The following is a 144,179-nucleotide window of genomic DNA, read 5'->3' as shown; positions in this document are numbered from 1 at the left end:
CTAGGTTCTATTGGTCAGCCAATTATGTATACATTGCAAGATACTTCCTTTGATTATTCTATTTATTAGGACTTCTGATCTACTTTTATCTATGTTATTTCTTGGACAACCACTATTGGTTCTTCACCTGCATTTTGTCAATCGGGATGTCATATCCTCAACTCATTCACCTCGGAGGCAACTTACTATTCGATTTGCTGGGTATGGTTTGCACAGAATTCAGTCTGTAAATCGAATAGTCAATTCCCTTAACCACATGACTTGTCTGGTTTTCTTTTCTCCCCTTCTCTGACAGGCTGCTGGATGGCTCGGGGATGGCACATCCAGCTATATAAATGTAATTTTGTTGTTGTCTCAGCCAGCCCTTGAGTTTCTATATCATGTCTCTCCAGAGGAGAACTGTTTGAGAGCACCACGGATGCCTGCGCCTTGGACGTCCTCCTGACGTGAGAGGTGCTCTGTAAATGGAATCTTGTTGTTGTTGTTGCATCTGCCTAATTAACTGATCAAGACTTCCAGAGCCATTTCTATCAAAGTGGTCTAATTCTGCCACCCACCTCTTCTAGGTAATGGGGATTCCTCTCCTATTCTGCCCCTAATGTGGTCTCCTCTAATACCTCATTGATAAACATTTTATCCTCCCTAATATTTTGATGCATGGCCAGTTGCTCCCTAAGACTAACCACTTCAGCCTTGAGTACATTGACCAGTTTGCAATTGTTGCCAAATGAATCCCTCTATAACCTGGGCCTGGAATGCAAGCACCATGTTCATTGAGATTTAACTTTAAAACAGAGCTGGTTAGGTTTTCTCAACTGCTTATTAATTCCTATTGATTCCAATTACTATTTTGCCAGTTATTTTTATATGAGCAATGCCTTCTCCTTCTGGACCAAATTCCCACTTCTCACCAAACTCCTTCACTAAAAAATTCAATCTCTCCCCACTTTACTCCATTCACAGCTTCCTCCGTTGCATCTGAAGATGATGCAGCCAATGCCACGGTACCGGAGGAGGCGGTAGAGAAATTGGATAGGATAAGAATAAACAGAGTGGAGGTACTAAAAAGGTTGACTGTGCTCGAGGTAAATAAGTGGCCTGATCCGGACAGGATGCATCCTAGGTTACTGAAGGAAGTAAGGGTGGAAATAGTGGAGGCTCTGGCCACAATCTTTCAATCCTCCTTGGACACTGGGGTGGTGCCAGAGGACTGCAGGGTTGCAAATGTTACCCCCCTGTACAAAAAGGGGCAGAAGGATAAACCCAGGAACTATAGGCCAGTCAGCCTAATGACTGGCTAGAAAAAGTAGTAAATGGTGAGGAGGATAGTAGCAGACTGCAAGAGGACATAGGCAGACTGGTAAAATGGGCAGACATGTGGCAGATGAAGTTTAATGTGGAGAAATGCAAAGTGGTGCATTTTGGGAGGAAGAATGAGGAGAGGCAATATAAACTATATGATAGAATCTTAAAGGGGGTGAAGGAATAGAGCGATCTGGGGGTTCATACAAGTAAATCTTTGAAGGTGGCAGGACAGGTAGATAAAGCTGTTAGAAAAAGCATAGTAGGCTTTATACATAGGGGCATAGAATACAAAAGTCAGTAAGTTATGATGAGCCTTTATAAAATATTGTTAGGCCTCAGTTAGAGTACTGTGTTCAGTTCTGGGCACCACACTTTAGGAAGGATGTCAAGGCATGGGAGAGGATGCAAAGGAGATTTACCAGGATGATACCAGGAATGAGGGATTTTAGTTATCAGGAGAGACTAGAGAAGCTAGGATTATTCTCATGTTAGATCCCTCTGATTATTCTCTCCCAGAGCATTCATGGAACATGACACAGTTCGTCAAATGTGTAGAATATCTTCAAAGATTCTTTACTAAAGAGTCTATCATGTAAATGTGATTGCATCTAATAACCCCAGAAGTTTGGCACATCAGCCTATGGGAACTCCACTCCCAGAAAGAATGGAATCCAATTTACACTTCCCGATGAAGGAATCCCATTGGAATTCCTGTGGACCATGGGTTTGACCTCGCATCGCATAAAATGCCTTTGGCAATCCCTGCGTGTTAGCTTGGCTCAGTGGTAACACTTTCGACTCTGAGTAAGAAGGTTGTGGGTTCAAATCCCACATTGGGACCTGAACTTGTATAATCTAAGATGACACTCACTTTGGTCTTCATCTCCAATGCAATGCTGGTGGTGTATTGCAATGTCGGTGGTGAAGACCACAGTTAAACTGAGATCCTATCTGCCTGTTCACGTGGAGGTTAATGATCCTATGGCACTATTCGAAAAGAGAAGGGAGTTTCTCCCAGTGTCCTAGCCAACAATCCTCCAATTAAAATTGGTCACTCGTTTCATGGCTGTTTGTTTATTGTCTACAAATAAACAGTTCCTTCATTTCACAGTAATTCTTATGAAGCACTTTAAGACATCCTTCTGACATGAAAAGACATTTTACTAAATGCAAGCATTATTTATTAATATTAATGTTCGGCAGAAATGCCTTTGAGTTCAGTGTTATGGATGATTTAAGCACAAAATAACTTGCAGGATTCAATTTGAGGATAGTTACATTGCCTCAAGCAGTTATTAACTACATATCTAAACTAGAGGTCATAACTTATTAGTTGGCAATAAATTAATATGCATAAAAGTAAAAAATATTCATATGCTTAAATAGTAAGTGGGCTAATGGACACAATAGGAAAACCCCAACATTTATAGATTTGCTTATTGGTATCAATCCACCAATATTAGAATCTAGCAGAATCAAAGCTCTTCAGTTAATGTCAATACAAAAACCATCAACTAACAGTGTCCCAGACATCTGCCTCTAATAAGCCACACAACATATCAATACACTTAGGGAAACAACTACACCATTACCATTGAAGATGTCATTGAATGACATGAATCTTATATTATTTAAGTGACGTAACTAATGAACGACACTATCGTCTTAGCTCATTTGAACACAAAAGCTACTTATATTGGTAAGTGATGCCCAGTCAGTAAGCACAGTGTAACAAACATATATCCAAGGTAAAGCCTTACATTTACAAAGCCTAATTTGAGATAAGTATTAGAGCAATATTTTATTTATGTATCCAGTTTTGAAACCCAATACAACTCTATTGATTAGGAATTATGTATAGTTATCTGGAGAACACAGTTGCCTATTACTTTGCTGTACGTGGTCAGACCTAACTGATAGTCTCTGACGTCAAATTCATCTTTGCCTCATAGAATCCTCTTAAGCCATTTCACCCTTCACACAAAGGTGCTACAACTTGATAACCAGTGCCATCTTAGCCAGAAAATCCCAAATGGTATCTTCAAAATGACAACAACTCGCATGTATATAGCCCTTCATGCGGGGTAGCGTACCAGAGCTCTTAACAGTGGCGGAGTCTGACAACAAGCCATGGGGAGAGGGAGGGGGGAGGTGACCGTAAGCAAGATCAAAAAAGAAGTTCTTTAGGCAGGATTTGAAGGTGGAGAGGGAGGGGACAAGGCAGAGGGATTGCGGGAAGAATTCCAGAGTCAGAGTTGCAGTCCTTTGGATGAGATATTAAACTGAGATCCCGTCTGCTTTTACAGTGAACGTTAAAGATCCCATGGCACTATTCAAAAAGAGAAGTGCGTTTCTCCCTGTGTCTTGGTCAACAATTCCCCGAATAGATTTGGTCACTCACTCCATGGCTGTTTGCAAACTATTGCTGTGTTCAATTGGCTGAATTTTTCCCACAAAATATACAATCAATTCACTTTACAGTGGATCCTGAGAAGCACTTAGAGATGTCTCAATGACAGAGTAAAGCGCTGTATCAATGCCTTATTGTTATTGAAAAATAAGGTTAGTTTTTTTTAAAAGGGTTTTAACAGGCCATGGAACGCACTGCTACAAATGGTGGTTGAAACCAGAATCGTTTTTTTAAAAGGGAGTTTGACAAACATTTGAAAAGGAAAAATATAAAAGAGTATGGGCAAAAGGCAAGGAGTGTGACTAAACAGACATGTCTTAAAATGAGTCGACACAGGCACAATAGGACAAATCCTCTTTAGCCATTTCTCCTTTCATACGAAGTTGCTATAACGTCATAACCAGTGCCATCTTAGCCAGAAAATCCAAATGGTATCTTCAAAACAGCAACAACAACTTGCATTTATATAGCACCCTTCATGCGTCCTGAAGCACTTCACAGTGTTTAAGAAAGTTTTTTAGGCAGGATTTGAAGATGGGAAGGGAGGGGGCAAGGCGGAAAGATTGAGGGAGAGTTCCAGAGCATAGCGGCTGAAGGCATGGTCTCCGATGGTGGAACAGAGGGCACAAGGGACAAACAGGAGGACAGAGCCAGGTGAGCAGAGGCAGTGAGTGGTGGAGTGGGGGTTAAGCAGGTCAGATAGGTAGGAAGGTGCAAGGGCGTAAAGAGATTTGAAAATGAGTGAGAGGATCTTGGAAATCGATCCTTTCAGTATTTGGGAGCCAGTGGGGCCTGGCGAGGACTGGTGTGATGGAGTTACTGAGTTTTGTGTGGGTGAGTATATGGATGGCAGAGTTTTGAATTAATTGGATTTTGTGTATGGTGAAGCTGGGAGACCAGCGAGGAGGGCATTTGAATAGTCCAGCAGGGAAGTGATGTAGTTAATGCTTAGGGAAACACTGCTTATCATCTACCCCCTTACACAGAATATAGATGAGGAGGAAAATGTTCTTCCATAAGTTGCAGATCATCCAGAACTTTGCAGCCCGTATCCTCTCCCGCACTAGGCTCTGCAACTCTATCACCCCCATCCTTGCCCAACTCCACGGCTTCCCATCACACAGAGGATACAGTTCAAGATCCTGGTCCTCACTTTCAAAACCCTCCACGGTCTTGCTCCCCGCTACCTCTCCAGCCTCCTAAACCCCTACCATTCTGTTCGCTCCCTCCACTCAGCAGGCTCCGGCCTGTTTCACGTCCCCGGCCTTGCTTGCCCCACTACTGGCGGTGGGGGGGGGGGGGGGGCCTTCTGCCACTCTGCCCACACCCTCTGGAACTCCATCCCGCAGTCCCTCCATCTCGTCCCCTCCTTTGCCACTTCAAGACCCATCTCAAGACCCTCTTCTTCGACCGTTTTTTCAATCTTCCTACTTCCCCCCTCTGCCCTCCACCACCCCGACCCCCAGCTCCGGTCCGTAACTCTGTCTGTCCAGTGCCTTGGGACGTCCTCCCAACATGAAAGATGAAAGGCACTATACAAAGGGAATTTTGTTGTTGCTGTTCAGTTCATTGATCTTTTACTTACCAAAGTAGGTATCCTTTATCTTACAAATCCAATGGTTTGTTAAAGAACTCAAGTAATAAAATCATCTGAAACCAAGTTCTCATGGCTGTCTGTAGGAGGGCATGGGTCACACCCAAAAAAACAAAACTTGTACAATAGTTTTAACACACAAAAAATTATTTTAACAAGACAACACTACCTCTGTACATCCACTTTCTCCAGCCTTTCCTCACACTCCCAAGTACCCTGAGGGCTGGTGCCCACTTAACACAAACTCCAATCAAGCCTTGTTAGATCCATTTAACATAGATTGAGTTTATCTTCCTGCCACACTGTCATTTATTGGGCTATTTTCACACAGATAATCTTCCAGTTTGCTTTAATGAGTTTTCCATTTATTAAGATTAGACCAATGTTTATTTATATATATATATAATAGTTTATAGTTATAGCTTTATCACCTCTCTGGGAATAATAACATCCACATTTGCTTGTTTCCAGTCTATTGGTTGAAATTTCATGGACAAATATTAAAAGAATTAATGTCATTTATTTTTTGTTTTCCCACCAGTTCAGCTGCATTCACATAATCCGTAAAACCATCTAGCAATGATAATTGGTGCAGCCCATCACAGCCTGGCATGCTCAAGCCCATTCACAAGAACACTAGCATTTATTAACACGCTTCACGTGGGATAGCATCTTGTAGAGTGTTGGAGACAGTTTTGCCGAATCAAGGAGAAAGGGAGATGACGTAGATATGGTCGAAGAGAAAAGCCTTGAAGATAGTTAGGGAACTCAACAATGTCAACAATTTCAAAGAACTGGTTTTCATAAGATGAACGGATTTTAGCTGTAAGCAGCTAAGCTGATCTCGATTCTAAGCAGATTTGCACAAACACTTGCCAGCTATAAATCAGCGTTGATTTTTACAGCAGTGTAAATTAATGGAATTTACAAAATAAACTAACCCTCGTCTTTATCTCATCCATTAATGAGGCCCAATTAAGGTTGGAATTGGAATTTTTAATACAGAAAATAAGGGTGCAATTTCATTAGGATTTTAGGGCAGGTTATGTTATTTTACTCTCCAAATTCTGCCATTGACTCCACAGATATTTGGACTGAATCTATCCCTCCAGTGGTAATTGAAACCCTAATCATGTTGTCTCACAAATCTCCCAGTTGAATGGAAATCTTTAAAGCTTTTATCAGTAGATTTGGTATCATTTCCCAATGCAATCTAATTTGTTAGCATTCCCGCCAGACCAGATGTAGAAAGCTCCAACCCAAGGAAGAATTGTAAATTCCAATTCATTTTAACCTTTGGTGTAATAGATGTTGTAATCTAGTTACAATTCATTCTCTGTAAGATCCAGAATCCTTCGTGATATTGACACAGTGGTGCATGATGGATTTGTGTATTGCTGAATAGGATAAATTAATCAACAAGGAACGGCAAGCAGAAGGTTGTCCAATTGTCTCAAGCTGATCTTCGCATCCCATGGCAGACGATTGTCCCACTCTTTCATTAACTCTGCCCTTTGGAACAACAACAACACAATTAAATTTGTAGAGCGCCTTTCATGTCGGGAGGATGTGCCAAGGCAGTGGACAGTCAATGTTTCGGGCTTGAGCTGGGGGTTGAGAATGGGGAGGGTGAGGGCAGGTGGGGAAGGAGGGAGATCGAAGGCACGATTGAAGAGGAGGATGTTGAGATGGGTCTTGCAGGAGGCAAGGGAGGGGGCGAGGTGGAGGGACTGAGGACGGAGTTCCAGAGGATGGGGGCAGAGAAGCTGGGGATGGGCGAAGCGGGGGAAATGAAGCAAGTCTGAGCCTGCTGAGCAGAGGGAGTGGGCAGGTTGGCAGGGGTTCAGCATGTCGCAGAGGTAGGGGGTAAGCGAGACCATGGAGGGCTTTGAAGGTGAGTACCAGGATCTTGAACTGCATCCTCTATGCGATGGGAAGCCAGTGGATTCGGGTGAGGACGGGGGTGAGAGGGTCATGGAGCCTGGTGCGGGAGAGGATACGGGCTGCAGAGTTCTGGATGATCTGCAGCCTATGGATGGAGGAGTTGGGGAGGCCAACAAGCAAGAGTTTGCATAGTCAAGCATGGATCTTATGAAAGCGTGTATGAGGGTTTTGGTGGCCTGCAGTGTGAGAGAATGGCGAAGCTGGACGACGTTGCGGAGGAGGGGGAAGGCAGAGCAGGTCATGGCATGGATGTGGGGTAGAAAAGATAGTTGAGGGTCAAACAAAATGCCAAGGTTCCGCACTGACTTAGTAAGGTGGAGTGTGCATCCTTGGATGGTGATGCTGTCTGTGCCTGAGGGCCTCGGTCTTGTTGACGTTCACCTGAAGAAAGTTAGCTCTCATCCAGGACTTGCCCCCTCTCTCCCCTCTTACAAATCCCGCCTGAAAACTTTCCTATCTATCGTGCTTACGGCCACCTCCCCCCTCCCCCCAGCTCAGAATCAGGCTCGTCATTGTTAAGCGCTCTGAGATGCTACCTTGCATGGCAGGCCCTACATAAATGCAAGTTATTGTTGTTGATGTCTGACAGATATTCTGTCAGGACAGCAGTGGTTCTGGAGTCGAGGGTGAAAGCAGAGAGATAGAGTTGGGTGTCATCCGCATACATGTGGACGTTGACCCCATGTCTGCAGATGATGTTACCAAGAGGGAGCATATAGATATTGAAGAGGAGGGGACCAAGGATAGAGCCCTCAGGAACACCATACGAGACGGTGTGGGGGCTGTAGGAGAAACCGTTTGTGGAGATGAAGTGGAGACGGTGTGAGAGGTACGATCTGAACCATTCAAGGACAGAACCGTGAAGGTTGAGGTGAGAGGAGAGGCCATCCATTTAATAGATGGTAATTGGTTCTGGAATATAATAACAAAGACATGCTGATCCAGTTATGTAGAGGTATTGATCATTGGAACTTGTGTCCTCTGCTGCCTTGGCATATCTGAAAATATCCTTGTAATTAATTAATACGGGCTTTCACCGTGATTTTAGGTGAGGACTAATGGTGGTACAGACTGACACAGACAGTGCTTTCCACATACAGATCTTCAAATTCATTATTGTTTGGAGATCAAAAAATGTTTTTCTTAAAATTATCATTTTACAATAACAAAATTAATATATGTTTAAGGCTGTAAGAAAGTTATGATTTTCTGGTCCAAAAGATGTGACCACAGTTTGTTAAAGTTGTGGCTCTAGTGTGATCAGTTCAAGTTCAAGTATCTACAGTGCGTGCGTGCTCCCATATGACCTGTCCATCAACCCACCTTAAGCTCACACTGGACTATCTACCTGTCCATCAATCTACCCCACAATTTCTGGTGGGTGGACTGATGTACAGGTGGATGGTCCAATGGGAATGTGTACTCACTATAATCATTAAAGAGTTGCAGCAATTATAAAAAGTTGCAGTGTGTGTTACAAATTACAGTTTTTGTCAAAACAAATCGTAGATTGTGATTTTCTTACAGCCAATATGTTACTATTACTACTAATAAAAAGCCATATTTTTCCTCTTATCAGTAATCACTGGATTAGAATATTCACTTATCTCAACAGTTTAGCTCTTCCTTACTCCCCAAATTAATGGGAAGAGCTATATAAAGAGACAAATTAAATCATTGGAAAATGTTCCCTCAAATAGATGAAAAGGACAAAGATATGGCCCAGTGTAATACTGAACTATTCAGTCTAAGAAAGCTGCAGTGTATCCCTAGTTTGTGTTGGGATAGCTGATCTAAACTGGTGGAACCATACCAAATTCTACAATTGAGTGCAGCATGGTTGAACCAGGAGGAAAAGCTAGCCAGGAATCAGCTTCTCATCACTATCCAGAGATCAGTGCCGGGAAGCATGCATGTATGGACAGATGTCAGGTCAGGGTCAGTTTCAGCTCAGCTGTGATGTCCTATTCCCAAGTACCTGGTCAGTCAACATGGACTGTCTTGGCAAATAGGATAAACTACCAGAGGACAGCTATCACTGGTGGAACATCTAACTAACATGAGTCAGTGCCTTCAGGAGACGAGGGATGAAAACTGGAGGGAGTTAGGAAGGTTGGAATCTGAAGATGAATTAGGAATATCATAAATTACTGCAAGGTGAAAGTATGTCAGTTCACTTAGCTCAACAGGAAAATCCTGGCTCGGGATTATTGCCCTGAGGTGCGTTGTTATGCTCAGCAGCCACATCTCTGTAAGAGAGCAGTGCTGACAAGACAATTAAATATTTAAAAATGACTTCCCATTGTTTTTACAACATTATTTTAGGCAATTGCTGCACAAACTTTATCTCCCTGTAATGTCGTGAAAAAGCACTGAAACTCCAGTCAGTCGTCAAACTCCAATTTTGTTGCTTTTTTACAATGAAATTACTGCTGTTTTGTAAAACCACAAAAGGCTGTTGAAGGTGAACTCTAATTAAATTTTAAAGGGAATTTAGAAATACATTTGAGGAAAAATAACTTTAAAGGATGTGGGGAAAGAACAGGAGAATGAGATTAGAGTACTGGGGGAACTAGCAGCAGCACAGATACAAATCATTGCATTTGATATAGCACCTTATCACGTTGTGGAATGTATCAAAGTGCTTCACAAACTATACTATAAAGTGGAGTGACTGTACATTTTGTGGGCAAAATAAAATGGGTGACCTCATTCTGAGCAGTCAATATTATACGCTTGTCGGATTTTAAGTGTGACTGGCTGGAGGTGTGTAAGAATGTGATGAAATGTGAAAATGATAATGTGATGATAACAGTTTGGGCTGTAGAAGGCTTTTGGTAAGGTTTGGACCTAAGGATGTTTTACTATGATTAGTTTCACAGCAAGATAAAGTCAAAATGTATCAGCCAAAATGTTCACTCATGTCATGTAGAGCCAGTCCTGTTTTATATCTTGCAGCCTATGTTTCTGTTGTTTCTGCTGTTATTTCAAACTCCAGAGAGAGATCCAACTGCAGTGTCTACACCCCGGGGAACAACATCTGTGTCAATTTGTCAATGTAAAAAAGTTTTCTTTCTGAATTCGTTGATTGTTCTCATGGATGTTTGCAGATGTCATTCCTTGGGCAGGCCTCCATCACAAAAACACTGGTCCAGTGGATTATTTTCTCAACATTTAAGGGGTCAGTTTGGGGCCTGCAGGACTTAAAATTGGATCCAGGGTTGTTTCTTCAGCAGCTGAGAGAGGAACGAAATTGAAATCCTGGCTAATATTTATTTGGAGTAACAGTAGCTGGTTCCATGGCTGTAACCCAACTGAGAAGGAATTCAGATGCTGCCATAAAGCATGAACGTGAAGCTTGTGTGTATTTGGATGTAGATGTTTGTCTATAAAAATACAGTCACTATATTTCACAACAAAATCCTGTGAAGTGTTTTGAAATCTTTCAATGACATAATAAGGCATTATATGAAATGTTACAATTATCATGTGGGTATGTGGGTGAAGGGGGAGGGTGTTTGGAGTGGCTAGAGACCCAATAGTGGACATGTGATAAATTTGCACTGCATGTGCGTGTGTGATTGTGTGTATGAGTTGGTGTTTATGTGTGTGAGTATATGTGAATGTGTGTGAATGAGCATGTGTGTTAGCCTACAAATACATAGTCACTACACTAAATAAAATTCTGGATAATGGCAATGGACTCATTTTAAAAAAAGCAGCTTGAATCTATGATAATAACAATAATAATCCTTGCATTTGATATAGCGCTTCTCAAATTTTCTAGACGTCTCAAAGTACTTCACAGAATAGACTATAAAGTGAACTGACTATATTTGTGGACGAAATGTGGCAACTAATTGCGCACAGCAGTGTCCCACAAACAATCGTGGATTTAAGTGACCAATTTATCATCGTTTTTTTTTCTTGAGGGATTATTATCAGGCGTGTGGAGTCCTGTAGCTCAGTGGTTAGAGCACTCGCTTTGCAAGCGAGAGACCCGAGTTCAATTCCAGGCAGGGCGAAACCTTGGGCAAGTTTCCTTACTCCACGCGCCTAATAATAATCCCTCCAAAACCAAAAACAATAATAAAAATTGGTCATTTTCAATCTACGACTGTTTGTGGGACAGTGCTGTGCGCAATTGGCTGCCGTGTTCGCCCACAAATATACAGTCAATTCACTTTACAGTGTGTTCTGTGAAGCGCTTTGGGACGTCCTCCGACATGAAAAGTGCTATATCAAATGCAAGGATTATTATTATTATTATAAGGAAACTTGCCCAAGATTTCACCCTGCCGGGAATCGAACCCAGGTCTCTTACTTGCAAAGCGAGTGCTCTAACCACTGAGCTACAGGGGGAATGGTAGGGTGGATATTATGGAAGGAAGAGATTAGTTGGACCAAGGTGCTTTCTGCATCCAAACCAATCTTGTGATGTTGTGATCTTGTAATGTCTAATGCATCTCTTCCACAGAAATGTTAACAAAGGGATTGCAAGGAGGCCACTGTTACAAAATGGCACATGGTCTAAAGGGAACTAAAGGGGAGGAGGCAGAACAATAGTAGGGAAATAAAGGGGCTGAAAAAGCAACAAATGTTATGATAAATTATCACTAGAATAATTATCATACACAGTGGATTTGTTCTCCCTTCTTGTTGATGTACCAGTTGGTTAACATTCTCCTCTACCCTCTATCTTCATGGGAATATTGTACTTGAAGTCACTTCTGACAGCTTTTGAGCATGTAACTCAGTAATGATTCACAGAATATCAGTTTCACTCTATTGAGACGGAGTTCCCATGAACAGTTCAGATGAAGAAGGCTCTTTTGATCGCATCTTTCTCGAATTCCCATCCATAACAGTTCATTACAATATCAACCTGTTTCTTGAATGAGCCCAGTGACCTAGCCTCAGCCATAACCTGTTCCAGCTGTTGATTGTTTTAATCTGGTAACACAAAGGGTCTTTATATAGGCCCAATCCAGAACTGAGTGCTCATGGGTTCATAGGACAAACTGCCCTTTATTTGGCAGTACATTGGCACAACGTTGATTGTCTGATTGGAGGGGGGATGCTGAGGCATTTCTTCAGAAAGTGCAGAAATGTCTTTACTGTGTATCTGACCATACTGTGCCTGACCACAGAGAGCTTAAATGATAACAATAATAATAATAAATAATCCTTGCATTTGATATAGCGCTTCTCACGTCTTCCAGATATCTCAAAGCACTTCACAAAATATACTGTAAAGTGAATTGACTGTATATTTTGTGGGCAAAATGCAGCAGCCAATTGTGCACAGCAGTGTCCCACAAACAGATGTGATTGAGTGACCAAATTATTATTACTANTTTTTTGAGGGATTATTAACCCCGGAAAAGCAATCAGCCAATCGACTAACAAACGGGTTCCTACTTACTGCTGGATAAACAGGCGTGTGGAGTAAGGAAACATCTAATCAAACCCAGGTTTCTCGCTTGTGAGGTGAGTGCTCTAACCACTTGAGCTATAGGTCTCCACAATGAACAAAGGAGTGGCAACCTAGACTTTGAGTTCAAAGTCACGACTGGAGTTTCAGGGACATTCAGTCCCTGTACAAATGGGGAGAGGTGGGAGAGAAAAGAACATAAAATTTGTCTCATTCTCTCCAATGACCAAGTTGGCAAGTGTACTGCATGGTTTGTGAAACTGATCCATTCATTGCAAAAAAGATCCAAGATCCAAACTTGCAATCCTAAGTACTACTTCAGTTAATCTTTGGTGTGCTATCAACATGGGTACTACAATTTGCCTCAGTATCCTGGAGCTCGGAAGGTGGGGGNAAAAAATCAGCTAACCTAATGACCCTTCCAAGCAGTGTTCATATCAGGTATGGACAGGATGAGTGGGGCTTGGCTGCAACACTGCTGCAGTTAAACAGCCTCATACTCACCATCTACTCATACATGAATGATGGATACTGAAGGGCATGCCCAGAGTATTCAGAACCGTTAACAATATGAGTCAGTAGTTTTAAGATTTAAGAGAGGGCATAATTCTCACCGCTAAATTGGGAGCGATGGCTGTACAATATAAAATTATGAATATAATAAAGTGAGTAACACTAGGTTCCCAAAACAGAAAGGCATTCAATCTTGCAGCATTAATATCACTCACCTTTGACGAAATTAAACTTTGCAAAACAAAGGTTTTAAACAAGGAAATTATGCTATTACAAAGTAAACCTGAAACAACCAGCTACCTACTCTATACAAGACAATGAGCTCAGTCCCATGGGCCACTGAAACACAGGTTTCACTGTACACAGCACGCAAGTGCCTTAAAAATGGGAAATGCTAAGCATAAATCATTTGGCTGGTTGCTGCCTTCAGAGGTTTCAGCACGTCCTGGTTCCTGACAAATGCTGAGGAAATCATTCAGTTTTAAGATAGAAAAGTGAAACTGCAGAAGTCAATAGCAAGGAAAGTGCTGCCCTGTAGAAAGCTTTGGGTTGCACTCCAATGGAGGTCAATCAGTGATGTTGTGCTGTGATGATTTATTATCGAGCTAACCATTTTTACTACAGTCAGTGATGGAAGGGGCTCCCAAAGGAGACAAAAAGGTCAGCTTTTCTTCCTTTTCTTAAGTTCTTCTTTCAGGAATTTTCAAAACATAAATCAGCAGTACAAGGAAGTCATCAAAAGGCAATAACATACTTCATAATGTATCAGAACATAAAGAAAAACACAGTACTGACTGAAGGTGTTAAACATAACAGTAAAGTGCTGTCGTGAGGACGTGGAGAGGGGACTGAAGACAGAGTACAGACAATGGGTCTGGTTTCATGTGAAGTGAATTGTATCTTGTTTATGAAATCATAGCTTCGAGTAGGAGTCTAACCAGCTAAAACCACATACCTTGCCATTGAGAGCATTGTCTGGAAAGCTTCCTGCCTCTTGTCCAGCAAGGATCACCATTCCTTTTAGGGCTGGTTTGCAGAGTTAACATGAGCTGAGTGGGAAGAAGTTTTGCTGCTGAGCCAGGCTGGTTGGTCTGTCATCAGTAGTGCCCAGGAACACAGTGGACCCACATGACTCAGGACTACAGACACTCCTACAGAGGGTGACTCGATTTCAACATTTTATTTCACCTTCAAGCCAATTCAGCTCCAAGGAGAACCTGCTTATCTCCCCCCAAGATGATAGTCAGTAGAGGATAGGATAACCACAAAAACAACTTGTATTTATATAGCAGGGTAGTGTCCCGGAGCGCTTAAACAAGACAAAACAAAGTCGATTAGCAGATCAATTCTGGGAGGAATAATCCCTTAAAAAATAATAATAATTCTGTCACTCAATCCACTTTATAAATGGAATCTTGTTGTTGTTGTCAATCCACAACTGTTTGTGGGACACTGCTGTGCGCAATTGGCTGCTGCAATTTGCCCACAAAATATACAGTCAATTCACTTTACAGTATATTCTGTGAAGCGCTTTGAGACATCTCAATGATGTGATGAAGCACGATATCAAATGCAAGGATTATTATTAAAATTACAATTTTCAGCAGGGACATCTTGGATTTATATAGCTCCCTTCAAATAGTATTGGTGTGCCTTACAAAGAAGGAGATGGAAAATGCAACCTGTCAACCCCTTCTCCCTATCCCAACTCCATTACAATGATTCAGCCAAAGCCAGCCTAGGCCCATTTTAGATTTCTAGTCCTTGATAGCAGCATCAGACTGCCTATTCGTAGTTATTCCTGCTTAACTGAATCTTTTGGTGGGTTAAATCAGCAATTATATAATTATTACCCGTGTTAAATAATACCGAACTGGTTGTAGTTTTCACCCAATAACGTTTGAGTTGATTATTTGACTGGAGCTCAATGAATGTATAATTGATTCCTTCTTAAAAGCGCCTGTTGTTTGCTAATTTTTATTTACAAAAATGAAATAAAAAATCCTTCAGCATTTTACTTTTGCAAATCCATTAAGGTTAGTAAATCAAACCAGGTGCGAAGAGAGACTTGCTGGTTACTATTTGTTTAAGCAATGAATCTTACGTATAGCTCTGTCTGACGGTAAGTACTATTGTTTTGATTAACTTAGAATCATAGGGTGAAATGCCTCCTTTTCTCGCCAGATTTTGTCAGCAATGCATTGCAAAGGTGCAGTGTGCTTTAATCAGTGCTTTGAACATTGCTGCAGTGGAGCCAGAAAACTTTTAATGTAAAATTCAACAGCAAAAACTGAGTCTTCCTTTGTTAAATTGTTTGCTGTCTTTGTTTCTTGGATAAGCGCCATGCTGCCAGCATGAAACCTTTCGGCATCCATAGCACAGTGCATGCTTCCAATACAGTGATTATTAAAAGACATAAAGACACAAAGCTGTCTAAGTTCAATTGATTCAGATGTTCTGTGCTGGAAGTTTTAATGTACTGCAGTGCACATGCTGTGCAAGATTTGTAAAAACTGAACCTGTCACAGTGTTTGAACATTGTGTATCTGCTTGTGATGCTGTGGATTTAATCATAAGGCTTTTGTTTGATTCTATTTTTTTTTAAAAATACTATTGGATTTGATAAAGGACTGATAGCCCAGTCTCTATTAGTTCTTTATTTGAGGCAAGTTCAATTCCAGTCCAAACTCTACCATTTACAAAATTAGGGCATGTATTTGCAGCAAATGTATACAAATAGCAAATATGGGACTGCCTTAATAGTTCACTAACTAAATGCACCTTGGAACATAGTATCTAACAATACACATCAGAAGCCTGAATTTCTTCTGTCTTTGCCTCAAAAACTTAGATTTAAAATTGATGCTAGTGCAGAATTTTGGAAAATTCTTACATTTGGTTTTAAATTTGCAGTTCTTTTTAAGAGCTACAGAAAAGTGGCCTCCAAATTAAGAATTTTCTAAAATGTTATATAATACCAAATTTGATGAGGTTAAAGCTAGGACCTTCCCCATGGCAACGTAGACAAAATTATCTGCAAAGGAAACAGATACTGTAAAGCTCCAAAAAAGACACGGCATGGTATACAAATAATAATCCTTGCATTTGATATACCTCCTTATCACATTGTCCAAACATCTCAAAGCAGCTCATAGGATTTACTATGAAGTGTATTGACTGTGTTTTGTAAGCGGATGTCATATAGTGAAATATATGCACAATACATTTCTTTGCAGGGAAATATGTACTGCACATCATCTTCTATATACTAATAAAGACAAACAGTCTGTCTGTCTGTCTGTCTGTCTGTCCTCCAAGAATGAATAACTGATTGATGTAGAGGCACGATTTATACCTCATCGGAAAGGTCTTGGAAGGGGGATTATCGTGGGCATATCTTATGAGCTATATTCAAAAATGCTTTAATTAAGCCCCAAAAAGGTATGCATGGTCTACCATGAATTGATGGCAGAGGTCTCTTACCACGTTCTTTATCCACAATCAGGATCGCTACTTCGTCAGTAGTTGGTGCATTGTACCGTTGCTCATGCTGGTGAGCAGGTGTCTTGTCTGCGTGGATGCAAGGAGAAGATTAAAAAAACTGAGAAGAGAAACTAAGAGAGAGAAAGTAAGTGGAAAGAGTCAACCAAAGACAATTGGATAGAATGAAAAATAAACCCAAAGGGAATAAAGTGATGAAGAGGCAAATACTGTGATACCATGAAGAAAACAGACAAAATACATATTAAGAAAATACATATCCTGAAGGGATTAGCAGGGTTTCCTTGGAACTGAACGGACTCCACGATGCTTGGTAACAGAATTGAGCCAACCCTCTGTGACAATCTTGGTAATCCAGTTTCTGAACCAGGAGGGTTCACACTACTCCAGGACAAAGCTGATGACAACCCAGACAGCCTGGCTCATTGGTAGGATTTGGTGGAGCAGACCAGTCACTGGATAACTTGCCAGACAATGCTTTTAATGGCAAGCTATGCAGTTTTAGCTTGTTAAACTCCAGCAGTATTCCAACACAGACCCTGGGATCCACAAGCCTTGGCTCTAGCAAACCTACTCCTACACTCTGCAGGATTAGGTAAGCAAGATGTGTCCCACCAGGGAGAGTGTGCATTCCATTCCAATACAGGGCAATGTTCCTTGTATAGGTGGAATGCATGTAACTCTTAGTTTGTTTGGATACTATTAAGCTTGGTAATGTTGTTAAGCTCTCTGAGACACTACTCTGTGTCAATGATGCAATATGAATGCAAGTTGTTGTTGTTGGTTATGGGTTTGTGCATGTGTCAAGAACCTGGTTGATCCAAAAAAAATTAAGAACAATGATGTTAGATTTTAAAATAATTAAACAAAGAGAGATATTAAAAGGTGTTAGTGAGACACAAAGGAATTGTACTATCAAACTGGCAACAAGTTTACGGCAATATTGCATTTGACACCAAAAGGTGCGAGCCAGACTTTTGGAAAGTGATATTTTGGCCCCAGTGTTCTCAATATAACAGCTGAATACTGAGCTCTCCACAAGCTCAGAATCTGCCATAAAACATATCGCACCCTTTTGCAACTCCATCAAAATTTAGTTTATTCCAGATACAGATTTAGAACTGTATGTGAGAAGCTATTGCCAAAGGAAGCAGGATAGCTATACTAGCACCATAACCAATTAACCAGATGTGAGTTGACACATGAACAATGAATTCTGCACAATTTGTATTTGCATGTGTAGCCTGGGAGCCTGGGAATTGATATTTGCATATCTAAAGAACACTTAATCTATAAATACACATCAACATATATCACTTTTCTATTGAACACTCCATCGCTTTAAAAGAGCACGCCTTTGGAACTCAGAAAAAACAACAAATTATTTAGCATGCTGATAGTTTCATACAATTTTACAGTTTATGCAGTTTTACATCAAATATAGTGATAGATTGCACGGTTGAGAAAGCTATAGTGCATTTCCAAGATGGTCTGTGATTTATTGAAAAAATAAATCACATTGGGTGTCGAACTTAGATGCCTGTGAGCAATTGGATTCCATAGACCTAAGCCACCTTTGTTTTATTTTTGTTCAAACAACCGAATCCTGTCACATATTTTGTTCCTACCATATGTTGACTGATTACAAGTTTACTGAAATAATTTGTGCAAGATTGAAGCACGTTAATAGTTTTGTTCTGTTGGAACTTACTGTGATAGAGGTTGCTGTGCGCTTCAGTTGCTGTTCTGTGATGTAGTCTCGTGGCTTTTGGTGGATGCATTCTAGAGTCAGCTTGCTGTCGAAAGTTAGAAAATAGCAGTCAACATTTTCATCACTTTCTCTTTATAACAGTAGCAATATCCAAGAAATAAATATCCTAGCAAAGATGAAACCCAAGATTGCTTGCAGATCTGCAGAAATTCCTGACTCAATGGGCTTAGCTCTTTTGCATATTTTCCGCCTGTGCACTGCAATACTGAAGAAACCCCACTTATACAGGAATGAAGGTACTCAAACATTAAGATAGCTACATTACTCAGCCACTGTTGACTTGAAATAATGTCAAACAAAATAATAATAATAATCCTTGCATTTGATATAGCGCTTTTCACGTCGGTAGGACGTCCCAAAACGCTTCACAGAACACACTGTAAATTGAATTGACTGTATATTTGTGGGCAAACGCGGCAGCCAATTGCGCACAGCAATGTCCCACAAACAGTCGTAGATTGAAAATGACCAATTTTTATTATTGTTTTTGGTTTTTGGAGGGATTATTATTAGGCGTGTGGAGTAAGGAAACTTGCCCAAGGTTTCGCCCTCTGCCTGGAATATCTCAACAAAATCAGACCTTAATTGGATGTTAATGCTGCATTGTTGGAGGTGCCATCCTTCGGCTGAAATGTTAATTCAAGGTCCATCTGCCTGTTCATTTGGACACTAAAGATTCATGGCATTAATGGAAAAAAGAAGAGTTTCTTGTATTGGCCAACATTCCCTAAATAAAAATGGTCATTCACTTCATGGCTGTTAATGGAACATTGCTGTATGCAAATTGGTTGCAGTATTTATCTACAAAATACAGTCACTGCACTTATATCCTCTGAAGTGCTTTGAAGAGGTCCTCCCTAGTGAGAAGCATGAAATCAAATATAAGGATTGTTATCATTATATTTATTATTATTTATGGCACAATGAGTTAGAGGGCATACACATTGTGGTGATATTAGCTTTAGGAGGGGATTAAGTGATTTGAGAGAAGACACTGTCTTACTTTATAGAGGCGAGCCAGATAAAATATTGCTTATTGTAGAGAAACTGCTCTGAGGTTCAGATATGTAAATGATTAGAACAAATTGATTGGTTCACTAACAGTGAAGAAAAAAGGGTAGGTTAAGATGGATTTGTTAAATACACCATTAGCAGAATTCCTGGTTATTAAGTCTGAAAGTTGGTATATAGAGAAAACAGGAAACCTGTAAAAAAAACATTAATTAAACCATAGTTGATTACAGGCTACAAAAATAATGAACAAAAGTCATTAATTATGTCCCAGGGTACACACTGCATCTGAAATTTGTTTCAAATGACTGCAAAGTGAAAAAAAAATACAAATCATGTTATACTTCCTATTACTATGCACAATAGTCCATGCCATATGTTGGCCAGGAATACATTTTTCAAATCCCTTCATGTCTGCTCAGCAGTACTCAGCTATAACCGCTTGCAAGTGTGGAGAATTCTCCTTGCAAATTGGGCACAGGGTGCTAGTGCTGCTAATCATCCCACTCACCATACCTTCCCTCACAGCACATTGTTGCCTCCAGGAGCAAATATCAGCACAATTTCGCCCACAAAATATTGTCAGTCCACGTTATAGAACTTCCTCTGAAGCACTTTGAGACGTCTCAATGACGTGATAAGGTGCTATATCAAATGTAAGGATTATTATTAATTAGTATGAACATTACTCAGTCAAGATGCCACAAATAATGTACTTTTATGGAATGGTAGATCTAAACACCAACGAAAATGTAAAAGAACTAAAAAGACTAATTTAGAGCTCATGTGATGGTCTAATTCGATAAATGCTCCATCCAGGGGAGCACTGGGATACACCAAGCAAAAGGTCTCAAGTATGATTTGAATCTGTTCTGAATTAGATGATCTGAACCTGTTCAAGTAATTCTACCTGTAACCAGTGGAATTCCAGTAATTCCACCTAACTTGTATGAGCCAGTGTGAGTAATACACAGCAAGAATGCCACCAATCAAAAATCCAGGACCAAATATTTTACTTTGTGGGCAGCTGGGTATTTGACACGTGTAGAAACCTATCACCAGTCTGAAGAGTATCCAAATGGTCTGAGAGTTCTGTAAATGTAAGCCACATACACATGGAAATTTCCCTGTATCTGGAATGGAATGTACACTCTCTCCCTCCTCAGACTTACCAAAATGGTGCACAATCTAGACGTCAGGTTCAACCCACAGCTATCCTTCTTTCCCCACATCCAGGCCCTGACCAGGACCATCTTCCTTTTTCTCCTCCACATTGCCCGCCTCCGACTGTTCCTTACCGCAGACCAGCCGATACACTCGTGAATAAGTTCGTCGTCTCTCAACTCGACTTTTCAAATGCCTCTTCGCTGGTCTTCCCAGCTCCATCATGCACAGGATTCTGTATGCAATTGGCTGCTACATTCACCCACAAAATACACAGTCAATCCACTTTACAGTATATCCTGTGAAGTGCTTCAGACGTGTCGAAGATGTGATAAGACACTATATCAAATGCAAGGATTATTATTAATTATTATTAATCACAGGAAAAAGGGATCTAGTTTCCAGTGTTCTTTAAAAAAAACAGGAAACAGATTTTGTATATACAATGGGATTTCTTTACAAATGTTTATCCTCTTTATTTGAAGTTAGATTGACATTCCCAAGAACAATTTCACAAAGTCAGCTTTAAAGTCTGTAGTAAACAATCAGCAATTTTATGAGGGGTGATGACACTCACTGAGAACCCCAATATTTATAACAAAGGCATTGATCTACGGGGCAGAACTTAAAAAAGACAGGCAAGCAAAATTCCAGGATTTTGGTCTTTAAAATATAGAGATTCAGAGGTATGAGTTTATTTAATTTATTTAATTTGAGAATAAATTGAGTGGGAATATTGTCAAAATCTTTAATGATAAGACACATATGGAATTGGGCTACTTGTAAACTTTACTTGAATTGTGAGCTAAAACTAGAAGACATCTAAAATTAACGAGTCAAATAAGACGAGGTGTTAGAGATATATTTTATCCATGGAGTATTTGAAATTTGGAGTTGCAGCAAAAAAAAGCAGTGATGCTGTAACAATTAACTTCTTTCAGCAAAAGCTGTTTGGTTATGAATGGAATTGAAACCTAATTGAATCATATAGATTTCAGCAAAGAAGGAAGCATTTGACCACCATGCCTGTACTGTGTTAGCTCCCCACTGGAGCTACCTGCTCAAATCCTATTTCCCTCTTTTCTACTGTATCTTCATTCTTCAAGTCTCTCATCTCATTCCAGTTAGTAGGAATAAGTGGAGACAGAAAATCAAATACTCCACGGACCACAATGTTTTCTGTACTCCTGGAAGCATAGAATTGGCAATTGTGGAATTCAATCAGCAAGGTTTGATAAAGGTTGTAAGAAAGGGTTCATATTGTGGATTTTCATTAATTTTATTTTGAGGGGCAGGGAGACATATTTCAGAACTTGAATAATAATAATAATCCTTGCATTTGATACAGAGTCTTATCATATCTTCAAGATGTCTCAAAGTGCTTCACAAAATATACTGTAACTGAATTGACTGTATATTTTGTGGGCGAAATGCAATAGTCATTTGCACACAGCAGTGTCCCACAAACAGTCATGGATTGAAGTGGCCAATTTTTTTTAAAAAAGGAATTATTACCCGGATCCACCAAATTGACTAACAACCAGGTTCCTACTTACTGATAGGTAAACAGAGGCATGTGTAGTAAGTAAACTTGCCCAACATTTGGCCCTGCTGGGAATCAAACCCAGGTCTCTCGCTTGTGAGGCAAGTGCTCTAACCACTGAGCTACAGGACTCCACTGAGGTAGAACCAAAAATAGAGTTGATTGCACAGGTCCTGTGGGAGTCAGTTACAGAAAAACCTTTACTTATTCCAGAGCAGTTCTTGTGTTAATTTTGGTTTAATATCCTTTATCATTAAGCATTCAGCTGGACACATTTGTTGTCTTCCGATAATTTTACTCTATAGTACTGTTTTTAATATCATCCACTCCACATAATGCATTTATGGTGGTTTTGAGCTCATAATGATAAATTGGAAACATGTATATATAGTGTTAAAGTATTTTAATATGACATTCCATAGATGCCCTCCATTTATTTTCAAGGTGTTTTCTGTACACTCATGGTGATGCTATGTTTTCGAGTAGAATTGTTCATATTTCTAGTGTAGCTGAACTAAAGAGCCTTCATCCCATCGGTTTATTAGGATTACAAAGGTCAGTTTGATATGAACACGACATAAAATAAAACAGGTCAAGTTATGAAAGAGGCATCTTTTCCCACCCCTGTAATCAAATGTGACATTCCTCAGGACTCTATCCTTCATCGTGTCCTTTCTGCCATCTACATATTCCCCCTTAGTGATATCACCTATAGGCGGGAGTTCATTCCATATGTAAATAGAAGACACCCAATTCCATCTTTCAGCCTTTAACCTCATTTATAGGTAGGAGCACAGCTGTTCTAACCAATTGCCTGTCAGACCTCAAGTGCTGGGTGAGTTCTAACTTCTACATCTCAATGTCGCCATGACCGAGGCTCTCTTCTTTGGCTCCCATCAGCACCTTTTCACCTTAGGTTCTGACCACATCGATTTGAATGGGGTTTCACTCCACCTCACAAAGTGTCTTGTTCAAAACTCAGATATTTTTCAAACCCAACACACAACCCAGGCTCACTTGTTCTGTTTTCTCTCACCTCTGTAACATCATCTGCCTTCACCACTACTTCTCCCTCCAGACTGCTGAGACTCTCATCACTTCCAGGTTACTCCTGTGCCCTGCTCTCCAGAATCCGAAGCTCCTTCCTACACAAAACTGCAGACCATCTCGAGCTCTGCAGACCCTGTTCTCCACTGCACCTGCCATCATCCTCATTCTCCCTCGGTTTCACTGGCTTCCCATCCCTTAGTGGATCAAATTCAAGATTCTCATCCACACTTTCAAATGCCTCCATGGCCTTGCCCACCCTATCTCTCTCTTCTTGAACATATGCCTTGACCCTCCCTCTGTTTGGTCTGTCTCATGTTCCCTGCCTGCTCTGCTATCAGTGGTGGACAAGTTTTCTGATATCACGCTTTTCATGTACAAAGTGTGTTCAGCTATTTTATCTTTGCTCTCTTGAATTCCATCTCAGAGTCCCTCCTTCTTGCTCCTTCTCTCCCCATTTTCAAACCTGCCTTAAGACCTATCTCTGTGACTTTTTTAGGCACCTTTCCCACTCCCCAGGCTCTGGAACCCCTCCCCCCTGCTCCCAATCAGTTGGTTGAAGCACTTTGAGTTCCCCCGACATGAAAGGTGCCATATAAATGTAAATTATTGTTGTGAAATGGCTGACAAAAAGGGTGGCACCTGAATGAAATCTTACTGAAACAATCTCAGCTCACTGACATTCACAAAGGGAGGACCCAGATAGCTAACATAGCAAAGTACAGAGATATATTATTTAAGATTCTGTTCACACATTTAGGCAGATTGAGGGCAGACATGGGATATTTTGGGCAGATTGCCTCAAGGAGACTGTTTATCGTCAGATGGAATCGGATTGAGTTAGACTTTGTCACATTGACGCAGATTGATTCAGACTGAAACAGACCTTCGGTAGATTTTCACCAAATTCGACAGAGGTTCAATATAGATTTGAAAACATTCTGCTAAAAGAACATTGACAGGGTCAGAAGACCCAAGGTATGAAGCAAACACGAAGAGAACAAACACCAGTTACTGGGAAAGATGATCCAGATGAGACCATGCTAATTGAAATCTAGATCCGAGAAAGATTTATTATTGTTTACAAGACTTTGAATTTCTGATAGGAACATTTTAACTTTCCAACCAAAGCTCTTTTGACTTCTCTGATTTATGTTTCAGCCCAGCTCAGGTGCTGTTTAAACATAAAAAAAACTTGCATTTGATATCACGCTTTTCATGTACAAAGTGTGTCTCAAAGTGCTTCACAGGATTTACTGTAATGTTTTAGTGACTGTGTATCTTGTAGGTGAATGCAGCAGTTAGTTTGCACACAGAATTGTCCCACAAACAATCATGAAATTAGTGACCAATTTTATTTGGGGAATTCATAGAATCGTAGAATATTACAGCACAGAAGGAGGCCATTCGGCCCATCGTGCCTATGCCGACTCTTTGGAAGAGCTACCCAATTAGTCCCACTCCCCAGCTCTTTCCCTATACCCCTGCAATTTTTTTATTTTCAAGTACCTGTCTAATACCCTTTGGAAAGTTGTTATTGAATCTGTTTCCACCACCACCTTTCAGGCAATGCATTCCAGACGTAACAACTCTCTGTAAAAAAATTCTCCTCATCTCCCCTCTGGTTCTTTTGCCAATTATCTTAAATCTATGTCCCTGGTTACTGACCCACCGGCCAGAAGAAACAGTTTCTCCCTATCTACTCTATCAAAACCCCTCATAATTTTGAACATTTCTATTAATTCTCCCCTTAACCTTCTTTGCTTTAAGGAGAACAATCCCAGCTTCTCTAGTCTCTCCACATATCTAAAGTACTTCATCCCTGGTACCATTCTGGTAAATCGTCTTTGTACCCTCTCCAAGGACTTGATATCCTTCCTATAATGTAGTGCCCAGAATTGGACACAACATTCCTGGTGAGGCCTCAATCAGTGACTTATAAAGGTTATAATGGATTTTCTTTACTGGTACAAATGGCTGCTGTGTTTGCCCACAAAAACTCACTGTGTTTTACAATCATTACTTATGAAGCAACATGATAAGGCAATATAAAAATGCAAGCTCTTTTACTGCATAAAAGCTTTATTTAATGAATAGTGGTTGGAGAGGTGCACTCAGTTTTTTAAGATATTTTTATTGATACTGCAAAAGAGGGTTAACTAATACTGATGGCTACAAGTAGCAATAATTTTTATGTCTTTAGAATAGTAAAATCTATTGTACCAAAACGATTGCTACTTTTAGTGATGACCTGAAAACAAACCCCACTGATATGTACAATTCTAATAGAAGAATGGGTGCAACAATATTATTAAAAAAAATATTTTACTGTAGACTTCAAATCTATAGAGTGGCATCATACATATGTATTTCAATAAAGAGCTGTGATTTGCTTGAATAATGAGAAATACATAGACACAAACAAAGTGCCATCACAATACTCACTAAGGGAATTTAATTTGTTTCGGATAACCTCCTGAAATGGCAAGTCATAGAAAGGAAAAGAGTTTTGCATCTTGTTTGCTGGAAGCAAATTATCATATTTTCTTTATTGTTAAGAAGAGGTACATACATCTGAATGTGCACGTTTTGTTCTATTGTGGTGCTCGGCTCTTCCATATAATAATAATAATCCTTGCATTTGATATAGCGCCTTATCACATCTTCGAGACGGCTCAAAGCGCTTCACAGAATATACTGTAAATTGAATTGACTTTATATTTTGTGGGCAAAATGCGGCAGCCAATTGTGCACAGAAGTGTCTCACAAACAATAGTGGATTGAAGTGACCAATTTCTTCTTATTATTTTTTGAAGAAATTATTACCACCGGAAAAGCGATTCCGCCAATCGACTAACAATCAGGTTTCTACTTACTGCTAGGTGAACAGAGGCGTGTGGAGTAAGGAAACGTGTCCAACATTTCACCCTGCCAGGAATCGAACCCAGGTCTCTCGCTTGCGAGGCGAGTACTACTGCAAATAAGAAATTGCAGCACTGTATAGCATCAATCCTCCCTGATCATTATCCTGAGACAGAAGAAAGAGAAAAAAGAAGCTGTTAGCCAGTTGGATCTCAGGATCACTCTACAGCCTCAGGACTTGGCAATATACTCCAGGATGTATCTCGCAAAAGAAGTGCTGGATTAAGTCTACTGAGTGTAGCATATCAGAAACTTCTTTTCAAACTTCTTTTCTGCATTCAAGGAATGCATAAAGAGAAACGATTTTTCTTAATGCACGTTTGCACGTTCTTAATGCAGAACTTTTGTCATACTGGGAGCATGATCCCCTCATTCACAAATTTTCCTGATCATTCGAAATGAAATATGGGAAGATTCTGAGGTAGTTACCCCAAATCTGTACCAGGATTCTACCAGTTTCCACACATTTCGCCTTTCCTTGCCCTACAAATGAATGATATGTTCTGTGTATCTTACAAACAAACTTCAAGCCTTGTAATAAGATTAAATAGTCTAAACGCTTGAATGTGAGGGAGTAGAACTGTGATGTGCATCCTTATCATTCTTAGTTTTCAATAAAGCTAATTTTTTATTTTTTGAGAATCTCAGGAGATTTAATTACCCATTTAATTAATGATCAACCAACACCGTTGCTAGGAGCTGCCATAACAAGCTTTGAATTAATGGTGTAGGGTCAGCCACTGAGGAACCATCCTCGCGTTGATCAAATGAATCAGAGAAACCACAGTCAAACCTATTTTCAACAACTTTCACTCAGGGGCCTGAGCCAAAATGGCTTTTATATAAGGGTGGTCTCTGGGTAAGGATTCATTGGTGTGTGAACTGGGCTGTCTGGGCTATTCCCGGGTGGTTGTTAACAAGGGTGGTTGCTGAATGGAGGTGGTTGCTTGAACAGGTTTGACTCTATCTCCAACAGCTAATAACAACCTTAGTTTATCTTTGTGTATTTACAATATTTAACCAATGCATTGGGACGTCCTCCCAACATGAATGGTGCTTTATAAATGCAATTTGTTGTTGTTGTTGACCAGTAAACAAACAACTAATAAACATATATCCTACACCTGAGGATAGAGAAAGTAATCAATCATTTTATCAGATTACTTGCACTCACAAAATACAGTCACTCACTCCACTTGTGTACCCTGTGAAACACTTTTAAACATTCTTTCAATGGGAATGGTGTTATATTAAATGTAAGGATTATTATTATGATTAATAATATTATTAACACTAAATATTACTGTTTAACAAGTAAACACAACTACCTTAATTTTACTTATTCTATTATTATTATTGCTATATTATTGCTATATTCTATTCTGTATTATTGCTGTGCACAATTGGCTGCTGCGTTTCGCCCACAAAATATACAGTCTAATCATTTTACTGTATATTCTGTGAAATACTTGAAGGCATGATAAGACGCTATATCAAATACAAGGATTATTATTAGTACGATCTTCTTTTGAGAACCTAAACTATGGAGTAATTTCCTTATAGAAATGTTCTAGCAGTCACCAAGCTCTGGGGGAACTTGCCTTTTAATAACAACTCAATTTTAAATGGAATTGTGCGAACTGAGTGAGGGGTTCAGTACCACTTGGTCTCAGTCATCAAACGTATGTTGAGTCAGTGGAACATTCTCCAAGATTGTACCACTTCCTGAAAAAACATACTCTGTCAACCTGGGAAAGAGACTCATCTGTCTCAGCAAAGAGACATAAATCTGTCTCGTGCTCCAAGACATGACCCAATGTGTCGGGCGCTATATAAATGAAAGTTTGTTGTTTTGCTGAAGCTGATTTGCATGTTTGGTGGAAATGGTGCCACTCTGTTTCAGAAGATTTGTCACTTTCTATAAATTGCATCCACAAGCATTTGTCCCTTGGTCACAAACAGAAGATCTGTTTGGGGAAATAAATAATTAATGAACATGTGTTCAACACTAAAGGAGACAGAACGTAATCATTATCTCAGATTACTGGCACTCACTACAAATGCTAGACTCATCTCCCTTGGCACTTAAACCTAATTTGTCTCTACCTGACCTGTTTACAATAGAATCGATGAGTACATGAATGTCACCTCCCACCATCCGCAACATTGAATCAAATTGGGATAAGACAGGTTTCATCAAACAATAAATCTCCTATTCAGCAAAATTACACTCATCCAATGTCAATTGTTACACAATTAGTTAGGAACTCACCTTCCAAATGCTTGAGGATGCAATTCATAGAGAGTGACAAGTCTTCTGAAACTGACTGGCACCATTCCCACCCAACATGCATTTCAGCTTCAACAACAACAACAAACTTGAAGTTTTACAGCTCCCTTCGCATGGGGTAATGTCTTGGAGCACTGGATATCTTTGCTGAGGCGGACAAAACTCTTTCCCGGTTTGACAGAATATGTTTTTTCACGGATATTCCAATGAGAATGAGTTTTTTTTTCCATATTTGCAGGATTCATTTCTATCATTATCTGTTCTGGACCGCAATTGGACAAATATATGTTTCTTATTGAGTCTACTTCCACAGGTATGCGGATGACACCCAACTCTATGTCTCTGCCTCCACCTTCAACTCCAGGACTACTGGAGTCCTGACCGACTGCCTGTCCGATATCATGTCCTGGACGAGGGACAACTTTCTCCGACTGAACGTCAGCAAGACCGAGGCCCTCCTAATTGGCTCGCCCCAGCGCCTCCGGACCTTGGGCGCTGGCAGCATCAGCCTCCATGGCTGCACACTCAACCTCACTGATCCAGTCAGGAACCTGGGTGTCTTGTTTGACCCTGAACTGTCCTTTCTCCCCCACATCCGCCCCATGACCGGAACTGCCTACCCCACCTCTGCAACATTGCCAGACTCCACCACTGCCTCACCCCTCAGGCTGCCGAAACTCTCAGCCACCCGTTCGTCACATCAAGGCTCGACTACAGGAACTCCCTCCTCATCGGCCTTCCCAACTCTTCCCTTCACAAGCTGCAGATCATCCAAAACTCTGCAGCTCATGTCCTCTCGCGCACCAGGCCCCATGACCCCATCACTCCTACCCTCGCCCGACTCCACTGGCTCCCCATCCCCCAGAGGATCGAGTTCAAGATTCTCATCCTCACTTTCAAGGCCATCCGTGGCCCCCTCCTACCTCTCTGACCTGCTGACTCCTTACCAACTTGCCCACTTTCTCTTTTCAGTGGCTCCAGCCTGCTCCATGTCTCCCGCCCGACCCCCCCTACCATCAGTGGCTGGGCTTTCAGCCTCTCTGCTCCCATACTCGGGAACTCCATCCCACAGTCCCTTCGCCTTGCTTCCTCCCTTACCTCCTTCAAGGCTGTTCTCAGGAACCACCTCTTTGATCATGCCTTTAGTTCGCTCTCCCACCTCTCTGCCTTCCCTCAACCCTACCCCACCCCTCCTCCATGCTTGGGTCCTGACCTCTGACTGTCCAACACCTTGGGACGTCCTCCCAACATGAAAGGCACTCTATAAATGCAATTTTGTTGTTGCTGTTGTATTATCTGTTCATCAGACTGTGTGGGGTACAGGATTCAAAACATGTACTTGAGAGTGGCTAGCAAGGGCATGTGGATACAGTTCTCCAAATTCTGAATCTTTAAAGTGAGCCATACTTATTGGGGGAAGGCCTAACAGAGGTTAGTTGTTTCCATACGAAGAGAGAGAGTCCATGTTATACTGAGGCCAGGACACATAGACTCATTTAAAAAGCAACTTGATACTGTGAATGTGAGATAGTAGTGTGGGTGTTCTGGAGGGATAAGATCATATAGACCTTCTTCTTCCAAATAAATCAATCATATGATCTTGTGATTCACTTCTCACCCTCCTCCTGACAGATAGTTTATGGGCAGTGCTGATAAAGACCTGCTGAACAGGTTACACACTCAGCAGTTGGGGGGTGGGGGGGGGGGGGGGGGGGGGTAGGGTCATGCATGGAACAGAGATAGAGAGATCGATAAAAGGTGAAATGTTGTAGAAGAAAGTCACTTCCTGAAATAATGGGGAAAAGAGATACCTGTATTTAACACTGCACTAAAGTGCATGTCCAACAGAAGCCTCCAGGTGGTGATCTATTGTTGGCTGAATCTTTTCTCACAATACAATGTCTTATAAAGTCCACTGTATATTTGGCTTTGTGATTTATTTCAACTGTTAATAAAATGTCAGATTGAAACATTGGGCTGAAATTTGTGATATTTTACAATATGTTCCTTGTGTTAATTGGGAAATGCCACAAATTTCACCCAATTATCATATATTCAGGAATAAAAACAATTATACACTAAACGAATATGAATTAATTAGCATCTTCAAAATACATCTGTTTAACTTTCAAAGATAAAGTATGGAGTTTTGTGAATACATTGCAAATCAAAATATTTCACAGGCTATCAAAACTGCAAGTACAATAACCTGTGAAAAATCCAAGTATGTTTCTATGGTTCTATGAAATGTGGTTATTACTGCTGGTGATAATAATCACACTAAAATACAGCATTCTTGACCCCACTAGGCTATTTGCTAATTATCCATCTCTCACAAGCAATTTCCATTTATAAATAAAAGTGACATATTTAGNAAAAAAGTGTAGGAAAAGAGGTTGCACATAATGTGATCCTTCAGAACCAAATGCCATTTACACAATGGCAGATATTATTTGTATCAAATGTAGGAATAAAGCTGGATTTGTGGAATTATTTTGGTCTGCTTAACAGTTACATGCCTCCTAATGCTCTTTAACTGTTTTCCACCATTATTATTATTAATAATAATCCTTTCACTGTGAATGTCAGGAACTCTCATTTTTGGGTAAGGATGCAAGGTAACAAAACCAGATTCATGACATAGGTGCACACCAAGATTCCATATGGTACAAAATTGGTTTAATTTCCCCTTTCCAACATGGATTGACCGAGGCTAAGAATTCCACACAAATAAAATGGGAGAGTTCATTATTAAAACAAGCAAAATCACCAGCATATGCAAAGAAAGTCAGTCATTGAACAGATATTCATCAGATAGGTAAAGACTGCTCTTCACATCACACCAATTTCATTTAACATTGAAAGAAGGCACACTTCACAGTATTCATTTCTGTAGAGTTTCACAGTTCATCAATTCTTCATCACAACTCGCTTAAGATCATTTTAATCTCTATTATTTTACACTGAATAAAATGGTGAATTAGTCTGACACCACATTGTTTTTTTAATGTCATTTGATCAATAGATTTCAGCATTCAATCACCATTTTGTTAATTTCTATGATATACTGTACTTACTTAGAAAGCAGGACAGCAACATGAATATGATAAAGTCAGTCATTCAGAACTTCCATTTATTTACTCAGTAAAAAGTGGCAAAATTTAACATATTGATGTCAAGAATTTATGTTCTTTACTTAACTTATCCCTCCAAATGCATCACAAATTTTGCATTTGGATTGTTTTACATGCTAAATTATTTCTGGAAAAATATTAGATGTGAGAACATTTCAACAAATGCTTGATATATCTGAAATTCTAGCATTCACTATGATTCACGGCTGTTTGTGAGATATTACTGTGCAATAAATTGGCTATCGCGCTTCCCTACAAAATATACAGTCATTACCCTTTTGGTAAATCCTGTGACAGGCTTTGAGACATCCTTTCGACATGAAAGGAGTTATGCAAGAATTAGGAATCAATCGTTACATGCACTGCGCAGTGAAGTCTAAGTAATGAAGAGCAGCAAGATTTCTGGTCTGTAGTCTAAACTGAGATACTGTTCAGCACAGTGCACATTGCAACTTGATGATCGGAGCTACAGCTCACTGTATTAGTAACAGTCGTATTGCTGCACCGGGGAGGTTAAAAGAGTCACAAAAAACCCTTTCAAAAGCAGCAATTGGTGGTAATGTGAATTCCCTACAATTTTGTACCAATTTCAGGGAATTGTTGGCCAAGACACTAGGAGAAACTCTCTTTCCCAGTCCAATAGGATCTTTAACGTCCACCTGAATAGGCAGACTGGATTTGGTTTAACATCTCATCTGAAGAACAGTATCTCCAACAATGGATCCCCCCATTCCCACCTGCCAGCACAGTATTGCAGTGTCAGCTGTGTCCTGAACTGGAGCTTCAACCCACAAACTTTGCTTTTCAACTCCATTATTAACTTTGTATCATCAAATTGAAGTGAAATACTGCATCAAAAGATAATTGTCACAGGAAAGGTTATGAACATTGTGGGTTAAGAAGGAAATATTCAAAAACATTTGTCAAAGGTTAGTCAATGTTAATAAGATTTATTAAAAAAAGGACTGAGTTGTGTGTCATATTATTATGCAAACAGTATTTTGCACACTGTGGTAGGACTCATTTAGGTTAGAGGCTACTCAGTGCGGTTACAATGAGCACATTGTGCAGATGGTTTACACTGTTTCTTTATTTCCATATTGGAAGAATGTTCACCTCCATGTTAAAAGGTGTTAACTTGCTGTCAATTACTTTACATATCCATATAGGACATCTTGCTATTGAGGTTTTGCAGTACAAATCCCTTTCTGTAAACTTCTTAAAGTGAACAGGAGCTAAAATAAGGTGCAATTCAGAATTAATTTTAAAGACGGATGAATCACTCTGATTTTAAGTTGTTCATTTGAGGTAGTAGCAGGAACAGATTAGTCATTAAATGGAACAGTCATTGATATGGGGAAATTGAAAAATTACAAACACAAATTTGCTTTAATTGATATAATAATAATCCTGGCATTTGATATAGCGCCTTATCCTGTCGAGAAAAAGTCTCAAAGCCTTTCACAGAATACACTGTAAAGCGGAGTGACTGCAAATATAACATTTGGGAACATTGTAGCTTTTTAAATTTATTATTACTTAAAGAGTAATTAGGAAAAATTCACAAGGCCAGACAAAATTATTCATAGTCTTACAAGAAACTAAATTGTAATTTTGGCAATTCGTTTTAATATTGTGACAGTCATCAAAAGGCTTAAGAAAAAGTCTCTAAAAGAAAAGAATATTGTATTTGTATTGTAAACTAACAAACCACGGGGTAAAAGAGCATGCTGCTTGGTTCAACATCAAGTAGATGATAGAGTGTTTCAATTACTGTACTAGGTGAAATCTGACACTGCTGCACAGTATTTCACTTCACCATTTTTCTTTCATGCTGCATTAGAGATTCTATAAACACTCCTCTCCACAAGATACACATACACTCTATTAAATGCTGTGTTTGTCTTATATGCCACTTCAAGTTCAATAGCCTGAATGGCTGGTTGGAACTTACATTGCACAACGTAATGTGCTGACAGTTTAATTGGAGAATGTCCATACATACCATTGAGGAGTAAACATACTGTTAGTCTGTATTGGCAGCGGTGAGAAGAAATTGGGAGGTATCCTTTACCTTGCTGTCTTCATGTGCTGTTGCTAACTACTGCATAACGTATGGCCATGTGTCGAAAGAAGCAGAAGCACCACTTTGCTCACTTTTCAGATTTCCACCTCTTGCATGCTCTTTCTTATTGCTTCCACACAACAAGAAAGATAGACATAATCCTTCACATATTCTCATTCTGCTTATTAGTGGAGTCCTGTAGCTCAGTGGTTAGAGCACTCGCCTCGCAAGCGAGAGTCCTGGGTTTGATTCCCAGCAGGGTGAAACGTTGGGCAAGTTTCCTTGTTCCACAGGCCTCTGTTTACCTAGCAGTAAGCAGGAACCCAGTGGTTGGTCAATTGGCAGATCGCTTTTCAGGGGGTAACAAGTCCTTCAAAAAAATAAATAAATAAATTGGTCACGACTGCTTGTGGGATGCTGCTGGGCACAATTGTCTGCTGCATTTTGCCCACAAAATATACAATCAATTCACTTTACTGTATATTCTGGGAAGCGCTTTGAGACATCTTGAAGAAGTGATAAGGTGGTATATCAAATGTAAAGATTATTATTATTATTTATTATTAGACTTTTTTTGACTTTCTCACTGTTGTGTCATAAATCACTTTCAACTGTTAATTATCACCCAACAAATTTATCTCCAATAATGTAATTTCCACACTTAGAATTTTTTTTAAGTAAATATTCTCAAAAGTAGAGAGTAAATATAATTTATTTATGCTCTTTCCTCCTTCACATTTTTGTACTCATCAAAGTAAATGATTTATGTTCTCTAGGATTCAGCAGTGTATTTTCAATACACAATAGCCTAGGTACATCCAGTGTTCAGATACAGAGTAAATCACCATCTACTCAACAATGTGGATTATTCAGCTTTATTGCAACACATTTGTTGATGTGGGATATGCACCATTCTCTGCTCTGTAAATTTTGTGACTGTGACTATTATAATAACTCTAATGTAATGGTTAAGTGTAAATAATAATAAACACAATTATATTTTTTAAATTGCATTGATGACATTTATAATCAAGTCAGGACAAATCTGCACCAATTGTACAGAATGGAGCAGAGCAGTGCTTGGCTCATTCATGAAGTGCAATATGTGATGCACAGGATCAAAATAATATGCCTTAATGCCAACTCTAGGAAGAGTAGAATTACTGCACCAGTATGAATATTTGTACTTCTAAATCATTGTTGATTTGTGGGTAAGTTCTTTGCAATGACTCATATTTCCCAGGAGAAGGACTGAAACTGCCTAAACTCATTTCATGATCATCATGGCTAATGACAAGGGATTTTTATCCCTTTAGAATATGTTGGATGTGAACATATGTCCCAGAAGCAAACAACCTACCATGCTAACTACATTCTGGTATAAATTTTATTCAGAATTTTATGTGTAATGGGATTTTTCAATAAAAAGTTTTTTTTCCCCTTGTCTCTTTATACATTTATTTTCCAATTATTCCAATCGAAGCATCCCAATGGATTCTGGATCTACATCCTTCTTGGGCAGCGCATTTCACATTCTCACAACCTTTTGTCTGAAGAAATATTTTTTGATTTCACTTCTAATGTGGTAATCATTGCTCTCATGAGATTTAATGCCCTATCACTCCTTTCCACATTGAACTTTATATTCCTGGCAGATTTAGAACATTTAATTTCTCAACCTTGAACAAGGTGTTATGTAACTTGGGCCTCTCAGTTTGTAAAATTAAACACAATAGCTTCAGGCACCATTCGCTGCCCCTTAGCTGGAACTGTGATATCAAATTCATTGAATTATCAATTCTCTTACAAATCCAGTGCTGAACATTGAATAAAACTTCTACAATGTCACTTTTGGGTCCCAGAATGATTGAATCAAAATCAAACAAAGCATTTTCTCATAAAAAAATTATTATGAGAAACAAGTCTCCTCCATACTCCTGTGAGTCACTATTCAGTTGCTTGTCATTACCCATCAGTCATTCTCCTGCACCATCCATGCCCTAGGAGCTATTCTCAGATTTCATTGGTTTGTGAGTAAACTGTGCCTAAAGTCTGGTTTAAGAGACCCCTGTATCCTCTGCCTCTGTTTGCCTCAGTCTGTCTGTCAACTTGTATCCTACATTAGTCTCAAATTTCTAAATTGATAACCACTTAATATATTCACAGTTTGCCACAAGCAACACCTCCGTTACAAGTGATAGGTCTTGAGGCTTTGAAGGCAGAGATGGAAAGGGTAAAGTGAACGGACTCCAGCATGCAGTCCACATCAAGTAGTTTCTAAGCGGGTCTCCTTGAAGATGAACTGGCTTCAAGGTGACATGCCTGGCAACGGAATGTCGAAATCGCGCCAGCCTTCTGTGGTGGTCTTGGCGAGAGAGTGCCCCTTCCATTCCAACAATCTATCTCTGGGATTTTCATGTGTAGGTGGGATGCATGGAAATCTCAGCTTGGTTTGGATACTCTTAAGCATGAGTTTCTGCATGTGTCAGACATCCGGCTGACTCCCAACAAATTAGTTTTCACTGAAAAGAACACAACAGTTCAGCACAGACAGGAAATCAGAATGGCAACAGGCTATGCAATTCTTGAATACTAGTTATAGTGGCAATAGAAGTCACAATGAGGAATATAACAAGACTGGTTATAATAGTGAGAACAGGCATTATTACCTTCAGTTAGTGAAGTCGTGGATGACTTTTCAGTATTCAAAGCAACAGCATTGAGAATGGATTGGAAGCAGTAACAATAGCAGAGGCAATGGCATGATCATTCTCGTGGGTGTTTCCCACATAATTCCATGCATATCTACATAGTAACATAAACAAAAGCTCCTACCAGGTTGTCTACTGACAATTTTTTTTCTGTATTTAATCCCACGTGACAGATCAATGGTAGCTGAAATTAAACATATCTTTTTAGGTACAAAACAATTGTGAGAAAATATAGTCTTCCTAATCATATCCTGTATGTTGATTATCATTACAACAATAACCTGCATTTATGTGGCACCTTTCACATAGTATGTCTCAAAGCACTTCACAGTATTAGCTTTAATTAAGGTAGTGCCGTGAGGATTGCTGTTTGAAATGCCTGTAGGGTGCAGATGGAAGGACAACAATTAATGGTGTTCACACCAATGATTATACTGTGGACTACATTTGTCAGCCTGTGAAATAACATCTGCCATATTCAGTCATTTCAGTGAATGACTTTCATTCCATATATGGGTACTCTGTTTTTAGTATATAAATAGCAATATACTGTAAAAGGGTAGGCATAAACAACGTTCACTTGAATTCAATTTTCCGTGAAGCAGGATGGGGGCACTTAAACCTTAGGTGCATTTCACCAGAGATTAATTTGCGGTGATGAAGGAAACTATGAGAAATGGCTAAATAAACTTGGGCTCTTTATTCTTGAAAAGATACATTTCCAAGACGACCTTACAAAGGTAGATACGGTGCCAAATGTAACAGAGGAAGTGAACCTGGAACAGTATTTCCAGATAAGACATCAAGTGCAGTGATTGTGTACTTTGAGTTCAAAATGTAGCAGACAATTAGCGACCAGCAATGTGTAATATTATACTTCCTAAAGTGTCTAGTCTAAAATGGAACTTTAAACTGTAACTATGCCCTTTGTCCTCAAATTACAAAGTGCACTTGATAATAATACCTGTGAAGTGCACTGAAATGTCCTGAAGATTTGATAAGGCTCTATGTCAAATCCAGATTTTTATTATTATTGTTGTTGTGTATCATCATGACCCAGTTGGTAGCACTCTCGCCTCTGAGTCTGAAGGTTGTCGATTCAAGACAAGATCCACCTCGGGACTTACAATCACATAGTCTAAGCTGACACTCAAATGCAGTGCTGGATGTTTGCTGAAAGGTCAAAAATGCTGTCCTTAGACTGTTGTTAAACCCAAACTCCATCTGTTTGTCTAGATGGACGGAAAATCCCAAAGCACTATTAAAAAAGTGAAGTTTCTCCCAATATGGTGGTGTTATTATTTTTTCAGATAGAAAATGAGCAAGATGGAGGGGTTTGGGTTATGCCACATACATTTGACTGCACATTCTAAGATGCTGCGCCAGATGAAGAACTACATACTTTACAGGGATTTCACAAACCCTCTGAAATTTTCAATAAAATTGTGAAACCGTGAAATCACTGAAATTAGGAGTCAGGGATTTCATGAAAAAGTGATAATTTCATCATATTGATAACCTTGGCTTGACACTTGTTATCATTATCAACAAATAAATAACACATTATAAAAATTAATATTTTATTCACCATAAACTTCATGTGACATTTCATTCACTGATGAGTCAAATGTTCATTTGTTAACACAAGTGAAGCTTCCATGGCAACAGGAGTTATTTTTTAGCTTTGCTTTGAAGCAGTTAAAACGGTTGGTCTGACATTTCTTTTGACTTCAGTTACACTTTGCAAAACCTTGTCCACCACAAACAGATTGTGCAATGACAGCTTCACAGAGTGACACTGGCATCTCCTGGTTGACACAGGTCTCTATTAACAATTGTTGTGGGCAGAGGTCAAATTGGTTTCTGGAAGAGTGACCCCTCAGGATGCCAGCCTTCACTGCTAGCTTGTACTGCTCAGTGTCTAAATCTCTATTAATGATAACACCAAGGATGTTCCTGGGATCCCGTTTACCCCTGTCCACTGCTGGGATCATTTTTTCACAAAATCCCTGATTCCCATTTTGAGTGATTTCATGGTTTCACAATTTTACTGAAAATTTCAAGGATTTCGCAAAATCTCTGGTTTCACAACTTTCCTGCAACATATATAAATGCTAATTGTTGTTATTATTGACTGTTTGTGATTGTGATTTGAGGGAGCTGAGCTAGCAGTCGTAACAGGAAAAATGGCTCAGATAGGATTTAGATCTGTTTGGGTGTTGTGGGGGTGGTGGGGGGGAAGAGGGCAAGATTGTTAAAGGTGGAATAAATAATAAGGGAATAAATTCAAATGGTGGAAACATTTGTATATTTTATAACAGTTTATTATAATAATAATCCTTGCATTTGATATAGTCCCTTGCACGTCTTCTAGACGTCTCAAAGTGCTTCACAGAATATGCTGTAAAGTGCACTGACTACATATTTGTGGGCGAAACATTTCTTATGTTGAAACTATTATGAAACAAAACAAATTTAATCGGATATTTATTACATACATGAAACACTGCCATGGCTTTGGCACAATGATTGGGGTCAAGCAACAGAAAATTAGATTTTTATCAGTCAAGGGAAGCACCTGAATACTGTTTTACAGGATACTGCCTCAATTAAGCCAGTATACTTATTTTTAACAATCAGATCGATTGTACGGAGTGATTTAGGGAATTTCGTCTTCGCAGCAGTAGTTGGACTTGAAAATCCTCCACACCGCTAGTCGCTGAGAAAGGGATTTAATCCTCTAAAAATAGGTTCACATTATATCTATAAAGCACCTGAGCTTTGCTCTTATGATTTGCCAGCTCATCTGAAACCTTTGCACATCATGACTGACTCCCCAACCACACATATTTATTGCACTGAAGAAAAAAAAGTCTGGGCACTTTGGTTTTCAATGTGCACTTGATGGAGGAAGCGAATAAAGGAGTATGAGACGGGGGAAGGCAGGGACATCAGCAATGGTGGCGGCTCACCTAATTTATAAAATGGCACAGACTAGTTGGGCTGAATGGCCTGATTGGGTGCTGTACAGTTTCTGTAGTTATAATAATAATCCTTGCATTTGATATAGCGTCTTATCACATCTTCGAGACGTCCCAAAGCGCTTCACAGAATATACTGTAAAGTGAATTGACTGTGTATTTTGTGGGCGAAACTGCGGGCAGTCAATTGCGCGCAGCACTGTCCCACAAACCGTCGCGTGGATTGAGTGATCAAATTATTTCTCTATTTTTAAGGGATGATTACCCCCCCGGAAAAGCGATCCGTCAATCGACGAACAACCCAAGTTCCCAGTTAAACAGAGGCGTGAGGAGTGAGGAAACTAGCCTAAAGTTTCGCTCGACTGGGGATCGAACCCAAGTCCTCTCTCTTGCGAGGCGAGTGCTCCAACTAAAATACAGGACTCCACTGTAATTCGAGACATACCCCCAGTCCTCACTCAGGTAATCTGTGCAACTGAGAGAGAGAGGAGAGAGAGAGAGAGAGACAGGAAGAGCAAACCTGAGCAGCACCAGGAATTGTCATGCACTGGGGAGGGGGTTTAAAAGCAATGCTGGAATAGGGGGGAATGGAGAGGGGGGGGGGGGGAAGGGAGGGAAGATATCTTATCCAAACCAAGTCTTGTCAGGTCAGTCGGGGTGGGGCCGCCCTGCTCGACGGGCGTGTGGGGAAAAAAAAGTTTCAGCGCAAATAAAACTCTTGGCACCTGTTAAGTTTAGTGAGTCAAGAGCTTCCTGGTTCAACCTGAGACAGGGGAGGGAGGGAGGGGGGGAGAGGGGGAGTTACCTGAGTGTCGGGCAGTGCAGTTACACTGGGTTTCTTTTCACTTCACACCGGGGGTGGAAACTACAGCTCACACGCAAATATTTTATCAGTCCAGGTTTACCCTCTCTTCGTCAATCCTCCCTCCCCCCACCACCGTGTGTGTGTGTGTATGTGAGAGAGCAGTGGTGTGTGTGTGAGAGACTGAGAGCAGTGGTGTGAGCAGTGGTGTGTGTGTGAGCAGTGGTGTGAGCAGTGGTGTGTGTGTGAGAGAGACTGTGAGAGCAGTGGTGTGAGCAGTGGTGTGTGTGTGTGAGCAGTAGTGTGTGTGTGAGAGAGACTGAGAGCAGTGGTGTGTGTGTGTGAGCAGTAGTGTGTGTGTGAGAGAGACTGTGAGAGCAGTGGTGTGTGAGCAGTAGTGTGTGTGTGTGAGCAGTAGTGTGTGTGTGTGAGCAGTAGTGTGTGTGTGTGAGCAGTGGTGTGTGTGTGAGCAGTAGTGTGTGTGTGAGCAGTGGTGTGTGTGTGTGTGTGAGCAGTGGTGTGTGTGTGTGTGAGCAGTGGTGTGAGCAGTGGTGTGTGTGAGAGCAGTGGTGTGAGCAGTGGTGTGTGTGAGCAGTGGTGTGTGTGTGTGTGAGCAGTGGTGTGTGTGTGTGTGAGCAGTGGTGTGAGCAGTGGTGTGTGTGAGAGCAGTGGTGTGTGTGTGTGAGCAGTTGTGTGTGTGTGGCGATGCCTCTCCAGTGGGAGCAGCCGGGAAAGCCTCGGTGAGGGAGGGCAGGGAGTTGGAGGAGTTGCCGGTGGCCGGAGCCATGGGCAATGCTATGAGGAGCCGCTGCCCCTGTGTGGGCCGCCTGTGTCCGTGTTTCTTCGGTCACAACAAGAGGGACGGGCGCCCCCCGCCCCCGCCCGAGGTCATCGTGAACCACGCTCTGAACGTTCAGAAGCCTCTGCCGCCGCTGCCCACCCGCGGCGCCGCGGACACCCGCAGGACCGTCTACGTGGCTCTGTTCGACTACGCAGCCCGCACCGAGGACGACCTGAGCTTCCTGGCCGGAGACCAGCTGCAGGTGATCGACCAGTCGCTGGAGACCTGGTGGCTCGCCAAGTCCCTGAAGCCGGGCAGGACCCGCCAGGGCTACATCCCCAGCAACTATGTGGCTCTGGACAACAGCATCGAGGCTGAGCCGTAAGTGTCCCCCCAGCACAGACCAGCACAGCACAGCCCAGCACAGCACAGCACAGACCAGCACAACACAGACCAGCACAGACCAGCACAACACAGCACAGACCGGCACAACACAGCACAGACCAGCACAGACCAGCACAGCACAGACCAGCACAACACAGACCAGCACAGACCAGCACAACACAGCACAGACCGGCACAACACAGCACAGACCAGCACAGCACAGACCAGCACAACACAGACCAGCACAACACAGCACAGACCAGCACAACACAGCACAGACCAGCACAACACAGCACAGACCAGCACAACACAGCACAGACCAGCACAGCACAGACCAGCACAACACAGCACAGCCCAACACAGCACAGACCAGCACAACCCAGCACAACACAGCACAGACCAGCACAGCACAGACCAGCACAGCACAGACCAGCACAACACAGCACAGCCCAGCACAGCACAGCCCAGACCAGCACAACACAGCACAGCCCAGCACAACACAGCACAGACCAGCACAACACAGCACAGCCCAGCACAGCACAGCCCAGCACAGCCCAACACAGCACAGACCAGCACAGCCCAACACAGCACAGACCAGCACAACACAGCACAGACCAGCACAGCACAGCACAGACCAGCACAGCACAGACCAGCACAACACAGCACAGACCAGCACAGCACAGCACAGACCAACACAGCACAGACCAACACAGCACAGACCAGCACAGCACAGACCAGCACAACACAGCACAGCCCAGCACAACACAGCACAGACCAGCACAGCACAGACCAGCACAGCACAGACCAGCACAACACAGCCCAGCACAGCACAGATCAGCACAGACCAGCACAACCCAGACCAGCACAACACAGCACAGCACAGAGCAGCACAGCACAGCACAGGCCAGCACAACACAGCACAGCACAGACCAGCACAACACAGGCCAGCACAACATAGCACAGCACAGACCAAACCAGCACAGCCCAACACAGCACAGCCTAGCACAGCACAGCCCAGCACAGACCAGCACAGTACAGCACAGCCCAGCACAACACAGCACAGCCCAGCACAACACAGGCCAGCACAACATAGCACAACACAGGCCAGCCCAGCACAACACAGCTCAGCACAGCACAGACCAACACAACACAGCCAAGCACAGCACAACCCAGTACAGGCCAGCACAACAGAGCCCAGCACAGCACAACACAGGCCAGCACAGCACAGACCAGCACAACACAGACCAGCACAGCACAACACAGATCAGCACAGCACAACACAGATCAGCACAGCACAACACAGCCCAACACAGCACTGCCTCTCTGTCTCTCTCCTGTGCAAAATGCTCAGCAAACTAGCCTGTGCACTGAGCTCTGGCAATCCCGGGCTTGACCTTTTGCTCTGTTCTGGGTTAACAACAACATGCATTTATATAGCGCCATCCATCCAGGGTTGGGGAGCATGACTCCCAGCCCCAGGGCAGGGAGGTGGGCCATAGGCACAGACCAAGAGGAAGGTCTATCGAGGGGGGTCCGAAGGTGGGAGAAGGACCGGGCAAGGTGAAGGGATAGAGGAAGAGCATTCCAGAGTTTCGGGACGTAATGGCTGAAAGTCTGGCCACCTGATAGTGGAATGGAGGGTACGAGGGACAAGATGAGGCCAGAGCCAGTCAAGTGGAGACAGCGGGTAGTGGGTTGGCTGTGGCCTGAGCACTGTCAATCCTGGGTTTCACATTTTGCTCTGCGCTGGGTTAGCTGATCCCACCCAGAGTGTTGCCAGAAATTAAAATCCGCTTGTTTCATCCACAAAATACAGTCAATCCAACATGATAAGTCGCTATATCAAATGGAAGAATTATTATATAAATCCAAAAGTAGCTCAATATTATATGTTGCCTCTAGAGTGACTGATTTAGATTAGTGTTTTTGAAACTATGTAAGACAAGGTCCTCAGTGGGGGAATACACATTTAAAAAAAATGTAAAAGAAAAATATTAGGTACCTGCCAAAAGCCGTTTTTCTATACGTACAGGAATACAAAAACCCACCCAATTGGGGATGAACCTGCCCAATCTCGCCACCTTGATCTCAGTTTGGAAAGCTGTAGGAAATGTGATGTGGACCAGGAGGTCACTCAGTCACTGATAACTGCTGCCCAGTGGGTTCTTGTGAAAAATCTGTGTGTAGTTTGTGTTGGAGTTTGAGTAGGAAGCGGGACTGGGGGGTAGGAGAAAATGAGGAAGGGATTGTCTGGTAAGCTATCCAACTGTTTGTCCAATGATAACCTCGCCACCTCTTCAAAATAACTTATCATCACTGTTGCCAACTTCAACACTACTACAAGACTTTCGACCTTCACGCTGGAGTAGTCTATCATACTATTCCACTCGCTTTTAAATTTTTTGGGGGTCAGCTGGGTGTCCAGTGGTGGTCTGGCTCCCCGAACGGCCTCGGGAATGTAAGTGGATGGGCTGTCATCAGGTAAAATGATTGTCAGGTAAAATGGGGGCCTCGATTTGGGAGCCTTGGGGGAACTAATGAACTAAGCTGATGCTCCAGTGCAGAGATGTGAGATTGCTGTATTATTGGTGGTGCTGTTCTTCAGATCTGATGTTAAACTAAAGCCCCATCTGCCAGTTCTGGTGGACGTTAAATAATATGACACAATTCAAAAAACAACAACAACAAGATTCCATTTATTGAGCGCCTTTCACGTCGGGAGGACGTCCCAAGGCGCTGTACAGTTGGGTCAGGACCCGAGCAGGGGGGAAATGGTGAGGGGAGGGAAGGGAGGGAGCGAGGAGGGGGTAGAGAGTCGAGAGGGGAGCTGAAGGCACGATCAAAGAGAAAGGTCTTGAGACCGGCCTTGAAGGAGGAAAGGGAGGAGGCGGCGAAGGCACTGGGGGATGGAGTTCCAGAGCCTAGGGGCTGAGAGGCTGAAGGCCCGGCCACCGATGGTAGGGCGGTTGGGGCGGGGGATGTGGAGCAGACCGGAGCCAGAGGAACGGAGGGTACGGTCAGGTAGGTAGGGGGATAGTAGGTCGGAGAGGTAGGGGGGAGCAAGGCCGTGAATGGCCTTGTAGGTGAGGGTGAGGATCTTGAATTCGATCCTCTGGGGGATTATTCAATAATTATTCAATAATATTCAATAATAATTACTATTCAATAATAATCACTCAATCTACGACTGTTTGTGGGACATTACTGTGCGCAGTTTGCTGCTGTGTTTCGACCACATATTCTGTGAAGCGCTTTGAGATGTCTTGAAGACGTGATAAGGTGCTATATGGAGTCCTGTAGCTCAGTGGATAGAGCAATTGCCTTGCAAGCGAGAGAGTTGGGTTTGATTTCCGACATTGGGCAAGTTTCTTTACTCCACACACCTCTGTTTACCTAGCAGTAAGTAGGAACCCGGTTGTTAATCGATTGACGGATTGCTTTCTGGGGGTAATAATCCCTAAAAATAATTGTTCACTCAACCTATGACTTTTGTGGGACACTGCTGTGCACAATTGGGGGGTAATAATTTCTTTAAAAAAAAGTTGGTCAGTCAATCCACGACTGTTTGTGGGACAATGCTGTGCGCAATTATGCCCACAAAATATGCAGTCAATTCACTTTACAGTATATTCTGTGAAGTGCTTTGAGACGTCTTGAAGATGTGATAAGGCGCTATATCAAAAATACAAGTATTATATCAAATGCAATGATTATTTTTATTATTTGAAAGAGAAGGTAGTTTTTCTTAGTGTCCTGGCCAATAATCCTTTGATCTGCTTGTGGGACATTACTGTGTGCACATTAGCTGTTGTGTTTGCCTACAAATACATAGTCACTACAATTTACAGAAAACACTGAGATGTTTTAACATGACAAGGCACTATATCAAATGCAGAGATTATTATTGTTAGAAAAATGCAACTCTTCTTTAGTAACAAAATTTCAGATGGGGTATGCTATCAATTTCAGATCGGGTAACCAAATTCCACATAAGATCCTTTTCATGTGTGAATCTGATCATGTAGAATTATTTTTAGTTGACAGGAACTTTTACTTTTTTGTTCCACCATCTGCAAATAAAAAATAATATTTACTACAGTCTGATTCTTATAACTTTCTTTAATTGTGAATCAGAACTAGGTTTTATAATTCTCTTCTCTCCTACCACATGCTTTATCTTCAGTAGATTTTAAGATATGAAAGTTAGACTGTACGTAGTAAGGCTTATACTGTTTACCTAGCACCAAGTAGAAACCATTTAGTTATTGGCGGATTGCTTTTCTGGGGGTAATAATACCTTCAAAACAAAATAAACATTTAAAAAAATGATTTGGTCACTCAATCTGTGGCTGATTGTGGAACACTGCTGTGCATAATTGGCTGCTGAGTTCACCCACAAAATATACAGGATTATTATTGTTATTTAACTGCAATACTTTACATGGGTATGCAATAATGCAGGTTTGTTGCAATTGTCCCTTTTTTTTAAAGAACTGGAGGAATTAATGATTTCTCTACTTGAGACTTCAAGGTGCAATCACCTTGCATTTTAATAAAAAAACTCCAATATTTTCATTTCCTTATACTTTATTGTGATTAATTATTTATGCTTATTGTACAAAATGCAACTAATCTTTATGCAGATTTTTCATGTCTTACCATCAATGAGATTAGAGTCAGTAAAAGCCATAGCTGGAAAAAAAAGGCAAAATACTGCAGATGCTGGAAAAGTGAAATAAAAACAGAAGTGTCTGGGAACACTCAGCAGGTCAGGCAACATCTATGGAGAGAGGAAAGTGAGTTTAAGGTTGATGACCTTTCGTCAGAGCCATAGCTGGTTCCACTTGAAATACAGTACATGACACTAATTATTTTCCCTCCTGACATGAAAAGCGCTATATCAATGTAATCTGATATTGTTGTTGTACTTTTTTTATTCATGAAGGATGACTAGATTCAGGTATGGAACACTCAACTTTTTTCAGGCATTGTCAGTATAACGTATAGGCCAGGTACAAATTGTATTTTTTTTGCATGCTTCGTGAGATCAAAGATCTTTATGCTTCCTGCTGTAGATGTTATATCTGGTTGTCAAAGTTCTAATCTGAAACAATCTTAATGGCTAGAATTTGCATGCAAAGTATAATGACTGCACTTTGCAGTATATATTATGAAGTGCTTTGAGATTTCCTCCTGATTTGAAAGGAGCTATATCAAATGCAAGCAGGAGCATACTGGCTATTTGAGAAATCAGGAAATTTCTCAAGTGATCGGCTCCCAATGCTTACCACCCCAGAGCCTGATGTCTGGGTGAGTGACAGCTCGGACCACCGAAATTATCGCCCAGAGCCCACCCTCCCTAATTAAATGGCAGGAGGTTTTATGCCAACCGCCTCCCCTCCCCCCCACCCTATGACTCGGTGACCCCATTGTATCTGAAAATCCTGAGCCCTTTCAGGGAGCCAGTCTGCCACTGAATACAAGGATTCTATTATTAATAACCATTATCAGCCAGAAGTAATACCATTACCAATTTAAACACTGCCCTACAAAGGGCAGAGAGCAAAGTCGAGGATTACTTATCCATAAACCAGAAATCAACATCTCCACTTGTACCTGAGTGCCTTTGTAAAGTGTGAAGAGAGACACAGAAGAAGCTGCTGTAGTCATGGACCTTTTACACTGTTTTCTGTTTGAGTTGGACAGTTTTGTGCAGTTTTGGATCACAGCACACATTAGAAAATTGCATTCAGTTAAATTGGAAAAAAGTCAATAATTATTGCAGAAGTCATTGAGAGTACAATCACTTCACAATTGATCTATCTGACTTCTCTACACTAATGTTGCCGAACAGAAAAAATAATGCTCATTGTTTAACTTTGTTTATAATTTTGTCATTCCAACTATTCTTTCTATAAAAAATTCAATTAAAAAAATCCAAGGTGCAATGAAGCTTGAAATAGCATGGATTACCTGAAGCTTTTTTGACATTCTGCATTTGTGTCCCACAGTCCTGATGTTCAGCTCCCCAGTCATGTTCTTGATATATCAGTAACTTCTGCTTACAATTTGCCTTTGCAGAACAGTTTTTTCAAGTGTGAACTACTCCTGTTTTACTACTGGTAATAAATATTTTGAAACTTTCTGGATTCCTGTGTGTACCAGCTGATGTCCATCACTGATTCCTCAAGAAACTCTTACCCTTGTTCCCCAGCTGGCAACCCATCTTCAGGTTCCAATCACAGTCTGTCCTGAGTTAGCTGATCATAGTTAGGTTGGGAGTTACAATTTAATCAAGGTTCCTGTTTCTTATATCTTGGCAGCTATCCACTGATCTCTTCTGGAAGGTATTATTTATGCAGATATTGGAGAAAACAGGATCAGGTGTAGATTGTGCTCCAATCTATTGGGTAGAAGTAGTTAAGTTATGTGGGCTTTGGAGCTTGTGGTGGTGGTGAACACAGAGGACACTAAGAAGCTCCACAGTCTTAAATCATAGAGGAAGAATCTTTGATAAAAGCACTGTGACAATGCAGGGAGCGAAAGTAATGTGTTTTATGACATATTCGAACTTTGGTCAGGAAGAAGAGATCAAAGTTTGGGGAAGCAAGACACATAGGATCATAGATCAAATGTGATAACAATAGGAAAGATTCAACACAAAGGAAGAGAAAGAATGGAAGAAGATGCGGATCATAGGTGAGAAACAGATTATCTATCAGATTACAATCTATTCTATTCAGGAGCTTGAAATACTTTATGGTCTTACTTCCCCAAAAGAGCTGTGGGAGAACTTTGCAGTTTTAACTTGTTAAATTCCAGCAGTAACCAAACACACATTCCCAAGCCTTGTCTCTTGCCAACCTCTGCTTAATACTCTAATTAGGTAAACAGGTTGTGCCCTCTGTGGAGAGGGTGAGCATTCCATTCCAGACATAAAGACATTTCATATGTGAAACTCCTGGTCTGGTTTGCGTATTCTTAAGCATGGTGATGGGTTTCCGCATATGTCAGGCACCCAGATACCAGGCTGAGCAAAAAAAAGGACTGATTTTAAGAAAGTGTTTTTTGAAAATTTCTGATTGAATTTTTAAACTTAAGGAGTGCATGGGATATACTAGAAAGTGCCTCTAAAGCTATGGAAACAATATTGAAGTATTTGACAAATTTTGCACATGCAGAGAGTTGAGTTAGGGGTAAAACTACATTTTTGGCACAAATAAACACAGAATTTTTTGACATAGCTTTATCAATGGAAGATATATAAAAATTTCACTAGAGGGACAAACAAGACAGTGGGATTCTATAATATTCATGGAAGCATGAAGAATTCAGACATCAAAAGTAAAGGGTGGTACAGTTACTGTTTTAGTTTTTCGAGAAATATTGTTGGATACTCTTAAGACAATAAGGACCAATTGACTAGGATCAATGGAAAGGAATCAGAAGGTAGAAAAGCAGGAAGCGGAGAGAGCTGAGTAGAGGGTTTTTGTTTGGACTGTTTTGTACCTTGTGAGCTGAAGTAAAAGTGTGTTCTACACATTGTTTGTTGAGAACATAACAAATATGATGAAAGCACATGTTGATGTAAGGAACTAAATTATTATCCCATCAAAGGGGATAAATGCCAATCTTAGTGATTAAGACATTACACTATGGAAAATAGTGATGTGTGGGTGTATCTGAGTACATGCAACAACAATAACATTTATATAGCGCTCTCCACGCCAGGCAGCATCTTGGAGCGCTCTATAGGGCCTTTCACATTGGGGAGACAATTCATAGCACTTCACACAGCTGACAATATCATTACAATTGTAGTCAAAACGTTTTTAGAAAGTTAGATTAAATGCGAGGAGACATAACTTAGAAATGTACATACTTGAAATGAGAAAAAAAGATTAATGGTTATAACGTGGGGAGGGGGGAGGGGGAGAAAGAAGCTGATTTTTCTGATGGTAAAGAATATCTAATCTAGGAGATATCATAAGTGGAATAGATATCCTGTAGTTGCTGATTTGAATGCTATATATTCAAATGTATATTGGTACAGGGTGGTGGTGTCTAGGTGACGTGGACCTTAATCCTTCCGGGGAAAGTGTCTGGGTTTAGTTTGTCACTAAGTTTGTATATAAAGGGAGATGCTACCCTGCATGAAGGGCGCTATATAAAGATGTTGTTGAATATTAGGATCTTGTATTTGATTATTTTGATTATTCGGTGTCCTTTCACTTTGAGTGCACACTTTTTAGATTGCTATCCATTTTGGTGTTTCCTCTTTTACTCCAATTGTTGTTTGTATAGTCACATTGCTAGTGTAATGTTTATAATATTGTTCTTGGGAGGGAGATAAGTAAGACCTCTTTGGAACTGAGCTGTCTGTAAGGTGATATGGCTACAAACTGGCAATGGAATATCAGAACTAAGTCAATGCTCTGTGGCAGTCTTGGTAGTCTGGTTTCTGAGTCGGGCAGGTCTGCAGTACTGTAAGTCACTGCTGTTGACCGACCTGCCAGGCTGCATTGTCAGCCAGGTTCGTCAGGGCAGACCAAACAGTGATGTCATGTGTTCTTCTCACTTGGTTCCTGTTAAACCTGAAAGTTAATCTGTAACACGTAGCGTGGTCCTAGTTGGACAAGCAGTAGGAAGCATTCCAGCCACTGTTCACACAGGCAAACTGCGGTTTAACTGGTTAAACTCCAGCAATACTCCCAACACATTGAGTCCCCAAGATGTAGTTCTTACCGACCTGCACCTAATGGATTAGGTGAGCAAGGTGGGTGCTTCTGAGAGTGTTTGCATTTAATTCCAGATAAAGGGAAATTTCCATGAGTGTGTGGGATTCTTGGTAGTTTGGATACTCTTAAGTGTGGTGATGGGTTTCTGCATTTGTCAGACACCTGGCTGGCCATGCATATATATGTATACTTGTATATTCTCATGCTTTCACATGGAGAGCTGCAGGTACACTATAACTTTACACAATAACAATTGGGAGGAAAAGCAAACCATCCAAATATTTGACTCCTGCAACTCCGAAACAGAGAGATTCAGTGAATGCATTCAAAACTGTCAAACAATCTAAGGCTGAAACCAAATTAGTGACTATAGATGGCTGTATTATATTGAACTCCATTCTCCTACAACTACAGCTTTAAATAGACCGGTAATTCCTGTATTTGATTTTTGATATTTAGATGCTGTTTTTACCCTTCCATAAAATTGGGGGTATAAAGGCAGCATCAGGTAAAATGGTGGTGTTATTGTGTTCAACTCTGATGGACAATTGTAGTATAAAGAAACTTTTTAGAGTGACAGTCACATCAAAATGCCTCAAGGCACATCAGAGTGAATTACTGTACTGTCACATTTGCCATCTGTTTTGTAGGCAAATATAGAAGAATCAACACTAGCAAAGTTACACAAAGAACCATGTGGATTATTTCGCCCACAAAATACACAGTGACTTCACTTTACAGTATATTCTGTGAAGCGTATTAGACGTCTAGAAGTCTGCTATACTATGTATTAGTGCCAGCAATTTATAAGAACACAAAATAATAAAAATATAGAAATGATCATTAAAATTTCACGCTTCCTCCTTCCACAGACCATACAAATCCGACCCAATCATAGACTTTGTCCTTCCACTTCATCTCTCGAGGAAAGCTTTGCAAAGATATTTCTTGATTCCTAAAGTAAATGGAGCAAAATTCAAGAACATTCCTCCACCCCCACATCTCTATTATTCAGACTCGGTCTCCAGTGTACCGTGTCGCTAGAGCTGTGTTTAAAAACTTTTTTTTAATGCAGATATCTTTTAAATCCTCTGAATTATAACTTTGCAAATACATCACCACTGTGCTTCATAATCATGGACTTTTCAACAGCTACATGTAGGGATAGGATAGCTAATGTTTTAAACTTTTACACAATGCCAAAAATAATAATTAAAAAATCATGATTTGCGGTGAGTTTTAGAGACTGCCTTTAGAGTGACTATATTCGTAGTTTGCTATCTGTTTTGAAGGCAAATATAGCAGCCTATACACTACCAAAGTTACACAAACAACCTAGACCCCATCTTAAATTTGTTTGGATTGAGAATCATCAGCTGTAGATTGACTGCTGTATTTTTTTCTCTCCCAAAATATTATTAGTTCCAGTTACAGTACTGCAGGGAATCATAGTTTTAAAATAGTTTTGAAATGAAGTATCTCAATAACATACTAGTGTGAAATGTGTAAGCCATTTAAGGAAGCATTTCCTATGGGAATGAGATCATCGATAAAGCCTCACTATGTTGTGGTTAGTGATTTGTGTTGCGAAATGTACTTTAACCTTGGCACCAAAATCACTGTAGGAATCTTGTGCCTGACCTCAGTGGTCAATATTTGGATTGCGATCAGTGATATCTCCTAGCATTAAGCAACTAGTCTATGTTTCTTCAGTTTCCTTGGTTTTCTCTGCCAGTTCGGATGATGAGCACTTTAGCATTGCAGGGCTCCAGGCTGCTTTTCACATCACAAATCTCCAAATCAGCAGAGGGTTTATTTCAAATTGCGTCTTGATGGTGTCAATTCCCCTCAGATCCAATTGCTGTTTCACAGTTGGATAACCAATTTCAGTGTTAAAAGAAGGATGTTACAATGAGTATCTCCATGGATGAGGTAGAAATTGCCAAGAGAAAGCCGAAAGAGACTGTTAGTTAACTCATTGCTTACCATGTAAAAACAGGGATAAACAAGGCAAATAGGATACTGGACTCTATTACTAAATCAGTTGAGGTCAAGGAGTCTGTCTCCCTCCCCTGTCCTTCCCCTGCAGGCTGCTCATTGCTAATCACAATGAGCACCTTCCGCCCCTCTGTGCCATCTCTCGCCCCCACAGCCGCCTTCAGGCCGACAATGTTCCACTAATCCGCCACCTCTTGTTCCAGAGTGCGCATCTTGACTGCCTCCCCCGACCTGAGCTGGCCCTCCCTCAAAATGTCCCCCTCAACAACAACTTGCATTTATACAGCGCCCTTCATGTGGGAACAAATTGCCAGGACGAGTGGTTGAGGCCAGGACACTGGTTTTATTTTAAAAATAGCTTGAAGCTGTGATAGTAGTAGGGCAAGGTATTCTGGAAGAAAGAGGCCAAATGAGCTGAAGGGCCTCCTTCATCCAAACCAATTTTATGATCTTTAATAAGCAGAAAAGAAGTAAGTAGGTGAAGATGTGTTCCTGACACTCCATGAGACCGACCCATGGACCCATTATCTAAATTTGTAGATGATGTTATGCAAACAAGGAGATATTTTGCAGGAAGTTAAGATTAGGAAGAGCTCTAATCAAAGTGTTCAAAATAGATCACGTATGCACAATTGACCACTTTAAATTTCAATCCACAAGTCAGTTTGAAATGTATCATAATTACTGGCTGGCCAATTTCATGAAATCACTGATCAGTGCTAGTTTGTAGCCATGGCCTTGTGTCTGTGATGTGTATGATACACTGGAAGGAGACTCCAGTTGAATTCCTTATTGAGAGATGGTATTAAGCTTTTCAATTATTTGTGTTATGGTTTTTTTGCATTAGTAGGTAAGGATGTTTATTCCTTTGGTAATGCAATAATACAGGGTGCACGGAAGCTGATGCAATGCATTTATTTTTCCACGATAATATACTTGAGAAATTCCACATGGGTCTAGATTTACTCTATTTATTTATGTAGCAATTTGGCAAATTGTTGAACTTAGTCTTAAATTTGAGGTACATTTTCCATAGTTCTTGAAATAATTTACTGAAAATGGGCTTTGAAATTAAGTATTTAAGAATTTGCCAAATTCTGAACACTCTAAAATGCTACGTAAAATAGAATAAATCTAGACCCAAGTGGATTTTCTTCCTGACTGCTGTTTTCCTTTGTGGGTTTCTGTGATAAGCTGATGAGTATATGTCAGAAGGATATTTGAAGAGCGTAATATGTTTGGTACTTCACTACTGTTGCTGATTTCTATGAGCCGTAGTTCTATTACCTGTAGAAAATAGCTGAATTGCAGCTTTACAACCCTGCAATATAATCCAAAGCTTTGAGATGCTCTAAACTGCGAAAGTGACTTACAATTGTTTCATAAAGACATTGAAGGAAATAGATTTTATTAAACTGTTCTGTTGTCACATGATCCGAAATTGAGAAATGCCTAATCAAATGTTTTCAAAATGATTTCTGGCATTGCTGACAACTGGTGACCTTACATGACAGCCTTTATGATTTAAGAAGCAGGGGAAGTGTTTTTTTACAGGAACTTTATGCTTGACAAGTAGATTAGAATGGTTATGCATCAAATTCATTTTATTTCGTTTTAATTTACACACCACTAAATGCAAGCTGGAAGTTGTCAGCAATGACAGCTGAGGTGGGTAAATATTTTCATGAATGCTTTCTACATGATGCACTGTTACAGAAACAATTACCCTTGGCTTGGGATGGAAAAACACTTTTATATAAATGCACTGGATTTTAGTGCCTTATATGTGCACAATTTTTCTTATTTCTTCATACAGTACTTGTAATTATTCTCTCTTTTGTCCACAATTGCTTTCTTATCTCATTGTGAGAATATTAAGGGATTTGGAAGGAAGGTAGAATTAGAGGAGATTGAAGTATATAAGCAATAGAATGGTTTGTGGCGGAGTGGGCTCAATGGACTAATGGTCTTCTGTTCCTTTGTGCTACATTGTCTGTCAGTCAGCAATAACAGAAGCTTGCACTTGTATAACAAAAACAGAAGTTGCTGGGAACACTCAGCAGGTCAGGCAGCACTATGGAGAAAGGAAACTGAGTCAATATTTCGGGTCTACGACCCTTTGTCAGAACCATAAATGCTGTCTGACCTGCTGAGTGTTCCCGGCGACTTCTGTTTTTGTTTCAGATTTCCAGCATCTGCAGTATTTTTTTTTTAATCCTTGCATTTGCATTTTGCATTTTGCTTGCACCGGAGTTGGTTGAGCTGGGGAGTAGGGTGACTGGAGATCACAAAGGTATGGTGGGGCATGAAAGTAGAGATAATTGAAGATTAGGACAAAGATCATAAAGTCAATCTGCTGCAGGAGTCGGTGGAGTTTGACATAGATAGGGGTGACCTTTGCAGCACATATGCAAGTGGAACATATCGATTCATCTTAAAAATGTACTTGATTGTAAGTAACCATCTTTAATGTTATTAATTGAAAAGGCTTTGTGTAACAAGACCTTCAATTACATTACAAATGTGCCAATTCAATTACAGCATCGTTGCTTGTGTGCTCAGTTGTACTTGTCGAGAACTCACTTCAGCCTTTGGCCAATGAGGTTCTGAAGCGAGAAATAAAAATCAGATCTCCCTAATTGCTAATTGCCTTACTGCTGGAAGTGGTAATGAACGACTTTCGGCAGAAATAGCCTGAACTGAGCCAGTTCTGAAGTGCTCATCTCATGGGCGTTCAACAATTTGCCCAAGGAGGAGTTGCTTCTGGCCTCAGCTGATTGAGGAGATTATCAACCTTCAGAAACGTGCCTTGCAATTGACCAATTAGAGGAGCTGACAATATGAATGGGTTGGATAAAGTGTAGTGACTGCGCATTTGTTGTCGATTGTGGCAGCCAATTTGGGCACAGCAATGAACCACAATCGGCCATGAAGTGAATGATCAATTTTTTCTGGGGAATTGTTGGCCAGGATACTGTGAGAAACTCCCTGATTGGATGAAGAGAGTTAGTCCTGATGTTTTCTTTCAGCAGTTTATTACCTTCACAGTTGATGTAACATTGGTTGAAATTCCTAATTTAAACAAGCAGAAGGTTCATTAAGCACAGTTGCAACCAACTGATGCTGCCAAAGCCAATTTAGTCAGGAAATGAAATTTTCTTGACAGTTCAGTTGAATATATATTTTGAAATATTTTTATTTGGTAGATATATCAAGATTGGATTGCATAAATATAGGGCTGCAATGTTTCAAAAAATAATATTGAGAGTGCTTTTTATGGAATTAGCAGATGGACAGTAAATATTTTTTGTGTATTTACCAGTGATGGCAAGCTGCTGTGGGGATCAAGCTGTTTGAGTAATACTGAAGTGACATTTTATTAATTCCAGCATTTGGCATCCCAGCATTGCAATAATAATCCTTGCATTTGATGTAGCTCCTTATCATGTTGTTGAGATGTGTCCAAGCACTTCACAGAATATACTGTAAAGTCGATTTACTGTATTTTGTGAGTGAAATGTGTTTCAGGTTCCAAAATAATTTTAGGTAGATAAATTGTAGGTAAAGTTCAAGACTGGAAACTGATTGAAAAGATGGTAAGAATTTTTTTTTGGGTGGAGGTAGGAGAAGCCAAGATCAGACAAGCAATCTTGTGTTTCAGGTTCTAAAATAATTTCAGAATATTTCCTCATTCTCTAAATGTAAGAGGCTGCCAAGCATGCTTATTATGCATGCGTGAAGTCGTACAGTAACAGTAAAATGGCAATCTCTGTTGAGTCACTGACCACATATAAACCCATGGAAAGTTTTTTGTGTTGCCCTTCCCTGCTTAATATTAATTCACCTTTTTCAATGCCTGTTGTGTATGGCCGAAATGTGTAATGTATCCCCTGCTGTTACTGTGGAAGGCACAACAAATGGGTGGTGATTTTCTGCTTGGGTATTGGGTGGGTTCTCATACCTGTTGTTTTTTTGGCCAGGCCCACTTTACATTGTCTCTGGAATATTACAGGAAAGGTCATATAGACCTCTCAGGAAAGAAGTCTATTACGCACCTCTAAGAAAGTCAGCTAACCTGGAGCAATGTACAGTGTGGAGCAGATTCATCTGAAGAGGAATTGAGAGTTTCAATGCTAACGGTGGGATTGGATGAATTAATTGTTTTGTGTACTCGTAGGATTTTTACATAACTGTCACCTCAGCTCTGATAGCAATATTCTCACCTCTGGGTAGAAGGTTGTGGGATCAAGCCCCACATAGGGACTTGAGCTCCTTGTGCAGTCTGACAATTCCAATGCAGCACTGGTAGAAGATTGTATTATGGGAAGTGCCATTCTTTGGATGTGAAAATAAATCAAGGTACCCTGTGTTTGTTTTCAGATGAGTGTGACAGACTCAACATTTTTAAGTCACCAAAGAGCAAGCACTTAAGGCACTTGGTTAAAAGCTGCTAAATCTGTCCATACCAAAACCATCAGAAGTTCTAAGCAGTTTGTCATAAACAACAACAACAAGATTTCATTTATAGAGCGCCTTTCACGTCGGGAGGACATCCCAAGGCGCTGGACAGTTGGGTCAGGACCCGAGCAGGGAGGAAATGGTCAGGGTGAGGGGAGGGAAGGGAGGGAGCGAGGAGGGGGTAGAGAGTCGAGAGGGGAGCTGAAGGCACGGTCAAAGAGAAAGGTCTTGAGACCGGCCTTGAAGGAGGAAAGGGAGGAAGCAAGGTGAAGGCACTGGAGGATGGAGTTCCAGAGCCTCGGGGCTGAGAGGTTGAAGGCCCGACCACCGATGGTAGGGCGGTTGGGGCGGGGGACGTGGAGCAGAGCAGTGAGGAAGAGGATCTTGAATTCGATCCTCTGGGGGATGGGGAGCCAGTGGAAGCGAGCGAGGGTGGGAGTGATGTGGTCGCGAAGCCTGGTGAGGGACAGTACATGAGCTGCAGAGTTCTGAATGACCTGCAGCTTGTGGAGGGAGGTGCCGGGAAGGCCGGCGAGGAGAGAGTTCCCATAGTCCAGCCTTGAGGTGATAAAGGCGTGGACCAGAGTTTCAGCAGCGTGAGGGGTGAGGTAGTGCCGTAGTCTGGCGATGTTTCGGAGGTGATGGAAGGCGGTGCCAGTTGTGGCGCGGATATGGGGAAGAAGGACAGCTCAGGGTCGAACAGAACCCGAGGTTCCTGACTGGCTTTGAGAGGTGGAGAGTGCAGCCTTGGATGCTGATGCTGTCAGCGCCTGAGGTGCGGAGGCGCTGACGTGAGCCAATCAGGAGGGCCTCAGTTTTGCGCACGTTGAGCTGAAGAAAGTTGTCTCTCGTCCAGGACTCGATGTCGGACAGGCAGCTGTCAGGACATCGGTGGTCGTGGAGTTGAGGGTAGAGGAGGAAAGGTAGAGTTGGGTGTCATCCGCATACATGTGGAAGTTAACCCCATGTCTGCGGATGATGTCACCAAGGGGGAGCATGTAGAGGGTGAAGAGGAGGGGACCGAGGACAGAGCCCTGAGGGACACCACATGAGACAGTGCGGGGGCTGGAGGAAACGTCATTTGTGGAAACAAAATGAAGACGGTGGGAGAGGTACGACCTAAACCACTCATGGACAGGGCCTTGAAGGTTGAGGTGGGAGGACAAGCGGTGGAGGAGGATAGCATGGTCGACCGTATCGAATGCTGCCGATAGGTCGAGGAGGCAGAGGGAGCCCTGGTCGCAGATGGTCAAGATGTCATTGATGACCTTGACCAGGGCGGTTTCTGTGCTATGGGCAGCACGGAAACCCGACTGAAGGGGTTCGAATAATGAATGGGTGGAGAGGAAAGAGCGCAGCTGGGAGGCGACAACTCTTTCAAGGACCTTGGACAGGAAGGGGAGGTTGGAGATGGGCCGGTAGCTTGATAGCTGCGACGCATCAAGGGAGGGTTTTTTCAAAGTGGGAGTGATGATGGCAGTTTTTAGAGGAATGGGAACAGAGCCAGAGGAGAGGGACAGGTTGCTGATGTCTGTGATAAGTGGGGCAAGGAGGTGGAGCTGAGATACAAGGAGTGGGGATGGGGTCAAGGGAGCAGGTGGTGGGTTTCAGGGACAGGATGAGTTTGGTGACAGAGGGTGGGGAAACGGGTTCGAAGGTGTGTAGGGGAGGATGGGTAGGAGTCGGAGTGTGGGTGGGAGGGGGTGGATGGAAGTGGGAGGGAGAGTGACCGCGGAGTAGATTCCCTTGATTTTGGATTCAAGGAAATCCAGCATCTCCTCGCAGTAAACCAGTCAGCATAACAAGTTAATGGAAAAGTCTTCACTTGTTCCAATAATATATTTTCCAAATATTCTGAAGATTTCTCCATAACATGGCATTTTGCTAGAAAATTTATTATTGGAACAAGAGAGGAATATGATTCCGTCCTGCAGGATCTTTATATCAGCATTCTGCAAACTTCTGCAATGCTTGAAACAACTGTTTCTGACAAAAATGACATTTGTGGAAAAATACAAAATCAAGAAACGAACAGAATCAAGGCTTTTGTCAGAAACATTTCGCCTAATGCCAATATGATGGTGATGATGTCCTCTTCTACCGTATTTCGCCCACAAATATACAGTCAATTCACTTTACATCATATTTTGTGAAGTGCTTTGAGATGTCTAGAAGACATGAAAAGCGCTATATCAAATGCAAGGATTATTATTGTTAATGTCAAATAATTCTAGTAATTTTATTTTGTTTCTCTACATGACAGAAATTTTCTCCAATTTCTTCTCCTCGGCAGAAATTATACTCACTGATTTTATTCCCTTTTTTATTTAATGCACTGCCCCAGAGGGCTGTAGAGCCAGATTTAATTAGGATTTTTAAAGTGTGAGGGATAGAAACTTAGAAAGTAAAGTATTAAGAGGTATAAGGAAATGAAATTAAAATGTCTGCTTTGATCTACTAAAATGGCAAGACTGGCTGAATGGCCTGAATCCGTTTCTCAGTTCTTCCCTGTGAAATCCCCTTCCAAAATGAAAATAATTCCAAAACAAAATAGTTTTGCAAATTGGAATGCTAAATTGTCAGTCCATATTTTTACATTAAATGTGATTATATAAAAAAGGCACTTAAGGAAAGGCTGCCAAACTGACCACACCAAATCAAGAGTTTTCCTCAGCCTTCAGAAGTTCTAACAAGTTTCTCATAAATCAATCAGCATAACAAGTTAAGCTTAATCGTTTAAGCAGCCACCAACATGCAACTTAGCCACTACTTGCTCAGTGGTGGTGGAACCAACATTAACTGTGTCCTCAAAATAGTTTGTTTTGTATAGTAATGTTTTTCAGTCAGAAATAATTTTAATTTCAACTGCAGTTATTACATGTAATTGACCTGTACCAATTATTTGAGACAATTTAATAAAATTAATCTCTTTAAAATCGTTGACAGAGAGGGTATTGAGTTGAAAGGCATTTTTAATTTCAGTTGAGTTTCAATCTTAATATATATTAAAAAATGGGTACTTGTATCTTGTACTGTTGATGCGAAATGTGCAGCTGTAAAACAGCAGTTTCTAATAACCTGAAATAAATTCTCACGAACGCAAGAACACAGGATTGATTCAGATGAAGAAAGCCCTTTAGCTCATCTGATCTCATCCTCCAGAACGCCCACCCTACCACCCTCCCAACACATCATCAAGCTGTTTTTTTAAATGAGTCCAGCGTCCTGGCTTCAACACTCTTCCTGGTAAAAATCAGATTTATTACAACATAAATTCACAGTTTGCCAGGAAAAGTGTTGAGGTCAGGTCGCTGGATTCTTTTAAAAAATAACAGCTCCCTCTGACATTGGGAGGACATTCCAAGGCATTGAATAGTCTAGAGTTTCCACGTGAGCTGGGTTACATTGATGAAGAACCAAACTGGGATGAATATGCAATAGGATGCAACTTAATGGTGTAAATGCTCAATTGTAGTAACTGCAGGAACTGTTAGTCACTATATAAATGCAAGTTTGTGTCATTTATGTAAACCTGCATTAGAATTTACACTGCTATCCCACTTCTATCAATACCATTCGTATTTGCTCGTAATTCTGAGAACTAAGTGTGTGTTGGATTGAAGTAATTAAAGTGCTTAATTGTAAGAAGAGTAAAGTGCTCAGCTAATAGTAATTAATGGATAAGATCAGCCTCTGAACAATATTGAATATCACTGCAACTTAACACTACTTAGATTTTGAGTTTTTGTATAGCTGAAAAAGTGAATTTTATGATGACAATGAATTGAGAAACTGATAGGAGATTGAGTGTATCCTTTATTATCTTTTACATAACAATAATAATCCTTGCATTTGATATAGTACTTTTCACATCTTCTAGACGTCTCAAAGCGCTTCACAGAATAGACTGAAGTGAATTGACTGTATATTTTGTGGGCGAAATGTGGCAGCCAATTGCACACAGCAGCGTCCCACAAACAGTCGTGAATTGAAGTGACCAATTTATTGTTTTTTTTTGAGGAGTTATTATCAGGTGTGTGGTGTAAGGAAACTTGCCCAAGGTTTCACCCTGCTGGGAATCGAACCCAGGTCTCTCGCTTGCAAAGCGAGTGCTCTAACCAATGAGATACAGGACTCCACATTTATTATATATTGAGACTTGCTGTTGAAAAGTCACTACTGACTAAGGATGATGAGGAGTGGGCAGGAGAGTTAAGTTAGATTAGATAGCTCATACAGAATTAACCATCAGCTCAGACAGGATATGCAGACTTGATGGGCTGAAATTGGGTCGGTTCTGTGCTGTAACATTCTGATTCTGTAATATGGATTTGCAACCAGAAATTTCCTAATCTCATTTGGATGAGTTACCAATCCCTGTGGTAGGGAATAATGTTCTGGGCTCAGTATTGGTGCATGCTGCTGATTAATTATGTTTTACATATGCATAGTGATACAGTGTGGAAACAATCCATTCAGCGCAGCTCGTGTGTGACCAACATTTATACTAAATATGAACCCTCACCCTTCCTAATCGTCCCTTTTATGCCACTCTATTGCCTTCTCCCTCATGCATGTGTTCTCTAAAATGCATTGATGCCTTTTGTTTCAACCATGGCTTCCAGCAGTGAGTTCCACATTCTCACCACCGTCTTCATGAAGACGTTCCTCCTAAACTCCCTATTAGATCTACCACTGGCTGTCTTAGATTTACACTCTCTTGTTTTAGACTCGCCAACAAGCAGAAATACTCTTATCAATGTCCACCATATCAATCCTTTTATTATCTTGAACACATCTATCGAGTCTCCTCTGCATCATCTCAACTCTGGAGAGTGAAGGTCCGACCTGACCAATCTTTCTTGATGGCTGTAAACGTTCATTCCTGGTTACAATATATTTCCTGTAATATGATTGCATTTGGAGTACACAGTACTCCAAATGTAATCTAGCCAACAACAACAAAATTACATTTATAGAGCACCTTTCACGTCGGGAGGACTTCCCAAAGATCCCCAAGATTACTTAAGTGTTCTGTTCTTCAGGATATATAGCCAAGCACCCAATTGCCATTCATTGAGGCCATTTACCTCAAGATAAATATAAAACACCTGTTCTCTTACTTTCAGAGTCCTGTGAATCTGAATCACTAGATCTGTGTTGTTCTTCCCCTTTTAGATCCATTTGAAAAATGATGAATTGGGAGCTATTTTTGACTGAATTTTAAAGTAATTACATCAAAGTAACTAGTATTATTGAGTGTCTGTAATACACTATTAATTGAAATAACATGCATTATGCACCATTGAAGAATTAGAATATATATTTCCTTTCCTAGCACTCGCCTCACAAACCTCCAGTCCAGTTTCTGCACTGCCCACAGTGCACAGGTTGTCCTGGTGAAAGTCGTTCTATCTGTGACCAGGGCTCTGTGCCTCCTCATTCTTGATATGCCACTTTCAACACTGTTGATCATGCTATCCTTCTCCATTGACTCTTCTTTCATCTCCACCTTCATACTTCTGTCCTCTCATTTTTCTCCTAGTCTTTTCAAACAGCTTCTCCTCCCCGTCCATACTCCCATGTGCGACATTCCTCAGGTCTCTATCCTTGGACTTGTCCTTTTTAATATCTGCGTGTTCCTGATTGCCGATGTCATCCATAGACATGGGGTTAACTTCCACATGTATGCATATATAGAGATGCACATGGTGCTGGCCAACTCTATCTCAGTGCTTGCATCCTCATTGCTGTTGGGACTAATTGCCTGTCAGACGTCAAGTTCTGGATGAGCTCTAACTTTCTTCAGTTGAATGTCAACAAGACTGCTTGACTCCAATTAGTGCCAACTCACAACTGGCGCTGACAACATCAAACTACATGGATTTACACTCCATTTTGCAGTGCTCTGTGGAATCTCTGTGTCTTGTTCAACTTTCAACTGTCCTTTAAACCTCACATCCATGCTCTGACTTGTTCAGCTTTCCCCACCTCCGTAACATTGTCACCTCCGCCATTGCCTCTCCCCTCAGGCTGCCAGGACTCTCATCAAATTCCAGCTAGATTATCCCAACTCTGCTCACCAGACCACCAGCCTCTTCCCTTTACAAGCTGCAGACTATCCAGAATGTTTCACTCACACGTTATATAGTATATTCTGTGAACAACAACAACAAGATTCCATTTATAGAGCGCCTTTCATGTCAGGAGGACGTCCCAAGGCGCTGTACAGTTGGGTCAGGACCCGAGCAGAGGGGAAATGGTCAGGGTGAGGGAGGGAAGGGAGGGAGCGAGGAGGGGGTAGAGAGTCGAGAGGGGAGCTGAAGGCACGGTCAAAGAGAAAGGTCTTGAGACCGGCCTTGAAGGAGGAAAGGGAGGAGGCGGCGAAGGCACTGGGGGATGGAGTTCCAGAGCCTAGGGGCTGAGAGGCTGAAGGCCCGGCCACCGATGGTAGGGCGGTTGGGGCGGGGGATGTGGAGCAGACCGGAGCCAGAGGAACGGAGGGTATGGGCAGGTAGGTAGGGGGATCGTAGGTCGGAGAGGTAGGAAAAGCGCTTTGAGACATCTCCAAGATGTGATAAGGCACTATATCAAATGTAAGTATTAATATTATTAACTCTGCAGCTTTCCTGCACTAGACTTTGCAATCCTATCGCTCTCATCGGGCTCTACTGGCTCTCCATCCCCCAGTGGATTAAGTTCAAGATCCTCATCCTAACCTCTAAATCCCTCCATGGTCTTGCCCCATCCTACCTCTCTGACCTCCTTAAACCTGACCAACCAGGAACTCCCTCCGCTTGTCAGGCATTAGCCTGCTTCATGTCCCTCATTCTACCTGCCCCATTGACGGTCAGGTTTTCATCTTATCTGCCCCCACTCTCTGGAAATGTAACCCAGACTTGCACTTTTCTTCACCTCCTTCAAGGTGCACTTCAGGATCTTCCTCTTTGACCTTGCTTTTGACCATTTCCCCCCCCCCCCCCATCATGCCAGCATACACACACACAACAAACCTTGCTTACAACAACAACAACAAGATTCCATTTATAAAGCGCCTTTCACGTCAGGAGGACGTCCCAAGGCGCTGCACAGTTGGGTCATTGCTTAGCACCCATCCTCAGCTTGGGTAATATTCTGCACCTTGGGACATCCTCCTGACGCTAAATAATGTAACCTTATATTGTATTGCATTGGAACTGAAAACCTATTCTTTCCCAGCATTTTGACTTGGCCATCCTTCATCCTTGCTGCATTTTGATATAAAATAACCCTTCGAAGATCTTGACCAATAACACAGAAGTCTCTTAATGGGAACATGCCGTTTTAAGCAAAGTGTTCTTGTTTAAACATTCCTTTCAGCAAACATTCTCTCTTGCCTGAGTCAATCCTGAGTATTTGCATTTGTTTATTAATGGTGTATACTGTATTCTGTATGAAAGCTTTGTCAGCTTTGTGGCAGGTATGTCTAGTTACCTAGGCCCCTCACACGTGGACCTAGATTAAGCAATTGGTGTTGAGTAAACCTGGTATATGGTGTTGGACTGGAACCTGGAACATCAAGCTGGCTGGCATATCACAAGCTGTCCTGTAAACGTCCTCCCACCACGCTGGAGGTAGATGTCTGTCAAATAGCTGATGAAGAAACTCTTGGCATGAGAGCTGCTGGAAGGCATTACCTGGAGCCTGGGTTTGTGAACACACGCTTATATATCCAGGGTTTAGAATCCATCTTGATTGGTGTGCAGAGAGGTAAGCAGCTGCTGCTTAATCACTGAATTTTCAACTAATTGGACCATCGCTCAACGGGTAGATATGTGTGCCCGAGCTGGGCAGGAGGATCATGTTAATCCACTTACACATTTCATGCTGAGCTGTACAGCTCAGTGCCCTCGAGCACTGAGAATCTCCCTGGACTACCAAGACAGCCACAGAGGGTTAACTTAATTCTGACATTTCTTTGCCAAACAAGCCAACTTGAAGCCAGTTCAGCTCCAAGGACCCCCCTCCCACACTTTCCAAGAATAGTTATGGATAGTGATTTGACATCCAATAAACATAGGTTTGAGCCCTCACTAGGTGGATCACAGGAATCAGTGAGCTTTCTGGTGAGCATTCCAGTTTGTTGCATGCTATGTAACAACAACTTGGATTTACATGGCTCCCTTCATACGGGATCGTGTCTCAGAGTGCTTTACATAGCCACAACATAGTGGAACCTGTTTATAATGTTATAACATGGTAGCTGGGGTTCCTTGAACACCCATATTATAAGTGAACTGACGCCATAAGGGATGCCTCATAATGGGGTTCTGCTGAAGCTACATACCCGGAAAAGAGCGAAAGAAAATCTTAGAATTATTAAGCTTGCTCCCAGGCGATTCCTCCTTTCCATCACCCTCACAATATAGAGATGCACATGGTGCTGGCCATTTGGTTCCTTCCTAGGGGAGGTGAAAAAAATGAAGAATACTGAAATAAAACATGGGAACAAAAGATTTACCTGGACTCCCGACTCCCAAGGATAGTCACCCTAGCTTCGAGGGAAGCCTGAGCCACACGATCATTCACAATACCTTTTACTTTGTTACACAGTTGACATCACATGGCAAAGTAGACTTTAAGTCTGCTGATTCTCTCTTCCTTCAGAAAATCTGTCTAGATTTTGCTTTTCTGTTTGCCAGTAGAGAAGAATATTGACCTCTGTTGCTTAGGAGAACAGATCAGCCATGACAGTACACATAACATTGTTTACAAACAAATGATATCCTGATTGAAGCAATGAAATTGTCAGGAATTCAATAACAATAAATTTCACACAAAATATCTCATTAAACTGACTTGCCATCTGAAATGTTTTCTGAGTGAATGTTTTTTTTTAAAAAAGCAATGGAAGTAACCCAATACAGTATTAGCTAACATTACAATTCTAATTTTTAGCTAACACAGTAAGGCAGTGGATTATGCAGCCAGGATGATATTACAATTTACATTGATGAACGCCATCCTCATGTCAGGAGGATGTCCCAAAATAGTTGACTTAGGCAAATGAGCTTGAGGATTCACTTTGAATAAAAACCAAATGATACTAGTGTGTGAAAATACTTTGAATATACCTGATGCAAATTTAAAAAGTTGCATTCAATATTTCACATAATTATGTTTTTTTAAGTCGTGTGTGGTCAATCCTTTGCTGTTTCTCTTAAGTGTGAGATCTGGGCTCTTTTCAATGTTTGCCCAGCTGGCTATGTAACCAATGGTAACTAGTATAGCTGGATACATTCCATTAGCTTCAATACATTCCCTTCTGTGTTTTGTGACTGATAAAATCAGCTCGGTGATTGTGACTGGAACAGTACAGAGAAGATCATACAGTAAAGAATTATTGTGTTTGGACAAAATTATATTAAACAAATATATTGATAATGTTTATCTCTAGCTGGGTGTATTTTGACTAAGATCCTGGTAAATTCCTGTCCCATAATTGGGATATCGAACTCACAGTCCGGGCTCACATTCAAGTGAAATGCTGAGGGAGTGCTGCATTATCAAAGGTGCCATCCTTCAATAACTCCTTTCTCTTTTCTAATAGTCCATCTGAACAGGCAGATGGGACCTCAATTGAAAGGTGTCACCTCCAAAATTGCAATACTCCTCCTCCTCCAGTACTGTATTGAGGTGTCAGTCTAGACTGTGAGTTCAAAATCTTGAGGTGGGTTTTGAACTCAGTCTTTTGACTCAGCTGAAAAAAGGGAGAGCTGATTATTCATTCTTGATAGAAATGTCATCGACAGCCAGAAGCTTGTGAGAAGAATTCTGAGCATGTGGAATATATGGATCTCTCCTTAACTCACATAACAGTAAATCGTATATTCATGGTTGTGTGAAAGCATTGCTGATAAAGATGTGTCCAATACACCGGGAATTGGAGGGTAGGCAAAGAGAGGGAGAGAGCATATTGGTGATTGAGATAGGCTAAATGAATAGCATTTGATGCAGTTGTTCCTTAGTTTTTTTCATACTTCTGTTTGCATCCTTACCAAGACTCATATTTTGGATTTAGATACTGGTTCATCCCTCAGTTTTATAGTTGGTATGTGTGATCTTCAAGGCTACTTACAATATGTATAAGAATTTGTGAAACTAGAAAAGCGCACTGGGGACATTCATTTCACATGTAACCTAAAACCTAACCTATTAAAAGTATCTAGTTTCCTGAGGGAAAACTACACACGCACTCCCTATTCTCAATGGTAACCAAACACAAATCCCAGAATACTTCTCCCAACCATCTCCAGCAACACAGACAACCAACCTGTCTTGGTGCAACAACCAGTTTTCATGTCAGTACAAACCTTATTCCTCTAAATTCTAATTCTTATCCAGATATTCAGTAAAATCCTCATTTGTTTTCAATACATATGAGAGCTAATTAACCCAATAGTGTCTGCTTTGCATAAGATTCACAAGAGGATTTTGCTGAAAGTAAAGAACTTGCATTTTATAGTGCCTTATCATGCCAATGTATCAAAGTGCTTCAGAGTCAATACTGCCAGCGACTGATTTTGCAGGCAGAGAGAACAGCCATTGGCACCTGCAAAGTCCCACAAAATACTGACGTAAACAAAGAATTATTTTGGAGGATTGTTTTCCAGGAACCAGTAGGAAACTCCCTTTTCTTTTTGAATAGACATGTGATGCATCATCCATCTGAACAGAATGCCAGGAACACAGTTTAATGTCTCATCTGAAATATGTTTTATTTCCACTATGTTATGCTGACCCTTTAGCCCATTTGATCTCATTGCTTCACAATTCCAAACAGTTTTCCCATTATAGCATTATGCAGTTCCCTAAATGAACCCTGTATATTTTGCTGGTCGGTTCATACACTCACTATTCTTTGGGGTGAAACCCTGAAAAGCAGATTTTTAAAACAAACATAAACACTGGTAGATTTGATCTTTTTATAATTATATTAAAATTATTTAAAAAATTATAGTTTTGCCCACAAATATAAACAGTCAATTCACGTTCCAGTATATTCTGTAAAGCGCTTTGAGACGTCTAGAAGACATGAAAAGCACACTATCAAATTCAAGGATTATTATTATATTATTATTTTATGTAACTTTGCAGGTGCCAATGGCTGTCCTCTCTGCCAGCAAAATGTAGACAGTGTAATGTGTGATTTCTCCTTATGGAGTCAAATGGGAATTTTGATGCAGGTTCTATTCAAACCCATCTAGCTTGAATTACGCCCACAAGTCTGTAACACTCTTCCTCGATCCTCAAGCCTTGCCCCCTCTCTCCCCTTTTTAAGTCCTGCCTGAAAACTTTCCTTTTCGAGCGTGGTTACGGTCACCTCACCCCGCCCCCAACCGGCTCCGAGTCAGGCTCTGCCACTGTTAAACACTCTGAGACGCTACCCTGCGAGGAGGGTGCTATCGAAGTTCAAGTTGTTGTTGTTACTGATTGAGCAAATGGTCGTGAGATCCATATGCATATGAATCATGCTTCAGCTGTATGTTTCAGGCAAATCTTTTATTTTGTGCCTTGATCATGTGTACAGAAATAGGTTAAAGTTTATTCTAGTTATTGATGTCTCTGCTGGGCATTTCCAAACACTGAAACAGCAGGTGCAGTATTTTTTTAAAAATCCGAATAGAGATGTGTATATATATATAATATATATGGAAATAAATGTCCCCACTTTGCTCTGGGGCAAGGCACATTCATACCTTCTTAATATTGATTGATTTGGGGATAATTTCATCAATAATTTTGAGGTTTATTTGCATTATGGGAGTTGGGATTTATGTTGCACTGAGTCATGATTCCATGGTGAATCTGTTTCATTTTATGAGTTTATGAGTTACAGTTCCCAGGCACCACGCCCTACAGAATAATGTTCCAGCTGGAAAGCATTGTAATCATATGACAACTGCAGAGTGTTGATCACACAACATTACAACAACAACTTGCATTTATAAAGTGCCCTTCATTTGGGAAGCAGCCTTCATTTGGGAAGAGCCTCAGAGCGCATTAGCCCACAGAAATTTATCATTGGTGTTCCTCAGTTGCATTCAACATGTGGATTTTATTTATATTTATTTTTAACTTGCAGGCGACTATAGCCTGGACCCAAGGTTATTGAACTCTGAGGTCTCACCATTTCTCTTTTCTAGTCTCATACAGCATTGCCTCAGTTATTTTAAATACCATTTTTTTATAATTTAACATTCATTTTTTTGTGGAGTCCTATAGCTCAGTGGTTAGAGCACTCGCCTTGCAAGTGACAGACCTGGGTTTGATTCCCGGAAGGGTGAATCCTTGGGCAAGTTTCCTTGCTCCATATGCCTGATAATAATCCCGCAAGAAAAAAATAATAATAATTTGGTAATTTCAATCCACGACTGTTGTGGGACATTGCTGTGCGCAATTGGCTGTGGTGTTTTGCCCACAAATATACAGTCAATTTACTTTATAGTATACTCTGTGAAGCGCTTTGAGACATCTAGAAGACGTGATAAGGCGCTATATCAAATGCAAGAATTATTATTATAGTTGATCAATTCTACGAATAAAATTTTGAAGGATGAAATTGTGTTTTCAATTTTTTTTTAAATGGAGTTTAGGTGTCGGCTGGGGTTTAATTCTACACATGCTGAATCCCCTCCTGAACTTATCCAAGTGTCTATTCATCAGATCACAGGATTGCATGGGATGAAGAAGACCCTTCGGCCCATCCGATCTTATCTTTCCAAAATATCCACCCTATCATCTCCCATCACAGTATCAAGCTGCTTTTGAAATGAGTCCAGTGTCTTTTCTGGCAATCTGTTTCAGTGGTTAATTATCTGCTAGACAAAAAAATAAAGAGTTCCTGGTGTCTGTCCTGAAACTGCTCTTTGCAACTCTAAATCTATTGTCTTGGAACACCTGCTAGTATTTCGCAATTACATTTAAAATTTTACTTTTTCCCATTACCTGTTTTTTCTATTTGACGTTTTGATGGGTGGGGGGTTGGGGGGGAGAGGTGGCGTGGGTTGGTGGATTTTGATGGACTACCCCAAAAGTAGTCATTGTAGAATAGTTTTAGTCCTGCTGTGACGTGACATTCACACATGCTCATTTTCCAGCAAGAGTGACTGGATAGCAATTGGGAGCAGGAAACCAGGCTGTTATTACTATTTGCTTTACCATTAGACAGGGCCAATTGCAACAGCCAGCTTTCAGCCAAACATTGATTATCAAATCCAAAATCTCACAATTTTGATGACTGTTGGAGGATTCTGTGCATCTCCATCAGCTGCTTGTGGAAATGCAATACAATTTATAGTTTTACAGTATAGGGCCTTTCACGTTGGGGGATGTCTCAAAGTGTTGCATGGTGCTGGATGGGCACCTGAGCTAAGGATGGAAGCCCAGGGGGGAAAATAATGAAATAGTCTCTGGTGTGCTGGGAATTGCTTTCTCTGACTTCGCTCAGATACACATCAAAAGCTAAGTTTAACTTGGATAAAATCAGAAAAAAAATATATTTGAGATTAAGTGAAGATAGTGTACACAATTGATTTTGTTTGTGGCGTTAAATTGACCACTGAAGTTTCACTTGGAGTTTGTTTTGAAGTTTTTTGTTAAATGAACATTGCAACCTGAGCGCAGTTAGGAGCTGCTGAACTTTACATTGTATGACTAGAGAGGGTATCAATGGAATTGACAATGGCACACTTCTATAGTATATCACTGTGATGACAAAACAATATTTGAGTATTTGCATATGTATTTGAAAGTTTTTGAAGAATTGCCCCACACGTATCACATTGCTGTCTATCGAGAAAGCAGCACTCTATCTGTATCAACACTTAAATACTGTATGTGACAGAGCTCTGCTTAGCACCATTGGATCTCAAGTGAAATGTTCAATATAAAGCCAGTTGGACAGTTGTCTCTTTATTAGCATTGGAAATGTAAAAGTGCTCCCAGGACTCTTCCAAACATAATAAATTGCTATAATGCAACAAACGGGAAACTGTTGCTGTGAGAGGAATCTTCTGAGCCATGTGCTGAGCTGATGTTAGTTTGAGTGCAGGCCTACTGTGCTTCTGGTGCTGCTGTGAAGCAGAAACTATTGTGTAGGTTAACCATACTTTGGGGTATATTTCTTTGCTCATATCCTCTGCAAATGTATTAACAAAAAAGCTATTCAGAACTGCATTTATAATTCACTTGTAGTGTCAATCAGACACTAATTTTAGGTTTTGGGGCATTGACTTGATTTTGAGTCCCTCTCCTGAATACCCTTTCTCATAATAGCCCGGCTCTCTCCTCAGAGCTATTGGGAACTGTTTAGTAACAATCATGTTTCCTGCCCTCATCCACTCTATTGCCACAAGAACAATTCACATTTGTATAATACCTTGCACACTGGGAGGATGTATCAAAGCACTTCACAAAGCAGACTGGTAGTCCAGGCTGGGGGGCGAGTAGAGCTGAAGAGGTGGGTAGTGGGATGTGTTGGAAACCATGGTTTTAGAGAGTGGTCATAAGGCATGTTTTGTAGGGAGAGCATGGAGAAGGAACTCTGGATTAGAGTGGCTGAAATCTCACTCATCAGTGGTGGGAAAGTATCAGATGGGGACATGAAGCAGGGTGGTGTTTGCTTAATATATGGAGTGATCGAGGCAATAGGGTTGCAGAAGTAGGGTGGAGAAGGAAGACAAGGTCAATGATATCAAACGTGGCAGAGCTTGAGGAGAACAAGGAGACGCAGAGCTCTGGTAACATTGAAGTGAACATTGTTTGTGATCTTCACCAGGGCAGGTTCAGTGCTGTGGGCAGAGCGGAATCTGGATTGGAGCAGCAGATTAAAGATAGAGTTAGATGAATAATGGAGAGAACGCAAGCTCGTGAGAGAATTTCTTGAGGAGGGGCTTGATGATGGTGATTTTGAAAGGGGGAGATCTTGTGCCAGTGGAGGGGGAGAGGTTGATGATGGTTTGCTGGGGGAATGAGGAGGGGAAGCGAGGTGCCGAAGGCAGAGACAGCAGAGGGAATTCACTTGCGTTTGGATCTGAGGAAGTCCAACACTTCCTTGCATTTGGAAAGAACCATAAGTCAGGTATTGACCTGTGTAAATCATTTCATAGTTTAGTTATCTCAACTGTTCTGACCAAAACATCTTGTGAATCAGTATATGTAATTGCTGTGTTTCCTTAGCTGCTCTATGAATGCTTACAACGTTTTTTTTGTCATGAGGACAAGTTATTACAAATCAACCATTTTTTCATTCTTAAATGTTTAATTTTAATTCAAAAAGAATTTCAGAAATTGTTAGTTTGAGATGGGTCTTGAACAGTTGTTTGGTTCGCAAAATCTATCGAATTATTACTCAAATTTCTAACGTCCAAAGTTTCACCTTACCTTAGCCAGTAAGACCATGTGGTCTTAAAATTTAAGGTCAGGGAGAATTGTAAACAAATCTTAAATTCAATCTAATTTGGAAGTCTGTTCTTAAGAACAGCAGGAAACAGGATTCCAAATTATAACTGAATTTAGGAATCTTGCACAATCCTTGCACAAAATGCTTTACATGCTATAACTAGGAAGAATTTGGGGCTTATCTGATGCTTTCTCAATTTCTTGTACATAAAGCTACCTTTTTCACACCCCATTAGTTGCATGTGTTTGGACTCCTATGATATAAAACTTACATTTGGCAAGAAGAAAAATCTGAAATAAATTCCTGGCAGTAGTTAAAGGTTAACCTTCGAGTAGCGACAAGATCCAGATGTTTTTTCTCATATGCAAGAAAACTACGCACTGCAGTTATGCCTTAGGCATCAATGAATTACGAGCTTCTAACAATGTGGACAAAGAATTGCAGTCACTTCCCCCTTCTTGTGATTCAGATTCTTTACTTATAACATCACTAGATGATCTACTGCATTTCTTTCATGCAAAAAGATACTTCACAAACAGGGAAAATTTTACCATAGCAGAATAGTCAGGCTGCTTAAACATTACTCTATATCCAACTTGCTATGTATTTCATTCAAATGGAATGCACTTAAGCAACATCTCCACCCATAAAGGTTTATTTGTATAGGATTTTTTTCTTTATCTAGATGACACAAATTATATCCCGAAAGCACAAGTATTTTTATCTTGCAAATGCATTGTGTGATGGCCAGCACGTATTCCATAACATTGTTTGACGTCCATCATGTATTCCATACATTGTGACTCCATAAAGAAAAACAGCCAGATTTTCCCATGATGATTTTGACAGAATCATTGCCAGAGTTAGATCTCCTCTGTCAGATGCTTTCTGCATTGAGGAGATCTGAATCTTAAAAGAAAAGGCGTTGTTACCACAGTAAGGCCTTGTGTATGTGCAAACCCATTCCATGATGTTTGCTCCTGGAAAAATGGCAGCATAACCAAGAAAAAGGCCTGCAAGCAATTGTGCCTAGTTTTCAGGTACATCTCCCCATCTCTGCCACCATTTTATCCATAGCTGGAAATTGTGACAATAAATTTCTAATGGTTGCGAGTTAGCACAGTAGCGTTCTGTAGGTTGTGAGTTAGCACAGTGGTGTTGTCATCACACCACTTACCCAGGGATGATGGATTTTCACACATACGCAAAGTTTATTTTGCCCTAAGTGCAGCAGTAACATGAAGGCGGAAAATAATCCAAATATGGCAGTTTAAAGCCTCCAAAACTGCAATCCGGATACATTGTAGTGGAACGTTTTACATTTTAATATCTATTTATTCATTCATCTTCAAAGTGCATTCAGTCCATGAAACAATATTCGTACTTTTAAAAGGAAGCTGGAAGCCCGGTGCTTCCCAAGTGCTGTAGATAATGCAGATCAGCGCAGTGAAATTATTCAGCAGAAAATGCAACATGTGATAATTCAATTTAGTGCCTCACTGATGATAGTTATCACACCACATGTCACGTTTTTCACTCCTAAATGCAGTACGTACGGCAGAGCATAATTGTGTTGTATATTATTTTTCAAACTTGTATTGAGAGCAGTTTTTATACTTTCTGCAGATGGTTCTTTGGAGGAATCAAGCGATTGGATGCAGAGAAGCAGCTGCTAATGACTGGGAATAGAGATGGCTCCTTCATCATCCGAGAAAGCGAAAGCAAGACCGGAGACTATTCCCTGACAGGTATGTTCCTCTGATGAATTGTAATGTCAGAATTGTTTTGCTTGACTTATCGAGTCAATTTAGTCATCCAGTCAGTGTTTAGCACATTGAGTGGACCTGGATAATGCTGTTCTCAATGGGGAGGTCTACAAAGCCAGTATAATACCTTCTACTGTCAGTTGATGGAGATCAATCTGTAAAAACGATTCACATAAGCAGAAAGGTATTATAATACTTCTTGTATTTGATACAGTGTCTGTCTTATGTTGTTGAGACGTCTCAAAATGCTTAATGGAAAACACTGTAAAGTGATGTGACTATGTATTTTGTGGGCAAATTAACAGCCCATTTGTGCAAGGAAATGTCCCACAAGCAGCCATGGAGTGAATGACCAATTTTATTTTGGGGAATTGTTGTCCAGAACACCAGGAGAAACTCCCTTCTCTTTTTGAATAGTGCCATGGGATCTTTAAAGTCCACCTAAATAGGCAGACTTGGCTTAATGTCATGATGATACTTACACAAGGACATCACATCTGCATTGATGTAGAATGTCGGCAGGGCTATTCCCTCCCGATCTCTGACTTAGTACCGTCCAATTGGATCTCCAGTTTGAGAAAGCAATGAGAGGTATTTAAGATGCTAAATGTATTATAATGAAAATAAACCCCGAACAGCAGGCCAAAAGAATCAGGGCTGTGAAAGGCAATTTCATGACAAATATTGGGAAGTATTTTTTTGCTGTATAATCAACTACTGGAATGGGTTACCAGAAAGGCTGGTAGAGGCCAGGTTACTGGAGACATTTAAGTAACCTAATGCTGTTACGAGAAGAAGGAAGAGTGGGCATTCTGAAAGGATGCGATCAAATGATCAAAGACTTTCTTTCATATCAGTGTTTCCGTTTCATAATCATGACTCTGAGATATAAACTCTCAGAGAGAAATGTTGTGAGACAGAAGAAATCTGAAACACTTTTTGTTGCGTTTAAACGGAGACAGTTCAATTTAAGACTGTAGGTGTGTTGACAACCACGAATTATAAAAGTAACTTTTCTGTGTCTTAAGTAAGTAAGGTTTGAAATTTATTTTTAAAACAATGAAAAGTATGATTTTCGATCTCAAGAGTAAATGTTTTTGTTAGTGTTTTGTATAAAGAAAGTGTTCATTCCAGGGGGAGAATTATTTTGCTGCTTATCAGGGAAACAGTCCAAGCTTGACAAGGGAGAATCAGGAATATGTAGGAGAAGAGTCTGCTTGATGCAGGCATAAACCCCAAGAGAAAAGCTGTGAAGGGGAAAAAAAAACTGAGGAGTCTTGTAACGTGACACATGACAAGGTAAAATCCAGTAAGCAGAATAATTAATGCAGGTGGTTATTAACCCCTGGGACATGCATTTGGCACCACAATAAATTCAGAATTGCTGAAGACATGGATTTAATTTGTGTGAACTGTTGCTACAATGAGAAGGGGTGGAGCAGAAAAACCTGAGTGTTGTGTAATGCTGTGCGTCACCAAGGTGTTGCCATGTTTTGATTTCTGATGTGTGGGCTTAGGAGTTTGTTCAAACTCAATCCCGTGTCTCTGCCAAGATTCTGTTTTAGAAACTCATTGCATTTGAATATCTGCTTGTTTCTATCTTCTTGTTATATGATAAAGAATTCTCCAACCAGTGTTTAAGCAGTTCATTTATGGTCAAGGCCAAGGATTGATGATAAAATAAATACACGATATGTTTGATTGTATATTAAGATCATAAAAACAATGTAGAAAAAGTTGGTTCACCAAAATTGACTGATCAAGTGTATAGTACCTCACCCATTTAATTTCCTGAGGGAAGATTCTGCAATCTCTGCAGTCTGTCCCCATAGATACACGTGGGCCTTGTTATCTTACATAGATGATATTGCCTTTGCAATGGTGGCACAGAACCCATAATAATGATCCACACATTTCTGTTAAATGAAGTTTGGCTTCACTTGTTGGGCCACTTTGTCTTCAGAGTTGAGACCAAATTAAATTGTGGAAAATTGTCAAACTCAGTGTTAATTTGGAAACCACTTCTTTTCTAAGAATATCGGGTGGAACAGCTTCCAAATTCAGCCTGAATTTAGGAATATTACACAATTCTGCGTAATCTTAAATTTTAAGACAAAATGGTTCCACAGACGAAGACTGGGTTGAAATTCAGGCCCACAGATTTTTATTGTTTGGAGTCTATTTCAGATATTTGGTTCCATTTGTGGAGATATTGTTTCAGCTTGTATTTCATTTGAGGCAGATTCATTTTATATATTTCCTCTTGTTAGAACCATAGAACCGTGGAAATTTACGCCGCAGTAATTCATCCTATTGTTTTGCTCTGCCTGGTACTGCTCTGAGATTGTGTATTGATTTGTATTTTGAAATGTGGATGGCTGTTTTCTGAGCTACAACATTTTATTTCCACTTTCCAGTAAATGACAGAGTAGCGAGTTGTGATTTAAGTTTCCTTTCCAATAACTATCTACATTTTGTATTGTTTTTCTTTGTAAAAATTCTATGCACAAAACTATAAATTGAGTTTTGGATAATAGAGGTGGACATGATTTGTTTAGTTGTCCACTGATTTATTAGTCAATACATTTTACAAAGTAAATTTAAGGATTATAAATCACAAGTCTGTTAGATTCCTCTTCTGAAATGACAGGAATTAAGAGTAAGGCAAAGGTGAGCCTCTTGTTTTCTGCCACCTGGTGGCCCATGAATGTTGTTTCACCAAACAATGAATGTCTCAAACTGCCACAATGTAATCGATACTGCACACACTCTTGCTGTCACATGCAATTCTGAAACCAAATTGTGTCTTCCATTAAGAGTTCATTGCAATATCGGCAAACATCGACATAACATTACCGTTGGAGGACATTCACTGGACCTCATTACGAGATGAGCTAATTTTCGTGCAGCTGTATTCCAAAAATAGCCATGAGTGAATGAGTTTAATTGTTGGCCATGGCACCAGGAGAAACTGAAAATCAGTGATTATTGGACCTTATTGTTTTTGCTCAAGAACAATAAGAGTCCTGTAGCTCAGTGGTTCAGAGCATTCGCTTTGCAAGCGAGAGACCTGAGTTCGATTCCCGGCAGGGTGAAACCTTGGGCAAGTTTCCTTGCTCCACACGTCTTATAATAATCCCTCAAGAAAAAAAATTGGTCATTTTAATTCATGACTGTTTGTGGGACACTGCTGTGCACAATTGGCTGCCGCATTTCGCCCACAAATATACAGTCAATTCACTTTACAGTCTATTCTGTGAAAAGCTTTGAGACGTCTAGAAGACATGAAAAGCGCTATATCAAATGCAAGGATTATTATTATTAATTTGCTATGATACAGTACCTTTTACATATTCTCCAGTGCTTCATTGGAGTGTCCATTTTCAGTTAAAACAGAGGTTACAGCCTTGCAATAAATTGTTGTATTCATCTACTGCTTCCTAACAATAGTTTCTAATGTGTAGAACATGTAGCTGTGCCTTCGAATGAAAACTTACCTGATATCATCACAGAATGTGGGCCACCTGTTGAAAGAATGCAATGGTATCCTATTAACCTTCAGCAAATTGCTGCACAGGCATATTTCTCTGGTTGATTTTGAGGGAGCATTTAACTTACAAGATCACAAAATTGGTTTCGAAAGAAAGGTCCTTTGGCTCATCCTATCTCATCTTTCCAGAAACCCCACCATATCGTCACCCATCACAGCATCAAGCCGTGGTATCAAGCTGCTTTTTAAACTTCATATAAGCATGCCCACAAGATCTAATTCTACCTTCACCCTGCAGTTTGTGTACAGACCCCCATAATATACATGGCAAAATACTGGATGCTTGCATTCGAATCACAGCTCCAATTTTAGATTCTAAAGGAACTGAATAATAATAATAATAATAATCCTTGCATTTGATATAGCGCTTTTCACGTCAGGAGGACGTCCCAAAGTGCTTCACAGAATATACTGTAAAGTGAATTGACTGTATATTTGTGGGCGAACGCGGCAGCCAATTGCGCACAGCAATGTCCCACAAACAGTCGTAGATTGAAAATGACCAATTTATTATTTTTTGTTTTGGAGGGATTATTATTAGGTGTGTGGAGTAAGGAAACTTGCCCAAGGTTTCGCCCTGACCTGCCTGGAATTGAACTCGGGTCTCTCATGTAGATCATGATGAATTGTGTTATCTTGTACTGAACATTAGAAGCAGAGGACACAGCCTGCGAATGAAGGGGGTTAAATTCAGAAACATTGCTTCAATGAGCGAGCAGTAAATGTATGGAACAGGCTCCCTAGGGAGACGGTGGAAGCAGAAAGTGTTGATTCTTTCAAGAACAAATTAAATAGATTTCTGTTAGGAAATAATATCTCAGGATACAGTATATAATTTGGGACATGTGCATGCAACTGCCAGGATGGTGGAAAATGGACTGAATGGAGTTTGGTTTTTTATCATCTAGTAATTCTTATGTTCTTATGTTCATCTTAAACCGTGTTAGTTGGAGTGAGGATTAAGTGGTAGAGTTCTTGTTTGGACAATTGAAATTGGAGTAGCTTTTGGCTTCTCTGCTCTATCAATGGCACTATCGCCTTGGAGTCACAAAATTGTGGGTTCAATCTCCACGTCATGCCTTTGATCTTATAGTTCAGAGTCCAGGTTGACACTCCCATATAGTGTTGAGGAAGCACTGCATTCTCAAAATTGCATTCACGATCCTTCAGAATATACTTCAGCCGAGGTTCCATTCGCCTGTTCAGGTGAATGTTAACTATTCCATGACATTATTCAAAGGGAAGAGAAGAGAGTTTCTCCCGGTGTTCTGGCCAATAATCCTTCAAATAGAATTGGCCTCTCACTTGATTTTTGTGGGACATTGCTATGCATTGTTATTGCTTTGCGCAAATGTGCTATTACTTCAGCAGATTTTTCAAGAGATGCCTCAAGCTGGCTTCATAGAAATCTGTAAGTGCAAAATATGTGAAGTGTCAACAGGACATTTAAATAAATTAATTGAGGGCATATAATAACCCCTGACCAAAAACATACTGGCCTAGTTTTAGGCCAAATGAAGTAAACTCAGTATTGAACTCCGGTATCTCTAAAGCATCAACTGTGAATAGCACCGCATGCTAACTGCCTTTCCTGCTTTATCTGCTCATCCTACCTGTATTAAGCTCTCCAGACAGTCAACAGAGGAAAGGCATGTCAGTAAGAACAACAAGATTACATTTGTATAGCACCTTTCACGTTGGGAGGTCGTCCCAAGGCGCTGGACAGTGCACAGCATTTCAGACCCGAGGTCGGGGGGGAGAAGGGAGGGAAGGGGAAGGGGGTTGGCCGATGGCATGGTCGAAGAGGAGGGTCTTGAGACGGGACTTGAAGGAGGCTAAGAAGGGGGCGAGATGGAGTGATTGAGGGATGGAATTCCAGAGGTTGGGGGCAAAGTGGCTGAAGGCTCTCCCGCCAATGGTGGGGCAGGTGGGTCGGGGGACGTGGAGCAGGCCACAGCTGGCTGAGCAGAGGGAGTGGGTGGGTTGGTAGGGGGTTAGGAGATCGCAGAGGTGGGGTGGGGCGAGGCCATGGAGGGCTTTGTAGGTGAGGACCAGGATCTTGAACTGGATCCTCTGAAGGATAGGGAGCCAATGGAGTCGGGCGAGAATGGGGGAGATGGGCTCATGGAGTTTGGTGCGGGAGAGGACACGGGCTGCAGAGTTCTGGATTATCTGCAGCCTGTGGAGGGAGGAGTTGGGAAGGCTGACAAGCAGAGCATTTGCATAGTCGAGTCTGGAGGTGATGAAGGCATGAACAAGAGTTTCAGCGGCCTGAGGGGTGAGGTAGTGACGGAGTCAGGCGATGTTACGGAGGTGAGGGAAGGCAGAGCGGGTCATGATTTGGATGTGGGGAAGAAAAGACAGTTGAGAGTCGAACAAGACACCTAGGTTCCTGACTGGCTGGTGAGTTATAGTGTGTAACCATGGAGGTTGATGCTGCCAGAGCCTGAGGTGCTGAGGTGCTGGCGCGAGACAATCAGGAGGGCCTCAGTCTTGTTCACAGGCAGTCTGTCAGGACAGCAGTGGTCCTGGAGTTGATGGTGGAGGCAAAAAGATAGAATTGGGTGTTATCCGAATACATGTGGAAGTTGGCCTCATGTCTACGGATGATGTCACCAAGGGGGAGCATGTAGATATTAAAGAGGAGAGGACCAAGGACAGAGCCCTGGGGGACGCCAGACGTAAGAGTGCGGGGCCTGGAGGAGAAACCATTAGAGGCAACAAAGTGGAGACGGTGAGAATGATAGAAATCAAACCAGGCACGGGCAGGTCCGCAAAGATTAAGTAAAGAGGAGAAGTGGTGTATGAGGATGGAGGGGTCGATAGTATCGAAGGCGGTGGAGAAATCGAGGAGGACAAGGAGGCAGAGGGAGCCCTGATCACAGATGTTCAGAATGTCATCTCCAGAAAGCACAGAATAATCTTTGCTATCTACTGAGAGAGCAAGAAGGACAGAACCCACCACAATACATCCAAAACCAAACTGTCAATCATTCTGCATTAAGGTGTCTGCAGCCCGTGTCCTCTCCCACACCAAGCTCCACGACCCTATCACCCCCGTCCTCGCCCAGTTCCACTGACTTCCCATCACTCAGAGGATACAGTTCAAGATCCTGATCCTCACCTTCAAATCCTCCATGGCCTTGCTCCTCCACTACCTCTGCGACCCCCAACCACCTACCAACCTGACCGTTCCCTCCGTTCAGCAGGCTCTGTCCTGCTTCACATCCCCCGCCTTGCCCACCCCACCATTGGTGGATGGGTCTTCAGCCACTCTGTCCCACCCTCTGGAACTTCATCCCACAGTCCCTCCACCTCACTCCCTCCCTTGCCTCCTTCAAGACCTATCTCAAAACTCTCCTCTTCGACCATGCCTTCAGTCACCCTCCTACCCCTACCCGCCCTCCACCCCTCCTGAACCCAATCAGCAGCTTGGGTGCGGATCCCTTACTGTCCGGCGCCTTGAGACGTCCTGCTGATGTGAAAAGTGCTATACAAATGTAATTTGTTGTCGTTGAGCCAGTCCAGTCTCAGATTGAAACCATACTCAATTCTATTTAACCCGGGTAAACAAACAGTTTAGATCATTCCTGAAAAGAACAAGAAGCAAAAAAGGATGAGAAAAGTTTTAGAAAGCTGGAACCTCCTAAACAGGTTCCTGGTGTTAGTAGTCATAGTCCTACTTCACTGAAATTAATTATGTTTTTTTATTTCTATATTTTGCAGTTCGTGATAGAAACACTGTGAAGCATTATAAAATCCGACAGTTGGATGAAGGTGGATATTTTATCGCAAGGAGAGCAACATTTAGTACTTTGGCAGAACTTGTCAACCACTATCTGAAGACCCAAGATGGCTTGTGTGTAAAACTTAACACTCCATGTCAGAAGGTAATGTGTGGATGACATTAAAATGAGCAATATTTTTTATCAAATGAATGAAACATTTAGTTTGCTTTTAAAGATTTACATGTCTTCTTAAATTCACAGTTGATATAAAATGTTCAGGTAGTTGATTGCCTCTGTTGAAGGCTGAAGGCTTCTTGCCAAGCTGGATCGGTGAGGCATTGTGCTGATCTCTAGCTTGTGAGGAGATCTGTGAGAGTCTGCTGCAAGGAACTCTGATTCTCTCTCTCAATATGAGACCCTCTGATGGCTTAGCTGATAGAGGCACTGCCTAGTGTGAAACAGGCTCATACAGACTACGAGGTCTTGGGTTTGATTCCTTGACAGTGCTGATTTAACTGATCTCAGTAGGGCAGTTGTATAGATGCTTCAAATGCCTAAACTAAGGAGAGAAAATTAGCTAGGGTTGCTGCTTCAGTGACCTCTGCCCACCTCTTTTGGAACGTGGTCTCTGAGGACGCCAGATGATAGATATGGGCTCTGCTGAGATCCCCATGGTTGAAAAGCCTAGTTACTGAATGGACAGTTGGATGAAATACTGGCGAGCAGCTGACATCTGTAGAATTGTATCTACACTCCAGCTCCCATCAGCTTCTCTGCCCACATCCTTTGAGGCCCCATCCCACACTTCACCTCACTCCCTCCCTTGCCTTCTTTAAGGCTTGTCTCAAGACCCTCCTCTTCGACCGTGCCTTCGGTCAACCTCCTACCCCTACCCTCCCTGCCCTCTACACCTCCTGATCCCAACCACCAGCTCGGGTCCAAATCCCTGAATGTCCAGCGCCTTGGGTCTTCCTACCAACATGAAAGGCGCTATGCAAATGTAATTTTTTGTTGTTGTACACTTGCGTCAATATGTTCAGGAGAGGAAAGAGACAAGAATAATAATCCTTACATTTGGTATAGTGACTTTCACTTTGGGAGAAAGTCTCGAAGCACTTCACAGAATACACTGCAAAGTGGAGTGATGGTATATTTTCGGGTGAACACGGCAGACATTTTGAACATAATTGAGTCCCAGCAAGAGCTATGAAATTAATGACCAATTTTATTTGGGGGACTTGTTGCCCCCCCTTGCTCCCCCCTGCCATGACCCATTCTGCCTTCCCCGACCTGCGCAACATCGCCCGACTCCGCCACTGTCTTACACCGCAGGCCGCTGAGATCCTCATATATGCATTCATAACATCATAACAACCAGGCTCGACTACACAAACTCACAGCTTGTCAGCCCCCCAACTCCTTAGGTAGAAAACAATTTGTTTGCTTGGGTGGAGTATATATCCATGTGGTACTCAAGAGTTTATACTCCTGTGTCCTACCCTTTTGGTGATATCATCTGCAGACATGGGGTCATCTTCCACATGTACGCAGATGACACCCAACTCTATCCCTCTGCCTCCTCCCTGAAGCCCAGGACCACTGATGTCCTGAAGAATGTCTGTCAGACCTCAAGTCCTGGATAAGAGCTAACTTTCTACAGTTGAACGTCAGCAAGACCGAAGCTCTCCTGATTGGCTCACGCCAATGCCTCCGCATCTCAGGTACCGACAGCATCACCATCCAAGGATGCATACTCCACCTCACTAAGCCAGTCAGGAACCTTGGCATCTTGTTCAACGCTCAACTGTCCCTTCTCCCCCATATCTGTGCCATGACACGCTCTACCTTCCCCCACCACCGAAACATTGCCCTACTCCGCCACTGCCTCACCCCTCAGGTGTCCGAAACCCTCATACATGCTTTCATTACAACCAGGATTGACTATGCTAATGCCCTGCTTGTCAGGCTCCCCACTCTTCCCTCCATAAGCTGCAGATCATCCAGAACTTTGCAGCTTGTGTCCTGTCCCGCACCAGGCTCCGTAAACGCATCACGCCCACGCTCGCCTGGCTCCACTGGTTCCCCATCCCGCAGAGGATCGAGTTCAAAGTTCTCGTCCTCACCTTCAAGTCCTCCATGGCCTTGCCCTCTACTACCTCTCTGACCTGCTAACCCCTTGTCAACCTGTTAGTTGTCCTGCAGAGTTTGCAGGTACTGTGCACTGATATTGAATATTGATTATGTTCATAAACAGCAATCAATTAGCCTTCAATTGATTGTGCTGTTTAGTTACAGGTCAAATCCAGTGAAAATATTGAAATATTGATGCTGGCATCCTACAACCTCTTTAGGGTTTAATTTTAGATGTCTCAGATTGTTGTAATGTGTACCTTTATTGACCTTTAGTAGAATAATATTTTTCTTTCAGTTTAATTATTCTTTGCGGCAACGTCAAATTCATTTTGTTTTATTGTGAAGTGTATAATGTTTCTCAATATGAACCTTCATTTTGACTTACTGATAATTTTATGGATTGTTTTTATCTATTGTGTTTTCATAGCCTGTGAAGAGAGAATGAAGCTATTTAACTCTTATTTTCTGTCATTAGCTGGAAACGCCAGTCACTGATGGACTATCCTACAACACCATAGATCAATGGGAAATCGCTCGGAACTCTCTGAAAATGGTGAAAAAACTAGGAGCTGGGATGTTTGGAGAAGTGTGGCAAGGTGTTTGGAATGGCACAACCCCTGTTGCTATTAAAACGCTGAAAACTGGTACGGTATCTGCTGTCAACTTTGGCATTTCAATACTTTGAGTTAGCTTGTTACAGTGTGGTAAAACTGAAGAATTACGCCTGACAATAATTATCTTTGCATTTGGAGCAATGCCCTTCACATTGAGAGGAGGTCTCAATGCACTTCACAAGATTCATTGTAAAGTGCGTATTTTGTAGGTGAAAAGCGGCTTCTATTTGTTCACAGCAATGTCCCACAAACATCCATGAATTTTATCTGGAGAATTGTTGGCCAAGACACTAGAAGAAATTCCTTTCTCTTTTCAACAACAACAACAACTTGCATTTATATAGCATCTTCACATGAGTAGTTTCTTGGAGCACTTTCAAATATTACCGTGGGATCTTTAATGTCCACCTGAAAAGGCAGATGGGACCTCAGTTGAACGTTGATTATTATTATTATTATAATTACAACTATTATTAATTTGGAAGCACAAGAGCTCCAACAAAGCAGCACTCACCCAGCACTGCTTTTGACTGTCAGCCTAGAATGTGAGTTCAAGTTCCAATGTGATGTTTGAACCTACATTCATCTAACTCAGAAGAAAGAGTGCTACTAACTAAGCCAGGCTGAGACCTCAATGTTAAATAAGGTTGAACACTGATTAAGATAAATCCATCAAAATAAATATTAGCTCTTATAAGGAAGTGACCTTAGAAGAGGTGAAAATCTATTGAAAGAATTGGGACGTCAACATTTTTTAGAGGGAATCTTATAAATTGATCATATTGAACTCCTAACTCCATTAGAATTTTAAGTATTTAAAATACAGTGTGTTTTGAACTGTGTCATCAAGGAATCATATCTTGCTGCTTACTTTTGATAGTTATTTTAATATTGTGAATTGCCTGAATTCTATTCTCTTTCCTTGTCGAGTGTCAATTATAGTAGTATTTTAATCGCACACTCTATGGATATTTGCAAGGAGAGGTGTACTCTAATCTAAACTACATTTATTCCTTTATGTGTGTATAAAGAGAACTTCGATTCAATAAGCAGAGGAAGCCTTTGTAATTCTGAATGTGATTCCAATGCAATCCTATCCAGCATCAACTAATTGAATAGAAAGCAGTAGGAAGCTAGTGTGGCACAGGCACAATGGGCAGAATGGCATGCTGTGCAGCAATTTCAATAATCTATGAAAATTATCAGAAAAATAGGCAACAGAATGTGATGATCAGTGGGGAAGTCGTGACTCAATAGAGTTCTACATGTTCTGAATTCCTTTTGCTTTACACTATACATAAATGAATCTGAGGAGGGAACTTTTTGAAGTATTGTATCATAATAATGCAAACCTACAGAATACAGCCAGGTGAAACAATCTAAGGTGGGTGTAAAGAAACTAGAATGATTGCAGCACTCANTTTTTTTTCATCTGTGTTCATTCTTAGGTACTATGGCCAAAAAGGATTTCCTACTTGAGGCACAGATAATGAAGAGGCTAAGACATCCGAAGCTTATTCAACTCTACGCTGTTTGCACTGTCGAAGAACCAATTTACATTATTACTGAATTGATGAAGAATGGCAGTTTGCTTGACTACTTGCATAGTAAGTACTTTTAGCTTTCCTGAATCAGGTGGCGGAACTTACAGCTGCTGCAGAGGCACTGTGTCTTACGCTCATGTTTATGGATATTTTAATATTTTTAATTGTTTCATATCCACTGTTTGCACTTTATATTTTATATATTTTAAAAATGCCATGTTGATGGTGGATCCATTCATCATCATGAACAATGAGTGAACATGTGGGATGTTGTGTTTGATGCCCCCTAAAATGCAGTATTATGGCCCTACTTGACTCAAGGAAGCACGTCTTCCTTGATTGTTGAATCACTTCAATATCTACAGGATCCCTGCAGAACCTTTTTGAGTACTGTAGCTTAGTTGTTAGAGCACTTGCCTCGCAAGCGAGAGGACCGGGCAGGGCGAAATGTTGAGCAAGTTTCCTTACTCCACATGCTTTTGTTTACCTAGCAGTAAGTAGGAATCCGGTTATTAATCGATTGGTGGATCACTTTTCCGGGAGTAATAATCTCTTCAAAAAAAATTATAATTTGGTCACTCAGTCCGCAATTGGCTCCCGGGTTTCGCCCACAAAAAAATTCAGTCAATTCACTTTACGGTATATTCTGTGAAGCGCTTTGAGACGTTTCAACAAAGTCTCAAGGATTATTATTATATTATATTGCAAGGATTATTATATTATTAGGATCCTCGTAGATGCCAAGATTTGTTTGGAAATAATTCTTCAGGATCTTTCTGAAAGGGGCAAAGGACTCTTTGATCATTTTCATCTTTCTTCACTTGAACTGGTTAACATCCTGAGTAAGATTGCAGTTTATATGCTGTATGCCAACAAAGTTCCCCTTATGGAATAGATCTCCTAGGCCAGCAGCAGAATTGTTTCCTGCAGGGCTACATGTATGAAATCCAGGACAAAACTAGAAAAACTGAAAAAAGGTGGGCTGGAATCTAAACCAAAATATCACGCTGCATCCTCTAGACTAGTTTCCCAGCAGTTTCTTTCCCAATGTGCACTTTTGAATTCCAAATACTGTCTGCTGCCAACCTACACTTTGTTCTCTGATCTTAAGGAAGTGGAGTGTCTCCTGTCTGACTATGTGGGGGGGAGATTATACACTCTGTAATTGGCAATCAGAAACCCTTATGGGAAATCTAATAGCTGAACCATTAATCTCCGTGATTGTTTTCCACATTTGTGGTACTGACCAAAACAAAATCATAGGACAGTTTCCCTAAAGCTACTGCAATACTTCAAGAAGAGAAAACAAAAGGTCCAGGTAAACTGATAAGTGCTTTTTCATTGTCGGTGTCAGAACTAATGAGTGAGAATTTTTAATTTTTGAGGTGAAAGGATTCTGAAGGCATGGGGTTAAATTGTGATGTACCTGAATACATTTTGTTCATTGGGCTCAAAGTTTTCAGTGCGGGCTTGATTCACGTTTGCAAGGATGGAAGAGTATTACCCTGCAATTGGGGACATTTTCACACTCAAAACCTCTGTGTGTCTACAATGGTGGGCACAAGAGACTATTGAAAACTAAGGTGTCTTCCTGCCATTTCAAGTGTATTTCATTGCCTTGCTCCCATTAGTCATGTTTTATAGTGTATTGTTTCCTTGGCAGTCTGGCTCTTGGTGATGTGTGACTAATCCCTGTGACAGTTTTATTGTCAATAATATGTATTGGTGCACCCTAATGGTCTGTTGGAAAACCACCCTCCCTGACCTCTCCAATGGTAACCATCATTATTAAAGTTGACAGATAGCCTAGGCTTTGGAGAAGTCATGGTTATGTAGTAGGAAATGCATATATTTCATTCTCTAATTTTGTTATTGAACTTATCTTTTATTGTAGCTAGTAAATGCTGTTATTTGTCTTGAGAAGCAAAGGTTGGTCTTATACATCTGTGTTAACTGGAGCTTCTTGAGTTTGAGTCCGCTTATCGTCAGCTGTTTATGACAACAATGTTTGGTGGCTGATTGATAAGCACTGTCTGCCTTTTTTATGACAGCAGTTTTAATAAATATAAATGATGCTTTTGTTGGTGTACCCCACATTGAAAGAGTTATTGTTTATTCCATACGGGGAAAGCTCAAACTTAATGAAGCTGTTAAGTTATATCTCTTATTAATGAGATTACAGAGTTGAACTCAGCAGCCAAAAGTCAGATTGAAATAATAGGACTTTGTTTCTGAATACACGCTGGTTCTAAAAAGGCCAACCAACGCAGAGCTGAATTTCCTTTGATTAATGCTGCATGAACCATGACACTGAAGGTTTTCTTTGTACAGAAAAAATATTAATCTGTCCTCTTGCCTGCTTCACTTAGAATGAACATTGTTGTTTAGTGCTTAAACAATTACCAGGCACTTAGTGTATTAAGGAAATTAACAGCGATAAACAGACACGAGAAATATGCCTGCATTCTGGAAACATCTGTGTCCACATTTTCATAAGTTCCCCCTAATGGAAAATTAGACTTTTTTTGTTCTCTCTGCTTCAGTCATATAGAGGCCTATGCATGAAATCAAACTAGAGGCTGAGTTGGTAAAGGCACAGTCGAGTATACAAAATGAAGCCACACAAACCAGAGTGTTGCAGATTGTAACCCAGGATGATCTCACCTGGGATAGTGAATGTGAAATACAATTAATCTTTGCACCCCTAGAGTGGAGAGGGTCAGCAGTTCATTTTGGAGGCCCTCCTGCTTAGCTCACAACCTCAGACGCTGACAGCATGACTATCCATGGATGCACCCTCCACCTCGTCGAGCCAGTACGGAACCTTGGTGTCTTGTTCAAACCTCAACTGTCTTTTAAACCTTACATCTGTGCCATTCTGCCTTCCCCTACCTCTACAACGTTGCGTGCCTCCACTACTACCTCTCCGCTCAGGCTGCTGAGACTCTCATCCATGCTTTCATTATGTCCAGCTTGACTATGTTAACTTCCTGCTCACTGGACTTCCCAACCCTTCCCTCCACAAGATCCAGATTATTCAGAATTCTGCAGCTTGTGCCGTTTCTTGCATTAAGCTCCATGAGCTGATCACCCCCATTCTCGCTAGTCTTCACTGGTTCACCAACCCCCAGAAGATCAAATTCAAGATCTTCGGCCTCTTCTTTAAAGCTCTCTGCGGTCTTGCTCCTCCCTACCTCTACGACTTAACAAAGCATTACTAACCTCTCCGCTCCCTCCAATTAGCAGGCACTTGTCTGATTCATGTTCCCCGCCTTCCTGCTCATCCATTGGAGATGGGACCCTGAGCTCTCTGGAACTCCATCCCAGAGCCCCTCCGCCTCACCCCCTTCTTTGCCTCCTTCAATGCCCTTCTCAAGACCTTCTGCTTCGACCACAACTTTGGTCATTTTCCTGCATCCACCTCCCTTCCCCCCCTATTGACTCCACCTGTTTTTTTTTAAATAACTGAATTATATTGGCATGGTATATTAATTGCACTTTAAGAGCTACCTCATTGACCACACCTAGTCACCTCCCACACCCCTTGTCAGCCCACCCCCACTTCCTGTTCGGCAATCGACCCAGTCACTGTGCTGAACTCCAAGACACTGTCCTGTATGACGGGCACTATATAAATACTTACGTGTTCTAGAATTGTTTTTTTTCTTTTAACTAGCATAGAAGGACATTCCGCCTGTCTTTTTGGATATAAAGGAGATTATTTCTGGAATTAACATTGTACAAAATGTATTCTTTTCCATGAAGAAGATGGTGGACAAAATTTGAAGATAAATGACTTATTAGAAATGGCTGCACAGGTGGCATCAGGGATGGCATATCTGGAAGTGCAGAATTACATTCATCGGGATTTAGCTGCCAGGAACGTGCTGGTTGGAGAAAACAACATCTGCAAAGTGGCTGACTTTGGTCTTGCTCGGGTCTTTATGGTAAGATAATAATAATCCTTGCATTTGAGATAGCGCTTTTCACATCTTCTAGACCTCTCAAAGCGCTTCACAGCATATACTGTAAAGTGAATTGGCTGTATATTTGTGGGCGAAATGCAACAGCCAATTGCACACAGCAGTGTCCCACAAACAGTCATTGAATGACTAAATTATTATTGTTTTTTTTCTTTTTTTTTCTTGAGGGATTATTATCGGGCGTGTGGAGTAAGGAAACTTGCCCAAGGTTTTGCCCTGCTGGGAATCAAACCCAGGTCTCTCGCTTGCGAGGCGAGTGCTCTAACCACTGAGCTACAGGACTCCACAGTATTAAGTCTCTACAGATCAGTATTAAGTATCCATTAAGTACTTCTGAAAATGTAGGACAACCATTATAACTGTTAGTCATATCTGCACTCAATTATACAATACAATACAAAATTACATTTGTAAAACGCCTTTCACTTCGGGAGGACATCCCAAGGCGCTGAACAGACGGGGATTAGGACCTGAGCGGGGGGATCAGGAGAGGTGGAGGGCAGAGAAGTTAGGAGGGTGACCAAAGACACAATTATAGGGGTGAGATGAGATTCTCATCAGACATTAAACATGTCCAACAGAAAGTGCAATCACAATGAAAGACTGGGTTTAGCTGGGTTATATTTGTGCCTTAAGCAATTGAGTGGTAGGTGTGTAAGGTGAGATATTTGATATGATGTGAATCAGAGTGATAAATTGAGAAGTGATGTGTTCAGACTTCAATGAAGCTCCCGCTAATAGGTTAGTGAGCTTTTCCATGAATATCTGAACCATCCAGAGCAGGTTTAATCCCCACTTGTGCTAATTTAACTGATCTTGTTCAGGATGTCACTAGGATATGATAATCAGCCTTAGCCTCCCGGGTTAGAGAAGGGAAATTGGCCAGAATTCTTGTTCTCAATCACTATTCAGCAATTACTTCTGAGAGTGGATGAAGATAGAATCGGACTGAGCTACAAAGAATGCCGCCCTATAGTAACATAGTGTGCCTTCGCTCACTGGTAAAGCTCATGTTTTTGAAGAAGACAATTGGAAAAGATACTGGCATCTCCAGGACCATAAACCCAGGAGTTTAATTCCTTCAAGAGAAAGAAGAGGAGAATCACAGTTAAAACAGTATACTGTTGTATTCAAATTATTACATGTGTTTTTAGATTTCATTTTTCATATAGGTTTTTTTGTGCTATTCCTAACTGCACCTGTAATACAGACAAACAAAATACCTGCAGCAATTCTGTTTATTATTTAGGTGTCACCTTGGCTTAGTTTGTAGCACTCTTGCTTCTGATTCAGCAGGTTGTGGGTTCAAGCCCCACATTCGGACTTTTGGCTCACACTCTCGGCTGACACTCCATTGCAGTGCAGGTGGAGTGTTGTATTGTCGGAGGTGTTATCCTTTGAATGAGATGTTAAATCAAGGTTCAGTCTACCTGTTCAGGTGGACTTTAAAGATCCCATGGCGGTATTTAAAAGGAGAAGTGAGTTTCTCCTGGTGTCATCTCCATACATTCTCCTAGATAAAATTGGTCATTTTATGGCTGTTTGTGGGATACTGCTGTGCATGAATTGGCTACTGTGTTCACCTACAAAATACACAATGACTATCCTTTGCAATAAAATCCTGTAAAGCCCATTAAAACATCTTGATGACATGATAAACTGCTATTTCGGACTCTGCCCTGTGTGAAGGGCACTATATAAATCAAGATTATTATTATTTCAAATGGAAATAAAACAACAACTTGCATTTATATAATGCCCTTCACGTGGGGCAGTACCTCAGAGCACTTAACAATGGCATTGTTAGCACTGAGCTGGGGGAGAAAAGAGAGGTGACCATAGGCACAGTCGATGAGGAAATTCTTCAAGTGTGATCTGAAATGGGGCAAGGCAGAAGGATTGGGCCACAGTAGTTGAAAGCACAGCCACTGATGGTGGAACAGAGGAGTCAAGGGATGTGTAGAAGATTAGGTCTGGCCAAGCAAAGGGGGCATGTAAAGGAATGGGGTGTGTGCACGGATTATTTATTAAGAATTTGCTCAATTCTCACCCTTGTTAAGATTCGATAAAGTATCATTCTGTTCTGCGCAGTGTTTCTGCGCTTTTGCTCCCTCAACAAATCCGTCTCCTCTCCACTTCCTCCCAGACTCACTTAAGTATAGGGAAGAAGACGGGGTCGACTTGTGACCCTTCTGTTTAAAACATGGCAACTCAGTAATTGGGATGTTGAGCTCTGCTGGCTCTCATCCTGTGACTGCAGTGGTGTGAAGATACTGGTTTAATCACTTCACAGCTGAGCTACTTCACTGCTGTTTTTGTGCCCCTGTAATTGATGAAATTTCACTTTTGTGTAGCCTGCTGTGAAATAATGGAATATGAGTGTATTGAAAATCAATGCAAAGAAATTTAAACATCACTTCGCAACTGCCAGAAGCAAATGTTGGGCTGCGACCTTTTAGATGAGCCTGGAAGGTACAATTTCACCAGTCTACCTAATGCCACAAATAGTAATAAGAGGAATCCATTTTATAACTGGATTTTTACAATTAGCACGGAAAAGGCATTTTGTAGATCACTGTGCAGTAACTATGCATATGGTTTTAATTTGCATGTGTGACATTGTCTATTACAGACAATTCACCTGTTGTAGAAATTTGAATAACATCTTTATCTAAAACCTTATTTCAGACTGAAGATGAAAATGTTTATGAAGCCAGAGAAGGAGCAAAGTTCCCTGTAAAATGGACTGCACCAGAAGCCATCCATTCAAGCAAATTCAGCATCAAATCTGATGTGTGGTCCTTTGGAATACTGCTATATGAAATAGTGACTTATGGGAAAATGCCATATCCAGGTTAGTTTGTTATTTCTAGACACTTTTCCAATAATAATCCTTGCATATGATAATCCTTGCAATATGTGAGAATATGCACATTTAAAATTGGATTCCAGCAGATGCAATTTATTATGTTATTATTTCTGTCTTTATTGCTCTTCATTTCTCCATATTAATGATGTTCGCCATACAACATAATATGTGGGAAAAATAAAACCACATTTCAGTGGCATTAGATAGTAAGTACTGTAGAGACTGTAACCACTATAATAATACTGATTAGAAATCTTCCTTCTCAGATCTAGGAATTTAAAAATATATATATATATTGTTATTTGTATAAATCAACCTAATTAAACCCTTATTTTTCCAATTCTCACTATTAATTATTATGATCCAAGAACTGTTCTTTTTATACATGGTATAAACTGAATTAATAACCACCTTTGTAAATTTCCTTTGCTCTTGGTTTGCATCAGTTCGGTTAATTTGTTAAACTATAATATGTGACAGTATATATTTTAAAAAACGAGCTTTCTGCTGTTGTTTAGGAATTGGCTAATTCTTTACATCAGAGAATCTATTACCTTGAATAATTGACTGCTGGCAGGCCCAGGAAATAGTTGGCTCAATATGTTGACCCCCTTTTCCAAAATGTTTAGCTCACGCAGCATAATGCTGAAACTCCTCAATGTTCCAGAGTAGCAGCACTGCAATATTAACCCATAAATATAACAATAAAAACTTCAAACCTTTTTTAAATTTCATTCTTGTTTCCACTTTTTATCAGATTCTCTCTTCCACCTTCCTTTCTTATATTTTCATTATTTTAAACTTCAATCTTTTCTATTTTTTCATTGCTAACCTAATTTACCTGCACTAACCACAGTTCCTTCTCTTACATAAAACAGTTGAAACTGTTTTCATTTGAAATTGAATATTCTACTTGGGCTCCTGCCAATTATTTTGGATAATGGACTTGGATTTTAGCTTATAAACTGGCTTCAAAGGCGACTTTTTAGGCAATTAATTTACGCCAGTCTCCCCAGCTTCATTATGCAAAGGATCCAGCTGATCCAAAACTCCGCCGCTCGCATACTCACCTTACTAAACTTGGTACCCCCAGGCTCCACTGGCTGTCTATCGATAAACGGATCGATTTCAAGATCCTCACACTCATTTTCATGCCCAATCAAAGATTGATCTTTATACTTTGAAATAAATCTCAGCAGACTCCGGCCTGCTTCATGTCCCCCGTCTCGCCCATCCCGCCATTGGTGGGAGGGCCTTCAGCCACTCTGCACCCACCCTCTGGAACTCCATCCCACAGTCCCTCTGCCTTGCCCCCTCCCTTGCCTCCTTCAAGACCTATCTCAAGACTCTCCTCTTCAACCGTGCCTTTGATCACCCTCCTTCCCTCCCTGCCCTCCAGCCTCCCCGATCCTGACCCCCACCTCGGGTTCAAAACACTGATTGTCCAGGGCCTTGGGACGTCCTCCCAATGTGAAAGGTGCTATACAAATTTAATCTTGTCGTTGTAATCAATGCACTTTCCTGTGTTCCTGGTTGGCAGGGAGAAGCTGCCAGGTAAAGCTAAGAGTTCATTCCACTCATGGACTAGCTGTTTCTTAGTCCAATTTCTGAAGAGCTTTACCAAGGCCATGTGTAAGGCAATAACCTTGAATGCTTTGTAAAGTGATGAACAACGTTGTTCATCATTTTACAAAGCATTCAAGGCATAAGTTCACAGCTCAGAATAACAAATCTTTGAAGGTAGGAAGGCAGGTGGACTTAGCTGTGCGGAAAGCTCATGGGATGCCAGGCTTTATAGATAGGGGCATAGAATACAAAAGCGTGATGCTAAACCTGTATCAATGATTGGTTAGACTGCAGTTAGAGTATTGTGTGCAATTCCAGTTTTGATCACCCCACTTTAGGAAAAATATCATGGCCCATAGAAAGGATGCAGAGGAGATATACTAGGATGTTACCAGTGATGAATGGTTTGACCTATGAGCCAGACAGGAGGAACTGAGTATGTTTCCATTCAAACAGAGAAGATTGACAGAAGACGTAATAGCACTCTTTAAAATTGAGGCATTTTGATACAGTTGATGGTGATAAATTATTTCCACTAGTTTGCAAGTCAGTAACTCAAGGTGATATGAATAACCTGTTAGTGACCACAGAGAATCTGGATTAATAGGGGACAGTCCTCTGAGCCTTTTTGCTTGGGAGAATTGATCTACATCAGATGAACTTTCTTTTCTGACTTTTGTTTTCCAAATTTTCCACTGGATTTTACACTTTCTACAGAATAACATGACAGATGATTGCAGATTGTAGTTGTGCAAAACTTTGTAACTGTGTGCTTCATTACTGAGCCTTGCAGCTTAGATCCTTCAGTTATTGAATAGCTGCACACAGTCTCATGCGTGGGTGGAGATAGAGCAGTTTTTCATTTCCTGTACCTATTTTCAATAAGCTCTTTTTGGCACATTGCTTTGATTGCTGCCTAGACAAGTTTCCACCTTGCTTTACAATAACACAAGGGGACAAGGTTTCAGAGAGGCACAGGAGGCCACTTGGGATATGTAGACAACTGATGAAAATTGGAAACAATCTGTCACTCTATCTCTGGCATCTCCCTCTTTTGCTGCCTTAAGGAAAGGAAAATGAAAATAATAAAACAACTACAACAAAATTATATTTATATAGCCCCTTACACGTCAGAAGGACATCCGAAAGCAAGGTCAAAGAGGAAAGTCTTGAAACGGGCCAGGAATCGGATGGATTCCAGAAGGATTTCCAGAGGATTTTTAAACAAAGATTTTAAGATTCGTCTTCGGCCATATTGCTATTCACTTGGCAGCTGGAGCTCCCTGATGTTTAAAGGGTCCTTGACCTTCTATTTGTAACTCAACAATCCAAACCATTATGCATCTCAGATGATGATGTCTCCAATGACCAGCGGTGGAAAATTGCAGAGTTCAGCAGATAATCTCCTTTCACAGGACAACTACTAAGCTGCTGCATATCTGGGATCTTCTCTTCTGTTACTCTCCTCCTTTCCAGCTGAGCCTTGCATATAACTAGAATACAGGTTGAACTCTGATCAGAGGACTTCTACTGCACTCTGTCAGAGTTTAGGGATTAATCATTAATACCTGTTCAATTGTATAGTTTCTTGCGTGACTCAACTTTTCTTTATTTTTGTGATCTTACTGATGTTATAATAATAATAATCTTACTGATGTTGCATATTGGGAGTGAAAAGAGGCTCATTGGGAAATGGCAGCTCAGTGCAAGCACCCTGATAGCTTGTGAGAAGTTAGCTCCGAGGTGAACTCAGGTCAGAGCTAGCTTACTGTGGGTCAGTGCAATGCATCTAGGAGTTCACTACAAGAACTCCTTTATATCTTGAGGCACTCTTTCTGGGGTTGAGTTACCAATTACGCTGCCATTCTCCCAACAAGTGCTTTCCAACTTTTCTGCAATGATTTTGTTCAATAGTTAAAATGAAGATAGTCATCCCCCACTCTCCCTTCTCAATCCTAATTGAAAATGAACTTTCAAAGACTGAAACTTTCAGTCTGGAATAGAATTTATAATTTAATAATCTAACTAATGTGATTCTTAGCTCCAGGATCTATTCCATGAGTTGCGTAAAGCATGTGTAAATAAATTCATAGAAGGAATTACAGATTTCCTTAATTATAAAAATTAACCAGTGAAAGAATTATAGAATTGCCCAAATGCTTTCATAAATAATTGTAATGCAGTTACTGAGAGTTTTTTCAAATGTATTAATTTTAAATGTTTGCCTCGTCTGTTCTGTTCTTTAGGAATGACAAATTATCAAGTTATTCAGGAGCTTGGGAAAGAATACCGAATGCCATGCCCTGACACTTGCCCCTTGCCACTGTATGAAATCATGCTGGATTGCTGGAAAGACAAAGACTATGAACGGCCAACATTTGAGACACTACAATGGAAACTGGAGGATTTCTTCGAAACTGATCTTTCAGCCTATACAGATGCTAATGCTTTTGTTAGTTAATATACAGGATGAGTGCCAATAGCTCAGTGGTTAATTTAGACAGAATTGATTACAAAATATCAACATTTTAGTTTCACTGAAGTGAAGAATTAGAAAACATTTTATGGAGTACCATATGTTGACTGGTGGCGTGGCCACTTGCAACCATACAAGCACAAGACAATCCATTCCATAAACTTCTGATTGACCATCTATCCATTATTTCCCATGATATATACAAGGCCTTGTTTCTGTTCATGGAGAATGCCTGGCATTGCCTCAAACAGCCAAACGGCATGTTTGAAGGGTGCAATAGCAGAATGGGCATCTGAGGTCAGAAATGAATAATTGTTGGAAACATCCAATTCCGACACAATGCTTTTCTAATTTAGTAGGATTCAGTCTTCACAACCTGAGAATAATTTTGTTTCCCCTTACAAATTATTTCTATGTTTTCCATGCGTACAAAATTTGTAGTATCATACGTAACGCTGCAACATGGATATAATTTGAGTACTCTCAACATCCTATTTATGATACTGTTCTTAAAATCTAAGCAGGGTGTATAGAGCCTTAGTCGATCAAGCGATACAGCATGTAATGGGTTTTCTTTGCAGATTTGCTTCTTGGCTTTGAGATGCAGATAAAACAAATCTAATGAAAAATAAGACACAATTTATCATACTTTGTATAAATTCCTGAAATCACTGTTTTTTTTGGTTATTGCAGTTTTTATTTTGCGTTGAAGGGAGTGAATGCTTTAAACAGTGGTTGCATGCAATTGCAGTGAGGACTCGAGATGTGAAATTTACACCTGATAGCAAATTGACTGTGGGTTTGAAAAAATGCAAGAACAAGATAACTTGCACTATGCCTGAAAAGTGCCTGTGATGTAAACTGTCTGCTCTCCAGGGAAACCCCTGGATGTTCTGTCAACTTGTGAAACCTTTGCTGAAAGAACAACAATGACAACTTGCATTTATATAGCAACCCTCAAGCAGGATAGCATCCCAGAGCGCTTGAAGAAGATCTTAGTGTGAATCAGTGTGAAGTTTTCTCAGGATACAAAGTAAAGTGAAGAGGGAGTATTCCGTTATTTCAGAGTATCTTCCATTTTAGAATGCTTAATGGAGTATCTTAGGGACATTACCCATTTTGAGAAAGGTTTGTTAAAAAAAAACTTGCACAAGACTTGTTTATTTTATTCTATGACAGATAATGTAACCTGTAGAATTTAAGACTAATATTCCAATCATTGGATCAAATGTCCTGCAAAAAAATCTTCCTGTCGAGGTTTATTAAGTTAAGCATACCTTTTGCATAAGTGCCTTTGTTCAATCTCGGTTGGATGTCAATAGAATATTGAAAAATAAATGTGAAATTACATTTGAAAATATAAATGTCACACTTAATGTTTCAAAATGTTTCATGCTAATCCTTTTTTTAAGTATTGGGATTGTTTGTATATCAAATTAATTCAAACACTTTTATTTAATTTGCTTTTAATAAGAAAGTTAAGTCAACCTCTAATGTGCTTTGTAAAATCAGTTTTCTGTTGCACATGGGAGCATGTTTGAACAGTCAAATCAAATTGGAGGATTCTTTTCTACCACTCGCTACTTGGGGTTGAGTGCTCTTGATAGTGAGGTAATGAAGTTGTAGTGTGGTCCTATTCTGGATTCAACCATAAATATAAGAGAGCTGTGTAAACATCACAGTATTTGATTTTATTTGTAATAAGAACTGAAAAAGAAACCTCCAAGGTGTGATAACAGTAATAGACTTTCTATGCAGCATGTTGCCAAATTGAAGATATGCCGGATGATTGATGGCTTTGACCTTCAGTCTTATCCTTCAGTCATCTAGCCTGTAATTAGTTCAGCAAGACAGAAGTCTTGTGTGTCGAACAATGCTTCAATAATGCATTAGCCTTTTTTTTATAATATGTTATCAGAAATGTTGCACAAAAGTTCCAAATAATGACTGATTTTTTTTGGAAAACTGCTATTTTGAATTGAATGCAAACTTATTGCACTTCATTGCAAATAGGATTGTGTTCTAATTTTAAGTTGTTTGTGCCATGTTATCACTGAGGCTGATCACAATTAATATATTTGTTGAATATTACGTTAAGCACAGAACTAAGCTCTGAAGAAAAGTGCTATTTCTATAGTTTTTTGTGTTTGTTTAATCTCTCATCGATTCATGTACGAATATGATGGTTGAAATTAACAATTAAATTGGATTACATTTCGGTTTCATGATTTATTTACATTTGACACCCTAACTCACAAGTTTTATGTATGTTCGTTCTTGCTTTGTGAGCCAATAAACAAAAATAACGTGTAGTCATTGACAAAATGCAAACTGGGTTGAAAGTCTATTTATCAATTGTCAACATTTCTTTTTAAATAAAGATTGACATTGATAAATATAGTAAATGAACCAATGTTCTATTTTAGCAAAGGTTTCTGTTGACAATATGTTAAATAAAACCAGAGCTTTTAAAGAGTCGTGTCTATTTCTAGACACTACAATCATAAAAATTTAGCATTTAGCATGTTGGGAGGACATTTCAAAGTACTTAATATATTGGCTAGGCCCTTGAGCTGGGTGGAAGCTGAGTGGGGTAGGGAGGGGAAAGATGATAGGATAGGTGATATCAAGCTCGCTGAGAAGAGAGCAGGTAGGAGGGTAGGGTTTGAGGAGGCCACAGAGTTAGATCATGGAGGAATTTACAGGTGCCACTGAGAGTCTGAACTTGATCCGTTGGGGGATGGGGAGCCATTCGAGTTGAGCGAAAAATTAGACATAGGCTTGTGGAGTCTGGTGCAGGAAATGACAAAGGGTGAAGAGTTGCAGATTGTTTACATATTGTGTAGAGAAGAGTTGGGGAATTTGGTAAGTTAAGTGTTGCCATTCGTTGTGAAGCCCGGACACGATAAATGCATGGATTAGCAGCCCAAGACCAAGACAATGGCAGAGCTGGCTAATATCCTCCCAGAGCTGAGCAGGTCAGAGCACGGATATGGGTTGTAAAGGACAGATAGGAGTCAAACAACATATTGAGGTTCTGCACTAGTTCCACAAGGTGAAGTGTGCAATCATGGAGGTTGACACTGCTGAGTTGAGTAGCTGCTAATGGGAGCCAAGCAGAAAAGCCTCTGTCTTGTCAACGGGTTCAACTAAAGAATTAAATGCTATTTTTTGAGTTGAGCGATGAGGGGAATATTTTATTTTTCCCTTGAATTTGATATTTATCCCTTAAGCAGATTGCTTCTGAAATCAAATGGTTCTACTTTTCTGCATGGTATCCTGCTTGTATATGACAGCTGCATAAAATATCATCTTGCATTATACTCAAATAATATTAGTATCCACAAAAGTGACCAGTCACCATTATTTCAAAGCTGCTCATGATGATCATCCACAAGACCAGATGTTTAGCAATATATTTCTCTACCCGTAATGTCATATTAATTGAGAGATAAGCAGACTGAGGACTCTGATTTAGAACTTGAATTAGCTCTCAATATTGCTGCTTAAAAAATGCTGAAAGAGTAAATGATCTATCGATTTGATCATTTTCATCAAACACTATTTTCTAAACGTGAACATAGAGCAACCCCATCCATTGACCATATAGCTTATAGTGCTGATGCCCTGTACATCTGGAAGTGTGGTACACTTACCTTCTGGCCCTGATTAACTGGCTATTTGCCAGGTTATCAATTTGTCACTGATGCGACTTTCCTGTGGTGTCAGTGGTGCTTCTTGCACATGCGCACAATGCACAGAAGTGATGACGGCAACGTGATCAGCTAGAAATTAATCGTTATTTCACTTGTATTGTGCCTTCTGAGGTGCTGGACTCAGATAAGTGTACTATAATGAGGTTGTCCTTCACATGGGGAGTGAGCATCCTCTTCTCAATGCATTGACTTGTTAAATAAAATTAGTCACTCATCTCATGGTTGTTTGTGCCACATTACTGGGTTCATATTGGCTGCAAAATCTACAGTCATTACATTTCACAATAAAAGGACTATTGAAGCTCTTAGGATGTCTCGATGTGATAAGGCGCTCTATCAAATTCAAGGATTATTATTGACTTGTTAAATATAGTTACACTAGTGTACTATTTGACTTTTGCGTAGTAATATGATTAAACTCACCAATCTTACTTCACAAAATTTTACTTATTGAACATAGAAACAATCCCAGCATATTCCTCACATAACTGCAGTTCTATTTTGATTGACTAGGCTTTGTATACCCAGATTTAAGGCTGCAGACTTTACATAACATAAAGAAATCCCAAATAAAGCAAATGTCAGCGCCTTAGGACGTCGTCCCGACATGAAAGGCGCTACACAAATGTAATTTTGTTGTTATTTTGTTGTTTGGGGATCCTGCTGCGTTCTGCTGCACAAATGTACAACTTGACTTTGCATGCAAAGTACCAGGGCAATGTGCAGCTCTTGCCACAAAGTTCATGGTGTGCTTTTTGATTTCATTTTGGCTTTGTAAAATACTAATGCCTAAGCTAACAGGACACTTCTGAACCAAAATTATTTTCTTTTTCCCCTTCCCAGATAGTTAATTCTACTAAAGTCAATGTCTCTACTAATGTACATTGGCTAAAAATATCCTATATTCATTGTGATACTGGCTTATAGACTTAAGGGAAACTGCGATATAAAATAACATAAGAAGAGTGGTGATTCAGCCCAAGACGACTATAAAACGTGAAGGCAGGTGACATCCTTGCATTCAAATCCCTCCACATCCTTGACCTAACCTACCTCGCCTGCAACCTGACTGATCTGCAGCTCCCTTTGCTCAGGAAACAATAACCTGTTTTATATTCCCCCACCTTGTCTGCTCCACCATTGTTAGGTGAACCATGAACCATTCTGTCCCCACTTCCTGAAACTCCTTCCCAGTGTTCCTCTGACACAACTCTACCTCCCTACTATCAGAGTCCACCTCGAGGCTTATCTCTCATCACAGTTTCTATTATTCCCTACCCCTGCCCCACTCTTCAATTCTACCCCTCCACTGACTCAGACATCTACCCAGTTGTGTAAAGCACTATGAGACATACTCCAGATGTGAATGGTGCAATAAAAATATAAATGGTATGATATCAATATTCAACGCATTGCAAACAGATACTTACCAGAAATACTGTACAGTATTTTAAAAGCATTGTTCTAAGACATTATCTCGTATGAAGGGAGCTATATAAATGCAAGTGGTTGTTGTTGTTCAGCCTTAAACCATGGAAATAAATATCCGAAATATGTTGCTGATTTTAAGGAATACGAAACTGATTGATCTTTATTTTCTTTGGCACGCAACAAAAAGTAATTCTGGAGTCAAAATTATGGTAAAGAATTTCTGAAGAGGGGTTGTGTTCTGAGTATGAGTATCGTGCAAGAGACTTTATAAAGGGTGAAAAAATAGAGGTGCACTGATGATCAGCAATGCTCTCATCATTTCTTATCATTGAAAACATTCACATCGAATCAGATATGGTGGAATTCTATTTGTGTTTTTACAAAGGCATTTGCAAATAGTGAATGTGTAATTAGTAAATTTGCAAATAAATTGAAAATTATTTCCAGTTCAATTACTTTTCTTATTATCCTGAGGATAACCAGCTCAATTGACCACAGACAGAGAGAGAGGGCTGCAGGCAGATTCAGATCCAAATTTTAAAGCCAACCCACTCTGGATCTTCCCTTGGAAAGTGAGGAACAAAATCTGTGCTCATTTTAGACTGCTGTAAAGCCATATTTAAACAAAGCGAGGCTACTGTTTACCATCAGCCCTTGCGATTGGAACAAAAACAACTTGCATTTATATAGCACCTTCATGCAGGGCAGCATCTTTGAGCGGTTATCAGTGGCAGAGCCTGACGCAAGTGTTAAGCACGCTGCAAAGGGTTCAATAGCATCTCCCATGGCCAGTTGTTTTGCTCTGTTGCCTTTATCCACATGTGTCTTTCCAAAATCATTGACTCCAATCTGAGGCCGACTGGAATAAACTCAAATCAACATTTCCCATCCCTTTTGCCAATATAACAAATTAGACCGCTGTCTCTGCTGCAGTGTGGAGTTGACATGTGGACCATGTGATGCTTTCAAAACTGGTATTTCTACCTCTTCATGGAATAGAGTCCACCTTAATGAGGCTCTGCTGAGAGATTGATTCCAATGTTACCTTAGCAAAGTTTGGAAATCCCTTTTAAGGCAGTATAATGATTACAATTGATGGCAATATGTCAATTCTAAAATCATTTTAGCAGCTCAAATTAATTTCAACTTGCATTACTGGAATTATTTTTAATTGCCTTAAAATTTAATTGTTCCACTGGTTAGTTGAAAGGTAATACACTTGGAAGCGTTGCATCATAAAGCAAAGTTAATTTTTAATATCTTGCCTTCAGTCACGCAGCAGACACCATGCCCCTATCTGTGCCTGCTGTCTGCTACCCGAAGACAAGAATCTCTCACATGAATAACTTTAAATGTTTCATTAGACTTTAAACAAACTTCATAAAATGACTTCATCTGCCATTATCTGACACAGATTTCCTTTTGAAAATGAGCATCCTGGGATTTGGTGTGTGGCATCAATAATCCCAGATTTAACATCTTCAATAGCATAATATGTTCTATTAGATTATAGTGCTAACACACTGTCTTATTTCCCTCTAATCAGCTGTGGAATACCACTTGATACCCGTACAGGGATTATCATTAATTTTTCAGCTGGATATCATAAGGCGTCAACTTGCACAGAGCACAGTAGCTGTTGGCATCTGCCATGAGACCAGCTGGTGGGTGGCACAATGATCCCTACAGTAAACATCATGAAAAATAATGGATAGTGGGGATAGGTTTCTAGAGTCTAATCTACGGGGGCTGATAATGCCGATGAATTACTCAAAGCTTCACCCCTGTGGTTTATAATATCATCTGAACCTCATCAATGAGATTGCAACCTTGCAAATCTCTCCTGAGTATACGCCTTTCTCTATTTAACCAAAGATCAGAGTTAACTTTAGCTCAATTATTAGACATTGGGGTCTAATTTGCATCATTTAAAAACTGGATTTGTTTTGTTAATTACAACTTCTGCTCTATGACTTATGGTCTGCGAAATTCACAGCTGCTGAATCACAAGTTGACAAAGTCCCAAAAAAGGCAAACAAGTAAAGGGGTTGGCTGTTTCCCATCAGTATCTTGCTCGCTGCCTTTTTTGCTACATTTGCCAACTTGGGAATCGTGATGCGAGTCGCGAGCTGCGAGTCGCGAGCCAGAAGTCACAAATCTGAAGTGTGATTAAAGTGACAAATCCAGGTTGGCATATCCCAAAATTAGACCCCATTCATTCCTTTTGTAAATAGGAACATTGGGATCTGTGTCTGTCTGCACGAACACATCGATATGTGAATGCATCTTAATGCTCTGACGTTTTCCTTTTAATTCTTCTGCTTAAGTGAATCCCTTTGAGTCAGAGGCTGAGTTTATTTTTGAATTGGATGAGCTGATTTTAAATTAAAAGATGTCCTAGCTTCTAGTTTAAATAGCCATCTTTGAGTTCATTATCTGCAGAGATACCATCTTTCTGACAGGGGCTTGCAGGTCAAATGCTCCCCTATGGTATTCCCAGTGAACCTCCCCAGACAGGAATGAAGCAGTTACCAACTGGTCCAGCCAGCTACACCACTAACTGCGTCCACATCGCTGGGGACTCCTGTCAAGTCCTGCATATAAATAAGCAATGTTCAGTGAGTTGGAAGTGCTGAATGTTGTCCATTGGTCTACATGTTATTGTCATTTGATTCTAACTGCTTACAAATTACATTTTCTAGCTGTACAAAATAATTTGCGGAGTAATCATCTGCTGGCTGCCGATTGAATGTAGGTTTAAGAGATTTTTTGTTCTGTGTGTGGATATTGCTTTAACATGATCGATGCCTTAAATCTACCGCAGCACTGGCAGGATAAAACTGGGTAATCACATCTTATTTTGGGTCTGTTAGTTTGTCAAATTTCTGCCCAGATATCAATCTACGTGGCCATAACATCCAGCAGAGAGAAAATTCTCCCTGTCTTTTCAAATCGTGAAGTACATCACAATTCTTTTTGTGCTTAGTTTTACTAACTTTATGCATGCAGTTTTGTGTCATTTTATTCTCTCAAGTGGAAGCTTGATGTGCCCAATATTGTTTCCAGGATCATGGCTTAAGTAGTGTTGGATTAACTATCTATACAACTTGTCTAATCATTGTGTGATACCAGATCTGAGGCAAGCTGTGCTTTAGGACATTTGTTTGAACAGAAATACTCACAGATCTGTGGAATTCATCTGAAACACAAATCCTAATTTCCTTGTTCTGCTATATTCTTGTATTCCTTGTGCATGGTCTATTGTCACCAGTCTTTCGCTTCCATCAAATGCTTTGTGCCAGTTGAAAATGAACCAAATAAATTCAAAAATCCTCCCTAGAATTTCCCAACAATGGGAGATATTATCTACTGGTTGGTAAATTTATCAACATTTATAATTATAATGGGTAGTCACATTAAAAGTAGTTGCTGCAAAAGTTTGGTATGAAAACAGACAATTCTAAAAAAATCATTGTTAAAGGATGTAATACAATGTAATACATTGTATTACACCCTCAGTTTCAGCAGAATAAACCCTAATTATATTGGAATTCAGTTCCATTTGCATCAGCTACCAGCACCATTGATGTCTCACTCACTGAGACTGGAAAGTCTCCTTCATGGTTTTGAGTTCCTGGAAATGCAGTGGACAGGCTTCCTCTGGGCGATTGTGAAGTGCTGGATCAAGCTAGGGTGGTCCTAAATGAACACCTCGTAAGTTTTTCAGATGGTGTTTTCAATGGCAAGCTATGTGGTTTTAGCTGATTAGATTCCAGTAGTACCCTAACACATGCTCAGGGGTCCCCAAGCCTTAGCTCTTGCCAACTTCCAGCTAATACTTCCCGCGGTTAGGTAAGCAGAATGTGTTCTTCCAGGGAGAGAGTGCGCATTCCATTCCAATAAATAACTCAGGAATTTCCATTTGTAAGTGACATGCATGGAGCTCTCAGTGTGATTTGGATACTCTTAAGCACATTGATGGGTTTCCATATATATCAGACACTCGGCTGACCAAAAAAAATAATATTGGAACAGCCATTTGGGAAATATTTTGATCGAAGCAAGAATTGGTCAGACCACAAATCCACAAAATGAATGGACTATATTTCAATTAACACTGTTAGTCGATCTTTTATTTTTTTTTCTTGAAACTTACTTACTTTCTTTAATTCAGGGCAGAAGAACAAACTTCACTGGATGAATCTTTCTTGGTGACTGCTGCTTCAGTCAGTACCAGAGTTGACCATTGGGTGGTGCTATACGTTACAATAAAATAGCAAGAGTAAAGTCTCGCTGAAATTTTGCCTTTGAGTGTCAGAAGACAAAAGAGAGTGACATTGTTATAAGGACATGTTATGGAAAAAAGTGTTTTGTATACGTTCTTAATTAGGAATCTCAATGCAGTGCATGTTATGAAGATCTTGGTCTTTCACAGTTAGATGTAGTGAAGGACTAAGGGCCTTGGTCTTCTGGTGGTGGTCAAGTTGACCGTGCCCAAACAACAACAATTGTACATTCACATAGCATCACATAGCACCTTCACATTGGAAGGACATTACAAAGTGCTTCACAGAGCTTTCTGGGAGGCCCCTTAAAGATTACATAGAGACTGTTTGGATGAAGAAGACCCTTTAGTCCATTTGATCTCATCCTTTCAAAATACCAACCCTACTGTCTTCCTATTACAACTTCAAGCAGTTTCTTAAATAAGTCCTAGATGGTAACCAATTCCACCTGTTGATTGCGCTCTGTGCAAACGAATGCTTCCTTGTCTCTATTCAAACCTTCTATAGTACACTGAACATGCTGCCTTGGTTTGTCTGAAAGCATTGTGTTGGGTTTACTTTCTCCATTCAGTTAAGCATTAATCAAACCATATAATGTTTTTTTTTAGAAATGTCTCCTTTTGAGGGTGAAGCACCCTAACTTATCTGATTGCTCCTTTTAACTCATCTCTCTAACACCGATGATCAGCATATCTTCTGTGTTGCCGCTAGGGCTTCGATGGCTTGCAGTTTCATGCAGTGATATTGTTGAGTAGCTTTCACAAGACAATCCTAGCACCCAAAATGGAATATTTTAAGTTAATATTTCTCCATAGTTATTCATGTAATAATCATTATACTTGCATTTAATATAGTGTCTGTCTTTCATGTCACAAGGATGTCTCAAAATGCTTCACAAAATATACTATAAAGTATAGTGATTGTATTTTGTGGGTGAATAATTATTTTTATTTTTAACTTTTAGAAACCAATAGAAAACGAATGTATTTGTTTGATGCCTTCATTCGGAGGCTGACAGAGGAGCCCCATTTCGCTTTACTTCACATGCTGTAGTGTCAAATTTGCAGGAATTCTGCAGGAATTTTTTATCTCAGATCCAGAAATATAGCAACATTTTCAAATTATGTGTCAATATTGCAAACTTAAGATCCAACTGCATGACACACCAAACAAAATAAATGAAAAGAACCCGCTCCCCGTTTGAGGTTCTGTCACTGTGGCAGCAATATATATATATATATAATCCCTCTGTGTTGTGCTCATTAATGACAATTCAAGCAAAGTAATTTTACATTGCTTTAGGGGCACAATAGTTTCCCATTTTGAATACTTATTTTTAAAATTATTTTCTTTAACTTTACATGCTCATTTTTAGCATTAAAAGCTCACTCTGCATTATTCAGTGGATCTTAAAAGGGATGTTTGATCCAAAGTACCAATGGATAGTGAACCTAAACTCAATAAAATAGTAACAGTGGTGGTGGTTTAATGCTGAATTTCATATTGCTCCCTTAACTCACACAGCAATGATATATCCCCTACTGCCTCTTTGCATTACGTACCATCTGGAGACCAACTAAACTTCTTGATAGCCTGATATCTCCTCAATAATAAGAGATGAAAGCCAGGAAAAACCATACAGGAGATGACATGACACAGCTAGCCAATCAAACACTGTAACAGGGATCTCAATAAAGAGCCAGTGGATGTGGCTAGTCATGTTGTGGAGGTGATAACCTGGTCCAATAGAAAATGTGCAGCCGCACTTTCCCCCCCCTGGATCCGCTATAAACAGCCTGACCCGCTGCAAACCGGCTATCAATGAGGTGTCCGGCCAGCGGGCTGCTCGCTGGTTACCTGACCTCACTGTGGGCAGAGCCGGAGCACATGCGCGGTGCGGCGCATGCGGCAAATGGGCTTCACTCGGAGGCTCTGCTGTTGTGGTTGTCTGTGATTGTGGTTGTGAGTGTCTGTGTGCTCTCTGGATCTGTGTGACGTTCCGGCCCTGAGAGGCAGGAGGTGGTGAGCTCCTGTAGCCTCCCTGGTGTCCCTCCCCCCACCCCACCACCCCCCTCCCCCCCAAAAAAGGCCACCAAGTTTATGTTAAAGATGTAATCAATTTTTTTTTGCAACAATCTAATATGTGTTATTTCCTTATGTTTAGTTTTCAGCAATAAAGTGAAACCATGTAGGTTGGCTTTCTCAATAGCACCGATCAACTCCCCCCAATTTTCTGCAATTGTTGTCAAAAACTCGCCTGCAATTTTCCACAAAATCTGCGAATCTCTCTGCAACTGTTGGCAAATATTTAAGCACTTTTCTATTGGCCCAGGTGATAACTTACTGTGGCGGGGTACAACTTCCCAGGGTCAAAGATGAACAAGGTTGATGAGATAATACATCTAATTGATGTTGTTTCTTATCAGATTTCTTAATAAGAAAATAACTTGAATTCCTAAAGCCTGGAATTTGCTGAAGCACACTTGATATTGTAGAAATCTGACAACAGCAATAACAAAAAGTAAGATTGATAGAGTGCCTTTCACAAGGGATAGCGACTCGGAGTGCTTAACGCCTGATGCCTGAGCCTGTGGGAAGCTGACCATAAGCATGATCAAAGAGGAAGGTCTTCGGATGTGGTCTGAAAATGAGAAAGGAGCGACAAGGAGGCGGCGAGTGGTGGAGTAGGGAGAAAGCAGCTCAGAGAGGTAGGGAGGTGCAAGGGCATGAATCTATTTGTAGTCCAGTGGATCTTGAAGTCGATCTGTTCTCTGAACGAGAGTCAGGGGAACTTTGCGAGGACTTCGATGGGGGTATGGAGTTTAGAGCAGTGTATTAGCAGTGGAGTTTGGAAAAAGTTGGATTTTGTGGATAGTGAAGCTGGGGAGACTGACGAGGAACAGTCGAGGTGGGAGATGACGAAATAACACACATTGCAAATTGAGGATGGATTAACAAGAAGAAGAACAAAATTACATTTGTAAAGCGCCTTTCACATCGGGAGGATGTCCCAACGCACTGAACAGTCAGGGATCAGGACCCGAGCGTTAATCCAGCAAGATGTCAATCCAGCATTATTATTGCATGAGGAGATAGATGATAGAATGAACAGAAGGTTAGAGGAACTAGATTGGAGGAACTAAAGAAAGTATACATAGTATTTATGGACATGGTTAATGTAAAGGATACAAAGATGGTGGGATCTCTTTTTCTGAAATCAAACTGCTAATTTTCATGATGCTCTCACGTCTCATCCAGATGGATACACACATTCATACAAGTACTTTACAGCTGATCAACTAATAATAATCTTTAATAATCCTTACATTAGATATATTGCCTTTCACTTCGGGAGGACGTCTCAAATCACTTAACAAGATATACTGTAAAGTATAGTGACTGTGTGTTTTGTGGGCAAACAACAAAAGATAATGTCATTTGGATAATGCACCTGCTCAGACATTCAGTGTTCACCACTGTCAGAGCTGAATGCACTAATGAATAAATGATCTTTGCATTTGATATAGTTCATCTTGCATTTGATCAGCGCTTAGAGAATATATGTTGCATGAAGGATGCTTCATAAATATAAGTATATAAATGTATGTTGTTGTTGTTGCCTTATCATGGCATCAAAATGTCCCGAAGCACTTTACAAGCATCATTTTGCAAAGTTATCAATGGTATTTTGTAGGTGAAATACTGCAACATCTTAATGGTTTAATGGCAGACACCTGAGCTGGTGTCAACCTGGTTCAGTTTGTAGCATTCTCACTTTTGAGTTGGATGGTTGAGCGTTAATTCCCCATGTTGTGATTTTGCACTCACATAGTTTAGGCTAACACTCCAATGCAGTCCTGGGGTGTGCTGCGTAGTTAGAGGCGCCATCCTTCGGATGAGACGTTAAACTGAGGTCCCTTCTGCCTGATCAGATGGACATTAAAGACCCCTGAGCCCTATGTGAAAGGAGAAGGAAGATTCTCCCAATGTCCTGGACAATGATCCTCCAGATAAATTGGTCATTCACTTCATGGCTGTTTGTGTAACATTACATGTGCAAATTGTCGGCTGGATTTGCCTACAAAATACATAGACACTTTACAGAAAATGCTGTGAACAACAACAAAATTACATTTATAGCACGCCTTTCACATCGGGAGAATGTCCCAAAGTGCTGAAAATGCTGTGAAGTGCTTTCAAATGCCTTTTGATTTGAAAGGACCTATACAAAATGCAATCTTTTTGTTAAAACTGAATTTGATCTGGTCAATAGGGTTTTTGCAAGTCTTCTTCAAAGTTGCTTCTCTATTGTGCAATTCCCCAGCAATGAATGCAATCACAGCTTTCGATAATTGCAAGTTGCTGTTGTTGTTCAAAATAATTCTGTTCTGAGAAAAGTTAGTTTACAGTAGAAAATAATTCAAAAATGTTTTCTGACCTGTAGATGTGTAAAGCATTAGAAAATCTAAGGTTGCAAATATATATCAGTACATCCTAGCCATGATATCAGATTGATGTTTTACATACATACAATCACTGTTAAATACAGAATTAAAGAGGCGATTAAGAAAAACTCTTTACAAGAGGGTCGTTGGAATATCTGTGTCACAAACTGTATTTGAAGCACAGTCCAGACATTATTTCACAAGGGAATTAAATGTTTGAAGAGGAGGAATATTAAAGAGTATTGGGAGCAAGCAGCAGAATGGGATTAGATTAGATGGGTTATGTCGAGAAAAACAGCACACACGTGATGTGCTAAATAGGCTGATTCTGTGCTGTAACATTCTATGTTTCTGGGATTCTATGCTCTCATTGACACATTTCCACCATGCAAACCCAGGCTATGAGTTGCCAGATAAATTCTCACCACTAATAGTAATTGATTAAGATTGTGCTTAATGCCTAGTCTCAATGAAAAGTGTTAGATTGCCAGAAGCAACTCAATAAACTCTACATGAAGTAAAATCTGCTTATAGCTTTCATCAGTTCTTTCCAATTCAATTGGCTCTAATTAATATTTCAATCCATTTTGACCAGATTATAATGCAATAAATGAGATAAAAAATAAAATTACATCTTAACGGTAGTGTAATGATGTGGATAAAAATTGTGAAATTTACAAAACACAAAAGCAAAATGGCCCAACTAGCAGAGTAATTTAACAGGAAGCCTTTTGGCATTTCTCTGATTTTCATTAAGTAATATAGCTCCATCCAAAGGCACTATTAGACTGCACACATGCTCTCACAAAGGAAGCTAGCAATGCTTGGAGGTCCTGAAGAAAGGATTTGTGGGGGTGGTGAACACATTTAAAAAAAAGGGCATAAAGGTGCTGATTTCTGTTTTTCCAAAATCAAAATGCTAATTTTCATCATGCACCTCCCTACATATTCATATATGTACAATCCCTTTAACAGCCCAACAAGCGGCACAGATGAGACCTGATGATAGAGTTGCCCAGACTGACTGCCATTTAAGCATAATTAAGAATGCACAACATTGAATAACTCAATAAAATAGATGATCTACAGAGACTAACAATACAAAGTACAAAGGGGGCAATGAACAACAGGCAGTCCTGTAAAGCAATAATCTCATGAAGAAATTCAGATAATTGTCACAAACTGCAAACGTCAAATTTGAGTGGTTTATAACTGTCACCTGATCCCCTCCTCTCTCTCCCCTTCACATGAGATGAATTACATCACATGGCAGGGCTTCATAAGAAGGCTGTGGTCATTAGTTTGTCAACAGAAACAATCAAGTCAGACACTGGTGACCAAGTGGTTGATGTAACATTCTCAGTAATGGATTAATGACTATGACGTTATGGAGACAAATGTACTAAAGTGCTAACAACAGTAGATCAGTGAGAACTAATAAAATCAGTTAATCTTGTGCACTTGCAGAAGTCACATACTGTGCCCTGTGTCCACAGGGATGAGGAAATGGGTTTGTTGGAACTAGATTTGCATTTGATTTCTGTCTTTCGACTGAGACATTAAACCAAGTCCCGTCTGCCTGTTAGTTGGATGTTATAAATGCCATTGCCTTGTTCTAAAAGAGAAGGGAGTTGCTCCCGGTCACCACACCAACATTCCCCCAAATAAAATTGTTCACTCATTTCATGGCTGTTTGTTGGATGTTGCTGTGGCCAATTGTGCTGTCGTGTTTGCCTTAAAATAATAAAGTCACTTAATTTCACAGTAAATCCTGTGAAGTGATTTGAGACTACTGCATTCACATACATGCAAACACACAGTAACGTTTTGCTACAACAATTGTCTATGGACTCTTTGAGATGCTTTCGACGTAATAGGTGCTATATCAAATACAAGGGTTATCTCTTTATTATTAAATTGCTCATTTGTCTCCCAATATTATTATTATTAATATTGCAATTACCAAAGATGTATTGGCAAAAAGATGTGTGCATTTGATTTTGTTGATTTAGATTTTCTACAGAAAATATTTCTATAAAGCTGAATCAAAGGGTAAAACATGAGAAAGGGTAAGAAGGTCAGGCTTTAGTGGAATATCACAAGGTTCATTGCTTGGATTCTTCCATTGTATTTTTGGTGGTGATGTGAGCCTGATTTACTCCCAACAGCATAGCAATGTGGAGCATGGCTTACGCCTCCTGTTCTGCAATGCATTGTACTACAACAGGGCAAAACTAAACACCTGATTTTGAGTTCTGTATAAGCACAGTTTGGTACAAGCCCTGAATAACGACATCAGAAGAGACCTGATTCTACCTTGTCTTGACTAATTGGAAAATTCTTAAATTCAGTCTTAAATCAGAACCCAGTTATTTTTAATTTGGTGTCTAGTTCGATCCTCAACTTTTCTTTTTCTCTCATTGCTGATCTCTGATCAAGACCACCCATGCCACCTTCCAGATTCCATGCCTCCAACTCTGGAACTCTTTCCTGCAACCCCCTGCATTTCCCCTTCTCTATCTGTCTTCAAGTGCTGCCTTAAAACCTATCTCTTCAACCACACCTATGGTCACCTCTCCCTTCTCCCCAGTGCCTCCCACAAACACACTCTTGGGTCAGTGTCCTTCTCTCCTACTGCAATGTTATTCTACATAAAGATGCTATAAATGCAAGTTGCTGTTGTTTTAAGAATCTGCTTGATTAAGACTGAGTTTAAAAATGAGCCACAATTCTACGCAATCGTGCATTTTAAGTGCTCATGTCACATGTGCAGACCATCAACAACAAAAATAATAATCTTTGCATTTGATATAGCGCTTTTCAGGTCAGAAGGACGTCCCAAAGCGCTTCACAGAACACACTGTAAAGTGAATTGACTATATATTTATGGGCGAACTCGGCAGCCAATTGCGCACAGCAATGTCCCACAAATAGTCGTAGATTGAAAATGACCAATTTAATTATTGTTTTTGTTTTTTGGAGGGATTATTAGGCGTTTGCTTTTGTTTTTGAATGTTATTCAACAGCAGTGTATGGCTCAACCTTTAATAGCATATCATTTTGAGATTCCTTGAAAATAAAGAATCTGAAGAATTTAAAATCACTGAAATTAATCAAGATTACCTGTGTTATATTGTTGAACCTTTCTACCTCAGCTCATGTTGTTTAAGAGGTTAACATCTTTCCTAAAAACAGTAATATGGATTCATTTTAAAAAATTTAACATTTCTACTGTATTATGTCTTTCAAGCAGTCATTGATATGAGTTGCATCTAAGTTTTTGTGTTGCTTCAGAAATCCCCAATGGTTCAGTAATTCTCTTTGCTCAATTATTCCTGGCATTTGCTAAGTAAGCAGTATAAGATCAGCTGAATTTCCACTTGCTGGTCCACAAGGTTCAAATTATTAAACCTAGCTTGGAAAGTATGGTTATTCTGAACGTGACATTCTGGAGTTTCAATAAAACGGCATAATTCTGGGAACTGATGGAAAAGGTACAACAAAGAGTCTTTTTCCCAGGTCATAGTATGTTCATATATCACATGACCTTAGTCCCCCAATACCATTTTATTGGCAGTAAGATATAGCTCATTTAAAAATCTTAATCTGAATAACTCTAAAATATACATTAGATGAGACAGGTTTTATGAATCAGTTAATTGCTCTCCATCACATTTGATATCTATAGCTTTTCACCATATTATAGCAGAGCTTTTCACTAAAGATGGATCAAATGTGCGATAATAGATAATACAAGACAGTTATTCAATCAAGCAGGCCTGATGATATCATAAACCACAAAAGGAAAGTTTGGACACGATAAAAAGCTGTTCTATCCACATCCTTTAGCCTTGGATTGCACTGGGTGAGATTGTTTGTTAAGGTGCAATCTCTCCTTGGGGAATGATGCCAAATTTAGTACTGTAGTTCAGTGTTTCTGATTTCTGTTCCAGGGATACAAATGCTATTATTGATTAACTTGATTGCATCAATGATGCAGATTGGTCAATTATTAAACTTTTAGGTGTGATTGGGAAAATAAATAAAATTCAGCTTTTNAAAAAAATTACTTTCACCCGCTAAAGATGTGTGCTGGGAGCAGGAGGGAACTTAACTCTGGAGGGAACCCCTAGCTAGAAGGAACATTTAGAAATAACTGTTGAAAGATTACAGTAAATTTAAATAACAACCCCGATACATTTGTGTAGCCCCTTTCACGTCGGGAGGATGTCCCAAGGCACTGGACAGTCAGGGATTTGGACTCCAGCAGGGCCTTGGGATCAGGGGTGAGTGGAGGGCAGGGAGGGTAGGGTTAAGTAGGGTGGCCGAATGCGTAGTCAAAGAGGAGGGTCTTGAGACATGCTTTAAAGGAGGCAAGGGAGGAATCAAGATGAAGGAAGTGTGGGATGGAGTTTCAAAGGGTAGAGGCAGAGAGGCTGAAAGCCCGACCACCGATGGTTGTAGGGGATGTGGAGTAGGCCACAGCCTGCTGAGCGGAGGGAGTAGACAAGTTGATATGGGGTCAGCAGGTCACAGAGGTAGGAACCAGCAAGGCAGTGGAGAACCTTAGGCGAGGACGAGGATTTTGAACTCTATCCTCTGGGAGATGGGGAGCCAGTGTAGTTGGGTGAGGGTGGGGTTGATAGGGTCACGGAGCCCATGCGGGATGGGACACAATAGCTTGATCTGCAGCTTGTGGAGGGAAGTGGCATGGTTGAGCCTAGAAGTAATAAATGGGTGGATGAGGGTTTCAGTAGCCCGTTGGGAGATGCAGTGATGGATCTGGGTAATGGTGCAGAGGTGGGGGAAGGCAGAGCGGGTCATGGCAGTGGTGGGGGTTAGAAAGGATAGTTGAGGATCAAACAAGATGCCAGGATTCCAGACGGGCTCAGTGAGGTGGAGTGTGCATCCATGGATGGTGATGCTGTCAGCGCCTGAGGTGTGGAGGCACTGACGGGAGCCAATCAGGAGAGCCTCCATCTTGTTGACGTTCAACTGTAGAAAGTTAGCTCTCATCCAGGACTTGGTATCTAACAGACATACTGTCAGGACAGCAGTGGTCCTGGAGTTGAGGATGGAGGCAGAGAGGTAGTGTTTGGTGTCTTGAAATCATCCACAGACATTGACCCCATGTCTGTCGATGATTTCACTAAGAGGGAGCATGTAAATATTGAAGAAATTAAATAATAAAAGTATGATGCAGAATTGATTGGGATGTTTAGGGACAAGATATATACTTACAAAATGGAGGTGTAAAAGGTTATGAAGAAATGACAAAGAAATGGGATTAACAGCAACAACAACCAAATTACATTTGTATAGCGCCTTTCATGACAGGAGCATGTCCCAAAGCACTGGACAATCAATGTTTCAGACCAGAGCTGCAGTTCGGGATCGGGGAGGGTGGTAGGCAGGGAGGATGGAAGGTGATTGAAGGCAGGGTCGAAGGGGTAGCTCTTGAGACAGGCCTTGAAAGAGACAAGGGAGGGAGTGGAGGGGTGGTACTGCGGAAAGGAGTTCCAGAGATTGGGGCAGAGTGACAGAAGACCCGCCTGCCAAAGGTGGGGCGGGCGAAGCGGGGGACGTGAAGCAGACCGGGGTTAGGAGATCGCAGAGGTAGGGGGGAGCAAGGCCATGGAGGGCTTTGAAAGTGAGGACCAGGATCTTGAACTGTAATCCTCCGTGTGATGAGTAGCCAGTGGAGTCAGGCAAGGATAGTGTTGCAGAGTCTAGTGCGGGAGAGGACATGGTCTGCAGAGTTCTGGATGGTCTGCAGCCTTTGGTGGGAGGAGTTGGGGAGGGTGACAAGCAGGGAGTTTGCGTAGTCGAACCTGGATGCCATGAATGCGTGTATGAGGGTCTCGGTGGCCTGTGGTGTGAGACAGTGGCAGAGCTGGGCGATGTTGCGGAGGTGGGGGAAGGCAGAGCAGGTCATGGCATGGCTGTGGGGTAGAAAGGGCAGTTCAGGGTCAAACAAGACGCCAAGGTTCCGGATTGGCTCGGTGAGGGAGTGTATATCCTTGGATTGTGATGCTGTCAGTGCCTGAGGTTGGAAAAAAGACTTGCCATGATCTAAATCAGCACAATGATGGAATAGGCACCATGGATTTAGTGGCTTGCTGATCAAATGTGATCAGTAAACAACAAATGGCGTTCTTATGTTGCTAAAATGGAAAGAGAAGGGTAAATAGGATGGGAACATGTAGTTTTAAATGCTTTATTTTTAATTACACTATCTGAAGTCCATTAAAATTAAACATCCTTTTGAGTTATAACTGTTTAATGTCTCTGTCACTCTAACATCAATATATATGTTGTAGGTTCTGAAAATTCAGGAATGAGATTGTCTCAATCTGGTCCATTTAGATTATTTTGTCCTTATTGCAATGAACTAATGGATTCATACCAGTATTTAGTGAAATATTTCATGGAGGTGTCAAAGCAAATTATGACTTTCTCTGCCATCAATCAACACAAAAACTGAAAGCATCTTTTCCTATTTTTCAAACAGTCAAACATTCTCAGTCCTTCTCTATTAGCTTTAATATTTGTATATTTTATGTGTATATTGTATATTTAGATTCTGCTTACTTCTATGGATTCCTTTTTGCTTCTTCTTTGGTAACCCGTCTCTCTCCATCTCTATGTGTTTCTCTATTCAATTTTACATGACTGTATTTTAGTCCTTCCTTCATTGCTTAATATGATTGTGCTATATTATTGCCTATAATTATGCGTTCCAATGTGTATCCAGTCAGACCATAGCTGTTCTTAATATCACCAGTGCCTGGGAGGACATTATCATTGGTATAAACATGTTAAGAATAATGTGCACTATCGATGTAAATGCTATGCTTTGAGTTTGGATTACCTACACTGGGTACAAGACAATTCTTTATTTAATGCACAAATAATTTGACATTATTTCTGTAGACAAGGTAATTACATAGATGCGCAAGACATTGAGGTGCATCCTTTCATATTTTGTTAGAATTACTCATACTATCTTCAATATATAGTCATTTATGTTTAGAATGATCCAAGCATAGAGTATGTATCGAAAAATAATTGGTCTTAGTTGACATGGGAGATAATATTTAATAGTATTAGTTCCATTATTGTAAGATTGTTTCTCAGATGGAGATGATCCATATTGATTTTAGAGCTTGTCTCTGCCCACAGAAACCTTTGGACAATTTTTTTTCAGATATATATTTTCCCTTTATTTCATTTCCTTTACTTTACATTTGGATTCTTTCCAAACTACATCATACTCCCCTGAAGAGTTACATAGTCCTCATTGTTTCTCAGCCTTTTGGTTAAGATAAAGTACAATTTTATTTGTGTTTAGTTACAGATTTTGATCTGGTGCCCAGATAATATGGGCTTCTGTATGTGTCAGTCACCTTGCTGAACCAAAAAAATGGATAATATGGAGATGGTTATGACACTGTTAAGACTCTGACTGATGCCTTTGCTGCCTTTCAACTGCTTAAAGCCATGGAATTCTGGACTTGGGAATGTCTTTGACCCACGTTGGAGAGCTGGGTTAAGATGCTGAACTGTATGTTTGGGGAAATTTTGTAATAGGACTAATTCGGAACAGGGGAATAAAAAATATATAAAACAATTTAGATTTATATAGTACCTTTCATGTCAGAAGGCATCTCAAAGTGCTTCACACTGCTCGATGGGCACCCAAGTTAACAAAAAAGAGTCACATAATACTCATTACAGCTTTGCACTCTCTCTTAATTCCCCTTCTCTTTGGAAATTAAATGGTATTTCATTTCTACACAATGCTTTCTTTGCTTTGTGGCAGATATTAAGAACTCACAGTATCAGAAATCATTGACAGATATCCAAATTAGCTACTGCATGGCATAATATCTGGATCCAAATGTAAACTGTGCACTTTATTAATTTTTGCCAAGTTGATAATTTATCATGGCTTGTCTTCAAATGCATTTTGCACACAAAGTCCAAATGCAAATGCAATTACCTACAAAATACACAGTAACTATACTTTACAGTCAATCCTGTGAAGTGTTTTGAAACATCCTCTTGATGTAAAATATGTGCTATATCAAATGCAAGCATTATTATTATTAGTAGTATTTCAGCAGGTTAATTATTAAGTAGCCCAAATAACAAATACATAATTTGGATGTCCATAATTGATATTTTTGACTATCATCTCTGCATCATAATGCGATGTGCAAGTCTCGGGTTTTGAAGTTTTACATCAATCAAACTTTCTTCATGCTCTTGTACTGGTTTGAATATGCTTCCTAAAAAGCCATATGCATAATCTATATTAAAGATTAGAAGGATTTTATTTCAGTGACACAGAGGATATATGGAGCAAACTCCCTACAACAGCTGGTTCAGTTCTTCAAAAAAAAAGCTGATTCAGTATCTAATTGGGACCAGTATTGGAAGATTTAGTGATGGGTGAAGAGTGATAGGACACAATGATTATTCTGTGCAATGTTTGGGAGAAGGATTGTTGTCTGTTTAGAAACCAGACCAGATTTGAATGGTTAAGAATTAGGGATGGGAGAATGTGAAGTGTCTGGACAGAATCTTGAAGAAATGGATAGTTTGCATGATGATACGGTAAGATTTAGGCAGTAAAAATATGAGGATATTTGTGGGAAAAAGAAGATAATGGTAATAATAGTAAAGGGTGTGATTTAATAATACAAGTAACAGTGGTAAAGACTCGATAAAACAATAAATAATAATCCTTGCATGTCAAGAGGACGTCCTAAAGTGCTTCACAGGATACATTGTAAATTGCAGTGACTCTGTGTTTTTATGGGTAACTGCAGCAGCCAAATTGCGCACAGCACTGTCCAACCGCCATGCCAATTTTATTTGGGGGACTGTTGGCCAGGACATCAGGAGAAACTCCCTTCTCTTTTTGAATAGAGCCATGGGATCTTTAATGTCCATTTGAATAGGAGATGGGGTCTAGTCTTAACCCTCATCTCCAACAATATACATATCCACAGAACTGCTTTGAAGTGTCATCTTACACTATATGAGTTCCAAGGTGAGAGTTCTGCCAACTGATGGGCTGAAGGGCCTCCTCTGTGCTGAAAACGGTTAACAACAACAACAACAAAATTACATTTGTATAGCACCTTTCATGTCGGGAGGATGTCCCAAGGCGCTGGACAGACAGAGTTACAGACCCGAGCTGAGGGTCGGGGTGGGGGAGAGTGGAGGGCAGTGGGGAAGCAGGGAGATTGAAAGCACAGTCGAAGAGGAGAGTCTTAAGGTGGGTCTTGAAGGTGGCGAGTGAGGGGTCAAGACGGAGGGACTGCGGGATGGAGTTCCAGAGGGTGGGTGCAGAGAGGAGGAAGGCCCACCCGCCGATAGTGGGGTGAGCAAGGCGGGGGACATGAAGCAGGCCGGAGCCCGCTGAGTGGAGGGAGCGGACAGGGTGGTAGGGGGTTAGGAGGTCGGAGAGGTAGGGGGGAGCAAGGTGAAGGAGGGCTTTGAAGGTGAGGACCAGGATGTTGAACTGTATCCTCTGTGTGATGGGAAGCCAGTGGAGTTGGGCGAGGATGGGGTTGATAGGGTCACAGAGCCTAGTGCAGGAGAGGACATAGGCTGCAGAGTTCTGGATGATCTGCAGCCTATGGAGGGAGGAGTTGGGGAGGCCGACAAGCAGTGAGTTTGCATTGTTGAGCCTTGATGTATGAGGGGTTCGGCGGCCTGCGGTGTGAGACAGTGCCGGAGACTGGCGACTTTGCAGAGGTGAGGGAAGGCAGAGCGGGTCATGGCTCAGATATGGAGTAGAAAGAATAGTTGATAGTATCTTTGTTTCTGTTTGTTTCATGTTTTCTTTCTTATGCTCCTCTTGAAGTCTCTGATTTTCTGATTGAGAAATCTCTCCACCTTCACAATGTGTTATATCCATCACTAGCTATTCCAGAGCTTAGATGAAAGAAGTCATAGTGAGTAACCTCATCAGTTCCACATCCAGAGAAATCAGTGATAATTCCATGTGAGCGGTGTTTGTTGCTGAAGCTGGAGACTTATACAAGGTTCAGATTGTGTCAATAAATCCTTCATCAAGCCTGATTTTTTTGAGAGTAAAGAACAAGTATGACTACTCAACCTTGTCAAACGCCTTTTCAATCTCAAGGGAGAAACAGCCGCGAGGGTGGCTAACTCACTGCATGCTATTACTATGTCAATAAATTGTTTCATATTGTCTGCCACACAACAATTTTTAATAAAACCCACTTGACCTTTTCCAACTAAATATGCTATCACCAAGCTGGAGGCAAAACACTTCAGCACGTATTTTGCAATATATATTGATGAGGGAAATGAGTCCATAGTTTCCACAAAGCCGGGGGTATTTTCTTAACACTGAAATTATAGCTGGCATGAGTGTTCCTGGAATCGAGCCTTTTAGTCAATGCTTCATTAAAACTTGCCAGAGCAAAGGTTTTAAAATGTGACAGAAATTTGCAAAACCACCTGAACCAGGAACTTCCTGGAGGATAAGTGATTAATTACATTCCTATTTTTTCTGGAGTTATGTGTACTGTACATTTATGGTTTGAGCTCAGTTGAGTAATTTTAATTATACATTGTGTTAGAGAAAATCTTTGCTTGGGATTTCAATACTAGTATATTGTTAATATTCCTGATTTTTGTCTGAGGATCCCTCCCTTTCTCTTCAGCACACAAATACAACCTTTGTTACATTCTGAACTGTTACATATGCCTCAGACTGCTTTGGATCCATGTATGTAAAATATGTAAAACGTCCTCAGGTGTAACATTTTTTATTTTAAATTGTCTTATCAAACAATAAGATTCCTATCTATACTAATAAAGACGAAATGTCTATCTGTTTGTCCGCCAAGAACACTATAACTGATTGACGTAAAGACATGATTTATACCTCATCGGAAAGGTCTTGCATGGAGAAGCATCATCAACAACAACAACAAAATTACATCTGTATAATGCCTTTCAAGTCGGGAGGACATCCCAAGGCAGACAGACAGAGTTTCGGACCTGAGCTGGGGGTTGAGATCGGGGAGGGCTGAGGGCAGGGGCGGAAAGCAGGGAGATCGAAAGCACGGTCGAACGGAGGAGGAGGGGGGGGGTGGGCGAGACGGAGGGACTGCAGGATGGAGTTCCAGAGGGTGGGGGCAGAGTGGCAGAAGGCCCGCTGAGCAGAGGGAGCGAGCAGAATGGTAGAGGGTTAGGAGGTCACAGAGGTAGAGGTGAGCAAGGCAATGGAGGGCTTTGAAGGTGAGGACCAGGAGCTTGAACTGTATCCTCTGTGTAATGGGAAGCCGTCATGGCCAATTTTTGAGGGGAATCCCCTTTCGTTGACAAGCTATATTAAAAATTGTATTAAAAAATGCTTTAATGAAGCCCCAAAAAGGTATGCATGGTATTCTGCAACAAAGTAGCGACAGAGGTCACACACCCTTCTAGAGAAATACATCTATACCAATGAAGACAAAATGACTGTCTGTGTGTCAGTCTAACCAATTGACATATAGACACAATTTATACCTCATTGGAAAGATCTTGCATGGAGGAGTGTCATGGGCATATGTGTTTTCGGGGATCTCATATCGTGACCTAAACAAGCTCATCGCACATGTATGGATTCGAACAAGGAGTCCTCTCAGCAGCAGTCCTCCGAACAGGAGTATTCCCACAGGAATCCTCCCACAGGAGTCCTCCCAACAGGAGTGCTGCCACAGTAGTCCTACCATAGAAGTTCTCCCAACAGAAGTCCTCCCACCTAGGAGTCCTCCCACTGAGGCCTCCAATCGATGCCTCCCACAGGAGTCCTCCCACTGAGTCTTCCCACTGAGTCCTCCCACAGGAATCCTCCCAAAAGGATGTGTGCAAATATGTGAACAAGGGATGCTAATGAGTTCAATAGTACATTTTCTTAAGCTTAAGGGATAAAGATGCCTAAGAAGTGAAGATCAACAACAACAAATAAAAATGCCAGATGAAAGAGAAAAGGCCGATTAAATGAAACTGGTTGCAAGGGTAGCTGCAACAGGTACACTTAGTCAGTAAATAAGTAGTGCTGTTTGTGCTATTTGTGTTGTATTGAAATGCAGTCAGAAGTAAATCCATGATACCATCATGTTGTTGGAAGGCAATGAAATTGTAATTCCAGGATTGCTTTTGTTCTCATATTGCAGCAAAGTGAATCAAATACAAAGGGGCACTTTAAAATGTGTAATACCCTAGCCAACCTTAGCCAACCNTTTTTTAAAGAAAAATCTTTATTATCCTAGGAAATTATGATCTTTGAAGAGATACAAACAGAAATATTGGAACTCCATAGCAGGTTAATCCGAATCTGAAACAGAATAACAGGATAATGTTTTGGCTATGACCCATCATCAGTTTGTGGTCACAGAGCTGTAAATATTGCTCTACTTTTCTATTTAAGGCACTGATTTTCAGCAATTCAATTTTTCCTTCTATGTTGACTAGGATATTCTAAGAGCTGTTTGAATGTTATGAAAATACAGTTTCATGAAATGGAGAAAGTAACAAATTCAAGTTCAGCAGTAAACCCAGCTTCAAATTGCTGCATTTGGACACCATTTCAAAGAACAACTTTATAGCTTAGCCGCAGGAATCCTGGTGCAGAAACAGAAAGTAATCATGCTGGTGCTTTTCTGAGGTCGACGATGAGGCACATTGTTGGGGGCAGAAGTAAAAGATGCTTCACTCTGTATCTAACCACATAATACCTCACCTTGAAGTTTCATTTCTTAGTGCAGGCACCCCTAACCTCAATAAGCACAAAATTCACTGGAATAAAATAAAAAATGTCAAATTAGGAGAATCAATCAGTGCATTAAGTAGAGCTTTATGATCAATGCTAGTGTTTTTTCATTATACCATAAAACATATTTCGCTGTTTCTTATGGGCATAACAGTTGAAGACTGAAGTGGTCACATTTTTATTACAATGCAACATAATTTAACTGTAACAGGGGTGTCATTATATGAATCGCGGATATCAGAATGAAATGTTACATCCAAATTCATTGGGTAAAAAAAATCTGTCAGTAACCAATCTGAGCTTATTATCAAATAACTGGTTTGGATGCTTTCCATGCTTATCTCCACCTGCTTAATTCTATTTACAAATCTAACCATATTTCTAGAAGCTATCTCTTTCCTGGTTTGAAGAAGAAGAAAGCTTTTCATAATGTTCTATTTCAGAAGACTTTGAAAATTTAGTACTTAATTGTCAAATAGAGATCTTCTTTGTGGCATCCAGGTTTTTCCCCTTCATTAACAACAGCTAACATAATACCAAGGTATCAAATCCATTTCAACCCTGTTTAAAAACAAAGGTTTAACAATTCCTGCAATATTATAGAAAATTGTAATTAACGTTATAATTTTTTTACTTTACTGATTAAATTGTGGAGTCCTGTAGCTCAGTGGTGAGAGCACTCGCCTTGCAAGCGAGACACTTGGGTTCAATTCCAAGCAGGGCAAAACCTTGGGCAAGTTTCCTTACTCCACATGCCTAATAATAATCCCTCCAAAAAACAAAAACAATAATAAATCGGTCATTTTCAATCCACAACTGTTTGTGGGACACTGCTGTGCGCAAAGTGCAAAGATACTCTTGCCTCTGGGTCAATAGATTGTGGTTTCAAGCCCCATATCGGGACCTGAGATCAGAGTCAAGACTAACATTTTAGTACAGTGTTAGGGGAGACTGCATTGCAAGGTGCTGTCCTTTGAATGAGCCACTAAACCAAGATCTCATTTCCTTGTTTAGGTAGACATTAAAGCTCCCATGTTCCTGGTGTCCTGGCTAACACTCCCCAAATAAATTGATCATTACTTTATGGCTGATTGCAAAACTCATTGCAAATAACTGCTATGTTTGAGTATAAAATACAGTCACTACATGTGCCAGCAATTCTTGTGAAATACTTTGAGATATTTTGATGTTATGGGCTCTATAAAAACACAAATTCTTTGATTAAGTTTAGCTTTTCAGTCTCCTTCAATCTAGCTGTAAAAAAATTTCTCCTTTAGTCATCATAATTCTTGCAGTTTGCTTTTCTAATTAAAGTAATTAACTTGTGCTACTACAGAAACCAGAAGCTAAGAGCTGGCTATCGTAAATACTAGCACATTTACAACATAATGACCCTCTGCACTCAAGGACAACATTTATTACAGCTTTCAGCTCCTTAAATGCTGAATCTAATAATATCTTCTTCAGACCATTACGATATTCTGAGACCCCTTTTAACCTTTTTCTAACCAGAAAATGGAGGGTTCAAAGACATTCAAACCCCCTGTCTTGAAACTGCAAAATCCGTTCTCTTCCAATCCAGACACTTCTCACCTCTTTTATGCTTCACATTTACATGTGTTACCACAATTGCTAGTAGCTAATCGGCATAAGTAGCAGCACATTTTCAAGTCGTATAAAATTATGGTTCTCTGCTACCAAGGATAACATTTACCATTTTGCTGAATCTACTAGTATGTTGGTTAGAGATTTCCTTATTCAGCCAAATAACTTTCAATATGTGATATTTGCAAACTGCATTTGTTGCATTAATTGCAATTTTTGGTTTGTGATTCATGTTTTTGAGATTCATAAAACTTCAAAAGCCAGTGAAGCCTGAATTAAATGGCTTCACTTTGACTTGTCTGTCTTTTTCTAGACCAGAAAAAAAGACTGGAGAACAAAAGATACTTTTTAGCCGAGAAAAGATCTGTCATGTTTGACAAAGGCCCATCAACTGGTTTAACAACACGATAAGGTGCTATATCCTCATTCAAGATCCTCATCCTCACCTACAAGGCCATTCATGGCCTTCCTACCTCTCCGACTTACTATCCCCCTATCTACCTGCCCGTACCCTCCATTCCTCTGGCTCCGGTCTGCTCCACATCCCCCGCCCCAATCGCCCTACCATCGGTGGCCGGGCCTTCAGCCTCTCAGCCCTGAGGCTCTGGAACTCCATCCCCCAGTGCCTTCGCCGCCTCCTCCCTTTCCTCCTTCAAGGCCGGTCTCAAGACCTTTCTCTTTGACTGTGCCTTCAGCTCCCCTCTCGACTCTCTACCCTCTCCTCGCTCCCTCCTTTCCCTCCCCTCACCCTGACTATTTTCCCCCCAAGGCTCGGGTTCTGACCCAACTGTCCAGCACCTTGGGACGTCCTCCCGACGTGAAAGGCGCTCTATAAATGAAATCTTGTTGTTGTTGTTGTATATCAAATGCAAGTGTTATTATTATTTTGGATGATCACACAATTATCACAAAAATCTGTTCCCAGTGACTAGTCTACTCCTTCAAGTGCTAACGACTATCCAGGTTGGCTGGTCTGCCTTCAGCAGTGTCTTAGAGTACTGTGAACCCACCTGGTTCAGGACAATTATCTTCCAAAACAAAGTGACTTAGTTGGTAGATATTTGAATCCTAACATCATAAGGTGGATTTTGGGATACAAACATCACTTGGCCATGAGTGTTTCTGAACAAGTGGAAAATGGAGAGCGATTTAGCTACACCAAAGTATTTGAAGATATTGAAATAGGGAGCAGTAAACATATGTATAATATGAGTTGGGTTCATTAGCAGCAGTGGAAAAGGAAAATGATTTGATCATAAATATTGACCAACCTCTAACGGTTTTTGGTCAATGTAAAACTGCTATCAATAAATCTAATCAAATACTAGGCTATACGTCAAGGTCAATTGACTAAAAGTTGAAAGAAGTTAGTCTTAATAACAAACCTTGCACTTGGTATAGCCCCTTATCATGTTGTCGAGACACGTTAAAGCACTTCAAAGGATTTTACTGTGAAGTGTACTGACAGCGTATTTGTAGGGAAACACAGTGGCCAATTTGCTCACATCAATATCCCAGAAACAGCTATGAATTCAATGATTAATTTTATCTGGGAGGTGGTGGGCCAGGACACTGGGAGAAACTACTCTTTTCGAGTAGTGCCATGGGATCTTTAATATCCCCTGGACCAGGCAGACAGTAAAATGTGTCCATGCAGAGAGCCCCATGTAAGTTATACCAGCAAACAAAATCTCTTCTCCGACACAAGATCTGGCTTAAAACTAAAATTAGGAAACCTCAAATAAAAAATAAAATTAATGTTTTCCCCGCAGAGTAGGGAATATGTAGAACAGAGTCACAATAAAAGAAGTTGATGCTGTTTCAAATAGCTTGTTCAAAAAATTACCTTGAAAATGAATTGGAAAAATATCACCAGGTGCAGACAGAGATGAACAAAGACGCTACGAGCTACAATTCCCATGTTGCTTAAAAAGGCTTGGTTTTAAAAAGGGAGCTAAATACCTTAAAAGGAGGCAGCTACTTAAAGGATTGCTTTAAAGGAGCCAACACAGACATGATGGGCCGAATGGCCTTCTTTTTGCTTAAGTTTCTATGGTTCTGAGGTTCTAGGGGAAAGGGAGGAATAAATACTATACATTAAGGGAAGAGACCAGGTATGAATAGTGGAGATGTGTAGATAGCTAAGTATTCTGGAGATTTTGCATCTAGGCTGAACTTTCCCGCAGGAGATAAAGCAAGTGGGAAAAGGTCCATGTTAGAATCGGCTTTCAGTGAACTCTGGAAAACTTGGATTGAATAGCCTGAATGGCCTTCGTCTATTCCTGTTTTTCTATGTTCCTATGAAAGACCAAATTGCCTTTTACATTCATCTTTTCTTAATTCTTAATTGACCTAAAGATGTGATATAATTCCTCTCCTTGTTGTCAATAATGCATTGTATGAAAAAGCCATAAGCAAATTTCCTATCTAAATACAATATAACAGTGCCTTAAAATCTTTACTCTTTTGAATGTTGTGGATTTATACCTTGAAGTCCTCTAGTCAAAGGTACTATTGGATCATTTATTATTTCTCTGAAAAATGGAAAATGGTATGGTGAAAAAAATCATATTTCTCTAACTCTCATGTACTCTTTGTACATCAAAGAACCTTAATATTAATAATTGACTAGAATTCTATCATTCTTGTAGATCTCCAGGAGACACTGCATTATTGCATCTGCTTCTGGCATTATATCTACTCAGATTTCTGAGAAAGCATCTTTTCTGAAGAAACAAACTGATAATATTGATTAAGATGATTTTAAAGTTCTAATATTAATGAAGCTATATTTCACATACATTTTCTTAAAAAGATTACATTCTTATGTCACAGAATGTGTTATTTAGTCTGTTAATATGGTTCAGTCATTTTATAACAGAGCAAGTAAATAAATTACTGGAAAGTTTTGCCCTACATGTACTCAACTGTTTGCATCATTTTTCTTTTGGTAAGCCAGATGTCTGACCCATGTGGAAACCCATCACCATGATTGAGAGTATCCAAACCAATTGAGAGTTCTACATTTGTACGCCATGTACCCAAAGCCATTCTGCTGGGTTTGGAATGGAATGTACATTCTCTCCCTTCCTACTTACCTGATGTTTAGAGTATTAGGCACAGGTTAGTGAGAGTCAATGCTTGGGGACATCAGAGTGTGCATTGGGATACTGGTGGAGTTGGAGCAGCTAAAATCACATAACAGCAAACTTCCCACTGCTTACCTATCTAGAACAATACTACCCATAAGTACCTGTTTGACTTGCCGGGTTCTCAGTTACTGAACAGAAAAAATTCCTGTCCCCAATGATTGGTCAACCCTTTTGAGTCCTGCCGATAAGCCAGACTGGACAGTCTGTCATCAGCAGTGCATTAGACTACTGTGGACCCGGATCACTGAGATCACCACAGAGGGTTGACTTGATTCTGACATTTCATTGCTAAGCATTTGATATGGTTTCCATATTGATATGTGTTAATTTGCACATAGCAGTGTTTCACAAACAACCATGAAATGTAGAACAATTGTGGTTTAACTGAAAAACTTTTGTTTGGGGGTAAATCAACTTGGTATGACTTTGATTTACTTAAAGTTGATACAAAGGTAACTTAATATCCTGCTTTTAAGATATTTAACAATATCAGAGAGGTGACTGTACTTCAGATTCTTTATCAATATTAAAAACTGGCATTCTTCTCTAGTTACTGAAAAGCTCTTTTTTATTTGGACTCAGTCCTATGTGAGAGCGATTCAGAGAAAGAATATAATTGTTTTCTGTTGGCTCCAAATTGTTCTGTTTTAGACACCATGCATTAAATCAGTCACTTTGATGTAATTACCACAATAAAGTTAATGGTGCTTGCAGTGTTTTGTATAGTTATTTGATCTTTTGTGTCCTTCCTTTGGAAATTGGTCTTGGTAAGCAGCGCTTGCTGTTTACTGTTTACCTAGTAGTAAGTGGAAACCCAGTTGTTAATTGATTGGCGGATTGCTTTCCAGGGGTAATAATACTTTCAAAATATAAATAAATAATGATTTGATCACTCAATCCAAGACTGTTTGTGGGATACTGCTGTGCTCATTTGGCTACTGAACTTCATCCACAAAATACACAGTCAATCTACTTTACAGTATATCATGTGAAGTGCTTTGAGACATGTCTAAGACGTGATAAGGTGCTATATCAAATGCAAGGATTATTATTATTATTACTATTATATAGTGCAGCTACACACAAATTAAAAATATAATAATAATCCTTGCATTTGATATAGCGCTTTTCATGTCTTTTAGACATCTCAAAGCGCTTCACAGAATAGACTGTAAAGTGAATTGACGGTATACTTGTGGGTGATATTTACGCTGTGGTTGCTTGTGGCTTTGGCTGCAGGAAGAGTAGTTAATGTGGCTCTGTACATGAGTTTGTTGCACAAACCTTGGTAGACCAATACCTGAATCAAACTGGTCCACAATATGCCAAGACACTGTCAAAGATGGGCCAGTCAGCCTGGCTCATTAGCAGAACTTGAAGGGTCAGACCAATAACTGGTTTGGGATTCCTCCCACTCTATTGCTATCAACCCTGTGGGCCAAAGACCAAGGTGGGAGTATGGTTCTCATTAGACTTACATGGGGAAGCTTATCAGTGTTTGCAATGATGGCACAAATCTTAGTATGAACTTTTATTTTAAAGTTTTTAATGGAATCAGGAATAAAAGAATAATTCCTGACATTTTTTAATTCCTCTGCAGTGAAAATAACGTTCATGTACATCAAACATAATACTTTTGTTGGTGCATGCGGTGTTTTGGATTTTTAGACATACTTTAGAGAATATATGGGGGTCATTTTCAAAACTATTTCATTATTTTTATTAATCACTATAAACAAGATGTTTTATTATGGCTACTGTAAAAAATAATAATAATCATTATATTTAACATAGTGCCTGCCTTTCACGCCAGGAGGAAGACAAAGCACTTTACAGGATTTTACAGTAAAGCGGAGTGACTGTATTGTGTAGGAAAATGTGGCAGACATTTTGCACACAGCAATGTCCCACAAACAGCTATGAAATGGATGACCAATGTTCTAGCGGATTGTTGGCCAGTACACCAGGAGAAACTCCCTTCTCTTTTTGAATAGTGTTGTAGGATTGTTAAAGTCCACCTGAGCAGACCTGAACACATGGTGGATTGGACCTCAATTTAATGTCTCACCTAACAAATAGCACTTCCAACAATCAGCATACCCATCAGCATCGCATTGGAGTGCATCCTAGACTGTGAATTCAAAGTCCCTACTGGTGATTCCAGAATAGAGGTATGATTTTTGCTCCTTTGCATTCTACTTCACAACTGTCCCACAAGGAAGGTTGTTACACGGTAAAAAAAAATGCTGCTTGAGCAAATATGGATAAAAATGCATCTTTGTTGTGATCTTGAACATCTGGCCTGCCTGGGGTAAGTCCATCGATAAAGAGCTGCACATCTGCACTCCAAATTTCAGCTGCCACTTAGTGCTGACGTGCAGCTGCTCTGAATGCACCATTATCTTTGGGAGCAGACAGATGGCATTCCTATGTCAGGACTGTGTGAGCAGATTTTTTGTGATGTAGAGTCCAAATGAATTAAAATGACAACTTACACATTTTACCGAACCCATAGGAGGGCTTCAATAAAATCACCTCTAATGTAAATTCGATTCTTACAGCCTCAGGAATCAATTCTAATAACGGTAAGCATCTAATTTTTAAAATGATAACATGCACCAAGGATATTCCTTGAAGGCCATTTTTGAAATGAAACTCATTTAGTCTAACATTGTCTCAAAAGAGTAATGAGAACAAGAAGCTGAATGACCTAGTTACTTGTCCAGCTATCTTTAGTTTCCAAGCAATGGTTAAACAAAGAACAGTGCATGATTTGTGTTATTGAGAAGCCTTTAAAACTTATCTTTCAGACTAACTCTGCTGGCTGTGGAGCCTTTGTAAAGGTTTAATTAATATTGGCTTACCGAAGAGCGTGAACTATTGTATACCTTTAAAAAAGGAGGAAAGTAGATAAAAGAGTTGATCCACAGCACTCACTAAAATTCGGAATCAATCTGTAGTTTCATGTAAAGATCCAATTGCTTTGAGGGATGAAAAGTGAATAAATAAAATCTGTACCTTAGGGCCAGCATTATCATTGAGCATTACCAATATTCTCTGTTACATTGTTTTCTTGTACAGTAATCCGTTGCCTTTCACTTCCCTTCCCAATATAAATCACTTAGTAACATTTTGCCTTTAAAGAACAACCTTTTATACAAGTACATTAAGGTATTTGTAGCACACAGGTCAGCGTCTCCTTAGACTCCAAAGCATTGTACAGAAGATAAATGAACATTAGTCTTTCAGAGCTATTTTCATGATAACTTTTTGGAAGCTCTAGCTATGGAAGCAATGCCACAATAGAGAGTATACCAGCAGCCAAATGGAAGGCATCTAATGAAGACCTATGAGTTTAGACACTCTGGGCAACGTTGGATCAAAGGAGATGTTGTTATGTTTAATTTTACATTCTGGTGAGTGTTTTCCATAATTTTCAAATCTTCATGTAATGGTAAAAATGCATTTCAATATTATATGAACAATTTTGGACACAGCATGATAGAGAACAATATTATTTCAAATCTATCCATATATGAGAGCAGAACCAGAGGGATAAAAAATATTAAAAAGCCTTGAGTGGAACTAGAAATTAGACTGTTCCCCTAAAGAATAGCTCCTGTGTGAATGTATGCACTGCCAGCTAATTCCAATTTAATTAACTCCTTCAAAAGAGTAACTTGATAATGACATCCTAGAGAGCAACATTGAGGAATATAAGTACGGACTGAAATGACTAATTATTCCATAGAACACAATGATATTATGTTTCCTGTGCTATGGTTGCTGAGACAGTGGGGAAGAAGGACATAATATCGCTGGAGGGAAGAATATCAAGTTTAAATTGTGGAGATGTGGGATGAAAAAACAGTATGCAGTTTTTGCTTGTTTGATTTTGGGGTTCAGGGAGGCTAAAACACAAGCAATATTTAAAAGAGAATTAGATAAACATTTGAAGAAGCAGACTATCATGGGTACATGAAAAAAGCAAGGAATTAGGGTTAGCAATAGCGAGCTCCATTGGATCAGGAGCATCATCGACCATAGGCTTGATGGGCCAAATAATGTCCCCTTATAGTAATAATAATAATCCTTGCATTTGATATAGCACCATATCAGGTCCTTGAGATGTCTCAAAGCACTTCACAGAATATACTGTAAAGTGCAGTGACTGTATATTTTGTGGGCAAAACGTGCCCAGCAGTGTCCCACAAACAGTCGTGGATTGAGTGACCAAATCATTATTATATTTTTTTTTGGAGGGTTTATTACCCCTGGAAAGCGATACGCCAATCGACTAATAAGCAGGTTCCTACTTACTGCTTGGTAAACTGAGGGGTCTGTGTGTGGAGTAAGGAAACATGTTTATGGTTTTACCCTGATGAGACAATGTGAAACAGAAATTTGAAACAACTGACTGTTTTGCCACTGAATCATGTGCCATGCTGCAACCCAACTGAGCTATATACTGTAATACAATTTCCCTGCTCTGTCCCTACAATTTTCAGGTGTTTTCTGAATTCACTTTTTCATGTAATTGACTGAATTGTACTAGGCACTTTAGTTAAAATGTATTGTGTGTTTGTATATGTTTGAAGGGCTGGGTGAAGTTAATGAAATGGTATACTTTGGGAGGAACAATAACAACTTGGATTTATATAGCGCCCTCCATGCCAGACGTCATTTCAGAGCGCTTCACAGTAGTGGATCCTGAGGGGGAGGGGAAGGAAGGTGACCAAAGGCGTTGTCGAAAGAAAGGTCTTCAACAGAGACCTCAAAATAGGAAGAGATGGGGTGGGGCGAAGGGAGTGAGGAAGGTAGTTCCAGAACCTCGGGGAGTAGTGGCTGAAGGCACGGCCACTGCGGGTGGAGCGGAGGACTTGGGGGACAAGGAGGAGGCCAGACCCGGTGGAACAAAGGCATCAGGTACTGTTGTGAGGAGAGAGGAGGTCAGAGTCGTAGGGGGGGTGCAGAGGAGTGGAGGGATTTGAAGACAAGGGTGAGGATCTTGAAGTCGATTCTCTCTGGGACAGGCAGCCAGTGCAATCTGGCAAGGACTGAGGTAATCGTGGAATAAGGCTTATTGCAGTCTTGAATGGGATGGAGGGAGGGAAGGAGAAGTAGCATCATGTGGAGTAAAAACACCAGCACGGACTGGTTGGGCCAAGTGGCCTGTTTGCATTCTGCACATTCTTTGAATGGCTTCTTCTCAAGCCACTGTTTATATTTTGTTGTTTTGTGTAATAATTACAGGTTGTGAAATGCTAAGCAAATGTTTTGAAGATATATTACGGGGAATTTTTCACGTTAGATACAACTGGTGAAAGGCAAAGTAGGAATTTGAGTGGAATGCAATAGTCATGCATTAAAAATAGAGGGTGAAAACAATAATTAAGGCCTGATTTTCTGCTACCTTCCAGATTTACCAAATTTGGAATGCTTAACATGAGGTGAGAAGGCATAACACCTACTAATTATGTACTCCAATTGTAGTTGTTATTGTATTATCTGAGGAGCGAGGATTGAAAGGGCATTGGGACACACGTAGAGGACTCTCCACACATAATTGTATAGCTGTGAGAGAGCATCTACAACCTTCATCCAGATAATGATCGTCTGGATTAATAATGGAAACTTTGATGTCAGTCTTAAAAATCACCACGGATTAAATGGTAGTATAAAACATAAATGAGCTGTAAAGACTGAAGGCCCATGTTCAGAATTTTCTACATGTAACGCTCAAGAAATGTTTATTTCTTCTATGCTTTTTTGCTGTAAAAATAATAAAAGATGTAGGGGAAGGTTTTCCACCTGAGTCTAGATTTAATCTATTTTCTTAGCATTTCAAAATGAGCAAGAATTGGTAAATTGTTGAATTCAGGCTTAAGATGTCAGCTGGCTTGGTAGCACTCTTGCCTCTGAATCAGAAGGTTGTAAGTTCACGTCCGACATTCGGACTTTGAACTCACATAGTCTAGGCTGCCCAGTGCAGTGTTGGAAGTGTACTGCATTGTTGTAGATGCCATCCTTTAGATGAAGCGTTAAACAAGTACTTTCTGCCAGTTCAGTTGGATGCTAAAGGTGGACTATAACAGAATTTGAAAAGAGAAGGGAGTTTCTCCCAGTGTCCAAGCCAAAAGCCCCAGATAAAATTGGTCATTTGCTTTACAACAACAACTACCATTTATATAGCACCTTTCATGAGGGGTAATGAAAACAGCTTCAAAATTATGTATTTAAAAATTTAGCAAATTCTGGACACTTTGAAAATTAAGAAAATAAAGTAAATCTAATCCCAGGAGAAATTTTGAACTGTGATCCTCCAAACATCAATTCAATTCAGTTATAACTTTGCTTATAATTTTAGGCAAAATGTAATAGCAACAGCAAATTACATTTGTATAGCACCTTTCACATTGGGAGAACATCCCATGTACAAAACAAGATTAATAGAAGACAGTTTTTTAAATGAACCTGATAAAAAGGGAAAGCTAGGAGTCATTCTCTGATCTAAAGGATGCAGGCAACTCACCATCAGGTCTTTGCCAAAATCATGCTAGCCAGGTGTTTGAAGGTGCCCGAGGTCCTCAGATTTCTCTTTGCATTCCGTAGTGAAGAGGATACGCAGCACCTGCTGAGGTACTCAGGACCTGCTCAGTACCTCTCTGTCAAACAACTAGCTCATCTGTGATTTAAAAAAAACTCTGCCAGATGGGGAATCATGAACAAAGACTTCTGTCCTCCCATTACACAGAGAGACTTATCTTTAGATTGAAAAATAATTTTCCATCCATTTTCAAATCACATAGTAGCAATGAGTTTGTCTCGACTTTCTGTATAGTGGATAATGCAGGAGTTTGGATTATTAACCTTTTGCCTCAGTGTAAATAAATGTTGAACACTGCAGCGAGGAGCTTGGAGACTTATACTGCAGCTGCAGCTATATTAGCTCAGTGACATTGATGGACTAATAATCTCTATAGTGATTGGTATTACAGCTTCTCCACAGTAAAACTCAAATAAGAAAAATTGAACAAATGTGCATAAAAATCTGTGAAATTCAATGCTCATATATTCTTTTCATAGCATTTTCCTCCTGTCTGGGCATATCGCCACAGTATTTTCCTCATGTCTGGACACATTTCATTTATTATATGCACTAATGACCTTGTTAACTGCTCATTAAGAGGTCATTAAGTGCTTCCCACCTACCTTTGTCGGATTGGTTACTTAAATGTTAATGGTGGGCAGCTACTGTGATCTATCCTGTATTCACTGGTTAAGTAGATTCACCACAAGAGGATTTCCCCTCCATAAAGGCAACTGAGGAAATTACCCCTGTTGCTTTCCAAAATTTCTAGTTACATAAAACTGTATATGTACTGTACCAAGAGTGCAATCTTCAAAGATAAATTCAAATTTGAAGCATTCTTTATTGCAAAATCTGTTAACAACTCATATGACCGAGGTCATTCTATTTCCATTTTGTAAGTCAAGAAATTCCTCTTGAAACTAATCACAGTAACTTTGATGATGTGTGCTCAAAATAGTGAAATTGCATTATAGGCACAAATCATCAAAGACATTGCACTTCATAGAAAGAAGAATTTCAGGCCTTGAGTTTGGTGTATACTACAATTTCCAGTTTGCAAGTTAGATTTTGCGGATTATAATGTGCTTTTAACTGAGTACTAGAGCAAAAAATAAATCAATAACAGATAACTAATATGTTGAAAATCCACTAAATTGCAGGAGCACTCATTCGGTGAAGAAACTGTGAATCAAGTGTAAAGATATTTGCATAAAATTGAAATCCCAAATATGACAACCTACATTTTCTCAAATTAGAATAAACATCTTTTCAGATATGAAATGCCAATTAAGGAAGTGAACCCAAGAAGGCGATGAAAAATACATGATTTTCTTTGAAACTTGCAATGAATTATTTACTGAGAGAAAATTGACAGGAAAAATAAATGATTGCCTGATCCAAAGATAAAGCATTGAATTTGAAAGGGATTGCCTGAATAAAATATGCAGAACTGTGGTGGTATGAGGGTTGTAAAAGATCACACTGAAAGTGTAATCAGAGATGAATTTTGGGTTGCAAGATGTTCATCTAGATAAAGTTCATTTTCTCAATCAATAAGGAAAGGATTAAAGTTGTTTTTCAAATTATCCTTTATTTATTGTTGCACTTTTTAATTAAATGCACTCTACTGTAACCACTCTTGTTCTGCTCATTGATTATGAAATATACAACGTTTTAGTATGATCTGCCAAGTGACAGTGTATCAGGCTTGAATACATCTCTCCATGGGTGGATAAAATCTGCTTGAAGTACCTGCCTGTACATCTGCTATGATAAGATCTCAGTGTACCATTCGCTGGTAACATTGAATAGATAGGACTTAACCATACCTTTCCAATTATACATTAAACCTCAGCAAGAAAAGCTTGCATTTCTTCAACCAACAATATCTTTCCGATACCTAACTCCAGCAGAAGAGTGAATCCAATTCACAAACCAAGCAATGCAGAGAACTATAAAAAAATCTGTAAAACTATATTAAAAAATTGTTGTGGCACCCACAACAATATTACAATTAGATTCCATACCATGGTTCAAAGTTTTTTATTCGACTCATATTTTGTCCCCTTACCCCTTCACTTCTGAAGGTGGTGATTTGTGACAGGGAATGGTGTTATGGTTTCCTCCAGTATCTCGCTAAAGTGGTCATTTTTCATGCCTGAATCCAGAAACTGAGTGTCAGTGGGAAATTCAATGGGGGAAAGACATTGCAGCTGCCCTCACCAGATGTCCATCCGTGCACATTTTTCAACAGAGGTCATTAGTTATCGATCAGCAGTGGCACCGAACACATACAACAAAACAACAACTTGCACTTATATAGCACCCTCTACGCAGGGTGGCATCTCAGAGCGCTTAAAATAACATACTGTCACCTTAGGTGAGACTAGCTAAGTCAGCAGAGATCAGAACAGAATGGATGGAACTTGGCATTTACCTGGTTTGTTTGGTTCAGACTCGCATCACAATGTGCTTCCAACCACAGACCCATCAGAATACCTCCAGCACTTGTCATTAACGTATCAATTTTATATATTTGTATATTTTTTTTAAATATTACATTGACATGTAAATATACTGTGTTAGCTATCTATTAGCAAAGTTGTTTCGTTGACCTAGTCAACCAGACGAGAGCCAAGAAGTGTTCAATTACTGATCTGTGTGCTGGGTTGCAGAGCTTATTTGGGTTGTGGTACTCAGCATAATACACTTCACAAGATCACAGAGAAGCACAAAATTGGTTTGGGTAAAGAAGGCAAATGGGCTCATTTGATCTCATCCTTCCATAATAACCATCCTCCCATCACAGCATTAAACTCGTTCTTGACTTCTGATTGCTTGTGCTAGGGAGGGGACATTTGGACCTCGGTTCCTGAGGCTACGATTATTTCACCCAATTTTCCAACTGGGCATATGTGTCCATCAAATGGCAATGACTATGATTTCCCACACAATGGTATGATCCACTGACTCACTCTCCTCACTCTCCAGCCTTACGAATAAGGATTGGTCAGTAGAGAATAGTTAGAGAGCCACTAGTTTAATTGCATTCCAGTGTGGGTGATATGGTGATACTTATCACCTTCAAAAGTGTGAGACACGCAAATTTGAGCTGTGAGTGTTAGTCTTTCCTCAGCTCAATTTTTGGAAGGAAAACAAACTTTGTGTGTGTGTTTTCAATCCTAATTTTGAATTGTAAATCCTAATCTACTAATTGTTCTTCACTGTGATGGTCCAGACAGAAATCTTTGCTGATTGACAAAAATAGCAATTTTTTCACTGCATTTTTAGAATAGAAGACTCAGTGAAAGATCACTTTTTGGAGATTGGGTTAAGATAGGCTGCTATTGTATGTTTCATATCATAAGGCTTCCTTCCGCTCTACTGCTATGAATAGAAAACAACATTTCTTAAATAAATTACCTTTTGTACTATACTCAGTATCTCTTACGTTTTTATCCACATATAATCCTGATAAATGCATGAACAATTGCAGGAAATCTGTTCCACACTTGACAAGGAAGCATTGTAACGTTTTAAAAGATAAGGAAAATAAATAACGAAGGGAAAATTAAATCAAGTTTCAATCCATTCAGATCCTTTATTTAACTATGATTACATCAGGCAATTGAATTGTAAGACATGATTGAAGAACTTAGTCTTCAACAAAGATTATTATTGTTGTGGGCTGAGCATGGATTTCCATTGTTCTCTATGAATTCTATAAAGAGACTGCACACCACCACAGATATATTGCAATCACTTCATTCTCCACTACCCTCTCTCATACAGCCAGCCACAAAAGGTCAGAGTGTGCTGTTTTTTTTTGTAGCTCTCAAATCAGATTTACCGTGTTGAAGGATGGTCAATTCAGTAAGAAGTAATCTCTGCTATACTTTAGGAATTCTTAACTCCGTATCGCACAAAAAATATTAAGTGGAAATCAGCTGGAGTTACAAGTCTGTTGAAATAATAAAAAGAATGAATGGAATCAAATGTACTCCAACGGTCGCAATCCTTCATATCAGACGTCCCATAAATATGAGGGTGGAAGCCCAGCTCAGATTTACACCACCAAGAACTAGGATCATCACTCAACACAGCCCGATGTAACCTGGAAGGGGTCCAATAAAAATGATGGAGTATCTTCAACTGAATAATCCTGGCGTACACTTGTCCCCTACAGCCATATTAACCCTTCACCAAATGCATCACCATTGAAATAAATCAATGGAGGCTTTCCAAATCCCACTTAAGAAAGACTAAGTAAATGATTAACAACATACACTCCCATGCCACACAGACTCAAACTGAGTTCAGTAGCGGATAGAAGGGTTAAAATCTCCCAGTGTGTGACAGATTGACAAACACTTACACAAATGTTTCTGGAGTCACTGATACTTTTGAAATATTCAGAAGAAAAAAATTGACTCTCCATTGTGTGTGTTTTTAATTAAATGCACTCTCCTAGAACTGCTTTTGTTCCACCTGTTGATTGTGCAATATATGATTAATATTTCCATATTATTTGGGATGGAATGGATCATAGTGCATGTCCATAGCTTTACACAGTGTGTAATGGAATTTACATCAATTGTTCCGAGATATCAGATTAAAGGCAGATCCTGTGGTTTCTTAGTCAGTCCTATTGCTTCTTCCTGCACGATTGGTAACATTTTAACTGACTATTTTTAGAAACTACAGTACAAACATATTTTTTATAGTAGTTCTAAACAGATCTTTCCTTCAAGCTGAATTCAGTATAACAGTCCAACAAATCAAGCCCATCCTCAACAACACATGAATTTAGGTTTCAAGATCATGTGATGTTTGACAGTAATAATCCTTGCATTTGATATAGCGCTTTTCAGATCGGGAGGACGTCCCAAAGCGCTTCACAGAACACACTGTAAAGTGAATTGACTGTATATTTGTGGACGAACGCGGCAGCCAATTGCGCACACAATGTCCCACAAACAGTCCTAGATTGAAAATGACCAATTTTATTATTGTAGTTTATTATTGTAAACCACATTGGAGATAATATGACCTGTGGTTGAGTGCTACAAGACATTACATTGTTATGTCTAAACTGGGCTTGTCTAGAGCAATGGATAGACTACTAGCTATCTCTCTTTCTTGAACAGAAAATAAGATCAACACCAAGACCAATAAATAATAATAAACCTTACATCTGGGATGGTGCCTTTCATATCAGGAGGACGTCCCAAAGGACATGATATACTGTAAAGTGAAGTGACTGTGTATGTTTTATGAGCAATCGCTACAGGCATGAAGTGAATGACCAATTTTTTATTTGGGTGTTTGTTGGTCAGGAGACTGGGAGAAATTCCCTTCTCTTTTTGAACTTCCACCTAAGCAGCAGATGGATTAATGTCTCATCCAATGGACGGGACCTCCAACAGTGCAGTACACCTCCAGCACATGTAGTCAGTGTTAGCTTAGACTATATGAGTTCTAAGTCCCAATGTGGAGCTTAAACCAAATGTGGAGCTCAAATCCACCATTGTCTCACTCAGAGGTGAGAGTGCTACAAACTGAGTCAGGTTGACCCAATAAATTTACCAACAAATGGAGTGTAGGATGCATTGGTCTGGCAATGTTTTACTCAGGATCGGAGAATCCCTACTCATTTCTGGTCTGACTAATCAGCTTTCTTCTGTGCATTACCATTAATTACTTTCTGACAGGAAAGGATCCCCGCTTAACATCTTTCCCAAAAGTCAACAACTTTGATATTGCAGCACTCCCCCATTTTTTCACTGGAGTCAGCTTAGACTATAAATTCAAGCTCAAGAATGACCAAACATCCCCAATTACCATTGTTTGTAAATGTAATGAAATGGTTAGAATTAGAGTATTTCACAACTGCAGCTTTGTTGATTACCTTTACTTTATAAATGGTGGCAGAGTCATTATGCAATGCCTTGTTTGCTCTCACAAGGTGAGATGGGGGAGGTGGGAAAGCCATTATGTAAATGCTTGCATTTACATAATGTTACAGATGAAGCTCAGGGTGTTGTACTTTTATGGACACAGTATAGCATTCACCTAGAAGTGGCAGAACAACTCAGCTATTTGTTGGAAAATTTGGATTGGATGCCAATAAAGTTGAGGTTGTTTGCTTGATACTCGTGCCCTCTGTTGCTCTTGTCTTGCAAACCACATGTGAAAGAATAGAATCATGCCACATTCAGTAGAAGGGTCAGATGAAACAGAGTGTAAAATGCATAAATATTTATCCAAGTCCATCTGCAATCCCTGAACTTCATCTTTTTCAAAAGCAAAAAATCAAAAGGAAAAAGAAAGGCACTTTCCATTGATGTATTTTTTTAACAAAATATATTCTGTTGAATTGCTTTTGTTCTGAGCATTGATGGTACAATATATAACCGGTATTTCAGTATTATCTGGTATGTTACAGAGAAATAAATCAAGCACATACATACATTTAGCACAGCATGTAATGGAATTTTTATCACTCAGTTGTATTTGAATGTCAATCTAAGATTTGTTGGAGGATATTGACAGTGCTTTCTGAGTGCATTTCCAAGATTTCTTCTTACATTGGAGCTTTATGATCCAATTTTGCACGAGTAAAGAAAACTCTCTAAATAGAGCTAATATCCAACTAACTTAATAAACGTTTTGTTCTCTGAATTAATTTATTTACTGCTCAATATCAATAAAGGTTTTCAGTATAATTTTAAAATTGTCCTGGTTTTTGCAAAACATACCAAATGTCCTGAGTCTCACAATTATTTTAGTTTGCTGTTATTAATGAGTGTGCAGTATGTGGCAGCCCATTTTGAGACTTTTAGTTTCCAGAATCTATAAACAGTTTAAAATGAGTCCTCATGCTAGTAAAGATCACTTGCAGTAGGCAAGAAATGATTTATTGATACCTAAAGTGTATTTAAAATATGTTAGTTTTCAATAAAACGTACTTACTTAACCAAATTAAATTTATATAACAGCAATTCAAGTCGACTAACTCTTACTACTAAAAAATGTGGTCACTCAATCCACGAATGTTTGTGGGACCCTGCTGTCCGCAATTGGCTGCCTCGTTTCACCTACAAAGTTTACATTCAATTCTCTTTACAATATATTCTGTGAAGTTTCTGAGTCAGAAGGCTGTGGGTTCAAGCCCCATGGCAGGGTATTGCTGGTCTAGACTGATTCTACACTGCTGGGGATGTGCTGCATTGATGGAGGTGCAGGAGACAGGCTCCTATATTTCTGCACCAATACCTTTTTATGTACAGATGCAGGTATTTTTGAAGGTGCCCTGACAAATATATGTTTTCTTCTCATACTTTTTTCAGTACAAAATGTAGCTCATAGTAAGTGAAATGTGATTTGAGTGTGGACCATTGCAATGAGTTCTTAACTTACTGGTTGACACACTGTCTGATATTAGTCTAGAGGAGGGATGCCCTGACATAGGGCGTGAACCTACAGCCTTCTGACTCAGAAGCGGGAGTGCTACAACTAGGCCAGGCTGACACTCAGAAAATCATTTGGAAAAGTTGTTGCATTGCAAATGTATCACATTATAGAATTGTATTTATAATCATAGACTGGAAATATAATTAAAACATACATTCTCTAGATTAGGATACTTTTCTACATTTTGTCATTAAAACACTTTTAAGATATTCATTTTAGGAGTTCATTTCAAATGCCACCTGTATATAATTTGCAGTAAAGTAATTCCTCTACCTAGAGTTATTTAATAACAATATAATAATAATCCTTACATTTCATATAAGATTATCACATCGCTGAGACATCTCAAAGTGCTTCACAAAATATATGGTAAAGAGAATTGAATGCATATTTTGTAGGCGAAACGTGGCAGCCAATTTCGGACAGCAGTGTCCCACAAACATTCTTGGATTGAGTGACCACATTATTTTGGTAGTAAGAGTTAATCTGATGTTGTTGTCACCCTGCTTGCCCCCCGCCCTCCTCCCTCCCCAATCCAACCCCAGCTCGGGTCCGAAAATCTGACTGTCCAGCGCCTTGGGACGTCCTCCCGACATGAAAGGCGCGATACAAATGTAATTTTGTTGTAGTTGTTGTTATTCCATGATGGTGGGCTGTCTCTCCAATGATTACCACAAAAATTCAGATGAGGCATTAAAACCAAAGTCCCATCTTCCTGTTCAGGTGGACGTTAAAGTTCCCATGGCACTATTCGAAATGAGAGGGGAATTTCTCCCAGTGTTCTGGACAAATTTCCATCTCCCAAAAATTGTTTATTCACTTTATTCCCTTCAAGGCTATTTGCGGCCCTTGCTGTTCAGAAACTGGATGCCAAGCTTGCCTCCAAATTTTATAGTCACTATACTTAACAGTACATCATGTCAAATGCTTTGAGATGTCCTCCCAGCATTAAAAGTGTTATATCAAAAGCAAGGATTATTAAATGTCACAATTCTTCTTGTTCACAAAATTCTTCAGTATCATATTAACACAAATCAGCATGCATATCTGTGCTTAGGCACACTCGAAACAGCCTCAGAAACACATAATGTGCGATGCTCATTGTGTCAATCCAATATTATAACAAATATCACAGTATTACATTCATAGTACTGTAGATGTTTGCCCACAAAATACACAGTCAATCCACTTTACGGTTTATCCTGTGACGTCTTTCAGATGTATTAATGATGTGATAAGGTTCTATATCAAATGCAAGGATTATTATTATACTAGTACTACTGTTTATTGGATATCTAAGATGATCTTCATATGATGCCAACTCCTTCTCTTCCTCTTCATATGATATTGCCTTAACTCAGACTGAGATATGATATGATATGCTATGAAGCTATGAAGCAGCACTCAAATTCAGAGTCCCGTAGCAATAGCAGCCATTAGTGTCTTTGTGCCAAACCATTGTGCTTGAGTTCAAGGGAGGAGGAGATTTAACATCTGCAAACAATGTTCATCAACTGGTTTGATTGCAATTTTTATGAATCATGGAACCATAGAACTCTAGAAATTTATAACACAGAAGAAGGCCATTTGAAAGAGCATTTCATTTAGTTCAATTTACCTGCCTTTTTCCTGTACATCATTCCCTATCATATTTCATGCTCCCTCCCCCCACCCACCCCCCAATAAATTGCAGTGTAGGGGTTCTTTTACCAAAATAGTTCTAGGGATATCTACAACAGAAATTGTGGAACAACAAAACCTATTAAGTCCATGAAAACCTTTATCCACGACCAGGCACAGCCCATCTATTGTGGATTCTCATCCTCAAAATCCTTATCCTTGTTTTCAAAGCCCTCCACGGTCTTGCTCCTTCCTCTATGACCTGCTAACCTCATACCGGCCTGTACGCTTCCTCCGCTCGCCAGACTCGGTCTGCTCTAGGTCCCCCGATCTGCCCTCAGGCTCTCTGCCCCACTCTTTGGAACTCCATCCCACAGTCGTTTGCCTCACTCCCTCCCTTGCCTCATGCAAGATCTATCTCAAGCCCTCCTCTTTGACTGCATCTCAACCTCCTACCACCACCATCCCTGCCTTCTACCCCTCCTGATCCCAACCCCCAGCTTTGGTGCACATCCTTGACTGTCCAGTACTTTTGGATGTCCTCCCGACATGAAAGATGCTATACAAATGTAATTTGTTGTTGTTGTCCTCCCTAGCTTCATCTTCTGAGTGAAAGTTCTGCATAAATGCTCAGGAATTTTCAAATCTAATCAAACAAAACAACAAAATCTATCCATCATTCAAATCTGTCCAGTTTCTTTCAATAGTTGGCATTTCCTCATCAGTTCCTCCCATGGGAGGAAATTGTAGCTAACAAACACACCAAATATAATACAATGATTTTGATAACACTTGAGTTAATATTTCCTTCACATTATTATAAGCAACGGATCATTTTTCATGGAGGATTTATTCATCTCCACGTTTTCTTTCACTGTAATATTG

The 144,179-nt window shown here is 40.3% G+C and overlaps 1 protein-coding gene across 1 annotated transcript; it reads left to right on the top strand.

Annotated features, from left to right (window-relative positions):
- The first annotated feature begins 40,796 nt into the window (after positions 1-40,796).
- frk (fyn-related Src family tyrosine kinase) lies at positions 40,797-100,104 on the top strand. The gene is made up of 8 exons (XM_007899639.2): positions 40,797-41,304; positions 73,570-73,691; positions 80,986-81,149; positions 83,596-83,764; positions 85,183-85,341; positions 89,044-89,225; positions 91,950-92,115; positions 95,943-100,104. Exons 1-8 carry the CDS (start codon positions 40,928-40,930, stop codon positions 96,155-96,157), a joined length of 1,554 nt encoding a protein of 517 aa, XP_007897830.1. The 5' UTR covers positions 40,797-40,927; the 3' UTR covers positions 96,158-100,104.
- The last annotated feature ends 44,075 nt before the right edge of the window (positions 100,105-144,179 follow it).

This window comes from Callorhinchus milii, unplaced genomic scaffold, assembly GCF_018977255.1.
Source record: "Callorhinchus milii isolate IMCB2004 unplaced genomic scaffold, IMCB_Cmil_1.0 Scaffold3, whole genome shotgun sequence".
Lineage (NCBI taxonomy): Eukaryota > Metazoa > Chordata > Chondrichthyes > Chimaeriformes > Callorhinchidae > Callorhinchus > Callorhinchus milii.
The sequence above is the reverse complement of the archived record's forward strand: the minus strand, read 5'-3'. Positions and strand labels throughout refer to the sequence as shown.

Bases quoted from the DNA above. Each gene is read 5' to 3' on its own strand.
- frk (XM_007899639.2), top strand. From the start codon at position 40,928: ATGGGCAATGCTATGAGGAGCCGCTGCCCCTGTGTGGGCCGCCTGTGT. The intron at 85,342-89,043 runs GTAAGTACTTTT...TTTTCCATGAAG, and splicing joins TTTGCTTGACTACTTGCATA to AAGATGGTGGACAAAATTTG. The intron at 89,226-91,949 runs GTAAGATAATAA...ACCTTATTTCAG, and splicing joins GTCTTGCTCGGGTCTTTATG to ACTGAAGATGAAAATGTTTA.